The following is a 144,179-nucleotide window of genomic DNA, read 5'->3' as shown; positions in this document are numbered from 1 at the left end:
ATAGTCGTGTTGTCTAAGACTAACTATATTTCCCTCCATCCTATACTGCCCCCCATTGCTTATTTTTTCTCTTTTGATCCTGTCCCTCTCCAAGAGTGTTGACTTCAAATTGCTCCCTCCTCCCATTGCCCTCCCTTCCATCATCCCCCCCACCCTGCTTATCCCCTTCTCCCCCACTTTCCTGTATTGTAAGATAGGTTTTCATACCAGAATGAGTGTGCATTTTATTCCTTCCTTTAGTCGAATGTGATGAGAGTAAGCTTCATGTTTTTCTCTCACCTCCCCTCTTTTTCCCTCCACTAAAAAGCCTTTTGCTTGCCTCTTTTATGAGAGATAATTTGCCCCATTTCATTTCTCCTTTTCTCCTCCCAATATATTTCTCTCACACTGCTTAATTACATTGATATGATCCCATCGTATTCCATTCACTCTGTGCTCTCTGTCTCTGTGTGTAGGGGTGTGTGTGTGTGTGTGTGTGTGTGTGTGTATGTAATCCCACCAACTATCCAGATACTGAAAAGTTTCAAGAGTTACAAATATTTTCTTTCCATGTAGGAATGTAAACATTTCAACTTTAGTAAAGTTCCTTATGACTTGTCTTTGCTGTTTACCTTTTCATGCTTCTCTTCATTCTTATGTTTGAAAGTCAAATTTTCTTTTCAGCTCTGGTCTTTTCATCAAGAATGCTTGAAAGTCCTCTATTTCATTGAAAGACCAATTTTTCCCATGAAGTTCTATACTCAGTTTTGCTGGGTAGGTGATTCTTGGTTTTAGTCCTAGTTTCTTTGACTTCTGGAATATCCTATTCCACGCCCTTTGATCCCTTAATGTGGAAGCTGCTAGATCTTGTGTTATCCTGATTGTATTTCCACAATACTTGAATTGTTTATTTCTAGCTGCTTGCAATATTTTCTCCTTGACCAGGGACTCTGGAATTTGGCCACAATGTTCCTAGGAGTTTCTCTTTTTGGATCTTTTTCAGGTGGTGATTGGTGGATTCCTTGAATGCTTATTTTGCCCTCTGGTTCTAGGATATCAGGGCAGTTTTCCTTGATAATTTCATGAGAGATGATGTCTAGGCTCTTTTTTGATCATGGTTTTCAGGTAATCCCATAATTTTTAAATTGTTTCTCCTGGATCTATTTTCCAGGTCAGTTGTTTTTCCAATGAGATATTTCACCTTATCTTCCATTTTTTCATTCTTTTGGTTTTGTTTTGTGATTTCTTGGTTCTCATAAAGTCATTAGCCTCCATCTGTTCCATTCTAATTTTGAAAGAACTATTTTCTTCAGTGAGCTTTTGACCCTCTTTTTCCATTTGGCTAATTCTGCTTTTGAAAGCAGTCTTCTCCTCACTGACTTTTTGAACCTCTTTTGCCAATTGAGTTGGCTTATTTTTCAAGGTGTTACTTTCTGCAGCATTTTTTTGGGTCTCCTTTAGCAAGGGGTTGACCTGCTTTTCATACTTTTCTTGTATCTCTCTCATTTCTCTTCCCAGTTTTTTCTCCGCCTCTCTAACTTGATTTTCAAAATCCTTTTGGAGCTCTTCCATGGCTTGAGCCCACTGAATATTTATTTGGGATATTTGGGTACAGAAGTCTTGAATTCTATGTCTTTCCCTGATGGTAAGCATTGTTCTTCCTCATCAGAAAGGATGGAAGGAGATATCTGTTCACCAAGAAAGCAACCTTCTATGGTCTTATTTTTTTTCCTTTTTCTGGGCATTTTCCCAGCCAGTGACTTGACTTCTGAGTTTTCTTTCCACACCCACCTCACCACCAGATCCACCCAGCTAGTGCTTGGGGTCTGAGAATCAAATGCTGCTCCCCAGCCTCAGGGCTTTTGGTGGGGGCAGGGCTGCTATTCAGTGTGAGATTAAGTTCAGATGCTCAGATGGGGGCAGGGTGCCACACAGGCTTCAGTTCCCTCAGGGGGTTTATGCAGAGACCTTCAACAATGGATCCAAGCTCCTGCCTGCTTTGGGAACCCTTGTCTGCTGCTGCCTCTGCTGCTGCCTTTCTAGGGGGCCTGAGTTATGGGGACACCCTGCTCCCCTCTCAGCTGGCCAAAAAGACCCTCTCACTGACCTGTGTGTGGAGGGACTCGTGCTGCTGCTGTAGACTCTGTCCCTGAAGCCTGCTCGAATCTGCTCCTCTTTTGGGCCACACGGCCAAAGCAGGGCTGAGCTCTGCTCTGGGTCCTGTCAACTTGCTTTTAAGAAAGGATGTTTCCTGAGAAGTCACAGCAAAGCCTGTATAAAAAACATCTCCATCCATACAAATTAATAACATAATGTTATCTTGGTACATATTCTATTACTAGGAAAGTGGGTTCGTACTTGAAGAACAAAGATATTGAAAACTAAAGTAGGGAACATATGAGGTTGAAGGGTACCTCAAGTATCTTGACTCAGTCTAGTTTGTTTCAGGACAAGGCACATTCCCTTGTTTAGATAATCCGGAGTATTCCACAATCAAGTGTCTGGGCTGGGTCAAGCAAGTGACTTAGTTGTTATATGGGCTCCTCACCAGACTTTTATGACTAGTGGTAGATTCTCTACAGACACCAGTTCTTGCACCTCTGGTGACCCTTCAGAGAAAGTTTTGCTTTTGAATACAATCATTTGTGGCTCAACTTCTCCCCAGTTAACTCCCAGGCTTTTTAATCATCATATAGTCACCCATGTTTCCTCAATCATTCTTGTATGGAAAAAAAAATAGCTTCCTCATGTTCCACATACTGAATTGACAGCAGAGCAAGAATATTGTATTTGTACATCTGACTGGCAAATTCATGCTTGCTCTAAAGCATGGACCTTCACTGGCCAATCCTCCATTAAATGTTGAATGCCACAATAAAATATGTAATAAATAATGCATATTTAGTTTTATATTTCTTCTGTTCTATAATTCAGTATTAAGTTTTCCCATTAGCTGATTTCTCTCTCATCTCTCCTAAGCAATATATCTTAATATGGCACTTTTGCTTGCCAAATACTTCATTGACATACATGAATTCTCACAGTATCATTTATAAAAACACATGAAAAGAACTCAGAATTGATACAGCAAGTAATAATGTGTATAAATGAACATAAAGGGGAATCTGAGTATTGTACCTAGATTCCTTATCTGTCTATTCCTTATCTATTACTCATTATATATCCTGTTAGCATAGTTTTTTTCTGTTAACCATTTTGAATCTACCTTCCTCAAAGAAAGCATCATAATGCACACTGACATTTTGTGTCTTGCTGGTTTAATATAATAATTTAGTCAATGATTTGCCCTGGCATTTGACTTGTTGTGACCTGATTGTAAATTTTCTAGAAAAAGATAATGAATATCAATTATGCTCATGACCTGCAGAGCTATCTTTTCCCCACTTCATAGCTACTTTATAGAGGAAATAGCAATCAAGAAACAATAACAATAGGGCAGTTGCTAATGTGACTGGAGGAATGATGAAATTGAGGCTGCAAATTATCTTGATAAGCTATAATATATCTAAAATAATGCATTTATGTATATGTCAAATAGTTACATAGATAGATAGATAGATAGATAGATAGATAGATAGATAGATAGATAGATAGATAGGGATAGAGCTAGATATACACATAGATGATATAATGTTCTCTCTCTGTATGTCAAAAGCAAGGCAATTAAAGCACTTAATAGAATGACTAGTAGGAGCTTCATGAATGCTATCTGACTGATAGTTAAATAAAACATAATAGCTAAGTATAAGAAAGTCTGAAAAAATATACTTTCAGAAATTCTAAATGTCAAAAGGAGAAGATGGTGATTAAAGACAGGAATGATGAAAAAACAAAAAAATGACAGAGAGGAGATTTAATCTTATTAATGGGAAAAAAGAGAAAAAAACAAAGGATAAAAGCACTGCTCATGGTGAAAAGGATGATGACTGACAATAAGGACAGGACATAATTGTTCACCTTTTATTTTACTTTATTATTCTTCACCAAAGTAAATGGCATTTGAACTAGAAAAGATGAACCAAAAATAGCAAGTTGTTACCTAGAATTCATTAAGAAATAGGAAGGAAACATGGAGGCATTGTGATACAAAAAAAGAACCAGAGAACTTGGTTTTGTATCTCATCTCTGACACTTAACTTCTACTGTGACCTCTGTAGACTTCAGTTTCTTTATATGCGAAAAAAGAGGTTGCACTGAATACATGGTCCCTACAGTTCCTTCTAGCTCTACATCAATGGCCTTCCTGCCCACCTATACTCATTGAATTGAAGTTGCTCATTTTGGATATGCTCCTTCCCATCATGCTGAAATAATTGGAAGACTTGAATGTTAGGACAGTTAGTAATTTATGAAGAAAAATGAGTATATAAAAGTTGTTGCAGGGCTGGAGAAAGGCAATAATCCCAATTTCCAAAAGGAAGAGTGAATAGAGTCCACAAACTATGGGCAAATGAACCTGGCTGCCATTTCTAGGAAAGTTTCTTTATCTCTTTTTAATGTGATATAATTTAACGTCTAGAAAAGAAATAGTGACTTATGAAGAAGTAATATTGCTTCATCCATAACAACTCCTGTCAGACTAGGTTTATTTTCTTCTTAAACAGGAATTTCTAGACAGGTAGAACAGGAGAAAACTGTAGATAAAAGAATTGATCTCAATTTCTTCAAAAACTCTGATAAAGTCTCAGAATCTCAGTTCCCTTCCAGACAGCTCAGCTTCAACTTCTTGCAAGAAATCTTTCTGATTCTTTGAATTATTAGTACTTATTTCTCACAAAATGACAACTTTTTGAATTTGATTATTTATATGCATGTTGTTCCCACTCATATCCCCAGTGGAATATAACCTTTTGAAGTTAGAGTATATATTTCTTTTTGTTGTTGTTGTTTCCTTAATACTTAGCACAATATTGCATAATAAAAGTTTTTGAACTGAATTTGATTTAATTAAATGTTATCATTCTAGAAGAGATGGTCAAATATGATCTAAGCTATATAATGAAACTAGGTAGAATTTGAACTGATTCAAGACTACACTCAACAGTTATTAATGTTTGGAGAGAAGTCTTTAGTGAAAAAATTCAGAGATCTCTTGGCCCTATACTTTTCAACACTTACAAGGTGACAGGAAGCGTGGTTATCAAATTTACGTGAACTTGGCATAAAGCATGAAGGAATAGTTAATAAATGGGAGAGTCAATAGTAGGGGAAAAATGATTTTGACAGGCTAGACCACTAGGCATAATTTAAAAATAATCCAAAACATTAAACATATGAAAGGGATGTAATTTTTCTCAGCATGATAAATTCCTTGCAAAAGAACTCTCTCTACCAAGAAAAATGTCAAACAGTATATAGTTTAGAAAGATAAATCCAGGGTTAGGCTAGGTAATCACTGATGCCATTAGAGCCCAGGAATTATTTTGTTCTACTATACAATGTCTCCTAAAAATTTGTGAAAGTGACACAAATTTGAACTGAATTAAGAAAAAAAATCAATCAACAATCTATTAATCAACAAGCATTGACAAAGTCCCTTCCATGTGCTTAGTATTGTGCTAGACATACAAAGCAAATGTAATAGTACTTGGCCTCCAGGAGGTTCTATTCTAATAACCTAGTAATATCCTAATGGGGAAGAGTGAGAGAGAGAAAAATGTGAAAGAACAGAAACTTTGGTCATAGCCTTGCTGGTCGTTTAAAGTTTTGTCAATCTCTTTCATTCCAAATGTGATTATCACCATCCTAAACTCTCTATTCACAAACAAGAAAATCTGAGTAATAAAGTTCATTACAAACAGAAGGAAAAAAAAGATGAATCCTAGGGAATTTCCTGAGGTACATAGGGGTTGAGGTTAAATGGCTTCATCAAGGTCTAACAAGTGTCAAAGGGGATTTGTGAAAGCAGGTCCTTATGACTCTAAGTCTGTCCACCATATCATGTTACTATTACAGGAAAAATATATTAAGATAGAATTTTATAGGAATAAAGGTGAAATCTTTCATTTGAGTTTAAAATGTTTACTCCAGTTACACTAAGGAGAAGTCATGGCTAAATTGAAAGTCATTTCGATTTAAAAAACAGCTTTACTGAGCTCGGGAGTTTGATGAGGAAGTCAAGGCAACAACAACATATAGTCTTGGGCTGAATTAAGAGAGGAAGAGTATACAGGAGTAAGGAGGTGATAGCACAATCCTATTTTATACTGTTCAAACCATATCTAGAAGTTTGCGCAGTTCTGGGCATGACATTTTTAGGAAGAACATTGTTAAGCTGGTGAATTACCAGAGAACTCTCCACGTGACAAATGACCTCTAGTTCATGTCATACTGTGTAAGGCTTCCCTCTGCAGTTCTAACTGGTTTCAACTTCCAACAAAATGCTCTTCCTAGGATAAGCTGATTGCTTCAAATATTCCCATGCTACTAACTTAGCTTTGGATATTCAAAACTTTCCCAACTCCCTTGCCCTCTTCTTACCCTCTTTTCTCATCTGATTAGAGGAATGGAGTATGCAGCACTAAAGTCTCCTTAAAGATTCCTCTATAAAGGGCAGGATTTGGAATTTCAGCTCACTCTATTTTCCATCTCCAGCTCTGCTTGGTTTCATCTCCAATTGAATAAGATCTCCAAGCACCAGAGCTTATTTAGTGGACTTGAAACCAAGTGCCCCCCACCTTTTCTAGCTTCCATTGGAGGTCAGCTTTTCTTGATGGCAGAGACTTTCTTTTTCTTATTTGTATACCCAACACAGTGACTGTTACATAATATGTGTTTAGTAAACATTTATTGAATTGAATTTAAGGCATTAGAGATGTTTAGGCAGGAGAAAACAGGACTTGAAGTCTGGCTCCTGATCTCCCTAACTTCTTTTAAATTCCAGCTGCAATCTTTTTTTTTATTTGAAATCTTCCCTAATTCTTCTTAATTCTAGTGTCTACCTTCTGTTAATTATTTTCTATTTATCCTGCATATAGCTTGCTTTGTATACATTTGCATGCATATTATCTTGCCCATTAGATTGTAAGCTCCTTGAGGGTAGAAACTGTGTTGCTTCTTTTTGTATCCCAGGTACTTAGCACAGTAAAACTTGGCACACTGTAGACAAAATGAATGTTTATTGATTTACTAATTAAGACTGTGAATACATGGTTAAGGATGGGGATAACTACCTTCAACTATGTAAAGGGCTATAATATGAAAGTGATTATACATATATATTTGCACTGTTTGACTTCTTACAGCTGAACGAGTAACAATGGGTGGGAACTGCTGAGGCAAACTTAAGGAAACAAACAAACATACAAAGCTTCTTAGCCCTGATCTAATGTGGAATAGATTACATTTGGAAATAGTGGAATGGCTTTTACAAGCTGTCTTGAAGGAAGAAGGAAAGACACTGGGTATTATATTATAAGCAGTATTTTTATTCATGCCCAATTGAACTAGAAAACCTCTCTACCCCCTTCCAACTCTAAAATGTAATGACTGGGAGAACAGTTCTGAATTTCAAGCTCTACTTTTCAGTTATTGACAATTGTCGTGTATTCAGGGGTTGTGACCAGAATAACAAAATATCTCAGAACTATGCCATATGAAGTGTAGCTGATAGATCCATTCAGCCTGGAAAAGAGAAGGCTAGAAAAAGCTAACACAGCTATTTTCAAATATTTGAATAGTGGGGACATTAGATCAAGGAAAGATTTATTTATAAAGATAACACAAGAAATGGTGAATGAAAGATTTGGCTTTCACTTAAGAAAAAACTTTTTAATATGTACAATTTTTGAATAATAGGATGAGTTACTTTATTAGCCAGTGAGCTCCCCATTGATCAATGGTCTTCAAGTAAAGATTTATAACCATTTGTTAGATTTGATAAAGAAAGGATAAACTGTGTGGACGGTAAAAGATTACACATTATTTTTACACAGTTATATATTACACAAGGTTATCACATTATTTTCATCATGGATAATAGAAGATGAGAAGACATTTAGAAAATTGTAATTTTTCATGAATAAGTAGCACAATCTCTGAATTTTCACTTTTACAGTTCTATGAACTGTTTCTATAAAAATACATCAAGGCTTACCTGAACTGTGCTCATCTTGTAAATATATTTTCTAAAATATAACTTGTGTTCTGCATAGTAAAATTATTTTTTCCTTTATTCTTTTCATGTTCAATTTGCTTTATGCTTATTCTGGTTTCCTTTAAGCACAGATATGCTAAGTATTCAAAATATACATAATTTATCCATTTGAAAGGTCTAGCTATTGTCCACTAAACTGATACAATGCTTCCTGGAAAATTGAAATCTTTAGTTATTATTTCTTTCTTATTTTATTTGCCAAAAGAATCTGTTTAAATTTCACCAGTGTAGTGCTTAATTTTACAAAGAGAAAGAAAATCAACAAGATTCAGTTTACATACTTGCAAGAGTTCAGCTACATGTCATCTTCGCAAAGGACTTTCCATTAATGTCAAATTATATCCTAATAATAATAATTTAGTACTTTTAGAGTCATTAAATTCTTTCTTCACAACAACCTTTTCCAGCAATCAATGTCAACAAAGAGGCATTTATTGAATACTTACTATGTGCTAGGCACTTTGCTAAGCCCTGGGGATACACTTATAACCAAAAAGAAAGATTATCCCTGATCTCAAGGAGCTTACATTCTAGTAGGGAAGTAAAAGGAAGTTCAAAAGGGTGGTGGTGATGGAAAAGGTACCCAGATGTAGGGTATAATGGAGAAGTCCCAAATGTGAAATAAAGAGATAGGTGGTTTGGGTGCCCAATTTAAAGGGAAGTTTTAAGAGAATCTATATAATCAGAAGGAGGGGCCCAGGCATGGAGTGAATTTCCAAGCTGAGGATAACTACTACTAAAACTATTAGCTGGCATTTAAATAGCATTTATGATGTCCAAGGCACTATGCTAAGTATTTTGCAATTATTATTTCATTTGATCATCAGAACCACCTTGGGCGGTAGATCCTATTAATCCCAACTTTATAGATGAGAAAACTGAGGCAAATAGAGGTTAAGTGACTTGCCCAGGGTCACACAGCTAGAATACACCTTAGAATGGACTTGAGGTCAGGTCTTTCCTGACTCCAGGTACTTGCTCTATCCACTGTACCACCTAGTTGTCCCTGAAGTGATCTTCCAGGATTAAGAAGTTGTTGGGACATGGTGGAAAGGTCAATTGGGAAATGAAAAAAGAAATGAATATAATAGGAAATGAAGTCTCAAAGAGGAAATACTTCTGTTTTATAGATAAGGAAATTGAGTCTCAAAGAGATTAAGGGAACTGCCAATGGTCATGCAGCCAGTGTCAGAGTTGGCCCTTGGTGATAATTCCATAACACCATCCCTGGTACTTTGATTTTCCAGAAACTAGACTTACATTCCACTAGCCATTACCTATTTACTATACCCTACAGTTCAGTGTCACTACTTGACTTTGCTCAAGTTTGAAAGTCAAAATCATATATAACAATATCTTCCAAACTTTTCTTCGCATTCCATTGTATTTTTGATAAACTGGGCACATAGTTGAGAGTTTGGAGTAAACTTTGGATATTTTTCTCCAAAACATTTGGCTCTTCTCTAGAAACAAAAACACTTGTTTTTAATCCAATGCCTTTCTTAAACATGACTTTATCAATATGTGAAGTGGACAAAATGGAGATATTTTGATATCCTCTGGAAAAAGAGAAGAGCTTATAGAGACTTTTCTAAGTTGTACTGCAAGGAGAAATGGGGAATTGATTTAAACTTAGCTTTCTGTAGCTCCAGTCCAATGTTCTATGTTTTTTCTCTACATTGCCTCAAAAGGTAAAGCTACAAACAAGGATAATTTTTGGATTGATAGTATCTTGAATTGTAAGAAACACCAAGTGGAAGTTTTTAGCAAAAAGAACACCGCAGACCAAAACTTAGGTCAAATTTCTCGCCCTAAAGTTAGCAATTTCACATACTTGAAAATTATTTGGGAAGATTTATTTTCATTTCCTTGTCAAATGTTCCTCCTCCATATCCAATAAATCATGTTCATGAGCCTAACTGATTATATATCAAGTGGAACAGTCATTCAATAGGGTGATAATCATGAGCAGGATGTAGCATGAATTATGCTAAATAAATTCAGATCAGAATTTTTAGAGGATGTCACTTGAGAATTCTCCTAATTACACCGTAGGTCTATGCTTCTAGGCTTTTGAAATGACAAATCTGTAACTTAAACATGCCCATCGATTGTACTCCTTTCCCTCCCTGGATTGATGGACAAAATTCATTGCTGTATTTCAAGGACTCTGGCTGATCTATTGCACGTGTATTGTTCCAAGCTCCAAAATATATTCTTTTTTTTCTGAAGCATTTGTATGAGGATGCGTTCCTAGCAAATTATGGTATTACTTCTATTCATTGAACTTCTAGCTTATAATTAAGATTTTGATTCTTTATTTATTGAAACTTCATATCAGATGTTTGGATAACCTTTATCTAATTTAGTCTAGAGACAACAAGTGATAATGTCTAATTATCTCCTGAGAGCTGAGTCATTTGCCATCTTCTTTTGACACTGTATTCATTACCTGCCTTATAAGGCTCCAACCTAATTATAATGGCTGACATAGTCTATAGCCTTTGGAAACTCTGTGACCTAAGTAAGACTTGTCTAGGAAAAGATTGCAATATGGATAAACTCTGAATTCCTAGTGCAAATTTTAAGAAAGACATTAGAAAATTACAACATTGTCTAGGACATTATGTCCAGAATGATGACTATTTTATAAATCATATCACATGGACAATGGTTAAATCAATTAGGCATGCTCAGCCTGGAGATGGCTACAAATGAAGTATGCTTCTACTTCAAACTAAATATAATAATTATATTTGGTCACTACTCTAAAGAAAAAGATGCTAGGAGTAAGTGTAGTTATTATTGAAGAAAGGCAAGTAAGAATGGTAAAAATTAATTGCTAAATGCCAGGAAAACAAATTAGTATACCAAAATAAGAGGGTATTTAGAAAAGGGACAGGGAATTGAGAATGGATATGAAATTGTCAAGAGATAACAAAAAGGAATAAAGCTGTTTGGTAGGTGAATTATAAAATAAATATGTACAAACAGAAAGACAAGACTGATCATTTCAGTCTGGAACAATTATGCAATGAGCATGTTATGTTTGTAGAGTCTGCTTGGTGTGTTGGATAAAGAACCTGAAGAGCAGGCTCCAGAGTCAAGACCTGGGTTCAAATCTTGTCTGTAATCTATATTGATGATGAGACCTTGGGAAATCACTTGATTTCTCAGTGTTCTAGGAAATGTTATCTTCATCAGTGGATGAAATTTCCCCATTGGGAGTTCCTTATAGCAATTAAATGACAGCTCCATCTCTCCACTAAAAAGTGACTTTTGTATTTCTGCCTGAGTTATATGACAAGTATCTCTATTTGAAGTACAAGTTAACTGCCTTCCCATAAGAGAAAGTAAATAAATCTCATGGAATGCTTCTCTGCTCTATAAGTCAAAACAACAATAATATTAATAAGCATGATAATAACAATAAAGATAGAAATATCTCCATCTTACTACAAGATATTCTACAGATTCTGAGAATGAATAACTCATTACCATTTGGTCAACTTAGTAGTTATCATATTGGTTTTGTTAACTAGAGAGGGCAGTAGATTGAGGATGGTGGGTTTTTTTATTGGTTTGTAGGCAGAGAGGAGGGAGCAAAAACGTAAGGAAAGGCTGAAGATTCAAGGAGAGAAGAGATAATTGAGAGAAAATGATTCCTGAGAAAACAGGAAGGGGTGGGTTCAAAAGGACAGATATGGGGGAGCCCACATTGGCAAGGAGAGATAGTTCTTCAGCGACAAATTGGAAGAGTTATTGGAGTCACTGAGGATGATGAAGGGATGTCAAGTAGAAAAAGAGGCTGGAATTTAGGTGCTGAGGTACTTGAGTAGTTGGAGAGCATGCTTTGGAGCTCAGTGGAGGACAAGAAATATAGAGACAGAGTATATGATCAGAAGACTTAAATATCAAAATAGAAGTGGTATTGGCATAGCACTTCCTTGGAATTAGGAAAATGCTAACCCTTGGGGAGGGAGAACAAAAGAAATTTCCTTTAGAAAATAAAATCACAAATAATTGCTATTTTTGGCAAAACAAAGAAACAAACAAAAAACCATGCCATTTAATTTGAGCAGATAGGCGTGTTGAAGAAGTTCAAAGACATAATGGAGAAATTTCTAAAACAGATAAACAAGCACACAAAACAATGTTCTCTCCTAACTTTCTTTTACTTATTTGTGTTTATTTTCTTCTTATTTAACATGTATAAACTTTTGTAATTTTTTTTTACTTTCTCCTCATTAGAATGTAGACTAATTAAGAGCAGAGATTATTTTCTTATTTGTTTTTCTATCTCCAGCATCTAGCACAGTATCTGAGATAGAAAAAATGCTTAATAAATGTTTATGATTTGATATGGCAGTATTTATGGTTATGGTAGATTTCAATTATCTGGATACAATACATACATATTTTTTCAGGAGGGATAACAAAGATCCTTAACCTGAGATCTGTAAACTCCATTTAAAAAATATTTATCAATGAATTCAAAATAATCAGTCTGTAAGCCAATCATTTTATTTTCTTCATATTAAAAATAATTATTCTGATAAGGGACCCATATGCTTCATCAAGCTGCAAAAGAAGTTCACAAAATGGAGAAGATTAGGAAACTGTGAACTAAAGAATGGGAATTATAGTGAGATAAATATGAAAGAAGCAATATGGTACATCTGAAGATATACTGTCTCTGGAATGAAAGGACTTGGCTTCATATTCTACCTCTGACCTATATATACTATTTGTCTGACCTTGGACAAGTCACCTACACTCACTTTATGAATCCATAAAATGAAATTGGGAATAAGGTTGTAATTGATCTCCACTCACTGGGGCTAACTAAGAGAATGTACTTTCCTCGAAGACTCTGCTCCCTCTTCCCCTCTCTTAAGATGAGAGAGGAGAACTCAAAAGCCCCTGCCACTAAGAGACCAGTTTGTAGCTCTTTAGTCTGAGATCTAGGGAAAAGGTCTCAATTCATTACCTCCCTTTTTCTCTGCAATACTAAAAGGAGTAAAAATGTGGATTACAAATAAAATTAATAAAATGTTCTAAACGCCCAGGCAATCTATAGATTGCTAAACTGGTAGCTAAACTCCCAGCAGAATTTGGCATCTTCAGTCTTCTACAGATTTCTTTCCCCCACATTCTCTGTAGGCAAGACATAACAAACAAAAATCACCTCCAAAATAGTGATGGAATTTAAATGATCTTATTCTTATCTAAGGAACCCTTTTTAATACCACAAAAAAAAATTAAAAATTGAATAGCAAAGAAACCCTTAGGAATGAACCCTGATTCTGTCACCTGGGGAAAGTAAATGAAAAGGAGAAACATAGAATCCAGAAGTTTCACCACTGTTCCAATGGTTTGCATTGGAAGCTAGAAATAGGTCATTCTCTCCTGATTCTTTTAGAAGGTTTAAAGGCAGAAAAAGGAAAAAACAAATGCTCCAGCCTCTTAGAGACTTAGGCTTAGACACAGTTTCCTGGAACTGTCTTCCCTCTGCCATGAATGCCACTAAGGTGGCCTGATGTCCCTATCCTCTCCAAGTATTGCTCCCACTTTTCTATCCTGTCCCTCTCCAAATTCTTTTTTTTTGAGGCAATGAGGATTAAACAACTTGCCCAGGGTACAACAGCTGGTAAGTGTCTGAGGCCAGGTCTGAAACCAGGTCTTCCTGATTCTAAGGGCAATTGCTCTATCCACTGAGCCACCTACCTGCCCTCAAAGACATTTTTCAAGACTATAAAACCGTCACTGCAATGGAAAGCTCCACCATCTGGTTCTAATACCATGGCAAGTTCTCTCTTCTCCAGCTAGGGAAGTACCATCTCCCACCATCCTTATCAGTTAAGAACCCTTCCAAAAGCAGCTAATCTAAGTCTAACCAGAAAGACTTCTTTGGAATTCAACAAGAAAGCTGCTGAAAGAGGTGGCTATAGATCAATGGAATTCATTTGCCAAAACAGACTTTTTAAAGACATAAGAAAGAAGAGACAAGGACATACAACTGAGGATAAGTATAAAAGTATGGCAAAGTTCATAGAGCAAGAGTGTCAGGAGTGCTGAATATCAGGAGGAAGTGAAAGCCAGGGCAATGGCAAAGAACAAAAGAAAGGACTGTTTTTATTATGTTATGGAAAGAAGACCAAACAAGAGGTTGGCTGTTGTCCAGAGTCTATGTGTCAATGACAATGAATGGATGAGATAAGGCATAACTATTCAGTTTCTCTTTTCTCTACCAAGAAGAATGGTTTTTCAAAGAAGGACAGAGCAGAAGTGAGTAAAAGGGAAAGAAAATTGAACATAAGTGAAAAGATGATTGTTGTTTATCCTTTGTTGTCTTATTTTTAAATGTTTATTTATTTATTTTTAGTTTTCAACATTCATTTCCACAAAATTTTGAGTTCAAAATTTTCTTCCCATCTCTCCCCTAGCCCACCCCAAAACATCTTGCATTCTGACTACTCCTTCCCCCAATCTGCCCTCCCTTCTATCACACCCCTCCCTTTGCTTATCCCCATCGTCTCTCTTTTCTTGTAGGGCAAGATAGATTTCTATATCCCGTTACCTGTATTTCTTATTTCCCAGATGCATGCAAGAACAATTCTCAACAGTCGTTCCTTAAACTTTGAGTTCCAACTTTTCTCCCTTCCTCCCTCCCCACCCATCCCCACTGAGAAAGTAAGCAATTCAATATAGGCTATTAATGCATAGCTTTGCAAAAAACTTCCATAATAATCATGTTATGTAAGACTGACTATATTTCCCTCCATCCTATCTTGTCCCTGATTAATTCTATTTTCTCTTTTGACCTTGGCTCTCCCCAAATGTATTTACTTCTAATTAGTCCCTCCACCCATTTACCCTCCCTTCTATCATCCCCTCACCTCTCTTCTCCCCATCTCCTCTACATTCCTGTAGTTTAAAATGCATTTTCATACCAAATTGAGTGTGCATGTTATTCCCTCCTTAAGCCAAATGTGATGAGAGTAAGCTTTACTTTTTCCCTCTCACCTTCCCTTTTTCCCCTTCCATTGAAATAAGCTTTTTCTTGCATCTTTTATGAGAGATAGTTTTCCCCATTCAATTTCTCCCTTTCTCCTCCCAATATATTTCTCTCTCACTCCTTAATTTTATTTTTCAGATATCATCCCTTCCTATTCAACTCTTCCTGTGCCCCCTGTGGTGATCATGTTTATTGACCTCTTTGTCAATATAAGGGATTTAGCTTTCTGGTTCTAGAATTTGGCTTTTTGGTGCCTAAATAAATGTTTTTCTTCTGCCTTCTATATGAAGAGTCTTTTATACTTTGTGACTGAGAACTATACCAGCATATTCATAATCATCACCAGTGCTTTTAATACTTCCTTGGCGATACAATGAGTCAAGATATTTTGAAAAAAAAAAGTATGGAAAGAAATGGGAGATATGTCATAAGACTGGAGGTGATTACCTATCATGATTTTTTTAAAGGAAGAATATATATAAACATCACATTACCAGTGAACCCGAAAAACTTTTAAAACAGCCATTAAAAGGCTAATTTGTGAACATTAGAAAAGGAAGGCAAATGTCATGGCATACTAATTTCATTTTAAAAAAATAACAAAATTGTTTGATTTAACCCAAGAGTAGATATTCTCTCATGAGTTTTTCATGAAACAAAGGGGAAACTTTACAGATGACCAGACTGTTATCCAAAGAAATGAAGGATTTCTCACCTCTGTGGCCTTTTATGATACTCACAATTTTATGCTCTGTTGATTTTATTTTTGTTTTACTTTATTCAATGCAAATTTATATTGCTACTTGTCTCATGTGTCCTTGCCTTGTCCAATTAAAGAACAAGCAATACAAGGTCAAGGATTATGCTTTGTAATTCTCTGTAGACTTTTCCTCTCTTAACATACCCCTTTGCAAAGCACTGTTGGCCTTCAGTCAATGCTACTTGAAGTGACATTTTACTTTAAAGTACAATAAAATACGGAAACAAGGATAATTATATTTGTAGTTTAGTATTTGAGATATTTCCATACCAGAGGCTGCATAATGAATGTAGTAGAAAGAACATTAGATTTACTATCAGAAGATCTGGCTTAAAATGTTGGCTTTAGTGCTATTGGATTAAGTGACCTTACCTTTTCTTGTCCTCCTCTATAAAATGAGAATGGGATGATTATCTAAGGTCCTTGAAATTTTAATGGCTTATGATTTAGTTTCTAATTTTTGCAAAAAGGAAAGAGAAGACTCCAATATATTTTTCTCCAATTAACCAATGCTTTCTATTTTAAGATTACTGAAAACATTTAATTTTAAAAATACTTATGCCTAATATATTAAGATAACTTCCATATTTTCAACTATCCCTTTGTCAATTGTAGCTAGATCTGTATTGGTGTGAACCAATGAATCCCATGAAATAGTCACATTATTCGAACTGGAACTGTATATTTCCATTGAGCTGGAACCCATTACCATATTTTACATAATTATAACTTGTGAACACTGAGATTTCAAATACATGTGAACACTTCAAAGTGAATAATTATTAATGCACTAATTTGGACATAGGAATCATAAATTTCCCCTCAAATCTACCACTAATGCTAAAGATAATTTATGGAACATCTTGAAATTTAATTACTGCCTCCCTCAACTGGTAGCATTTTTCAAAAAATCTTTAGAAAACTGAAAGGAGAAACTATTTTCTTCCTTAAAAACTGTAATCCAAAAGGATAAATATTGTTAAAATATGCATCTTCTTCTATTTTTCTTTTTGCTCATAAGTTCTGATGGGCTGTAAGAATACACGATAAATGACTGGACTTGCCATCTCTTTCTATCAAGCTTTTACTTGGGCTTTGAAAATATTTTTTAACTCAATTTTTGTGAAAATTACAAAGTCGTTACAAAGCTCAGTATTTAGTATGTTGTGTCTGCTCTAAAATAATGTGCTGTTGTCTTTGGTTTTTAAGTTATATTTATTTACGTCCAATAGACAGTATATCTTTTTATTTCAATTAATTTAATCAAATTATAAGATGTTAACAATATATTCAGATTCTCTATTTATCTAGGTAAATGTATTTCCTATTCAGAAATATTTTTAGGGAATGTTCTTTTCTAGCTTTTTTCCAACACATTTGGTAATTTCAGGTAAGGTGGCTATGATACCTGCATAGAGCTATACTTAGCATGTAGGGCAGCTCATATAATACATTCAGTTGGGCAGGAGGGGTGACAGATATTCTTTTGGGGTGGCTGCAATCTGAGGAAAGGAAGGGCAACAGATTATGGAGGAGAGCAACTATGACATAGCCAATAGGGGTGGGATATTGGAATTGAGATAACCATTTGGCAAGCTTGCTAATTAGATGAAAAATTCTTGATAACTAGGTACTAATCTCAGTTCTTTTCATGCTTTTGAAGGATTGAAAATACTGTTGATGTTTCCACTCAATTCTGGCATCCTAGCATAGAGACCCCTTTGACCCATTCTAGTTACAGCTCTGTTGTTACACTTTTAGCATGTCATCTTTTCAAAATCACCAACATGAGGGTTGTTTTAAGAGAATAATCCATGATTCTAGTGAGGAAAGAGGCATTGCTATATGAGAATATAATCATCAGAACGACTCCAATAAAAAAATGGTAGCATAGGTTGTATTTCACCTTAATACCATTTGTCTCATCAATATTTGTCTTCTTCATCTACCCTGATGCATTCTCTAAGGACCTTTTTTTTTTGTTTTTCATTCCTCAAAAGTCTCTATCCCCAGCTAGTTATTAATTAATCTGCCCAAAGTAATTTACAAAGTTGTTAGCTCATAAGGCTTAAAATTTCCTCTTTAATCGAAGTCTTAGAAACAGGGCAGGTTTTAAAAATCAAAAGATTATGTGTGTATGTATGTATGCATGTATGTTTACATATATATATGCATACTTATATATATGTAAATGATGGAATTACACCGTACATCATGTGTATGTGTGTATGTATGTATGTATGTATGTTTAAATATATGCATACATATATGTAAATATATGTAAATGATGGAATTACAGTAACTAGAGTTGATTTTTTGGCAATGAGAAACCTGTTTTCAGGGTGTAATGCAAAGTATATTATACTTGGAATCAGAGGACCTAGCTTTGAATACAGTATCTACAGCTACCGCTTGTGTGACTATGAGGGAGTAATTTTATTTCTTTAATTTGTAAGAGGAGAGAATTCAATGAGATGATCATTCTTGTACCCTATTTCTAAATCCTATGACCCCCTTCATGCCACATCCCAGAAGTTGTCTAAGCAACTTACATTTCAGGTTGGCCCTGACTAGCAAGGGTAAATCTGAAATCATTTCCTATTTCTTTTCTTTTCCAAATGGACAGAGATTGTTTATAGGTCTACTATTTCCATAATAATGTTAGTAGCATGGTGTGGGAGATAAAAGCATTGGTTATTGAATGAGAAGATTTCAAATCTTACTTCTGATAGTGGTTATATATCTGTTACTTATTGCCTGTATGATCACAGGAAAAAAAACTCTCTGGTCCTCAGTTTGGTGATCTGGGGGAAAATAGAGGATTAAATTTGATGACCTCTCATACATTCCAGCTCCATATCCTATGACCTTTTTATCTCATATCATAGAGGTCACATAGCAAATGAAGTGCAAATGACTATCAAGAAAATAGTTTAAACTCCCTGAACCTCAGTTTTCTCAACTGTAAAATAAGAAGCTTGGACTAGATGGCTTCAGAATCAGTTCTACATCTATGATTCACTATGTCATGGGGATTTTCTGACTTTATTGGTTACCCTCTCTGAAATGCCCTGTGCCAAGTGTTTAGTTAAAAAAAAAGTACATCTCTGCTAAACTAAGAATGGATTATTAGATTCTTCCTAAGACACAGCATGAAAAATAGAATTTATACAACTCATTCTTTTATTGATGTTTGTATAGCAAATCTGAAAGGTTAAAAAATACAGTTACTTTTACATTTTGGGGAGGAAGAAATAAATAGAAAAACTATTCACAAAATAGGGATTTGGCCTGAACAGGATATGACTATACTATATTATTTTACTAAGTACATGGCAGCTGTCAAAAGGAAGGGGGGAAGTATTTGTCTTTTTTTTTCCTTGTTAGATACAAATTTTAAGAAGAGTGATAAAAATTTCTAACGTGTGATTTGATCTTACAAAGCTGAATTCCAATGAACTGAGTCAAGAGGAGAAAGAGTACAGTACATCCTCCTCAAACATGAAAATAATTTTCCTAGTGACAAAGTCGTAGTTTATGAGGAGGGGAAAAACACATAACAAAATACACAAGTAGAGATGACTGAACTGAGTATTTAAATGAGTATAGACTTACAAGAATTGGTTCTGAAATGTGGGGCTGGTTTTAAAAATTATAAGTCCCTAGAGAGATTTCTAGTTTAATTAAATTGAATCACTCTTTCAAACACCTTACACTTCAAGGAAGTGCAGGGGTGAAGAGGGATGGAGTGAAGAGAAGGTGTGAGACAGAGTCTAGTTGAATTGAAGAATATTTTAAAGTTATGGTTTTGTTATTCTTTTTATCTGTTGCTCAAAATCAGTCTATATCTACAACTCCTTGATGGACATTCTACTTGAACACTGTATAATCATGTGAAAATTTATAAAAGCAAACCCATTTTGTTCCTACCAAAAGTATCTTTTCTTCCTCATTTTTTTTTTCAATAAATAATATCATCATTCTCTGAGGCAGCAAGAATCCCAACCTCAAAGTTATAGTATTTGGCACTTCCTTTTCTCCCATTCTTATAGCCCATTGGTGTCTGAGCTGGACATTTTATACTTGCTCATTCATTCATCCATTTACAGATTTATTTATTTTTATTGTTTTAATCTTTTTTTAAGTTTATTTATTTATTTTTAGTTTTCAACATTCATTTCCACAAAATTTAGATTTCCAAATTTTCTCTACATCTGTCCCCTTCCCCCACCCCATAACACCTTGCATTCTAATTACTCCTTCCCTCAATATGCTCTCCTTTCTATCAGATGCCTCCCTTCTCTTATCCCCATATTGTCTCTTTTCTTGCAGGGCAAGACAGAATTCTATGCCCCAGTACCTGTATTTCATATTTCCCAGTTGTATGCAAAAACAATTCTCAACATTAGTTCCTAATACTTTGAATGCCAAATTCTCTCTCTTCCTGCCTCCCCATTCATCCCCACTAAGAAGGTAAGCAATTCAGTATAGGCTATATATGTGTAGTTTTGCAAAAGAGTTCCACAATTGTCATGATGTGTAACATTAATTATATTTCTCGCCATCCTACCTTGCCCCCCCATTTATTCTATTCTCTCTTTTGACCTTGTCCCTCCCCCAAAGTGTTTACTTCTCATTACTCTCTCCTCCCATTTGCCCTCCATTCTATCATCCCCCCCTCACCCTACTTGTCCCCTTCTACCCTACTTTCCTGTACCAAATTAAGTAAGCACGTTATTGCCTCCTTAAGCCAAATGTGAAGAGAGTAAGCTTCACATTTTCCTCTCACCTTCTCACTCTTCTTCTCCATTGAAAAAGTTTTTCTTGCCTCTTTTATGAGAGATAATTTGCCCCATTCTATTTCTCCCTTTCTCCTCCCAATATATTCCTCTCTTACTCCTTAATTTTATTTTTTAGATATCATTCCTTCTTATTCAACTCACCCTGTGCTCTCTGTCTACGTGTGTGTGTGTGTGTGTGTGTGTGTGTGTGTGTGTGTGTGTGTAATCCTTTCAACTACCCAAATACTGAGAAAAGTCTCAAAAGTTACAGATATTATCTTTCCATGTAGGAATGTAAACAGTTCAACTTTACAAAGTCCTTTATGGTTTTTCTTTCCTGTTTACCTTTTCACACTTCTCTTGATTCTTGTGTTTGAAAAGTCTAATTTTCTACTTAGTTTTGGTCTTTTCATGAAGAATGTTTGAAAGTCCTCTATTTGGCTGAATGACCCTGTTTTCCCCTGAAGTATTATACTCAGTTTTGCTGGGTAGGTGATTCTTGGTTGTAATCCTAGTACCTTTGACTTCTGGAATATCATATTCCAAGCCCTTTGATCCCTTAATGTAGAAACTTCTAGATCTTGAGGCATCCTGATTGTATTTCCACAATACTAGAATTATTTCTTTCTAGCTGCTTGCAATGTTTTCTCCTTGACCTGGGAATTCTGAAATTTGGCTATAATATTCCTAGGAGTTTCTCTTTTCAGATCTCTTTCAGGAGGTGATTGGTGGATTCTTTCAATATTTATTTTACCTTCTGGTCCTAGAATATCAGGGAAATTTTTCTTAATAATTTCATGAAAGATGATGTGTAGGCTCTTTTTTTGATCATGGTAGTCCCTTAATTTTTAAATTTTCTCTCCTGGATCTACTTTTCAGGTCATTTGTTTTTCCAGTGAGGTATTTCACATTATCTTCTATTTTTTCATTCTTTTGGTTTTGTTTTGTAACTTCTTAGTTCTCATAAAGTCATTAGCTTAAATCTGCTCCATTCTAATTTTTAAAGAAATATTTTCTTCAGTGAGCTTTTTAACCTCCTTTTCCATTTGGCTAATTTTGCTTTATAATGCATTCTCCTCATTTGCTTTTTGGACCTCTTTTGCAGGTTGAGTTAGCCAATTTTTTTTTTTTTTGACATTTGACATTTTTTTTTTTTATTTAGCTTTTAACATTCATTTTCACAAAATTTTGGGTTACAAATTTTCTCCCCTTTTCTCCCCTCCCCCCCCAAACGCCAAGCATTCTAATTGCCCCTATGACCAATCTGCTCTCTCTTCTATCATCCCTCTCTGCCCTTGTCTCTGTCTTCTCTTTTGTCCTGTAGGGCCAGATAGCTTTCTATACCCCTTTACCTGTATTTCTTATTTCCTAGTGGTAAGAACATTACAGTTGATCCTAACACTTTGAGTTCCCACTTCTTTAGCTCCCTCCCTCTCCACCCCTTCCCTTTGGAAGGCAAGCAATTCAATATAGGCCAAATCTGTGTAGTTTTGCAAATGACTTCCATAATAGTTGTGTTGTATAGGACTAACTATATTTCCCTCCATCCTATCCTGTCCCCCATTACTTCTATTCTCTTTTGATCCTATCCCTCCCCATGAGTGTTGACCTCAAATTGCACTCTCCTCCCCATGCCCTCCCTTCTATCATCCCCCCCCACTCTGCTTATCCCCTTATCCTCTACTTTCCTGTGTTGTGAGATAGGTTTTCATACCAAAATGAGTAGGCATTTTATTCTTTCCTTTAGTGGAATGTGATGAGAGTAGACTTCATGTTTTTCTCTCACCTCCCCTCTTTATCCCTCCACTAATGAGTCTTTTGCTTGCCTCTTTTATGAGAGATAATTTGCCCCATTCAATTCTCCCTTTCTCCTCCCAATATCTTTCTCTCTCCCTGCTTGATTTCATTTTTTTTAAGATATGGTCCCATCCTATTCAATTCACTCTGTGCACTCTGTCTCTATGTGTGTGTGCGTGTGTGCATGTGTGTGTGTGTAATCCCACGCAGTACCCAGATACTGAAATGTTTCAAGAGTTACAAATATTGTCTTTCCATGTAGGAATGTAAACAGTTCAACTTTAGTAAGTCCCTTATGACTTCTCTTTGCTGTTCACCTTTTCATGGTTCTCTTCATTCTTGTGTTTGGAAGTCAAATTTTCTTTTCAGCTCTGGTCTTTTCATCAAGAATGCTTGAAAATCCTCTATTTCATTGAAAGACCAATTTTTCCCCTGAAGTATTATACTCAGTTTTGCTGGGTAGGTGATTCTTGGTTTTAGTCCTAGTTCCTTTGACTTCTGGAATATCCTATTCCATGCCCTTCGATCCCTTAATGTAGAAGCTGCTAGATCTTGTGTTATCCTGATTGTATTTCCACAATACTTGAATTGTTTCTTTCTAGCTGCTTGCAATATTTTCTCTTTCACCTGGGAGTTCTGGAATTTGGCCACAATGTTCCTAGGAGTTTCTCTTTTTGGATCTCTTTCATGCGGTGTTCTGTGGATTCCTTGAATATTTATTTTGCCCTCTGGTTCTAGAATCTCAGGGCAGTTTTCATTGATAATTTCATGAAAGATGATGTCTAGGCTCTTCTTTTGATCATGACTTTCAGGTAGTCCCAAAATTTTTAAATTGTCTCTCCTGGATCTATTTTCAAGGTCAGTTGTTTTTCCAATGAGATATTTCACATTATCTTCCATTTTTCCATTCTTTTGGTTTTGTTTTGTGATTTCTTGGTTTCTCATACAGTCCTTAGCCTCCATCTGTGCCATTCTAATTTTGAAAGAACTATTTTCTTCAGTGAGCTTTTGAATCTCCTTTTCCATTTGGCTAATTCTGCTTTTGAAAGCATTCTTCTCCTCATTGGCTTTTTGAACCTCTTTTGCCAATTGAGTTAGGCTAGTTTTCAAGGTGTTATTTTCTTCAACATTTTTTTGGGTCTCCTTTAGCAGGGAGCTGATTTGCTGTTCATGCTTTGACTTCATGTCTCTCATTTCTCTTCCCAGCTTTTCCTCCACCTCTCTAACTAGATTTTCCAAATTCTTTTTGAGCTCTTCCATGGCCTGAGCCCATTGAGTGGGCTGAGACACAGAAGCCTTGATTTCTGTGTCTTTGCCTGATGGTAAGCATTGTTCTTCCTCATCAGAAAGGAAGGGAGGAAATGCCTGTTCACCAAGAAAGTAACCTTCTATAGTCTTATTTCTTTTCCCTTTTCTGGGCATTTTCCCAGCCAGTGACTTGACCTCTGAATATTTTCCTCACACCCACCTCACCTCCTGATCCTCCCAGCCAGTGTTTGGGGTCTGAGATTCAAATGCTGCTTCCAGCCTCAGGGCTTTGGGCGGGGGCAGGGCTGCTATTCAGTGTGAGATTAAATTCAGATGCTCAGGTGAGGGCAGGGCTGCCTCTCAGGCTCAGTTCCCTCAGGGAGTTTATGCACAGACCTTCAACAATGGATCCAGGCTCCTGCCTGCTTGGGGAGCCCTGGTCTGCCACTGCCCCTCAGCTTCTGTCTCCCGAGGGGGCCCGAGCCATGGGGGCACCCCACTCCCCCCTCGACCCGCCAAAGGGACTCTCTCACCGACCCCCGTCACCTGTGGGTGGAGGTACTTGTGCGGCCGCTGGAGATCCCGTCCCTGAAGCCCGCTGGGATCTGTTCCTCTCGGTGCCGCGGCCACGGCAGGGCTGTACTCAGCTCCCAGTCCCGGCACCCAGTCCGCAGCACGAAGGACCTTTTACGAGAGGTTTGCAGGTCTCTCCGGAACAGAAATCTCCCTCACTCCAATGTTCTGTGGCCTCTGGGTGCAGAATTCGCCGTGAGTTACTTCTTTGTAGTTGTTCTATGGGTTGTGGGTTCGGAGCTACGTGTATGTGCGTCTTTCTACTACGCCATCTTGGCTCCGCCCCCTCCGAGTTAGCCAATTTTTAACAGTGTTATTTTCTTCAGTATTTTTTGTGGTCTCCTTTAGTAAGCTGTTGACTCACTTTTCATGATTTACTTGCATTGTTCTTATTTCTCTTCCCAGTTTTTCCTCCACTTCTCTTACTTGATTTTCAAAATCTTTATTGAGCTCTTCCATAATGTGTGACCATTGCATATTTATTTTGGAGGTTTTTGATGCAGAAGCCTTGACTTCCTCTGAAGGTTTTTGCATTGTTCTCCCTCATGTGAAAGGATGCAGGATAATACCTGTTCACCAAGAAAGTAATCTTCTATAGTTTTATTTTTTTCTCCCTTTTTGGGGCATTTTCCAAGTCAGTTATTTGATTTTTGAGTCCTTTGTCAAAAGCAGGGTATACTCTGGGGACCTGTAAGCTCTCAGTTCCTCCAAGGTGGCACAATCAAGGGAGAGGAGTTTGCTCCTCTCCTGGCCTGCACACTGGTCTGGGAGCAACCAAAAACTTTTCTACCCAGAATTTGGGACTAAAATTTCCTCTTCACAATCACATTTAGTTCAGCCACACTAGATGTCTTCCTCACTCCAGGGCTGGGCTCAGGACTGAGATTCTGAACCATGACTAAATTCCCTCAGGGGCTTTAGGAGGAGGGTTCCCAGGGCCACACTGCCACTCAGTGTGAGATTAAGGTCAGCTGCTTAATTCCCCCAGGTGCTCTAGGGCTCCAAAAGTGGATGCTGCCTCTGCAGTGGCTGCTGCCAGCAGTCCAGACCATGCTCCCCTCTCCTGGGTGAAGTAGCCCTCTCACTAACCTTTGAAGCCATCTGTGGTGTCCATGGGTTGAGCAATCTCGGAACTGCTACTCCATGCCCAGTGGGACAGATCCTTCTTATTGGCCTTCCAGGGTGACCTCGGCTGTAAATCTCCCTCATTCTGTCATTCTGTGGCTTCTGCTGCTCTAGAATTTGTCTAGAGTCATTTTTACAGGCATTTTATGGGCTATGTGCAGGAACTTCTACAGGTCTGTCTTTCTACTCCACCATGTTGGCTCCACCTCTTCCTCCATTTATGGATTTATTGATCTAAAAAGTATGTATACATCAATAATGAAAAAAATATTTTTTGGAATTCATTCATATTTCCCTCATTCTAGATGCTTGGACTCTCCAGCCCCTGAATCTCCACTCATCTTTATACCATGCTGCCATGTCTATTATCCTTTTCATTTACCCCCTTCTAGAATAGTGAAATCTGTTCTGATAACAGGATCTAATCTCCCTGAACCTCAGTTTTCTCTAATGTAAAGTAAAGGCATTGGACTATGTGGTTTCAGAGTCAGCTTTACAGCTATGATCTCCATTCAGTATGGATTTTCAGACCTTAGTGATTAAGCTCTCTAAAGTACCTAAGGTCAAGAGCCTAGTCACAAAAGAGTGAGCTTCTATCTTATTTTGTCCAAAAAAATCTTTCACAAAAGCTCTGAGATATCTCTAAATCATACTGTTAGTTTACCCACAGCAACTTTATACCTCCTTTATGTGTTGTCTTAGCTCATTATAATGTTAAGACATGAGGGAAAAGACTGTCTTACTTGTATTTGGATCCCCAGTGCTTAACATAGAGTACTTGTTGTATAATAATTGTTTAATAAATATTCTATCATATATCTAGTTTTCCAGCTGTCACCTACCTATTTTTACTAAATCCTGGAAATTCAAAGAAATAAATAGTCCCTCCTATCAAGGACCTTACTTAGAGGGATAAAGATATATACACCCATTCACCTGTTCAAAATATATGAATCAATGAATAAAAAGTAATTTGGAGGTGGTATTAATAGCTAAGAAAATCAGGAAAGATATCACATAGAAAATGGCATTTGAGTTGAACTTTGAAGGAGAACAGAGATTCTAAGAGTTAAAAGTAAAGAAAGAGTACATTAGAATGATGTGGGAAGCCTGTGCAAAAGTATGGACATTGGAGATGGGATGAAATATACTAGGTGGAAAAGTTTGATTAGATTGGAAAGTGTTCGTGTTGCAAATTCCTCCAGACCCTGAGTGGATAAGGGTAGTTTAAATGTTATCTAAGCATCTTGGGAAAATGTAATGTTAATTAGATCTTCCTCACCTATTAATAGGCTTCAAGCACCTTTTGTTAATTTCTGCTGAGGCACTGTGTCAGAGACTCCTGCCCTCCATTTCTGAAAAGTATATAAATACTCTGAGGGGAGGTCTTGCTTTGGGACTTAATCACTAGAAGTGTTTGTTTGGCCAGAAGAGAATCTGGTCAGCTCCTTAGGAGTGCCACCCCCCATCTTTGAAAACCCAGATATTGGTGCTTCTCTCTCTGGTAACTATGTGTATATGGTCAGTCAGTTGGCTCTGTCAGTTATTCTGTGATGTATATATTGCTTATGGCCAGACAGCTGGAAGGTCTGTCTGTTGGCTGATCTTTATTTCTCTGTTTATATTTTCTCTCAAATTCAGGGTGCTGACTTTTTCCCTTGAACTAAGTGAATGATATATGTTCTTCGTTAAAGTGATTGTTGATTCCTCAAAAGTTGCTCTCTTTTAGAAAAGCAGATCTAAGAACCTGTACAGGGTCCTTACTGATACAGAAATGTACTCCAATGTCTCAAAGAGAGTGTCCTGGGGAGATAAAGAAAACAAACATAAAAATACAATTATTGCTCATTTGGCATAAACAATGCAGAAGAATTTTCCTCTAGCCCGAGAAATTTTAGAAGTAATCTACATGAGCAAATAATGGAAAATTCAAGGAAGGATAGATTGCTACAACAGAGAGTGGCAGCAAATTTAGCTGGTCTTCATCAGGATGGCTAGGGTCTTTTTCCACTGTAGGCAGACAGGACAGTGGTAGCTGCAGTTGGAAGCAAGCTTGATAATGGATTTTCTCCTGGTCAAGAGACCAGACAATTTATGAAATGCCTTTTTCTTCCTTCTACTTTTGCATCTTGTTTCATTCTCAATACAAATGGGTGAAGGTGCAAATCTTGTTCTCAAGGCCTCCTGGACTATCCTAATAATATTTTAAATCTTTCTTTCTCTAGAAAGTATGGAATTGATCTCAACTGTTTTTACTGTATGGCTTTAAATGCATTTAGAGAATATTAGGGGAGCTTCTGATTGATGGATTACACGTCACTTAACGGGCTAGTGCTATTGTCTTTCAGGTCGATAGCAGTGGCACACAAGTCTTGAAAAGCTGTTAATTTTATTGAGAATTCTGTCAGCTTCGAAAAGCAGAATTTAAAAATGGAACTGAGCCCTGGTCTTCCTACCCTGTGCTAAATGAGTTGTTATTTGTTCAATGTTATAGCTAGAAAGTTTATTATGAACACAATTGCCTAGAGACAGACAATTCAACAATTCATCTTGGAGAGACAGAGAAAGAAAGATAATGAGAGAGAGAAAAAGATATGAGAGAGAAGAGAGAGAGAGAGAGAGAGAGAGAGAGAGAGAGAGAGAGAGAGAGAGAGAGAGACAGACAGACAGACAGACAGAGAGACAGAAAGAGAGACAGATAGAGACAGAGACACAAAGACAGACAGAAACAAAGACAGATACAAAGAGACAGACAGAGACAGAAAGACAGAAACAGAGAGACAGGGAGAGACAAAGAGATAGCTAAAGAAGCATGGTAAGGGTTCCATTAACTTTATTTTAGCAGAGTAGGAAGTCAGTTCTAGCCTTTGCACTCAATAATGCTGCTTTAAAATCCTGTCTATTGTATGTACAGGGTTTAATGTATAACAAGCCTAAAGAATAGGCTGAAATCAGGTTGCAAATAATTTTGAATGACTAGGTGAGGAATTTATATTTCATCCTGGAAATTATAGAAAGCCACTGGAGTCTACTGAGCAAGAAACTGCTGTGGTTAAAATACAGATTTAGGAATATCACTTTAGCATTTATGTAAAGGACCACTTGAAAAAAATGACTTGAACCAGGGCAACAATAAAGATTTTATTGTAATAGAATAGGTAAGAATTAGTGATGAAGGATTGAAATAAAGTAGTAGTCATGTGGAGTTCCAAAGAGAGAGATTTCATGGAGATAATAGATGAAATTTGACAAACAATTGGATATGTGAGGAGAGGAACAGTGAGAAGTGAAAAATATACCTGGATCTGAGTTTGTGAATCTTGGTCCATGGAAAGATTGTTTTAACTTTGACAGAAATAAGAACTTTTACAAGGCATTGAGTTTTGGATAACAGATGAATACTGTTTTTGCTTTTGCTTTTAGTTTTTAGGAACAGATTTTTATTTCAAATATATAACAAGAACACATATGCAATCATTTTACTATTTGGAGTATAATTTTACCAATACAAGAGAGACTAGGTCAATCTGTATGGATGTGGACAATATAGTTATAGAAATGATAAATGGACCATGAGAGTTGTTGAAATCATTGACTGAAATTTTAGAGAAAAAAAAAGACAGTTTACTATAGAGTTCTATGATATATCCAGAATTAGGAGACTAAATAAAGATTATGGCATTGAAAAGGAAGGATCAGTGTCATGAAACCCTCAAAAGAGAGAGCATCCAGGACTAAAAGGTGGTAAAAAATGTCAAATGCTACAGAGAGATTCAGAAATATAAAGACTGATAAAAGATCATTGAATATGACAAGTAGGAGAACATTGTTTACTCCAATAAGTTCAGTTTCAATTGAGTGACAAAGGTACAAACAATTATTTCAAATGCTTGCAAAGTAGAGGCTCTGAGCAGAGACATTTTCTCTAGGAATTTGGATATGAAAGAGAAAAGAGTTATAGATTGCTAGCTTGAGTGGATGATAGGGTCAGATGAGAGTTATTTCTGAGAGTTCCAGGCCCGTTCAGAGATAGAACCAGTAGACAGAGAGCAGCTTAATAACAGAGGGGAGGAATGATTTGCAGCACAATCTTCTGGAAAAGAAAGGATAGAAAGAGAGCAAGGGCAAAAGGCAATTGTTGGCTTTAAGAAGAAGTCCCTTTATCAGGGACTGAGGTATAAGAATTGAGAATGGGAGATAATATTAGATCAAAACAAAGAGCTAACCTAGAAAGCACTCTTCCATCTGTAAAGTATGAAGTCATATCTTCTACCATGAGAATGGAAGGAGAGAGTCACGTTGGAAACCTTAGGAGAAAAGAGGTTTGGAAGAATTGTGAGGAGTTCTGTACAATCAGTCAACCTCTTGTTGTGAGGAATTAAAGAAAAGTGTTACATAATTTCTATCCTCAGGAAGCATAGTCTAATTGACTTATATCAATAGTTAGAGTTTACATTCTAACGGTTAACAAGATTATGATCAATAAATTAGTCCTATCCATTCAAAAGTAAACTGAATTAACTATCAGTATATATTAAGGTTTACTCATGTAATCCTGGCCCCAAATCTTATTATTCTGAATCACTTTGTTTATTGGTGAAGAGCAATGCTATGAATCTACAGGAGGGGTGGGGTAGAGTTTATGAAAGCAGAAGAGATGAGAGCACCAGACTCTTCAAGTTTCTTCATTGTCCTCAGGCTTCTTGAGTCTCTTTGGTTTCTGCAGTTTCTTAAAGTGCTACTGGCTTCTATATTCAAGAAAAAATATATGGTCAGTCAATTCCACTCCAGGTTTCTGAAGGAAAAGTAAGACTTTGGAAGGAAAGAAGTCAGCATGAGAGGAAGAGTGAATCTCCATGACTGACTATCCCAAGGTTGCTACAGTAGAAACTTCAAGGAACTTCCTCTTAGGTGACATCTAGGACACTCTTGATTTGAGTTACCTCACTCTTAATAGGAGAGCTTCTTCACTCTGTGGTATCTAGTATATATTTTCTTATACATAGTGTTTCTAATTCCTGTTCTGCTATCAACTTGAATAAATGGCTTTTTTTTTGCTAATTATTATGTGTTCACTATGGAACTGGTATTTGGTTGGAAGGGAGTCAACCCTTGTTATAAATCTTGGGTTCCTCAGTCTCCCTCATTAAATAAATAATCAAAAGCTTAGCTTGAACCTGAAAAACACAACTTCTAGACTAATACTAATTAAGGGAACAGATAGATTTAATTCTAGGGTGATAATTCTATTCTCAAAACTAGAAGTCAGAACTGCCCAAAGCAATTGCAAAACTAGAAGAGAGTTAAGAAACCCGAATAAATGGAGACTTGAAGAGCTTCCTGCTGTCCTTTCACCAGCTGTCATCCACTCTAAGCCATTCCTCACCGAGGTTCTAAATATTGATTTCTACCAATAAGGAAGTAATACATTTAATTCATTTCCACAAGATTTTGAGCTGCACATTTTCTCCCAATCCCTCCTCTACCTCCCCACTCCAAGTTGGTATGCATTCTGAGTAACCTTTCCCCCAGTTTGCCCTCCTCTCTATGAACCCCCCTCTTTATTTCCTCCTCCCTTAGTTTCTTGTAGGGCAAGATAGAGTTCTATACTCCATTTCCTGTATATCTTATTTCCCAGTTACATGTAAAAACAATTTTAACATTTGATTTGAAAACTTTCAGTTCAAAGTCTCTCCCTTTTTCCCTCCCCATCCTCATTGAGAAGGCAAGTAATTCAACATAGTTACACATGTGCAATTATGTAAAACACTTCCATAATAGTCATGTTGTGAAATACTATATTTCCTTGCATCCTATCACACCCCCTATTTATTCTATTTCCTCCTTTCACCCTGTCCCTTTTCAAAAGGGTTTGCTTCTGACTATCCCCTCTCCCAGTCTACCCTCCCTTCCGACTATACTATCCCCTTCCCCTATACTTTCCTAAAAGGTAAGATACCCAGTTGGGTGTGCAAATTATTACCTCCTTAAATGAAATCCAGTGAAAGCAAGGGTCACTCATTCCCTTTTACCACACCCCCTTCCACTCCATTGTGAAATATTTTTCTTGCCTCTTTTTTTGTGAGATAATTTACCTGATTCTATCTCTCCCTTTCTGCTTCTCCCAATATATTCCTCTTTCTCCCCTTAGTTTTATTTTTTTAGATATCATCCATTTATATTCAACTCACCCTGTGCCATCTATCTATCTACCTACCTATCTACCTACCTATCTGTCTGTCTGTCTGTCTGTCTTTCTATTTCCTCCAATGACCCTAGTACTGAGAAAGAACTCATGAATTACAAATGTCATCTTTCCATGTAGGAATATAAACAGTTCAACTTTAGTGAGGTTGTTATTATTTCTCTTTCCTATTTACCTTTTCATGCTTATCTTTATTCTTGTATTTGAAAGTCTAATTTTCTATTCAGCTGTGGTCTTTTCATCAAGAATTCTTGAAAGTCCTCTATTCCATTGAAGGACCATTTTTTCCCCCTGAAGTATTATACTTGGTTTTGCTGGGTAGGTGATTCTTGGTTGTAATCCCAGCTCCTCTAACCTCTGGAATATCATATTCCAAGCCCTTCAACCCCTTAATATAGAAGCTGCTAGAACATATGTTATCCTGATTATATTTCTATAGTACTCAAATTGTTTCTTTTTGACTGCTTGCAAAATTTTCTCCTTGACCTGGGAACTTTGAAATTTGGCTACAATATCCCTGGGAAGTTTTCTTTTTGGAATATCTTTCAAGAGACAATTGTTGGATTTTGCCCTCTGGTTCTAGAATATCAGGGTAGTTTTCCTTGATAATTTCTTGAAAGATGATATGTAGGCTCTTTTTCTGATCATGGCTATCAGGTAGTCCAATAGTTTTTATATTACCTGTCCTGGATTTATTTTCCAAATCAGTGGTTTTTCCAAAGAGATATTTGACATTATTTTCTACTTTTTTTCATTCTTTTGCTTCTATTCTTGATTTCTCATAAAGTCATTAGCTTCCGTTTGCTCCATTCTACTTTTTAAGGAATTACTTCCCTCAGTGAGCTTTTAGATCTTCTTTTCCATTTGGCCCATTGTGCTTTATAAGACATTCTTCTCCTCTTTTTCTTTTTGGACTTCTTTTGCCATTTGGGTCACTCTATTTTTAAGGTGTTATTTTCCTCAGTATTTTTGGGTGACCTTTAGCAAAGTGTTGCCTTGTTTTTCATGATTTTCTTGTATCATTCTCATTTGACTTCCCAATTTTTCCTGTTATTCTCATACTTGATTTCAAATTCCTTTTTTAGCTCTTCCATGACCCAGGACCAATTCATATTTTTCTTTGACATAGGAACTCTGACTTCATTGCATTTTTCTAGTTGTATGGTTTCATCTTTGTCACCAAAGTAAGAGTTTATTGTATGATTTTTTTTAATGCTGCAGCTGCTGTCCCCACTGATGCCACCTCCTTCTCCCTCGGGCTGGGGCCTGAGCCCAGCTGGACCATGTTCTTATTTTACCCAGGACTCAAAAAGTTTTTCCACCTGACCTTCTTTTGTGTTTGTGAGTTGAAAAGTCTGGAAACTGCCACAGTTATCAGTGACTCATTCCCCTGAGGCCTGCTCTGGCCCTGTCTATGCTGGTGTGGTCTACATCGAACTGTGCTCTCTTCCCAGCCCAGTGCAATATACACTTCCAATGGATTTTTCAGGTTGCCTTGGTCTGGAGATTTGTTTCACTCTGTGATTTTGTGGACTCTGAAGTTCTAGAACTTTTTTAGAATAATTTTTACAGGCATTTGGAGGCATTTGAGGGACAGCTCAAGAAAGTCCCTGTTTTTACCATGGCATCTTGGCTGCACCCTCTGTATCATTTTCTTTTGTCAGAATATGGAGGAAATATGCTCATTGGTAGAAAGGACAAGATACAACCATGTTGAATCATTCAGAAAAAATTTCTTCAGAAGACATCTGAAAAATTTTAGAAGAGAACATATAAATAATAAGGACCATGATGGTATAATGGTAATCAAATTAGAACCTTTTGCTGTTTTTTTTTTTTCTAAAACTGCCTCTGATTGAATAATGTGATTGGGGAGGATCTTTCCCACCCATTGATGGGTCTACCTATTGTAGGAAACTTGATCAGGGAAGTTGTTTTGTAGGGTGGTTTCAAGTATCTTTTGTTTTTTTCTATTGAGGCACTGGGTCAGAGGGTCATGCCTTCCGGCTCTAAAACATGTATAAATACTCTGAGGGTGAGGTTTTACTTTGGAGTTTGCTGACTGGAAGTGTTTCTTTGACCAGAGATGGGAAGCCATTAAGAAGCACCCCCCCCTTCACCCTCCCCAGCCAAAACCTAGAAGTTGATGCTTCCCTCTCTTGTAACTGTGTGTGTATGTATGTAATGTTCAGACATGCGTGTGTATGTAATGATCAGTCAGTCCAATTTTGATTTCTCTAAAATTTTTATTTTGATTTTCTGTGATACCTGTGCTTGATTAAAGCGATTGTTAATCCCTTGAAAGTTTCTTTCCTTTTGAGAATGTAAATCTAAGAACCTGTTGTATTGGGCACCCCTGTGTATGTTAGGGTGCTTACTGCTACAGATGATACCATTTTTTTTAAAGTTCATATATAATTAAAGACAAAAGAAAACAAAACAAACAGTATATAATAAATTTATGGTGTATATTCTAAGGCCTCTGATTATCCTGATTGTGTTCCCACAGTACTCTAATTGTTTCTTTCTAGCTGCTTGTAATATTTTCTCCTTGATCTAGGAACTCTGGAATTTGGCTACAATATTCTTAGGAGTTTTCCTTTCGGGATCTCTTTCAAGAAGTAATAGGTGAATTTTTTATACTTCTATTTTACCCTCGGATTCTAGAATATCAGGGCAGTTTTCCATAATAATTTCTTGATAGAGGATGTCTAGGCTCTTTTTTTTATCATGGTTTTCAGGTAGTCCAATAATTTTTATGTTCTCTCCTGGATCCATTTCTAGGTCAGTTGTTTTTCCAATGAGATACTTCACATTGTCTTTTTTTTTTTTTTCATTCTTTTGGTTTTATTTTTTAATTTCTTAATTTCTAATAAAGTCATTAGCTTTCATTTGATTCATTCTAATTTTTAAGGAATTATTTTCTTCAGTGAGCTTTACAACCTCCTTTTCTATTTGGCCCATTGTGCTCTTTACAGAATTCTTCTCCTCACTGGCTTTTTGGGCCTCTTTTGCCATTTGGTTCACTCTATTTGTAAAGGTGTTATTTTCTTCAGCATTTATTGGGTCTCCTTTAGCAAGGTGTTGCCTTGTTTTTCATTATTTTCTTGCATCACTCTCATTTATCCTCCCAATTATTCCCTTACTTCTCCTACTTGATTTTCAAAATTTTTTTGGAGTTCTTCCATGGCCTGAGACCAATTCATATTTTTGTCTTAGAGGTTTTGGAACCAAGAGCTTTGACTTTACTGTCTTCTGGTTATATGTCTTGATGTTCCTCATCACCAATGATGAAAGAAAATGATTTTTCACTGAGAAAGTAAGAATCTATAATCTGTTTCTTTTTCTCCCATCTTCTCATTTTCCTAGCCAATTACTTAACTTTTGAGCTTTTTGTTAAGTGGAGGACTCCAGAAGCAGCTGCCTTTTCAGCAGTGGCTGGTACCACTCTGGGAATAGGAACCTGGGGTTGGGAGCAGGACTGGAGTTGAACCATGCTTCTGTCTCAGCCAGGTGACAGACCCTTCCTACTGACCTTTGAATCTATTCTTGGTAATTGTGGGTTGAGAATTCTAGAAACCACTGCATTCTGTTCCCAATCTGGTGTGATAGACTCCTGCTGTCTACTTTCCAGGTTGTCTTGGGCTGTGGTTCACAGCAGACTGCACTGCATTCCTAGCCCAGTGCAATATACCCTTCCTGTTGACCTTCCAGGTTGTCTTGGGCTGCAGATTTGTTTCATTCTCTCAATTTGTGGGCTCTAAAGCTCTAGAATGTGCTTAGAGTCATTTTTATAGGTTTTTATAGGGATTTAGGAGGAGAGCTCAGGCAGATCTCGGCTTCTACTTCACCATCTTGGCTCCAACTTCTTTTGTTTTCATAATTTTAATTTATATCTTGCTATTTTAGTGAAGGTATTGTTACAATTAATTTACTTAGTTTCCTTGGATTTTCTAAATAAATCGTCAACTCATAAGCAAAGACAGAGTGTTTCACATATCTTTGCCTACTTTACACCTTTCTTTTCCTTGTTTTCTTATTATTGCTACCATTTCTAGAAGTATGTATGTCAAGCAATATGAAATATTTATGAATATTTTATTGGGAATGCTTCTAGTTTTTCCTTTGATTCTAATGTTAGATTTTATTTTGAGACAGGTACTTTTATCAAGTTACAATGATGTTTTTTTGTCTCTGCTATTTAGGATCTTAAGTATAAATATTTTTATTAAATTTCTTTTCTAGTTCAATTTATGCAAGTATGTAACTTTGATGGCATTAGTCAGTATTATAATTATTCTAACTCCTATCATAATGTCTAATCATCCGTGTATTTGTTGTGTTCATTCACTTTGTTCATAATATAGGATTTTTAAAAAAATAAATAATTGTAGTATTTTTACCAAGGCTTAATTATTTCTTTTGAATCAATAGTAATCATTAATATTAGCTTCTAGTTCTTTTCTTTGATTTTTCCCTCCCTTGTTTAGATATTATAGCTATCTTTCTCTTGTTAGAGAAATCTGATTGGTTTTCCTTTCTAATTTGTTGAGAATAATTTCTGTAGCATAGGTATTAGTTGTACATTAAAACTATATTTTTGAGGGAATTATCCAGTAAATTATTTGGAGAGAGTTTGTTTTGTTAAGATTATCAAAATTAGGTCATTCTCCTTTCTGAAGTTGTGTTATTTAAGCAAACTTTTTGGTATTCTGTCAGTTTGTGTATAATATCTATATGCTTGCACACGGATATAACACATACATATGCATATACACACATATGTTTATATACACACACATATATCTATTTGTAAATATTTCTCAACTTCACTTGAATTTTGAATTTTGTTGACATATACCTACATACTGTGGATTTTGAGAATTTTTTAATGCTTGAGTATTTCTTTTGTGGCTTTATGATTTTGCTTAATTTTATTTTGTTACTTTTAATTAGATTTAATAAATGTTTTCTTATTCTTCTCAAATAATCAGCTTTGGGATTTATTTTTCAAGTACCTATTTTCCTTGGTTTCCAATTTGTCTCTTTCTCCTCTATCAAGATTATTTTGTTTTGTTTTTGTTTTTCTATTTTTGAATTGTATTCTAAATTCCCTAATCTTATCTTCTATGTTGTTTGATGTTTTTTGAGATTTTTTCCTGTGAAGGCAACTCAAAGTTACAATCTCAAAATTTTGCTGTTTTTTCATCAATATATGTTTATTCCATTTACTTGTTAATTATTTCTATTCTTTCTTTAGCCCACTCATTTATTAGAATTATTTTCTCTATTTTGCTATATGCCTTTTGCTTCTGTTCCTTGTATTATTGTGTATTTGTTTTTATTAAGATCTACAAATGATGCATTTGCATTTTGGAGGGATTTTTTGCATTTTTAACAATTTATTTTTCTCCTAATATACAGACTATTTTTATAAAAGTGTTATATGGTGCTGAGTTATATGTATATCATTTAATATTCCATTGATAAGATGCCATATATGTTTGATTCTAAATTCTACAACAGATTTTTTCAGCTCTATCTTTTTATACACTCCAAATTGGGTCAGAAAAATTCAAAAGTAAAAATGATGGAAGGACAAAAATGATTTGTGTAGATATTAAAATATTCTACTATTTCATTATTATCTATTTTCTTAAATTAACAAACCTTTACAAATTTTTACACTACACTATATAGTACATACATGTTAAACACTGGTGTTGATTCATTGTTCATGACTCCTATAAACTGAATATAATTTCCTCATTTATCTCTCTTCAAATTGATATTTTAAAAAAATTGCTTTGCCTACAGCGTTATTGAAACTCTTGCTTTTTTTTTTCCAATTCACATCTTGAAAACTAAATTTATTCCATCTTCTCCTTTAGATTCTGAGTGGGCCTTTGCATTTGAGAAGTATTTGTTATAAACAACAGATTGTGGGACTGTGTTTTCTTAACATTCTACCACCCTTTCAATTGCTTAGTCCAATCTCCACAAAGTTATGAAAATTATATGTGGGCGGCCTTCCCTTTGTTTCTATAGCAATGATAGTATGAACTTTTGGCTACCATCGTACACTATAAGATCCTCCACAATCAAAGCATCATGGTCCTTTTAAAAACCCTCTCATATAACGTACTGAGTTGCTGGTTGACATTTTGAACTTTTACCAGTTCTGTTGCTTTCTGGTGCAGAATAACAATTCCTCAAAGAATATAGCTTTATCAATGAGCATAGATATTATGTTATTATGATGTAAAATCTGCAGTCCCCACTAAAGTTTCTCTTCATTTTGGAATTATTAACCAGAATCTCAGTGTGCTCAGCAAAGCTCGGTGGAACTGTAGATACAGTGCTGACTCTGGAGACAGGAGAACTTGAGTCCAAATCAGGGCTCAGACTCTGTCTATCTGTGTGACTGTGGACAAGTCACTTAGCCTTGTTTGTCTCTGTTTCTTATGTATAAAATTATCTGGAGAAGAAAATGGCAGTTTCTCTGCTAAGAAAACCCCATAAGAGTCGTGGAGAGTCAGACATGACTCATCCTTCTCCTCCTCCTCCTCCTCAGTGATCTCAAGTAATCTTGCTGCTTTCACCTACTCACTTATAATGGCATCATGTGATGATATCACCACTTAATTGATAATGAAAGTGGCATAAATTGTGAGGCAATGTTTTGTTCAATAACAGAGTATTATTTCCCCTGTATTTTATCTCTATCAGGAATGATCAATAAAATTAGTAAAATACTTTCTGTACCACTTATTATATTCCTTCACAAGTCAATGGACAGTGAGTGAGTTCTAGAGTTGAAGTTTCATTGGTTATCTTTTGGGAGATCTTGACTTCAGTTGCCAATTAGCAAGTGGCTATACAAAGACAAGTCCATAAATTATATAAAATTGTGGCCTCATTCCCACACTCCTCTTTTTAGAGGTGCTAAATATACAGTAAGCTTTTCTGGCTGTAGATAATGTTTAATCCTATTTCTTACTATTTCATGAAGAAAATGAAGGAAATTCAGAAACAATATAATTCTATGGCATGGTACTGGGAATAACACTAGACTTACCGTCAGAAAGTTTTTTTCTTTTTTGTCTCAAACATATCACCAAGTATCTATATGACTTTCTGAATTTCCATTTATTAATTTATAAGCAAATATGATAAAGTCTTTATCGGTTACATTGCAGGGAATTTTCTCAGATGGCAACGTATTTAACAGACAAAGAACTGGATTTGTAGTCAAAGGCTTAGGTTTGAATTCTGGCTCTTGCATTTACTACCTGTGGGAACTTAGGAAAGCTGTCTAATGTCTTTTGGGCATCAATCTCTTCACCTGTGAAATAAGGGTGTTGAACTTCTACATCTATGTTCATTTATGTGTACACACACATATATATATATAAAATACATATTAGCACATACATACATACATATACATATATACATATATACTAAGCTATATAAAGCATTGTAATACTATAGTTTTATACAAATTCCAGTGATTATTATTACACTAGTCATATAATGGAGTAATAAAATATACAAAGGTAGTTTTTAATTTTTCTTAAAGGTTGATGGAGTGAGCTATTTCATTTTCTTCTGCAACCATTTGTTATTGTGCTTTTAAATATAGACATTCAGAAAAAACCATAGTATGTCTCAACCTGAGAATTCTAAAGGAATCACTAAATTAAGTGTAAAGTTAGTAAATGCTTTTAAATAATTGATTTAATCTACATTTGCCTCACATGTCATTGGTTATTCTGAGTTATATTGAGTGTGGGTATGTCAATTGCAGCTGAGTGTTTAAAATACAGCATAAAAGTGACATCATCTCTATCATCCAGGACTATCTCCTTTAGAAACCATTTTACCTTAAAGTTGGGTCCCCAAGGAATCAATGAAAAGGAAATTTAGAACTACCTCATGGATAACCTGAGCAGATAGTAAAACAGTCAAAGATAAGAATTTAGCTTCTATATAATAAATACCATTATTGCCAGTTTATTTCATATTCTAATTGAAAAATCTGATAATAAAAAGGCTCATTCATCTATGAGAAATAGTTTTTAGTTCTGTCACACTGCATCCCTGACAGATTGGTGTATTTTATAACCAAATGTACAATTAGTGAAAATTAGTGAAAATTAATATCCATTAAGTATCACCTTAGCTGGAAACAATCAAGATTTAGGTAGGCCTCATTATCCAATCTATGCTATTTCATTTAACTCAGAGAGATTTGTATCCATATTTGCTGCTATTCCATAGAGGAGGATGGAGCAGATTGTAAATCAATTTGCATTTTAATTTAATGTGGGTCAAGCAATTAGGTAATATATTTATTTCAAAATTGTAAATCCTGATTAAAACAAGATGCAAAGAGTTTCTATATTTGGCAATAGGCTTTCTATGTTATAAATTCCAATTGTCACTTAGGTCAATAATGAAAGGTTCAGATATGCCAATTAAAATGACTAAAAATGTTTATGAGACATGCATTTCAGACACATGCACACAAGATTTGTAAGTATCTAGTGACAAAATAAAAAAAAATACACTGGGGAATATGGAATTGTGGGCATGTAGTCAGGAGACTTGGTTGTTTGCAGGTCAACCTACTAACTTAATCTCTTACCTCTGACTTTGACAAGTCATTTCAGTTGGCTAGGCCTATTGCCTTAGTAAAATGTGAGGGTTGGATTAGATCTTTACATTCAGTCCAGAATTAGAATGATGATTCTAGAATTTTACCTCACCATCTGCAAGGGTGAAGGAATGTCACAGGATCACGAATAAAACACTATAGTCAAGGAGAATGTTTAAAAATTTGACTGTGGTGGTTGTTTGGGGAATGGCTTTTACTTCCATGTACATGGCAAGGCTATGTTTTAGCCTATGACTCATAGCACTTGTTAAGTCTTAAATATACAAGTTCTTGCTTCTTTTGCAGATGTACACTTCGCTTGGGTTTGCAGCCAGAGTAAATAGCCAAATTTATACAAAGAGTTTCATGACTGGGATGATTACCAACCATATTTTGGAAGTGGAATACTTGCCTAATTCCTAAGTTAGTGTTCAAATAAAAATAAAAAGTCAGTGAGCAGTATTGATCTTCACTAAGAAGTGGCTCTGATCAAGAATTACATTGCACTCGAAATAATGATAAGCCTTTGAAAAATCCCTTTGAGGAAAGAGCAGTTAGATATTATTGACATAGTGAGTCAAGAAAATAATCTGGTTTCCTGGCCCCCATTTGATTAGAACACGTTATCTCTCCTCATTTCCTCACCAGTCTCAATAACCAGTAATGTAAAGAGTAAAGCATTCAAGCATCAATCTTCAGATACTAAATGGAACAAGGACATTCCAGCTCCTTTGTGATACTCTGTGGTAGATATCCATCTACCTTTCTGGCCTTCTGAGCTACCATGGACAGTGGAGGGATAGGGCTGAGGTAAGACTAAGTATTGAGTTGACTTTGAAGGTGAAAGGCAAGTATGAGAGAGCTATACTAAGGTTTCCTTGTTCAAAAGAACCTTAAAAACAATATCATGACTAACCTTCATCAGTTGGTGAATCAATACACATTTATTAACTGCCTGTTATGTTCTAGGTACTATGCTAAATGCTGAGGATATAAAGAAAAGGAAAGTGCCTGATCTCAAGAAAATCACATGGGTAAACAACATTTTTATTCTTATAATAACACTAGGAGGTATGTGCTATTATCCTCATTTTACTGTTAAAGAAACAGAGGCAGACAGAGATTAAATAACTTTCCTAGTCACACAGCTAGAAAGTATCTGAGGTGGAATTAAACTCTATTATGTTTGACTCTAAGTCCAGTATTCTAAGCAGTATACCACCAAGCTACCCTGAAGTGTTGCCAGTTTAGGAGATTCTGCTGAAATATATATTCTGCAGATTTTAAGAGTTTGAACCCCATGCTGGACTTTAGAAGAGGCCTATTCAAAGGTGACGAATGTGTGATCTTGACGCTATATGTGGCAGTGTATCCTTCAGACTGAACCCAAATTTCACAGAACAAATCACCTTAATAAAAGGATTTGTTCTGTAAAACTTTTACTCAGTCAAAAGGCCACACCCAAGGGCCTAAAAGACCACAAGTGGCTTATAGACCTCAAGTTCCCCACCCTTGCCTTAGCCCCAACATCATAAAAATCTGAAGCTTAGGAATTAGGAATACGATTTTAAGTAATGGGATGTCAGCATATGGAAATGTGATAAACAATAGAGGCATATGAGACAACTTCTCTGGCTACAGATTTCTTTGGGGCCTCATGTTACAAGAGCTTTAAAATTACTTTGTTTGTAATACAGCACTGGCAAACAAGATAGAGGCACCACACTCTTGACTCCTGAGAATTATTCATGAGCCAGTTCTCAAGCAAGCAAAAGAGGAAGACAATCTTTCATTTCCAGTCTTCTACATGCAAGGAGCTCCTCCTTCTCTATCTGACTGGTAGATAATGATGGGAGCTTTGCTTCTGTGTAGCAGTGATTAATGAATTCATGTCCCTTACACTGCCTTGCCACAAAACAAAATGCATAGTCTTTATCATGGGACAAAGAAGAATTCATGGAGATGGATTGCCACAGTCCTGAGAATATAATAGCTTCCACCCTGAGAAAGAGAGCAGAAATAGCATCTGGATCATAAGTCACATGATAACTACAAATTAAACAGAGAACAGAAATTTTCAGGCTGTGCTACTTTAATTGTGTGCCATGTGTGCTTGGCATTATCAAACACATTTTCACAATTTATAGTGTAATTTAAAATTTTTTTTATAGAAATAGTTGTCTTCTAATCATCCTTGGTTTTCTGCAGGAAGTCACAAAGAGAGTAGGGAGAAAAATGAAAAATAATCAAAATGTCTTTTCTCTTCTGAAAAAGAGAAAGTAAAAGATGCAGGAAGATAGGATATTAACACAGCTTGTGGAGCTGTGAATTAACCCAAACATTCTGGAGAGCTATTTAGAATTATGTTATAAAATGTCTATATCCTTTGATCTAGACATATTCCTGCCAGGCATATACCCCGAGGAGGTCAGGGAATAGAAAAGAAAAAAAAAAGTCCTAGTACACCAAAATAATGATAGTGGCACTTTTTCTATGCAAAGATTTGGAAAAGTTGATGTCTATTGATTCAAGAATGGCTAAACAATTTGAGAACATTAATAGAATAGAACAGATATATTGAGAGGTATGACTCTTGCCTGTATTGGTAATTTGGCTCTGATGACTACAAATTCTGTCATGGACTTTTTGATTCCCAGATCTCTAGTGGCTCATCATCCTGATCTTTCCAAAGCTCACAAAGTAGCAACCATTCATGGGTCACATATCATCCCCAAATGGTTAGGATTCAAGAACTCTCCCTTTCCAGAGGTTTATAACATTATCCTGTTACTCAAAAATAACTGCATAGGAAAGAGATCTATTTCAAAAATGTATTCAGGAATGGGTACAATATACCATGGTATATTTCTGAAGTAATTGTCCAATTTTTATCATTAGTTTGATTTGTATGACTGATATTTCAGGTCTTCGCAGTCCTTTGATGGTGAGAGGCATTCCATGTTTAAACTCATCAAGGTTTCCACTTATAAGGGAGGCCTTTGCCTCAGTATCTATTAATGCCTAGTTATAGTATTTGTTTCTTTATTCCAATATATGGTCAAATTGATATGGGTTCTGCAATCCCATCTGTGTATTTCTTTAATCTGAAGTAGGGCTCAGCCAACTTCCTATTCTCCCTGAAGGTGAAACAAACTGAAATACAAAGGTTCAGGAGGATCTGTAGGAGCAGTTCTTACTTCTCTATTTTGTCTAGTATCAAGTCCCTTTTCTCAGTATATTCTGTATAGTTCATTAATTGGAATAACATCTATGCTTCTAAAATCTACCCCTGCTCTCAACAGAACAGTAAACATTTCTTTCTTTGTCAATCTATTCTGATTTTGAATCCACTGATTATTTACTTTTCTCTCTCTAGGAAATTTGTCTTTTCCTTGTCCCCTAAGTCACTTCACTATGAAATACTGTACAGCACCTGTGAAAGAGGGTGCCCTATTTCCCCAATTATTAGTCAAAATTAAATGCTTGTAAGGAGGAGGAGCTGTCTTCAATAATATATTCTTATGGAAACTACAAAGGGGGTATCATAGCATGCATCTATGCTTCCAATCATTATGACAGACTTCATTGCCTCCTCCTTTAACTTTTTTATACAGTCTCTAAGTGAATATCAAGGTTTATCTCCACTAGACCACATAAAATCAGTAGGATACTGTCTACTGCTGCCTTCTGTAGTCAAAACTAACAGATTAGTTGTACTGTGAACTCCTTGCATATTATAATCTCTAAAAGCTTGCTGTACAAAATGATTCTCACTAATAGATATAAATTTTGATAATCGAAGATATTAATGATTCTGCTATCCTTTGACTGATCTGACTCAAAATATCTGTGGCCCCCTGTTGAGTAAAATCCTCAATTATTTCCCTAAACACTATGTTACCCTCTTGGTTCTCCTGTTTCCACCTCACTATTGGGCATGTTTCTGCCTGAGAAACTTCTCTCTCTAAAATTATTTCATGGTCTTGTCTGACTTCCCTATGTTTTCCTCCCAGTCTTCACTGTGGCAATGAGACTGAGTATGTACAAAGGTCATATATGAACTTCTTTTGTCAGCCTACAGCTTCTTCTGAGCACAATTAATAGCTTTTTGTTCCACCTGAGACCTCCCTCACCCTGATGTTTCAAAGGAGAGCCCAAACACTGGGAATTCCCATATAAACTAGCTAACTCTTTTTCTATCTATATTTTTTCCTTCAACAACTCGCCTCTGCTTCGACATATAATATGGTAACCTGACAATAAAATCCAGCCTCTCCTACATACCCCTGTCAGTATTTTCCCTGACTTTATCGGTATTCCTAACAAACACCTTTTCAAATCTCGAGGTTCCCCCTCCTGTAACCTCTGCCCCCAGTTGTCACAGGATCCAGTGTTTTTAGCCCATTCACTTGCTAGGGAAGAGTAACATAAAGCCTCCCATCCTGGGATATCTGCTTCTTTCTCTAAATCCTTTTTGCTTCCAAATAGGAATTTTATACCCTGCAATTCTGTTTGTGATGCCAAATTCACAGCACTGAGGATGGCTATGAATATGCTGGCATTGTTCTGAATTGCAAAGTATAAAAGACTCTCCATATAGAAGGCAAAAGAAAAACATATATTCAGACATCAGAAAGCCAAATCCCAACACCAGAAAGGTAAACCTGTCGTGATAGCCAAAAAGTCAATACATATTAGCACTGCTGGGGACAAAGGCTGCCCCCTCCCCAGTCTACCAGGGTCTTCTTACAAGCACACACTCATAAGCCTTGCTGTACCTGCTGGCCTGTATCCTCTTTCCTCTGCCCTGACTACTCTCACTAACTTTCTCCCAGTTCTGCTCTACCTATCCAGTTCCACCCATTCAGCAAACTCCTCCCACCACATATGACTTAGGCTTCCAGGTGATTTAAAATGGGAAAGATCTTTTCATTTAAATTGCTGTTACATAGAATAATGTTATAAACCTCTGGAAAGGGAAGGCTCTTGAGTCCTAACTATTTGGGGCCGATATGTGACCCATGAATATCAACTTCAGTTCTTTGCATCTTTGTATTGTGTGAATGGTTGCTAACCTGTGAGCTTTGGAAAGGTCAAGATGATGAACCACTAGAGGTCTGGGAATCAAAAAGTCCATGAGAGAATTTGTAGCCATCAGAGCCAAATCACCAGCACAGCCAAGAGGAGTGAATGCCACTCATTTCAAGAGCAGATTTATCTTCAACCAAGCTAGAGGACCCTAAATGCAAGTTAAACAACTCTGTCTACCATCTATCTTGAATCTGGAAGTGAGGTAAAAGCCTCATTGCAATCAATGTAAATTTGAGTCCATTTATCCCAAGGTCCAAGGTGATTTGGGAACAGGGTGTTCAGGTTCAGGTGGATAAATTTATACTTCTGTTCTTTCTACACCTTTGTAGTAAAAGCTTTTGTAAAAGCTAATTGACGTTAATTGACTAAATGTTACTGCAATCTTAATCACTTGTGGTTATCTGTGGTATAAGGGAAATACTAAAATACTAATTGCAAGTAATAACTGATTTTGAGGAGTACATAACACAATGAGGGCTCCAGGAGTTAGCATGAAAGAAAGATACCTCAAACTCTCAAGCATATTCTTAGAAGCCTAAAAGGGAGATATAGCTCAGCTCTGGGATACCCAATGAGGTTCCTTAGAGCTCTTATTAGGGTTGTAAGTATAACAATATAAAGAAAGTTCCTTGAAGCTAGTTACTATTTTTGTCTTTTTATCTCCAGCCTTTGGCACAGTGCCTAGCACATGACAAGCAATTAATATTAATATCTTTTGTCAAATTATGTTTGTTTGTGCATATATGAGTATAAGTGCGCATGCATACGTATATATATGTATATATTTATACGCACAGACACATTTCCATCTATCCATCCTTCCATTTATCTATCTATCTATCTATCTATCTATCTATCTATCTATCTATCTATCTGTCTGTCTGTCTGTCTGTCTGTCTGTCTGTCTGTCTGTCTGTCTGTCTGTCTATCTGTCTATGTAATCTATCTTTCTATGTATCTGTAATTCTGTACCTAAAATCTATCCTTCCTCTGTTGGGAACAGATAGTATATTTCATCTTCAGCCCTATGGAATAAAGAATTCAGGGATGGTCATTTTATTGATCATAATTCTAACAGTTTTCAAAAATGTAGTCTTTACAATTTTGCTATTTCATATACTGTTCTGGATCTGCTAATTTCATTTAGTATCAGGTTATAAAATTCTTGCCTATACTTATGATATTGATATTTTAGTGCAAATTCTTTTTCTCTTAAAAATTAAAAATAGAATGTATGGAGAATTCTAAAGATGTGGAATGTTTTTTATACAGCAATTTTTTTTCATTTAATAGGTTGTTTATATATATTTATATACACATACGTACATATATAAATACATTGAATTATACGCATGTAAGTTTTATATTACATTGCAGCAGTGGGGCAGTGGATAAAATGTTGAACTGAAGGTCAGGAAGACTTGAATTCAAATTGTGCCTCTGATACTTACTAACTGTGCAATCTTAGGAAAGTAACTTAACCTCTCTGTATCTGAGTTTCCTCATATATTCATATATAAAACTGCCCCAAAAAAGTACCAATTTTCCAAGGTTAATGTAAGGATCAGATGAATTAATCTACGTAAACTACTTTGCAAACCTTAAAGGCAATGACGTGCACCTGTATGTATGCAATGTATGTATTTATGTGTAAACTCATTTGGCCCTTACAACAGCCCTGGTATATAGGTACTAGTATGATCTTCATGAGAGTTCTTTTGCAACAAAATGAGGGAAGCAAAATTAATAATACATACTTCATATGAAAATGAATGCAACATTCCATATATCGAACATCTTCCATATTTACTATTTCTTTTTTTAATGAACAGAAATTTATTTTCTCTCCCTCCCACACCTCTACTCTCTTGGAAAGAAGAAAAAAAAGGACAAAATATAATCAATTTCCCAGCAACACATGTTATAAAGAGTTAGGCAAAACAAATTTCCTCATTAGCTCTCTATGTCTCTCTGTCTCTTTCTCACTCGCTCCTTCCCCATACACACACACACACACACACACACACACACACACTCACACACACACAAAGTGTATATGTATATATGCATGATTATAAACATGTGTATACATATGAATATGTACATATACATATGAACATGAATATATATATCTACACATACATATGAAAAGACTATGTGCCTTTTAAATTCATTGTCTAATAGAATTTATAGATCTGTGAATATATACATATGAATATATGGATATAAAAAATACATATGTGAATAAACCTATATGTGTGTGTGTCCCAGTTAATTATTTAATAGAGATAGATAGACAGATAGACAGACAGACAGACAGATAGATAAACAATGAAGTAATGCTAATCAGCTTGATTAGGGGAGGCCCACACATTTTGTTAATTCTAATGCAGTGGTTCTCAAGGATTGTGATGCCTTCTGGCTCTGAAAAAATGCATCAGTATTCTGAGGTAAGGTTTTATTTTGGGGCTTATTCATTGCAAGTGTTTGTTTAACCAGAGGAGACCCTGAGCAGCCAATAAGAAGTCCCCTGGCTTTGGAAACACAGATGTTGGCGTTTCTCTTTCTGGTAACTATGTATGTATGGTCAGACAATTGGATCTTTCTGTTGATCTGTGATACGTATACTGCTTATAGTCAGACAGTTGAAAGACTTGTCTGCTTATTTTTTCTTTGTATTTTCTCTGAAGTACAAGGTGCTGACTCTTTCCCGTGAACTAAGTGAATGGTATATGTGCTTGATTAAAGTGACTAATGACCCTCAAAAGTTGTCTTTCCTTTTAGAAAAGCAGATCAAAGAACCTGTGATAGCAGGCCATCCTGGATGTGTCAGGGTGTTTGTTTTTATATATTCATGTAAGAATTTTAATGTATATGTATATATACATAAACACATGTATGTATATATGAGTGTACATATAAGTATATATGTATGAATAAATACCATGAATATTTACCTACATGTGCATACATCATATATATATGTACATATATATACATATATGTATACATCATATATATACATATACATATATGCCTATGTGTGTATAATTTCCTTTTCTTCTTTCTTACCCTACTGCCTCTCTGCACTACTTTAAAACATAGTATATCTAGATATAGATAGATAGATAGTTAGATAGATAGATAGGCAGATAGAATATACATTATTACAATGAAATTTGCAATAAAGTGAGGCACCGAGTTCTGAGTGTAATCATTTTGTTAGCAAGTCTAACAGTTGCCAGTAAAAGGGATTCAAGGCTCTTCAACAGCCAAGGACAAACAGAGGGGTTTACAGAGAATATTTTTGTAGTCAATCTTGAGTAACATGTTTGGACTGAGTGTTGATTGGTTTCAGGTTGACTAAGACTGGAATGAAGAATTTAAGAGATTTGCAATATTAGGCTGGTTGGCATGTTGCGGCCAATATGGGCTTTTGGTGTTTATAGCAGTCATCATCAACCTCTCATTCAGATTGACTATAGCATTATATTGGTTACCATGGATTTCATGGAATTTTTCAGTCAACTAGAAGGTGAGGTATTTGAAGTAAGCATGGTTGAGAGTGTTAATTTTGACTACCACTGAAGAAAACTTTGTCTACCACAAAATGAAGACTGGCCATGACAGCTCAGCTCTGCAGGAGATCGGTTCAGCTACACAGTCCAGCTCTTCAGAAATAAAGATCTTCACCTTCAATACACTGTCTGAATTAGGTCATCAAACTAAAATAAATAAGCAGAATAATAGGTACTAAATATTAATTTAATTAAAGACATTTCTTTCAATATGTATATATGATGTTTATATACGTATAGGCATAGATACATACATACATATATATACACTCTGTGCATTTGTGTGTGTGTGTGTGTGTGTGTGTGTGTGTGTGTGTGTGTGTGTAATCTATATCTACAATCTATCACTCATCTATCAGAAGGTGAACAGTGTATTTCATCTTTAGTCCTCCAGAACCAGGAATTCAGAATGGTCATTTTCTTGTTCATAGCTCTTACGATTTTCAGATTTTTGTCTTTAAAATGCTGTTATTACAGATGTTTTCCTTTTGGATCTGCTAATCTCATTCTTTATCAACTTATAAAAGTCTTTCAAACTTCAAAATTGTTTTCAACACTTCAAAACCATCTGTAATTAAAGTATCAATGTTATATAACAAACTGTTTTTATGGTCTTCTCTCTTCATTCTGTATCAGCTCCTATAAGTCTTCCCATAGCTCTCAGAAATCCATCTACTTTCTCCTTTCTTACAGCACAATAATATTCTATCAAATCCATATAATACAACTTATTCAATCACCCCTCAATTGATTGGTATCCCTTTAGTTACCAGGGTTTTTGTTTGTTGTTTTGTTTGTTTGTTGTTTTTGCCAAGTGTTGCTACAATTATTTTGGTACACATAAATTTTTTCCTATATCTTTAATTACATAGATATTGAACAGTTTTAAATACATATTTCTGTTGAACACATATTTCCCGGTCAACCAAGAGTGTATCAAAGTGGCTGTTTTCCTACATCCCTTCTAACATTTATCATTTTCCTTTTTAAAAAATCATCTTTGCAATTCAGATAGATGTAAGATAGAATGGCAAAATTGTTGTAATTTGCATTTCCCTAAGTAATAATATTCTGGAACATTTTTTTTTTTTGGATGGCTATAGGTGGCCTAAGTTTCTTACCTTGAGAATTTCTTGTTTCACATCCTTAAACCATTTGTCCATTAGGGCATGATCCTTAGTCTTATTAAATTCTTAACATATCTTAGAAATACTAACATTATCAAAGAAACTTGCTGCAAAGATTTTACCCCCCGAACTTAATTATTCTTCTTTCAGTTTTAGCCATATTGAAACTTCGGGAATTTAAAAAAAAATACATAATCAAAATTTCTATTTTATCTTCTGTGATATCCAGTCCTTGATGGATGTTTGTTAAATAATCATTCAACTCAGAGACATAGTATTGTAAGAAGTGAGATCATTGAATTGAGAGTCAAAGTTCTTTTCTCCTCATCCCAGATCTATTTCTAAAGAGCTGGATAACCTTATCTTATTGTTGCTGAGTCATTTTAAGTCATGTCTAACTCTTTGTGATTTCATTTGGGGTTTTCTTGGCAAAGATAGTTTGCCATTTTTTTCCTCCAGCTTATTTTTCAGAGCTGGAAACTGAGGCAAGTAAACATCTGAGCCCAGATTTGATCCCAGGAAAATGAGTCTTCCTCACTCCAAGCCCAGTGGTCTATGCACTGCTACACCTAGCTGCCCACAGGTCACCTTAACAATTCAGTTAATCTCTCTGTTCCTTAATTTCCTCATTTGTAAGACAAATTGTTGAGTTAAATCACAGCGGTCTTCCTTTGTCGAATATATTGAAACATACACTTTGCAATGATTATTTTCATTAAATAATAGAGTTTAGATTAAGGCTTGCATATGAAAACTGGCATTTGGAAGGGGGAAGAGTAGAATGACTAAATTTAGTATTACTTTGTTTTCCTTTGGTTTTTAAAAATTTATCTAATAAGTTTCTGTAGGTGATGCTAAGATGATTTCCAAAGTCTCTTTACAAAAAATTAATTTATCATTCTGAAGATCTGATCACTCTATCACTCTTTTACAGTTTCTGATGGTCAATAAAATATGCTTTTTCGATGAAACTGAAATGGTTAAAGGTAGGAAGACGCAATAAGGTTCAGACTTACAGAGATACTTCAGCCATGTTGGGGTATGGCAAATACAGTAACAAAAATGAATAAAAGAATGAAAAATATAATTAAATAAACAATTGAGCCAATGAATAGCCTGCCAGATAGACGGAAAAAATGAATAAACAAGTTACCTGAATAAATAAAAAAGGAAAGAAGAAAAGAAAGAAGAGACAAAGGAAGAGAGAGGGAGAGAAAGGAAGGAGTAACAAAAGGAAGGAAATAGGAAAGGAGAAAGGAAGAAGGACAAAGAAAGAAAAGTGACTCCTTGTACTCTTAGGCAACCTGCTCAAACCTCTTGGACATCCATACCTGTGGTTACTCAAGTAACAGAATGTTTCAGTCTTTATATTATTTCTGTTTTCTGTCCTTCAAAAGTTTCATTTGATCCTGATTACTCCTCCAATTCCCTTTGCAAATGTCAACTCTTTTCTCTTGTTTGGGAATTTACCTAATTGCCCACACATTATGCCTCAGGAAGGGCTCAAAACTGTCTCACACACATATATGTATATGTATATATCTGTGTATGTATGCATATATGAATGTACATACATATATATGATACATATATGCAGTACACAATGTGTATACTTACACATTTAGAGGTATACACACACACACACACAGATATGTAATCACTAGCCTTTTCTCTTTCAAGCCTGTTACCCCTTACCTGTATTACCATAGATGTAGAACTGAGGTCTATTGCTCAATTATTAGTATTATTCACCAACATGGAAAATATAACATTGAATCCTGATGACCTGAGCCTTTTGACAAATTATTTTAGATCCTGTTGTATCATCTTTAAATAGAATTTTGATATGACAAGAGCTCCCTGATTCACTTTTCTGAGTTCATCAAAATGCATAATTTACTGTGTCATTAACCAGAGAGGCCTTTGTACTGCAGAAGAAAATGCCTAAGGATTTAAAGCTGTTTATAAACCACCAACATGAGTTATCTCTCCAGAAAGGATGACTTTTATGGGGAAATAATGTTTACATTCCAGAACGTAGTTGTCAAGTTATCTTAGACAAACCACTTGAAGTACTTTTAGGGGTTATTTGCTACAAACAATGCCTGGTAACTTGAAACAGATAATATTGGGAAGCTCTTAAGTGGGGCTAGAATATGACAAGGCACTCAGCACAGTCATTCAGAAGGACCTACATTTTTCCTCAAGAAATCTTGATCAAAAATCCACATTGATTTCCAGAGACATTTCAGTAGAAGAACTTAATGATTGTCAAAGCCTACATCTCAAAATGCTTCAAAGTGCTTCTGGCTCCTTGTCAAAAATCCCACCACTTTGTATCAACTATTAGTAAATGCACAGATTACTGGGAATGAGTATTTTTGACCAGGCTCATACACTGAATTCAGCTGAGTTCCAGACAAACTAACATATTTGCTGTTCCCTGAGCTCTGCATTCCATTGCCTGCCATTTTATCGGGTATCTAGAATACATATTATATACACACCTTTGCCTCTAAAAATCCCTAGATTTCTTCAAGACTCAGCTCAACATTATTCCCCCACCCCAGCCTTCCCCAAATTAAAACAAACTAACAAACAAAAAATAATCGTTTCCTGACCCCCTCAGGAGTTAATGCTGTTTTCCTCTCAAAGCAGCACATATATGCTTTCTGTCTGTGTTCTTTAGTAGAACATGAGCTCTTTAAGGTAAAATTTGCTTTGCTTTTGTATTTCTAGTGACTGTTATAGGGTTTTGTATGTAAAATATATTTAATAAATGTTTGTTGAACGTGAATAAGATTGGCTGCATTTCATGTGAAATAGGCTAAGAAGGTTGATATAGGTTATAAAACATGTCCTAAAATGGATAGCTGGAGGAAATTGGGCAAAAATACTAGTTTCTCATTTCTCAATTGTGACTATTCAATATCAGTGAATGGTGCCAAATTACTAATGTGAATAAAAGTGACAAATTATACACAAAAAATGATAAATACTTTCTGAGGAACAGGGACATGGACTGAACTTTCTTAAAGCTTAGCCATACGTAAAGGAGAAAATTATTTTTAAAAATCATAGAAATGTTTGTACATTTACTCTCATTCCCAAATAATTAATGTGATTCTTCCTAAACCATGTGTAAAGTGGTATTTCTCCAAGGACTAGGGTTGGACAACATCAGGGGACGTTTAGACTGGAGTATTATAACACTACTTTGGCTGCTAGAACATATTAAAGTTATGATGAAGGTACCCTGAGAAAATATTTCCCTGGAAATTGCTCAGATTATCCACAAAGACCAAGATCTTTTTAAATATAGAATTGTGATTTGAGTGGATTCTATGACTTGTGAAGGCATGGGCACTAAGGATTACAGAATTTCAGATTTGTGAGGTGCCTTAGCAACCATCCAGTTCTCCCATCACCTGAACAACAATCCTTTGGTAAAGTAGATCTTAAACTTTTTCTTGAAGTTCTTCATTGAGAGGGCACTCAAGGCTTACTCAGTTGTTTTAGGGATATTTTCCTGGGATGATTTGAAAAAATCCTATTTCTCCTCAATATAGCTTGCTTGGTATATATTTGTTTATAATTTGTCTTCCCTAATACATTGTAAACTCCTTGAAGGCAGGGGCTGTTTTTTTTTTTTTTTGTCTCTTTTTGGATCCCTGGCACTTAGCACAGTTCCTGGCACATAGTAGGTGTTTAAAAAATGTTTATTGTTTGAAAAATCACTAAAATGAGGTATTTTATGATAAATAGTTTAGAATGCTATGATTGGCCCTGTTTCCTTTCTTAAACAATGTATAGATAGATAGATAGATAGATAGATAGATAGATAGATAGATAGATAGATAGATAGATAGATGATAGATAGATATAGATATAGATATATAGATACCTATATATATATATGTATATATACATATATATATATACATATATACATATATACATATGTTAACTGGGCTAATATAATGAAAATGACAATTCTATCAAAATCAATTTACTTATTCAGTACCATACCAATCAAACTACCAAAAAAGTTTTATAGAACTAGAAAAAATAACATCAGACTTTGTATGGAAGAAAAACAGGTCCAGAATATCAAGGGCATTAATGAAAAGAAATGGTAGGGAAAGTGGCCTAGTCATACCAGATTTTAAATTGTATTATAAAGCAGTAATCATCAAAGCACCTGGTACTGGCTAAGAAATGGAGGGATAGATCAGCAGAATGGGTTGGGTACATATAGCAGAATAATCAGTAATTACAGCAGACTACTGTTTGATAAAAACAAGAACCCTGACTTTTGAGGTAAGTGCTCATTGTTTGACAAAAACTACTGGGAAAAAATGGAAAATAGTGTGGCAGAAGCTGGGCATAGACCAATGACTGACTTTGCACACCAGACTAAAGTCCATATGGGTACATGATCTAGCTATGAAGATTGATACTATAAAAAAAATTAGGGGAGCAAGGAATAATTTATTTGTAGTATTTATAGAACATGGAAGCCTTTATGACCAAACAAGTGATAGAGAACATTATGAAAAACAAAGTGGATAACTTGATTACATTGAACTGAAAAGTTTTTGCACAAACAAAACCAATAAAACCAAGATTTGGAGGAAAGTAAAAAACTGAGTAAGAATTTTTACAACTAGTGTCTGTGATAAAGGTCCCGTTTCTAAAATATATAGAGAACTGAGTCAAATTTACAAGAATACAAGTCATTCCCCAACTGATAAATGGTCAAAGGATATGAACAGTTTTGAGAGGAAGAAATTAAAGTTATCTATAGTCACATGAAAAATTACTCTAAATAGCTATTGATTAGAGAGATGCAAATCAAAACAACTCTGAGGCACCACATCAACCCTATCAGATTGACTAACATGACAAAATAGGACAATGATAAATGTTGGAGAAGATGTGGGAGAGTTGTAACACTAATTCATTTTTGGTTGAGCTGTGAGCTGATTCTATCATTCTGCAGAGCAATTTGGAACTATGTCCAATGGGTGTATATCTTTGTATATCATACAGATGCACATTCCCTTTGACCCAGCAATACCACTTCTGGAAATGTATTCCAAAGAGATCATAAAAATGGTAAAGGATCTACTTGTATAAAAATATTTATAGCAGCTCTTTTTGTGGTGGCCAAGAACTGGAAATTGAGGGAATGCCCATCAATTGGGGAATGACTGAACAAGTTGTGGTACATGAATATAATGGAATATTACTTTGCTGTGAAAAATGATGAACAGGTAGACTTCAGAAAAACCTGGAAAAACTTATATGAACTGATGCTGAGTAAAGTGAGCAGAACCAGGAGAACATTGTACCCAGTAACAATCACAGTGTGTGAGGACTGTTTTTGATGGATTTAGGTCTTCACAGCAGTTCAAGGACCTAGAACATCTCCAAAGGACTCATGATGCAAAATGACATCCACATCCAGAGAAAGAACTATGGAGTCAGTACGCAGAATGAAGGAGATTGTTTTTTCTTTTGTTATGTTTGGATTTTTATCATGGTGCCTCCAATTCATTTTAAACCTTCTATACAGCATGCCTAACATGAAAACGTGTTTTATAGGAATGTATGTCTAGAGCTCATATAAGATAGCATGCCATCTTGGGCAGGGAGGAGGAAAGGGGAAAAAAATTGGAACTTATGGAAGTTGAAAACTTATGGATTGTTGAAAACTGAAAACAAATAAGTTAATAAATTTGAAAAAAAATAGAAAAGGACCAAGTTTTATGGAAAATGGACAGAGAAGATATAGATGGTCCCACCAAACTATTCAGGTAAGACACCAGATACTAAAGAAGGAAGGTCACATTATACAATCACCTGCCAAAGGAGTAAAGCATTCAGTGCTTCCCCAATGCATAGATCTTGATTCCCTCTACTCGAAGTCTCACAAAAGGTAAAAGAAGGAAAAGGTCTTACTCCAAATGAAGCAACTAGAAGGGGCTACAGGAACCTAACACCTACCTAATGGGCAGCTTGGGAGAACAGCCACTGAAAAATCTTCCCCTGATCAGAGACTTTACCCTGGTGAAGAAACACATAGTGATAGAACAAACGGCACCAACAAAACCCTTTTCTTAAAGGGAGAGACATGCAAACATAGAAGAGGGCACTGGAGTTGCTTCCAGCACTGTCATTTCCCAACTGAGATTAGTAAGAAGAGAATATAACAGAAAGTGGGGAGCAAGAGCTTCACTCACATATCTACATAGATTTATGCACCTTTCACCACACATTTTGTAAACACACAGACCTGAAATTAATCTCAGACAACTCTATCCCAACTTGAAGCTCTGACACAAATAAGATAGTGTTGGGAGTCCCAAAGAATTAAGTCCCTTCAATTGTAGAAACTAAATAGAGATGCAAAAACCTTTACACTTACCTACTGTGTTACTTGAGAGAAAGGTCATTCAAGCCTACAATGCCACCAAAAAAGCATAATGGGCCACTAGATGGCCTTGGATAAGGGTAAGGAATTACAAAGGGAGAGCTGGGAAATTGTGAGTATAGGTAAATTCCCTTTGAAATAGAGACTTTGGCCTTACAAGCACTATATACGCTCAGAGCCAAATGGGCTCACACCCACCTCTCAGCCTTGTTAGGCAACAGGAGATGCTCCCTGGGCCATACAGCTTGTGGTCAACAGTAGGGAAGTACATAAACCAGCTCTTGATTTAAATAGGAAGGCTTTTTAAAAGATTGTCCAAGAATATCAGTTCTGGAGAAAGTGAAGTTTCCCAATTCACCCCCTCCAATTGAATTCTCTTGGTGTTCAAGTATCTCCCTGCTGCTCAGAATTGGACTCAGTTGGACAACTGTGGTGTCTGGTTTGGAACAGAGCTAGATGCGGTACTGAAGTCTCCTCATAGATCAATCACTGCAGAAGCAAGAGCAGGAACAGAAACAGGAGCAGGTGCTAGTGTCTGAGACAAGAACACGAGAATCAAAGTATAACAGTATGTATACATCATTACCACTTTGAATTTATTTCTGGATGAGAGGAGGGGTGACATGATTAGTGATGAGTTCTGAAGATGAAGGTGGGGGAATAGTCATTTTGTCCCCAAATGGAGGCCCCCAGCTCCTACAGGTTGAGGCTTAGAGTTTCCTGCTTTTTTTGGTTATAATATTCCCAGTACTCAATTTAATAGTTTGTCCTCCCTTAAAGCTTAGATCCAGCTTGGGAGCATGTACATTTCCTGAGATTCTTTGATGACCTCAGATTCCTTCCATATCCATTTGAAGTGATCTTACAGAGAAACTGAAAGCTGAAGTAGAAGGCATCACCCTGATCTGTGAAGCCAATACCAATGAAACACTAAGTCCAGTGCCATCTTGAATCTGGATCACAAAGTATCATCTAGAATCTGTCACTGTCTCTACAGCAATGCCAGGATATTGTTCCACTGGTGCCTGAGCAAATAGCTCTGGTGATACTTTGTCTTCAGGTTTGATGTAGGCAGTCTTTCCTTTGGAAGTGATTTATAGACAATCAGTCCAATCAGGCTGATCCAGTTGCAGTCTGATGCCCTGTGTCTGTGGTTGGAAATATGTAGTGGGATGCACAGACTCTGATTTGGGGCTTCAAGAATAGGGAGGACTCATACGCTGCCTCAGCTGCCACCTTGGATCTGCTCTCTAAAGACTTTTTTAATTTAAATTGATTTCATTAATTATTTCCAACTTACATGTAAAAAAAAGATTAACACTATTTCTTTAAATTTTGATGTCCAAATTCCCTCCTATCCTTCCCTCTTCTACTCCTTCATAAGCAAGCAATATTATATCTACTATACTTGTAAAGTAATGCAAAACATATTCTATCTATGTCACAAAAGAAAATACACACATAAGATAAGAAAAAAAAGCATGCTTCAATATGCATTCAGATTCCATCAGCTCTTTCTCTGGAGGCAGACAACGTTCTTTTATCATGAATCCATTTGAAATTTCTTGGATCATTGTCTTGATCAGAGAGGTTGAGTCTTTCACACTTAATTATCCTTACAATATTCCTGTTACTGAGTACATTGTTCTCCTGGCTGTACTCACTTCACCTTGCATCAGTTCATAGAAGCTGTCCAAAGTTTTTTGTTTTTGTTTTTTTTTTCAGCTCATCATTTTTGCAGTTCAAGCAAGAAGATATAAGGACCTGAAACAGGGCAGTTGCTATGTGAGTAAAGAAAGTGATACCTACAATAGATGTCATAGCAGAAATAAGACATCAAATTGGATATGTAAGGTGAACATGAATGAAACTTTGAGCATAATATATAGATTGAGAGTCTGGGAGACTGGAAGGATGATAATGTGCTTGATACACTAGAAAGTTAGGAAGAGGGAAAGGTTTGTTTTTTTGGGGGGGGGGGGGTTTGCTAGGAGGGGAGGGAAGAAGATAATGAGTTTATTTTTGGTTATGTTAAGTTAGAGATGCCTATAGGACATCCAATTCAAAATATCTAAAATGTGATTCATGGCAGGATACTGGAGCTCTGGAGAAAGATTAAGGCTGGTTATACTGATCTGTGAATCATTTACATAAAGATAATAACTGAACCCATGAGAGCTAAAGAAATCATTATTTGAGATAGTAAAAGAAAAAGAGAAGTGATCCCATGACATAATGTTAGAAGATAGCAACAGTTATTGGCCATGATTTGGATAAAATCTAGTATGGAGACTGAGAAAAAGTGGTCAGTGAGAAACAGGGGAAGGAAAACCAGTAGAAAACAGTATAGTGGTAACCTAGAGAAGAATGAGTAACCCGGAGAAGAAAATCACTTGTCAAAGGCTATGGAGAGGTCCAGAAGGAAAATTGAGAAAGGACCACTGAATGATAATTAATATGTATAAAAACAGTTTCAGTTTGATTATGAAATCAGAAGCCAGAATACAGAAAGACTAGAAATTAGTGAAAAGAAAAGAAAAATGAACTCTTAGTGCGTAAAACATTGTCAATAACTTTCTTTAGACATGGTTTCTGGGGTTCTTACTTTTGTCTAAGTGTTTTTCTATGAAACAAATGAAGGAGGGGGATGGAGCCAAGATGGCAGAGTAGAAGGACACACCTCTAGAAGCTCTCCTCCCACAGCCCATAAAATACCTGTTAAAAATGACTCTAAACAAATTCTAGAGCAGCAGAAACCACAAAATGATAGAATGAAAGAGATTTCTAGCCCAAGGCAGCCTGGAAGGTCAACAGGAAAAGTTCATCAAGCCAGGTGCAGAGCTGAGCACAGTACAGAGTGGGCCTGCCATGACAAGGACAGGACTGGAACAGTTTTCAAGGCACCATGGCAGCAGCTGCAGATCCCAGATTCCGCAATTCACAAAGACCAAAGACAGCTTGAAAGGTCAGTGAGAAAGCTCTTTCACTTGGGTGAGAAGGGAATGAGACTGTTTCACCCCAGCTGCAGGCAGCAGCAGCTTCCATTTTTGGAGCCCGGGCATAAAGTCCCTGGGGGAATTGAGCAGCTGATCTGAATCTCTGCCCTGACTGGCAGCCCTGGGGAGGGGAGGAGTGTTGGCTGGCATGGTGGAGTTGGTGGAGGCTCTGGAGAGGTAATCCTGCTCACAGATTAGAGCATAGGCCAGGAGAGGAATAAACTCCTTTCTCTTGATGGTGCCACCTTGGAGGAACTGAGGACTTACAGGCTCCCAGAGCATACCCACCCCTTGACAAAAAACTCAAGTCAAGTAATTGGCTGGGAAAATGTCCAAAAAAGAGGGAAAGAATAAGACAATACAAGGTTACTTTCTTGGTGAGCAGGTATTTTCTTCCATCTTTTTGGATGAGGAGGAACAATTCATACTATCAGAGGAAGTCAAGGCTTCTGCAGCCCAAATCTCCAAAATAAATATGCAATGGTCTCAGGCCATGGACGAGCTCAAAAATAATTTGAAAATCAAGTAAGAATGGTGGAGGAAAAATTTGGAAGAGAAATGAGAGTGATGCAAGAAAATCATGAAAACTGAGTCAACAGCCTGCTAAAGGAGACCCAAAAAATGCTGAAGAAATTAACACCTTAAAAATAGATAAACTCAAACAGCAAAAGAGACCCAAAAAACCAATGAAGAGAAGAATGCTTTAAAGAGCAGAATTAGCCAAAGGGAAAAGGAGGTTCAGAAACTCACTGAAGAAAATAGCAATTTAAAAATTAGAATGGAGCAGATGGAAGCTAATGACTTTATGAGAAACCAAGAAATTACAAAACAAAACCAAAGGAATGAAAAAAATAGAAGTCAATGTGAAATATCTTATTGGAAAAACAACTGACTTGGAAAATAGATCCAAGAGAGACAATTTAAAAATTATAGGACTACCTGAAAGCCATGATCACAAAGAAGAGCCTACACATCATCTTTCATGAAATTATCAAGGAAAATTGCCCTGATATTCTGAAACCAGAGGGTAAAGTAAATATTGAAAGAATCCATGGAAAATATTGCAAGCAGCTAGAAAGAAACAATTTAAGTATTGCAGAAATATGATCAGGATAAGCCAGCATCTGATAGCTTCTAAATTAAGGGATCAAAGGAGTTGGAATATGTTATTCCAGAAGTCAAAGAAACTAGGACTAAAACAAAGATACTCCTACCCAGCAAAACTGAGTATAATACTTCAAGGGAAAATGTGGTCATTCAATGAAATAGAGGACTTTCGAGCATTCTTGACGAAAAGACTAGAGCTGAATAGAAAATCTGACTTTTAAACACAAGAATCAAGAGAAGCATGAAAAGGTAAACAAGAAAGAGTAATCATAAGGGACTTACTAAAGCTTAACTGTTTACCTTCCTGTATAGAAAGATAATATTTGTAACTTCTGAAACTGTTCTCAGTATTTGGGTAGTTGGAGGCATTATACACGCACACACACATATATATATAGACAGAGGACACAGGGTGAGTTGAATAGGAAGGGATGACATCTAAATAAATAAAAGTAAAGGGTGAGATAGGAATATATTGGGAGGAGAAAGAGAGAAATGAAATGGGGTAAATTATCTCTCATGAAAGAGGCAAGAAAAAGCTTTTTCAAAGAAGGGGAAAAGAGTGAGGTGAGAGAAAAAGTGAAGCTTACTCTCATCACATTTGGCTTAAGGAAAGATTAACATATACACACAACTTGGTATGAAAATCTATCTTATGGTACAGAAAAGTAGGGGAGACGGGGAGAAGTGTGATGTAGGGGGATGATAGAATGGAGGGCAAATGAGAGGAGGGAGGTAATTAGAAGGAAACATTTCTGGGAAGGGACAAGGTCAAAAGAGAGAATAAAATAAATGTGGGGGCAGGATAGGATAGAGGGAAATATAGGTAGTCTTTCACAACATGGAAGTCTTTAGCAAACTATACATATATAGCCTATATTTAATTGCTTGCCTTCTTAGTGGGGATGGGTGGGGAGACAGGAAGGGAGAGAAGTTAGAACTCAAATTTTAGGAACAATTGTTGAGAATTGTTTTTGCATGTAACTGGGGAATAAGAAATACAGGCAATGGAGTACAGTACTATATCTTGCCCTACAAGAAAATAGAGGTGATGGGGATAAAGGAAGGGAGGAGAGTGATAGAAGAGAGGGTAGACTGGGAGAAGGGGTAATCAGAATGCATGGTGTTTTGGTGTGGGGGAGGGGAGAGATGGGGAGAAAATTTGAAACTCAAAATCTTGTGGAAATGAACGTTGTAAATTAAATAAATAAGTTGGAAAAAAGGTAATAGAGCAAAAAAAAGAAAGAAACAAAGGAAGGAATCTATACTATTGTGGGTATATGTGGGAAGGAGGAAAGTATTTAATGTGATTAAATAATTGTGATATTTTAAAAGTTATAAATAATAGTTTCAAAAATAATCATTAATCATAAATGGATTGACTTAGAGAAAATGGAAAAGACTATTGTAAATTCAGTGGTTGTTTAGTCATTTTCACTCATACCTGCTCTTGGTGATCCTTTTTAGGATTTTCTTGGCAAAGATACTGGAGTGATTTTCCAATTCCTTTTCCAGCACATTTCCCTAAGGAGGAAACTAAGGCAAACGGTGGTAAGTGACTTTTTCAAGGTCATACAACTATTAAGTTTCTGAGGTCACATTTAAACTTAGATCTTCCTGACTGCAGGCTTGGCATTCCATGGGTTTCATAGACAAAATAAAGGGGTTAGAATGGGCAGTTTCTGAGATCCCTTCTTCTACCTTCATGATTCTCTGATACTGATGACTATGCAATTGAAGATACAGTGGCAGTTAGTTTCCAAGTTCCATGTCTCTCCTTACTTTTCCACATATCTGGTACAATAGTATAAACTTCTGGAATTGTAGCCCAAAAGTGTTTCTCTGTAATGTTAATGGAATTTATTTTAATAGGAGTTAAAGATCTGCCCCACCCATTAATAGGCCTCACTTGGAGTCCATTAGGGTAGGAATATTTTTAAAGAAAAAATTTGCTTATGGGGAGGTTTGCTTGCTTAAAGTCTTCCACACCTTTTCTTACTTAGCCGTTGAAGCACTAAGGCTCTGATGCCTTCTGGCTCTGAAAGCAATATTCACAGCACTGGTGGTGACTATGAATATGCCAGTGTAGTTCTCAGTTACAAAGTATAAAAGACTCTGAAAAGGGAAAGCAGAAGAAAAACATTTATTTAGATACCAGAAAGTCAAATTCCAGAACCAGAAAGCTAAATCAGTCATAGTAACCAAGAAGTTAATTGACTTGATCACTGCAGTAGGCAAAAGCATTCCCAACCCTCCTCTGTCTGCTGGGGCCTTCTCACAAGCAAATACTCACGAGCCTGACCTTTTCCATGCCAACCTACATCCTCTTTCCTCTGCCCTGACAGTTCTCATTGATTTCCTTACAGTTCTGCTCCACCCTTCTTGCTCCGCCTGTTCAGCAAATTCCTTCCACCACACGTGTCTTAGGCTTCCAGGTGATTTAAGCAGGTCACACTGGCCATTAATGAATTAATGAATGAGAAACATCTTTCGATCTAAATTGCTGTTACAGGGCTCATTTTTTTTTGGAAGAAGTTTCATGTGCCAGATGAGACTTTGGGTAGCCATTAAGGACCCCACCCCTTTGAAAACCCAGATGTTAGTGCTTCTCTCTCTAGTAACTATGTGTAAATGTCAGACAGTTGGAAGCCCTGTCTGTTGGTCTTTATTTCTCTGCTTGTATTTTCTCTGTTGGTGAATGCAATTAAAGTAGATTGCTGACATCTTTCCTTAGAAAAGCAGATGTAAGAACGTGTGCCAGCAGGTCATTTGGGATGTGTGCCAGGGTATTGTTACACTCTCCTAACCAGTTCCACTCCATCCCTTCCCTAAACCTCCCTTCTCCTTCAGAAATGTAATTACATGACCTACCATTATGGAAAACTTACTGAGAGATGTGATGGTTAATCTTCCCACCGTCAGAATATGCATTTTCTCAGCACAGCTGCAGCTAAAGAGGATAGCAAATAGATCTCAATCTAAAGTCAGTTTTGTTTTACATTTGGAAAGGAATTGGTTATTTTGTTCCTAGCAATAATATTTGGCATGGGTAAAAATAAAATAAAATAAAGACTTTGATGTCTAGATCCACTGTTTGCTTTTGTAGTGAGCCTTTGTACTGAATCCATGCTCTTTTCCAGTCTCTTGTTTACCCAGACGTCATTCTCTGTTAAATTCTTCTTTGCTGGAGCACAACGTATAACAATTTTTATGTATCATAGATGTCCTAAATATCATGTATCGTAGCCTCAATAGCATCTCATCTAGCATCTCACCACATGAAGGAGCTAAAAAATCACCAGTTCACATTGCTTCCCTCTGTGCCTTCTGAGAAAAAGGCTCACATTATGATTCATGCAGATTGGAATCACTTTTCAAGTCATGTCCATTTCATTTAAAAATTTTAGCAAGAAGGAAAGAAGACTAGGCTGATTCTGAGACTGGGAACTGGCTCATTTAGCTTCAATTTGATCACACTTATTGCACTGTTGTTCATATTTACATATCAAAGTATTCACATACAAACAGAGAAGCTGTGACTCCATGAACTTGGGGGCAAACTATCTCTGTGAAGCAAAGGTTCTAGGCTACTAGCCAGATTCTGCAGGGCAAAGACAGGGAGAGCAGCTCTCCAGCTTTCCAACCTCAAGCTGCCAGCTACTGAGTTAACATCTGGGGCCATCAATTATCCCACCACCAGGGAAAGATAATGAATCCTAACTCAATGCAATCTTCTCCTGGTTCCTGTGGACAGAGCAAGAACTTTCTTATGAGACCAAAATATTCCCCTATGAGAAAAAATGTCAGAGGAAAATTAACTCCAACATGATCAGGAAATATTCCTTCACTCAGAAACTGTATATCAGTTATATTTTAGAAAGTTTGTAATGTCTTTTCATAGGTATCCTAATTGTCTATTATCTATCTGTCTGAAAATTTGTTTTTGTTATATTTATATTGTTATAAAGTATATCATATCATATCATATCATATCATATCATATCATATCATATCATATCATATCACAAAATAAAGACCAGGTAAGAATTCTATTTCATCATATGTAGCGAACTCAACTCACTAATTTCTGGAGCTGATCACAATGAGTAAGGACGTGTTCACTGGTGACAACAATAGAACACTCTCATCTGCATTATTTCTGGCAGCTGATGCTCTCATTATTGCTGCTGGCCAACACAACTTCCTCTGAAATGTGTTCAATTAATTTCAAGTTGGAAACCTTTTCTACATTTGCAGAGTCTACTGCTGTGTAGTTGTTTGATTCAATAGCTGTTTGTTCCTTTCAGTCATGTCTAATTCTTTGTGACTCCATTTGGAGTTCTCTTTGCAAAAATAGTGGAGTGATTTGCCATTTCCTTCTCTAGCTCATTTTCCAGATTAGGAAGTGGAGGCAAACAGGGAATGCCTTGCCCAGGATTATAAGCTAGTAAATGTCTGAGGTCACATTTGAATTCAGGACAACTCATGTTCAGCCTACAGGCCTGGCACTCTATCTATTCCACCACTTTGTTGTCCTTTGATCCAATAAGCATTCATTAAACAGTGTTGTATACAATACAACTCAATTAACCTTGGGGATACAAGACAAAGTGTAAAGCAGTTCTTGCCCTCACAAAGCCTAAATTTCATCCAATGTGAAAGATGCTGACTCCTGCCCCATGATTCTCTCCTTAGAAATTCTTGAGTACATCTCACTATTTTTTTTCACATTAGTCATGTTGTACAGAAGAAATAAAATGAATGAGAGAAACCATGAGAAAAACCAAACTAAAACAAAGCACAACACAAGAAAAAATAGTCTAATTCATTCTGCATTCTGATTCCATAGTTCTTTCTCTGGATGTGGATGGCATTTTGCCTCAAGAGTCTTTTGGGAATGTTTTAGGTCTTTGTATTGCTGTGAAGGACTTAGTCTATCAAAAGCAATCCTCCCACACTGTGGTTGTTATTGTGTATAATATTCTCCTGGTTCTGTTCATTTCTTTTTTAAAATTTTCTTTGTTTTCAGTTTTCTACAATGACTTTCATAAATTTTAGATTTTCTCCCCTTCTCCCCTACCTCCCTCCCCAGACAGTATACAATTTTATATGGTGTCTCTACCTACATTGTTATTAAGCACATTTTCACATTAGTCATGTTGTATAGAGGAATTAAAATGAATGAGGGAAACCATGAAAAACAAAACAAAACAAAACAAAATATACACAAATAAAAAATATTTTACTTCACTCTACATTCCAGTTCCCTAGTTCTTTCTCTGGACATAGATGGCATTTTGCCTCAAGAGTCCTTTAGGAATGCTTGAGGTCCTTCCACTGCTGTGAAGAACTAAGTCTACCAGAAAAATTCCTTGTACACTGTGGTTGTTGCTGTGTGCAATGTTCTCCTGGTTCTGCTCCTTTCATTCAGCATCAGTTCATATATATTTTTCAGGTTTTTCTTAAGACTGACTATTCATCATTTCTTACAGCTCAATAATATCCCATTATATTCACATGCCACAACTTTTTCAGTCATTCCCTGACTGATTGGCACTCCCTTGATTTCCAGTTCTTGGCCACCAAAAAAAGAGCTGCTATAAATATTTTTATACATGTGGCACTTTTCCTCATTTTTATAATCTCTTTGGGATACTACCCTAGAAGAGATATTGCTAGGTCAAAAGGTATGCAAATTTTTGTAGCCCTTTGTGGATAGTTCCCAACTGCTCTCCAGAATGGTTGGATCAGGTTACAGCTCCACTAACAATGCATTAGTGTTCCAATTCTCCCACATATTCTCCAATATTTATTATCTTCCTGTTTTGTCAAGTTAACCAATCTGATAGGTGTGATGTCGTGCCTCGGAGTTGTTTTGATTTGCATCTCTTTAATCAATAGTGATTTAGAGCATTTTTTCATATGACTATGGATAGCTTCAATTTCTTCCTCTGGAAGCTGCTTGTTCATATCCTTTGACCATTTATCAATTGGGGAATAAATCTCACTTTCAGTAAGCTCTTCTGCATCTAACTTTTTAGCCCTAACATTAATTTTTAATTTCTCTGTTCCTAAATAAGGCCTTGGCTTCCTCAACTTGGATCAGGTACCCTTTTTAAATGGCTCTGTTGTTTACATTTTCTTCTCTAGAAAATTTTCTTGTTCCTAAAAATGTTGCTATTCTAATTGCTTTATTTTTTGTCCATCAAAACTTCTCACTCACTACTGATCTATGGTTTCAGTTTTGAGACATTTAAGAACTTATATCAAAACAATGAAAACCATTTCTACAGAAGACATTTTGATGAAGTATGTTACCTACCTCCTGATGGACATGATCAACATCAAATACACAGAGGAGCCTTCTTTTTTCCTTTTTTAAAAATTATTTTGGGTTTTCAATATTCACTTCCACATAATTTTGAATTTTAAATTTTCTCCCCATCTCTTCCCTCCTCCACCCAGGACATCATGTATTTTGATTACCCTTTCCTCCAATCTGCCCTCCCTTCAATCCCCTCCCCCCCCACCTCTTCCCTTATATTTTCCTGTAGGGCAAGATAGATTTGTATGTCCTATTGCTGTATATCTAATTTCTACTTGCATGTAAGAACAATTTTACCATTCATTTTTAAAGCTTTGAGTTCCAAATTCTTTCCCTTCTCCCTTCCCTACCCTCATTGAGAAGGCAAGCAACTCAATATTGGTTATACATGTGCAGCCATGCAAAACACCTCCATAATAGTTATGTTGGGAAAGACTAATTATAAGTCCCTCTATCTTGTCCCACCCTTTATTTATTCTATTCTTTCCTTTGACTTGCCCCTCTATCAAAACGTTTTCTTATGTTTACCCCTTACCTCAATTTACTGTCCCTTCTATTATACCCTCTCTCTTATTCCCTTCCTCTCTGCTTTCCTGTGGGGTAAGATAAAGTTCCATACCCAATTGAGTGTGTATGTTTTTCCTTCCTAGGGCCAAATCCAATGAAAGGAAGGCTCACTTACTCCCTGTCACCTTCTTCTTCTTTCCTTCCATTGTAAAAACTGTTTCTTGCCTCTTTTATGTGAAATGATTTACTGGATTCTACCTCTCTCTCTCTCTCTCTCTCTCTCATGTACACTTACACACACACACACACACACACACACACAACTGTTTTTCCCTCATTTGTTTTCTTCCGAAATAGACAACAGAAGAGCATAGAACTCAAAAGTATTTTAAATGAAACTGAGAGTCTCCATTTCATACACACATGTATGTATAAGATTGTAAGGAATGCATTTAAAACCTCTGCATATTACTCTCAAAATTGTCTTGACTTTTTCTCTTTCTTTCTAAACTTTTTCTGTGCATTAAAAAATGGAAAAGTAGAAGTGCTCTTTTTGGTCTATTTCAGAAGAAAACAAATGAATGACTATTTTCAAGTATTTACATTTACATATAATAACCATAAGACATATTTTGTCGGCAGTAAAAATTGGGCATTAAATAATTGGAGGTGAATTTATTCATCCCACTACACAGACAAATTCCATATTTATAGATTTTAACATAACCAGGGCATAAGAATATGGAAACAAAATAAGAATGGAATAAAAATTAGGAAAATAGACCTTTTACTCTATCTCCATTTCTCTTTGGAACTTGCAGGAAGTTGGATAAGTCATTTCACTTCTTTTAAGCATGATTAAATAATGACAATTACTTAAAATTCCATAATTACAACCCTAAATATTTATAGCATGTTTAACTTTTTGAAACTTGTTTTATATTACACTCTCTCATTTAATCCTCATAATAACCCAGTGGTACATGGAACATAGGCATTATTATCCCAATTTTGCAGATGAGAAAACTGAAGCAGAGAGTAGTTTGATATTTTCACATGCTTTTCCAACTCCAAAATTCTAAATTTCTAACACCATTTTTAGAGTATGTTTTACAAATATCTCATTTGATTCACACTACAACCCTGGGAGGTTGGTACTATTATTATTCAAATATTACAGACTGGGAAGTGGAGGTAGACAGAGGTTAAGTGACTTAAAAAGGTACTTACACAGCAAGTACTTGAAACTAGATTTGAACTGATCTTCCTGACTTCAGGTTCAGTATTCTATCCACTGTGGCATCTAGCTACTCTTCCTCATGTCTGACTGTAGAATAAGTTTAGAAATATTAAATTTGCAAGTTAAAATTCTGATGACAATGACTGAATAGTGACTATACACACACACACACACATACACACACATACATGAATCTTGGCTGTTGTCTATGCTTCTGCAACAGGTTACAATTTCTCTACCTTATTTTCTTTGAAGGCAAATTGGTTAAAAAAAAAAAAATAAAACAAAACCCTAATGCAATAGAAGTCCAGCATGACATTGCAGACTGTGCCTGTTTATATAGTCTTTTGATCCTAAAGACTTGCATAATATAAACATAAATAAGAACTTAAACTTTATCTTCCATTCACATAGTATATTTTATTTTTAAAATAGGATCCATAATGCTCAAATCCATTCTGATTACTGATTCTGGCCATTATCATGCAGTCAGTTATTGAGCATTGGCACAAATGAGCACATTACTCTAAACAGAGATTCAGAACTTCTTTGAAAACCAGTCAGAGGGGCAGGTAGATGGTACAGCAGATAGAGTCAGAGTTTAAATCTGGTCCCAGATACTTACTAACTATGTGACTCAGGGCAAGTCACTTAACTCTCTGCATCAGTTTCTTCAACTGTAAAATGAGCTGGAGAAAGTAATGACAAACCACTCCAATATCTTCACCAAGAAAACCCCAAATTAGATTACAAAGAATGGCACATATTTGAACAACAACAAAAATTCAACCCATCCTTTAAAAATAAAAATACACTAAAATAAAATTATTTCCAAATTATAACTAAATGGTCAACTCTATAGGGTATTTTTATGGTACATGTCTAACATATTGCATTATTATTATAATAGATATTTCCATTATCAAGGGTATAATGTTAGACCTACAGAAAAGGATATATTGATTTCAGTCTATTTGACAATGAAACATAAATAACATTACCTCAAAGAGGAAACAGCCATGCAAATAAAGATCACTAATACATTTATAAATTTTCAGTAGCTAATAGAATTCCATTTGGTATTTTAACCAACTGCCATATGCCATCCTAACACCATAATGAAGTCAAGTTTTTCACTTTCTTAAAATTGTTTTGTTTCCATGGTTTTCTTCTTTGTGTATTCTTGATTTAAAAGCAAATGGTCACTCTATGCCTTTATACATAAAAATTCTTGTCACCAATTCACCCCACCCACTCTTCTTTATCAAAGAAATTTCAATCAAAATTCTGTTCAAAAGCTACTTAATGGAGTCAAACATTATGAGTCCTTATAGGAATCTTGAAAATAATAGAATCTAATGGCTTAATTTTATGAATCAGGATCCCTAAGGCAGGAAGTAAATAGCAGTCACAAGTCAAAACTAGATTGTCTGACTCCCTGTCCAGGGTCAAAGAAGACTTTCATGAATTGTCTTACTCTACCCTCTTTTATTCTTGTATTTATCGTATAAAGCATGGGTGAGTAACCTGTGGCTTTGAGGCTACATGTGGCCCTCTAGGTCCTCAAGTGCCCCTTTGACTAAATCTAAACTTCAGAGAACAATTCCCCTTAATAAAAGAATTTGCTTTGTAAAATTTGAACTCAGTCAAAAGGTTGCACCCAAGGATCTAGAATGGCACAAATTGCCTTGAAGCAGCATGTCCCACAACCCCTGGTACAGAAAAATAACAATAATTCCATTTGTTGAAGAGGCTATTCCATCTCCAAACTCCATGCATTTTCAATCTCTCACTCATGTCTGGAATTCTCTCACTCTTCATCTCTACCTTCTGACTTCTCTGGCTTCCTATAAGTTCCCACTAAGGTCTCACCCTCTACAATAAGCCTCAATGGTAATGTTTTTCCTCTGTTCCATAGCTCTAATTTATTCTTTATATATGTTTTTGTACATATTTGTTTTCATTCTTCTTCATTAGACTGTGAACCCCCTAAGACTAAGGACTATATTTTCCTTTTCTTTGAATCCTCAACATTTAGCACAATTTCGAGCTCATAAAATGTGTTTAATAAATATTTGTTGATTGGTTGAATGAAGAAGTCAACCTCATAGATTGCATTTGGTGAATATTCTAATAGCAGATGGTTTTGTGGTATGAGTTGTAAAAGATGAACATTGGGTTCCATTCTAAACCTACAATTTTGTGATTCTCTGAATCATGTCTACGTACAATATGTAGTCAATCTTCATGGATAATATTACAGTAGATGGAACAATATCATCATGCAGATATTCATATCCATATTAAAGAAAGAAGTAATGTTGGGGGAGCATCTGTCCTAGAAGGTATTGGCTAAGTGTATCACATTCCTGTCTCCCAGAACACATAGAATAATGGTTGAAACTGAATAATAAATATGTTAGTATTCTTACCCTAATTTCTATATAAAAGGGAAGTTTTGTTCTTCCAAACAGTTGTTTGTTGCTTAGGGAGAAGTGATTTTTACTGGCTACATTGTAGGTGTGTCTGAGAAAGGAGAGAACGGAGAGGAGGAGAAGAGGAGAAGAAGGAGAAGAAGAGGTAAAGGAGGTATAAATAAAAGTAACTATGACCAACTAGAATGGAATTATGGCCAAATAAGCTGAGACTGCTCAGAATATCAATTTGTGAGCAGCAACAAACCTGCTGGGTAACATCTGTAAGGCCCGCTCATGCAGAAGGACAACTTGAGTTCATTTTGCCCCTTATCTCTCATCCACCTTCCAACTATCAAAGGATGCTTAGTAGCAAGTCTGGCTCATACCACGCACTAGTGTTCATTAAGGGAGAAGTGGTAAGTAGTTTCTGAAAGAACACTGAGAGCAGCAGCAGGCAAAAATGTAGTTTTCTTTTTCCTTATAGAGAGTGCAGTTTTTTCAAAAGCGTTTAATCTGACAATGTTGGAGTGATTGTTTTTCCTAATATTTGATCTTAGAGAATTTAGAGAGAGAGAGAGAGAGAGAGAGAGAAATACAGAGACAGAGAGGGAGAGAGAAATACATAGACAGAGACAGAGAAAGACAGAGACAGAAATGAGAAATATTCCATAGGATCTTTTTTCTGTTCAGAATCATGGGTTTGTGGTCAGTTGTGGCTCTCCTTGTTTGAACATTTATTTTCACATTAACTTCTATTTGTGTATTTATATATGGGTTAGAGTTAAGACTGTCTTTGCTGGTACACATAGAAAAGTGAATTATATAATAAAACAGAATTCTGAGGGTAGTGCCACTGGGTGGTTAGATATGATCAGAACTTCAGTGGCTGATATTAATAGATGTTACCTACAAACAATAATACACCCTAAAGCCCTAAATTCACTCTAAGCTTGGCTAGAGTTAGCACAAAATATTGCATACCATTATAATTGAACATTTATATTCCATTCAGGAAACTTTAGCTAGGGTATGTAGTTGTTTGTGACTGCCTCGCTACAGAGTTAAGCTCATAAGGAAAAAAAAATGTAGAGCAACTAAGTGAGGGAAGAAAAGACATCCAAATTTATGACCCATCAATTTGCTTTTGACTTGGCGATGTGAATGACAGTAGATTTCAGGTTGTTTGCTTTAAAAAATGAATACATATCTGTCACATATATATTTTCATACATATGCATATACATATATATATCCATTTATATAGAGAGATATACAAATGTGTGTATTTGTGGTTGTTATCGTTTAATTATTTTCAGTCATGTCTGACCCCATGTGGGGTTTTCTTGGCAAAGATACTAGAGTGGTTTACCATTTTCTTCTGCAGATTATTTTACAGAGAGGAAACTGAGGCAAACAGGATTAAGTAACTCACCCAGGGTCACAGCTAGTAAGTGTCTGAAGCTAGATCTGAATTCATCTTCCTGATTCCAGGCCCAGCACTCTTTTCACTGCATCATCCAGCTGCCCTTACACACACACACACACACACGCACACACGCACGCACGCACACACGCACAGTAATTTATAGATAGATAGAAAGATAGGTGTGTGTATACATATACAGATGTATCTTAGATACTAAACCCTCATCACATCAACCTGATTCAAAGATCTGCTTTTCGTTTCATTGCTTTCCCTTGATGACCACTTCCCTTTTTATCCTAAGCATGTTCTTTTTGTTTGTAGAAAAGGTTTTCAGTTTCTTGTAAGAAAAGTTATCCTTTACATTTTGTGATTTCTTCTATATGTATAGATTCGTTGGTTAACAGTACAACTCATATGCGCAGTTATAAAAAGTATGAACTGATTTTCTTCTGTCTTTGTATTCATTTAGAGTATAGTCAGATATTAGTCAAAGACTAATTTCAGTCAGACTGCTTTCTATTTTTTTTTCAGTTCTTATCAAGAAATTCTCTCCCAGGTAATCTATATAGTTAAAAAATATTTTCTCTATGCCGATGCTTGGTAGGATTTTTAAGCTTAAATGAATATTTTACTTTGTCAAGTGTTTTTTCTGCATCTATTGAGGTAATTATATCATTTTGTATACTTTTATATTTTATACAATTGAATTGTTGTGTTCCTAATGTTGAACTTGCCTTGCATTTCTGGAATAAATTCATCTTGTTGATGACAAATAATTTCTTGGCTGAATCACCATAATCTGTCAGACAGGATGTTAGAAGTTTTTTGAGCTAATGCCCAGCTGTCAGGAGTGAGGGGAGGTAAATAAGCAAGTGAGGGTTCAGGGATTAAACTTCTTTGTTTTGATTATCTTTTTTTTATAGCTTTGGTGTCTAAGAATATGGAGACAGATGAAATTGTTTTATTTCTTGGGCATAATTCTTATTTTGATGAATTTTGAAAGGTCCTAATGTTTAGAATGTATAGTTCTCCATCATTTCAGTCTTGTCTGAAATTACTTCATTTTGATCTTGTACAAGTTTTATATTTTGGTATCTATATACTTGCCATCTTCCTTCACCTTCACTCCAGAATATAAACTCTTTGATGGGGGAACCGAGGAATAATTTTGATTTTGTCTTTGTATGCTTCGCCACTAGTATAATGGCTAAAACCTAATATTATTAAAGGGTAACATAAATATGAATTACTCTAAAATTCCTGTGAATGATATCCAGGCATATATGATTCAAAGAGTAAGTAAATTAACTAAGTAGGTAATTTTTGTTGAATTTTGTTTTCCATAGTTATTTTTTTCTAACCTGATTATCCCTTCAATTGCTTTTCATTAAAACACTATGGTTCAGAAAACTTCTATTTTTTTCTCATAACTTATTGCTTTTATTCTTTTTGAGATTTGTATCAGACATGGTTCTATTGGTTACATTTTGGTACACAAGGTGGGGGGGAGGGAAAGAACTTCTTCAGCCTCATCACAGAGATGTGTCCTTGTCATTCTTACTACTACTCAAACTAGTTGAATTGTATTCATTGGGGTGATTCCCTCCAAAAGACATAAACTACTGAATCACATTCACATCCACATCTGTGAAACCAATTGGCCATAACCAATGACTTTAGATTTATTTCTATCTTTGTGGTTGGAGTTGGGGGGTAATTTGGTACTCCTTAGGTGTTTCTCTTTCTATTCTTAAAAACAAAGACTAGCAATTATATCATTTGTGTACCTCATAGATACAGTCTAGGCATCAAATCAAATGTTGCTTTGACTTTGTTTTGAAGTCCTGTCCATAAACACCAATAACTGGCTTGTTAATACATAGAGAAAGGATGCTAGCAATAGAATCACTGTTAAATGATCAAGTTATAAAATATACTCCAGGTGCTGTACTGGCAAATTTCTTTCTGGCATGATAATATTTTCTTCCTTCCTTCCTTCCTTCCTTCCTTCCTTCCTTCCTTCCTTCCTTCCTTCCTTCCTTCCTTCCTTCCTTCCTTTCTTTCTTTCTTTCTTTCTTTCTTTCTTTCTTTCTTTCTTTCTTCCTTCCTTCCTTCCTTCCTTCCTTCCTTCCTTCCTTCCTTCCTTCCTTTCTTTCTTTCTTTCTTTCTTTCTTTCTTTCTTTCTTTCTTTCTTTCTTTCTTTCTTTCTTCCTTCCTTCCTTCCTTCCTTCCTTCCTTCCTTCCTTCCTTCCTTCCTTCCTTCCTTCCTTCTTTCTTTCTTTTTTTCTTCCTTTCCTTCTTTCTTTCTTCCTTCCTTCCTCCCTTCCTAGCTTTCTTTTTTTAGGAAGTCAGTCAATCTTTGACTTTCTTCCTCTAGACATACTAAACTCCAGGAAAATTTTCAAATAGAAAAGTCAAAGCTAAGCTATAACTGTGAAACTTAACAAATAATTGGTCCTCACACAGAGCAGATATTCCCTGACCTTCCTGAGTGCTGCTGTGAGGGAATCATCCATTTCCATGTGGATTCTTTATTCATTATATAAACTCTTCAGGTATTCTGTCTTGCCAATCCTCCACTAGCTCTTGAAAAGTGGTAACAAAGAAAGGAAGAGAAGAATTGAGTTCTAGAATGCTTTAATCTTTAATTTCATCCTGTAAAAGATAGAGAAGCAAATGAGGGAATATTTATTTAGATCTAATTCTTGCCAAAAGAGAGGAATTAGTTTCTGGATAGGAAAAAATGGGGACCTTGGAGGGAACTTCTCTTTCCAATTTACATTTTTTATAGGAAAGAAAAAGAGAGTGAATTGCTCTCTAACACATATTCCAAGTTTTAAGAGAGAAAATTTCCAAGGGTGTAGAAGTAGGATAGATAAAATATCATAGTCTAAAATGTGTCAAAGATGAAATTATGAAGACACAAAGAGAAATATTTTCAATGTGGAGTAAAGAGGGCTATTGTCTAAAGAAACAGATATAGAGATCCACAGAAAATTTATCAATCAATAATAGATTTCTTTTTTAATTATGCAGAACACAAAAGTAATAAGAGGCAGTGGGGAAATACGTAAAAACTTTGAATGGTTCTACCAAAAAAAAGTGCCAAGACTGCTAGAGCTTGGAATGAGCTGAGGCTTTTGGAGGAAAATTAAGGAATACTAATAGCTCTTTTAAAAGGTATTTGGTTCAGCAGCGTTTGAGAAAAGAGGCTATGGGAAGGGCCAAGACAACTAACTCATGGGGGATGAAAAGATTACAATGGATAATGGAGAGAATGCATGACTATTAAAGTTTTGTTTTGTTTTTGTTTTCTTTGCCTAGGAGAAAAATCTTTGAATTTTAGAGTGGAAATAAAGTGAAAAAAATGTCTAGCTAGTAAGTGAGTCTCAAGATAGGTAAGAGAACAAGTCTGTGCCTTGGTGAGAACAAGTTACCTGTGCCAATGGACTAGCTACTGAGAGTACTGACAAAACAGATATATGGCTTTGCTCAGAAATTGAGAATAACCTTTAAAAGATTATAATGAGAAACTGAAGCAATGTCACAGCGGGAAAAAATCAAATATCTCATTGATTTAAAAAAAAGGAAAAAGAATGAAGAGTTGATTTTGATCCCTGGTGAGTTTCTAAAATTAATTATTAATATTATGGCTATATAACATCTGCAGAAAGAAACTGATAAGATTCAGAATTGGTCTCTCTCTATTTCTCTGTTTCTGGCTCTCTTCATATGCCCCACACAGAAACACATATACACAGAGAAAGAGAGAGAAAGAACTATGTATTTATCAATATATCAATGCAATCTATTCTATATCTATCTCTCTATCTAGGAATAGATTTAATACCAGACTAATCTCACTTCTATTTTGGCCAAGCAACAAGGCTTATGTAGATATAGTTTACCTAGATTTCAATAAAGCATTGGAAAAATTCTTCATGAAATTCTTTTGAAGAAGCTAGTTATAAATTAGATCATTGTACATTTCAATAGGTTAAATAGGGGTTAAACTTTGAAATTTAAAGTGCAATCATCAATAGTTTGATATCTTCAGAATGAGGCATGGCTTGGAGTGACATAAGTACTTACATTTGATGTTTTCCTGTTCAACAATGACTTTCATCAGAAGTGTCAGACTTCCTGTCAGGGTTACTGGCACAAAACTGCTGCTGACTGGCAACAGATTAAAATGTAATTAAGAAATGTTTAACAAAAATTTAAAAAATACTACATGACAAGGATAATGATAATTTGTGGTTTTCTATGGTAACTAATATACAGTTTTAAGGTTTCTATTTAAGTTTAATAGTCATGACAGATAAAGGGAAAGAAACAAACATTTATTAATCACTTACTATGCACCAGGTATTGTACTAAGTGCTTTGCAAATACCATATCAATTGATAATACCATAATTTACGTGTTTATCAAATAAAAGATACAAAGTTATAAGATCTAACACACCAGTTAACAGAGTGAGAGAAACCTTTACAAGGTTAGATAATATGGAGAGGTTTATGGAATTTAAGAAAGAAAAACTTCACCTCTTCCACTTGGGTTCAAAATCAATTTTACTGTTATAAGATGCATAAGGTACATGTAGGCAGCACCTTCTCTGGGGATAATATAGGGATTTTTGTGGATTGCAAGTTCAGTTTAAGTTACAAGAACTGGAAACCTAGGATGGGAAAGATCTGCAAAGGAATAGCTTATGAGAATTCATTGAAAAGAGCAGACACTTTTGAAAATTTCTCAAAATTTTGATATGATATGATAGATAGATAGAAAGATAGATATAGATATAGTTCTGATTTAATTCACATTATAGGAATGCCCCCAGAGCACTGTTAGATGGGGAGCTTGACTTCTATTCTTGACAAAATTCTATGATATTTTGAAAGGAATGGTTAGTGAACATCTAGAAAAATAAATGATAATCATGAAGAACTGTATGGCTCCGTAAAGAAGAGATAATACCAGGCTAACCTCATTTGCTTTTTAGACCATGTAACTACACTGCCAGATCAAAGAAATACCATAGATATAGTTTGCCATGACTTTATCAAGTATTTCACACATTTTCATGCTATTATTGTAAAAAATAAAAGATACAGTGATATCAATCAGAGAGTAAAATTTAATGGATTTGAATGAATGGTCATACAGAAATAAGAATTGTTTTTACCTTGAAATGAGATCTCCAATGGAGTGCCTAAGGGCCTAAGGTTGACCCTGTGCTGCTAAATTTTTGTTAATTTGTTTTTGCTTTGTTTTGTTTTGTTTTATCAATACTTTGGATAAAATAAAAGATGACATGGCTGTTTAATTTCAGCTCACGTATAGGGAGGAGGCATAAAAGCATCACTTGATGACAAAATTAATGTTCACAATCATCTCAACAAATTAGGATGCATCTTTCTTTTTTTCTTTTTAGGAAATCAGTCATTCTATGGTTTTGTTCCTCTAGGACTACTAAACTCCAAGTTTTCAAATAGATAGCTTGAAGCTAAGTTTTGACTGTGAAACTTTATAAATCACTGGCAGTCAGAGAGAGCAGATACTCATTGACTTTCTTGAGTCCTCCTGTGAGGCAAACCTATTCATTTCCAAACTTAATAGGATGAAATTTGATAATGGAAAATGTAAAATCTTATATTTTGGTACAAAAAATTCTGTTTTGTAAATACAGGATTGGATAAGATATGGTTTGATCATAATCCATCTGAAAATATGATACTGGGATTTTAGTATACTCTAACACTATTTGGAGTCAAACAGTACGATATGAAAGGTAAGAAATTTGTTATGGTCTTTGACTGCATTGAGACTGCAGAAAGACAAGTGTTCAGGTCTTACTGTAATAAACTTGGTTTAATCTACCCTGGTCAGAACACATCTAGCATGCTGTGTTCAGTTCTGTCTCTCACATTCTAGGAAGATCATAGATAAGCTGGAGATCCTCTAAAGGAGATCACTAGCATAGGATACAGATTTAAACTTAGGCCATAATCCATATAAGGATTAGTCTGAAAGGCAAAGGTTGTTTAGCTTGCAAAGGACAGGATTTTACATGACAATTCATTTATCTTCAAGCACTTGAAGAGCTACTATATGGAAAGGAAATTAGACATTCTGCAAAGGATCAAATGTAAGGAAAGCTTATCTTTTTTCAAATTTTTAATTTTTTTTTAAATTTTATTTTTTTTACAGTGTTCTACAATCACTTTCATATGTCTTAGATTTTTCCCCTCCCTGTCCTCCTTCCCCCCACCTCCCCACTCCCTAATCAAGATGGCATACAGTTTTATATAGGTTCTACACATACATTCCTATTAAATACATTTTCACCTTAGTCATATAGCATAGAAGAATTAAAATGAATGAGAGAAATAATAAAGCAAACTAATACATGATACAAAAGACAATGATCTGCTTCATTCTGTGATTGAATTTCATAGTTCTTTCCCTGGATGTGGAAGGCATTTTACTTTAAAAGATCATTGGGGATTATTGAAGTCCTTGCATGGCAATGTAGTACTAAGTCTACAAGAAACATTCCTCACACACTTTGGTTGCTCTGTACAAAATTCTCCTGGTTCTGCTCTTTTCACTCAGCATCAGTTCATATAAGTCTTTCTGGGCCTCTCCTTCATAATTTCAAGTCTTCCCCTTCATAATTTCTTATAGCACAATAGTATTCCATTACATTCATATACCACAATTTATTCAGCCATTCTCCAATTGATGGACATTCCCTTGATTTCCAGTTTTTGGTCACCACAAGGATAGCTGCTATAAATATTTTTTTACAAGTGGGACCCTTTCCCATTTTCATGATCTCTTGGGGATATAGTCCTAGAAGTGATATTGCTGGGTCAAAGGGTATGCAACTTTGGCAAAGCTGCAGGTTACAAAACAAATCCACACAAATCTTCTGCATGTCTATATATTACTAAAAAAAACCCAATAGCAAGAGATAAAAAGATAAATCCCATTTAAAGCTAGGGTAGACACTATAAAATATTTGGGAGCCTACCTGCCAAAACAAATCCAGGGGCTATATGAATACAGTTACAAAACTTTTCACACAAATAAAGTCAGATCTAAGTAAGTGGAAAAACATCAGTTGTTCATGGATAGGCTGAGCTAATACAATAAAAATGACAATTCTATCTAAATTAATTTTCTTATTCAGTGCCATACCAATCAAACTATCAGATAATTATTTAGAGCTAGAAAAAGTAATATCAAAATTCATCTGGAAGAACAAAAGGTCCAGAATATAAAAGGAACTAATAAAAAAGAAATTATAGGGAAGGTGGCTTCGCTGTGTAGATCTCAAATTGTATTATAAAGCAGCAATTATAAAAACCATTTGGCATTGTCTAAGAAACAGAAGGGTAAACCAGTGGAATATGTTCGGTACTCAAGACATAGTAGTAGATGAATACAGCAATCTACTGTCTGATAAACATAAGGACCCAACTTCTGGGATAATAACTCATTGTTCAACAAAAATTGCTGGGAAAACTGGATAACACTTTGGTGGAAACTAGACATAGACCAACGACTGACACTGTATCCAAGAATAAAGTCCAAATGAGTATATAATCTAGGTATAAAGATTATTACTATAAACAAATTAGTGGAGCAAGGAATAGTGTATTTATCAGATTTGTGGAGAAAGGATGAATTTTTGACTAAACGAGATAGAAAGCATTATGAAGTGAAAAATAGATAATTTTGATTACATTAAACTGAAAAGTTTTTGTACAACCAAACCCAATGCAATCAAGATTAGGAGGGAAGCAGAAAACTGGGAAAGAATTTTTGCAACTAGTGTCTGTGAGAAAGGCCTCATTTCTAAAATATATAGAGAACTGAGTTAGAGGTACAAGATTACAAGTCATTTCCCAGTGGATACATGGTCACAGGATATGAACAGGCAGTTTTCAGAGGAAGAAATTAAAGCTATCGATAGTCATATAAAAATGCTCTAAATCAGTATTGATTAGAGAGATGCAAATCAAAACAACTCTAAGATACCGCATCACACCTATCAGATTGGCTAACATGACAAAACAGGAAGATGACAAATGCTGAAGAAGATGTGGGAGAGTTGGAACACTAATACATTGTTGGTGGAGCTGTGAGTTGATACAACCATTCTGGAGAGCAATTTGGAACTATGCCTAAAGGTCTACAAAAAGGAAAACTTTTCTTAGAGTTACCCACAAGGGGGAGTGGTCTGCCTTAGGTGAGGTTGGTTTAATAGTAATTAGAAGCATTTAAGCATAGTCTGGATAAATACTTGGGTATGTTGTAGAAGAAATCATTGATTAGGATGAGATGAAAGGAATAATCATTTATATAACACCTATTTTGTGCCAGGCACTATGCTAAGCACTTTTACACATATTATGTCATTTGTCTGTCATAATAACCCTGTGAAATTGGTATTACACACCTGTCAGTTCAGGTATAAGCTTGACTGGATGGTCTATGAGGTCCCTTCCAATTCTGAAATGCATTGAAGGGAGCAACTGAATGTAAGGACCTCTTCCTACTCTCTGCTTTGGAGATTCCACTTTATGTCTTCCTTATGATCAAGTTTCCAGAACCATAAGAGAGATGAAAACTGAAACAATACTCCAGATAATTCAGACATAAATCTTTTATACTTAACAAATTGAGGTTAGGGACAAAATTATCTAGAAGGAAATTGTTAAATGTCTTCCCTCTTATCTCCTTTCTAAAACACCAACTGCCTTCTTCATATCTCTGCTTTTATGTTCCAAGGTAATCTCCAACTCAATATTCCTAAAATAGAACTCTCTATACTCCTTCTCCTCTGTCACAATTATTTATTCTACTGAAAGCATCACCATTCTTCTCGTCACTTGAATTCAAAAGTACGGAATTATCCTTGACTCTTCAGTCTCCATCTCCCATTTCGGTCAGTTACCAAATCTTACTAATTCCATTTCAACAATATTTCTCAAATCCATCACCTTCTCTCCACTGATGGGAAACATCATATTTCACTCTTCTCTCATGGCCTATTATAATAGCTACATGGTTGAATCTCACTACTTTCCATGATTCCCCTCACCAGACCATCTTCCACAAAGTGCCAAAATTATCTTAAGACAGAGCCTTGATTGTATCATCCCTCTGTATACAAATATTCAGTGATTTCTAATTGACAATAAAATACAAATGCCCCACTTAACATTTTGATCTTTCATAGTGCAACTATAGTCTACCCTTCTAAACATATTCATATTACCATTAATACAGTCTTTATTTTGGTTAGAATTGCTTAAAGGCAAACATCCACAAACTGGCATTCAGTCTCCTGTTTAATTGCCTTACTCTTTCAGGCACTTACTCCTGATTCCCATTTCTTAAAATCCTTAGCTAGCTTCAAGCCTAGACTCAGATGCTGCATCTTATGAGAAATCTTTCCTGATCTCCTGAAGTTTTAGTGTTATCTTCAAGGTGACATAGTGATTAAAGTAGTGGGTTGTAATGATAATTAAAATGGGCAAATCTTTTATATTCATTAATACACCCATGTAGCCCATGTGGGTCACATGGTAGCCTGAGTCACATGAGTTTGAGTCACATGGAGCCTGTGGTGGGAGGAGTTTACTGAATTGATGGAACAAGAAGAGGTGGAGCTAAAGCAGACCTGAGAGGAAATTAGTGAGAGAGCAGTCAGAACTAAAGCATTCAGGCAACCCTGAAGCTGGCTGTGAGTGTGAAAAAGGGAATTTTGTTTAAGGGAAGCCTGTTTGTGAATTGTTTAATGGAGCTGGTTTGTGGGAAACCTAGCAGGGGGAAGGCTTAGGGATGTTGTTATTCTCCGCATTGTTACTGTGTATAGTTTTTTGTTACTATGATGGATTTGACTTTCTAGGGTCTGAATAAATGTTTGTGTTCTGTCTTTCATGTGAAGATTCTGTGATATTTTGTGATTCAGAACTGCATGGATATTTAGGGCTGCCATGGGTGCTGTGATTAGCACTATAAGAGCCTGAAATGAGGTAGTTGTTGCTCAGTCATTTTCAGTTATCTTCTCATTTGGGATTTTCATGTCAAAGGTACTGGAATTGGTTTGCTGTTTCCTTCTCCAGTTCATTTTGCAGATGAGGCAAGCAAGGTTAAATGACTTGTCAAAGGTAACACATCTATTAACTAACTGTCTGAGGCCAGATTTGAACTCAGAAAGATGCATCTTTCTTACTCCAGGTCCAGCACTCTATCCTCTATATCATCTATCTTCCTTTTCTGAATCAGGAAGAACTTAGTTCAAAACCATCCTCAGACACTTAGTAATTGTATGACCCTGGGCAATTTACTTAACACACCTTTGCCTCAGTTCCTTCATCTACAAAACAGAGATAATATTAGCACCTATCTTTCAGGATAATTGTGAGGATCAAATAAAAGAATAATTGTAAATCATTTAGCACAGTACCTGTCACACAGCAAGCATTATATAAACATTAAATGTTATTATTATTCCTCAAATTTTCTTGCATTAACTTATAACTACTCTACCAATCCAGTAGAATATAAGGTCCTTGAGGTAAAGGATATTTTTTTTTTTAATTCCTAGCACCTAATGCTATTATCTTGCATAATTGTGGGGTTTGAAGGAATGAGTCTGCACCTGAAATTTCCTTTTTCTTAATAATTCCTAGTGAGGAAATTATCTTTACTATACACAAATCACTAAATACTTTGCAATTTGTAGTTCTGGAACTTAGAAATTGCCTGGGTGGCTACGAGAATTTATGACTTGCTCAGGGCCACACAGCCAATATGATGTAGACGCTGAATATGAATCCAGGTTTTCTACATCCACTAACTACTTTATCTCACATGGCAGGTGCTAATCAAAGAATTGTGGAGGATATAGATTTAATTTCCTTGCATTCTATGGAGAGGTCATCATATCTACTATATTCCAGTACTAATGATATCCATGAATATAAAATGTAATACTCTTGTAGGGAGAAAATAGATGAAAAAAATTACTATTAACTCATTTAATGACTCAGTCCATCACCAGACAATAATCTATAAAAAAACGCCTTAAGGTTTTAGGTAAAATTGAGAACAAAGGTGATGTTACAAAACAAAATTACTTTTCCTTTTGTCTTAAGCCTCTTAACCTTGAATTACTAATGAAGACAGTGACTTCTGTGTCCACATAAGTTTCATTAAACTATGTATTCGATGTTTCAATAGTGCTGTTCAAAGACATTTGTTTTTACATTAGAATAATGCACATGATCAAAGAAAGCTCAGAGAATCTATTATCTGTCGTTCTGTGTAGGCAATGTTTATTTTTAAGAACATTTTTCCTAAAACAGAGCAGAGAACTTTGACTCAAAGGAGGTTTCCAATTTAATTTTCCAAATACTCTTGGACATCAAGGATATGTGATTTCATCAAAGTAGAACCTCCATCTGTCAACAAAGTGAGTTCTTAGCCCTCCCTCCATGACTTATTAGAATGTCTTCTAGAGTTTCTTTGGCTAAAATAAATTGTAGCTCTGCCCTGTAGGTCATCTGGTGGTGTTATTTAGAACCTTGGCAGTGAGGTGACAAGGTTTATAAAACAATGGACTTGGACATTATGCTTCCAGGAGCCAAAATGGCAATTTAAGAACGAAGTTTCCAAAACATTAACATATTCACCTCCAAAACAACCACAAAATAGTGCCCCACAACAAATCCTGGAAGAGCAGAAGCAGTAAAAAGATGGGGTGAAATAATCTTTCAGCCCAAGAAAGTTGGAAGATCTGCATGAAAGATCTATCTCAGTCAGGTAAAAGGGGAGTAAAGTCCAAAAAAGGAAGTCATAGCAAGCCAGCAGGAAAGCTCGCCTCATCAACCCCTACCTCAGGAAACTAGCAGTAGGTCCTGAGCTGCAATGTGATGGAGGAAGCAAACACCAAGAAAAGGACCCTCCACATTCTCAGCACAGTCTCAGGCAAACAGGAAGCTCCAGACCATGTTATACTTTAGAGTAGTCCCAGGCAAATAGGCAGATATCAACTCTACAGGTGCCTAGGCAAATCAGTAGATACCAGCACTGGCACTCCACACATAACCCATCAATAGACAGATAGAGAATAGACAGATGCCAGCTCTGAAACCACCACATGCTTCAGTGTAGCTTCAGGGCAAAAAGGCAGTTGTCAATGCAGAGACACCTCACTGGCCTCAGCACATGCCAGACAGCAGCACTGGGAACTCAGCTTAGCACCACATAAGCTGTGTCCTCCAGGAATATCAAATAATCGCCACTATACCCCCTCAGCAAAGCACCAGAAACAAGGGTCTTCCTTTGGCTTCAGGCCAACATCAGTGCAACAACAGGTAAACAGCCAAAGCCAGCAGCTCCTAGCAAAAGAAGTCTGAGCTAGTGCCCCTTCCACACTAGAAGCAGAATTAATTTAAAAGAAAGGAAAAAAATGCCAAAAAGATGAGCAAAAACAACCAAAAAAGGAGAATCTGACCACATAAAGTTGTTATGGAGCAGGGAAGATAAAAAAAAAAAAAACTCAGAAGGGGACAAAAATATCAAGACATATGTAGGCAAAAACCCAAAGAGAAATGGGAAGTGGTCTCAAGACCAAAAAGACCTCATGGAAGAGCTCACAAAGGAACTTAAATATTAGAGGTGGAAGAATGATGTGGAAATAAATTAGAATGATTCAAGAGAATTATGAAAAAAGGCATCAACAATTTGGAAAAATAAAACAATTGCTTGAAAAGTAGAGTTGGCCAAATAGAAAAGAAAGTACAGAATTAACTGAGGAAAACAACTCCTTAAAAGTGAGAATTGGACAAGTAGAAGCTAGTGACTCTATGAAACAATAAGAATCAATCAAACAAGTTGAAAAGAATGAAAAAATAGATGAAAATACTTCATAGAGAAAAATAACTGACCTGGAAAATATATCCAGGAGAGGCAATGTCAGAATCACTGGATTGCCTGAAAAATGTAATCAAAAGGAGTACTTGGATAGCATTTTTCAAGAAATTATCAAGGAAGGAGTGGAGCCAAGATGGCAGAGTAGAAAGAAGTACCTACTCTAGTTGTCCTACCCTGACCCTAACCAAATTCTAGAGCAGCAGAAGCCACAAAATAACAGAATGAAAGAGATTTCCAACTCAAGACAGCCTAGAAAGCAGACAGGAATTGCACCAGGCTCAGAGTGGAGTGCAGTCCAGCTTTGGCTGCTTGGTGTGAGTAGGCTTCAGGGGCCGAATTCCTACCAGCATCTGAGGTTCCCAGTTTAGTCAACCCGTAAATGTCAAGGACAGCTTCAAAGGTCAGTGAGAAAGCCCTTTCATCTAGGAGAGAAGTCAACACAGTCTGGCCCCAGAGGCCCCAGGGCAGCAGCAGTAGCCACAGCACAACATCCATTTTAAGAGCCCTCCACCTAAAGACCATGGGGGAATCAAGTTGTTGATCTCAGCCCTAAATCGCAGCCCTGGGGTGAGGAGGAGCATGCTGGTGTGGTGGAACTGGAGGCACTTGTGGAGAGGGAACCCCACTCACAGACTCTGGGCAGAAAAGCTCTATCACACCTATCTCTGAGTGGAGCACAGCCCAGTCTCTGTCATGTGGCATGAGCAGGCCTCAGGGGCAGAATCTCTGGCAGTGGCAGCAGCTGCAGTTCCCAGATTGCTCATCCCACAAATACCAAAGACAGCTTCAAAGATCCAGGGCAGAAAAGTTTGTGATGCCACCCAGACCAGGGCAAAGGCCAAGAGAGAAGTAAACTCCTCTCCCTTGATTTTGCCACCTTGGAGGAACTGAGAATTTGCAAGTCCCCAGAGTATACCCTCCTCTTGACAAAGGACTCAAAAGCCAAGTAACTGGCTGGGAAAATGCCCCAAAAAGGGAAAAAAATAAGACTGTAGAAGGCTACTTCCTTGAAGAACAGGCATTTTTTTCCATCCTTTCAGATGAGGAAGAACAATGCTTACCACCTGAAGAAGACCTAAAAGTCAAGGATTCTGCATCCAAAACCTTCAAAATAAGTATGTGATGATCTCAGGCCATGGAAGAGCTCAAAAAGAATTTTGAAAATCAGTAAGAGAGGTGGAGGAAAAATTGGGAAGAGAAATGAGGACAAAGCAAGAAAATCATGAAAAGCAAGTCAACAACTTGCTAAAGGAGACCAAAAAAAAAAATGCTGAAGAAATTAACACCTTTAAAAATAGACTAACTCAAATGGCAAAAGAGGCCCAAAAAGTCAATGAGGAGAAGAATGCTTTAAAGAGTTGAATTAGCCAAATGGAAAAAGGAGGCTCAAAACCTCACTGAAGAAAATAGTTCTTTAAAATTAATATTAGAATGGAGCAGATGGAAGCTAATGACTTTATGAGAAACCAAGAAATTACAAAACAAAGTATAAAAAGAGAAATTAGGAGAAGGGGTGAGTTTATGGTTAAAGAGAGTAAGTTCTCCAAAAGGTACTTGATTTGGAGTCAGATGGAATTAGTTTAAATATTTATCTATTACTCAATCCTTGTGTGGCACTTGTTGCTTTTGTGGCCTTTGACAAGTCAGCTTACCCCTCTTGGTCTCAATTTCCTCATTTCTAACGCTAGGGGGTTGGACTAGATATCTTCTAAAGTTCCTTTTAACTCTAGATCAGTAATCCTGTAGCCACCCATGGTTCTGATGATGAACCTTTTAGAATGTAGTTGCTTTGTCCTTCAGATGATGGACATATATGGTCTGTTACCAGCCCCATATTCAAAATGGTTTTCAGTTTGATCTGACCTGGAAGATCTTTATTCTATAGTCCTACATTTGGGAGTAGTGATTAAACACTGGAATAGGACTTTAATGGAGGAATCTTTCCTTACAGAGAATTTTATTAATTTTTCTCTATGCATGAAACATTGTCTTCTTCACCTAAGACACAAGTCATATGACCTTTATTATATTTTTACAAATCTTTGGGTTCATCATTTGAAATCAATTGGCTTCCTTTTTTCCCAAATAAATTACTTTATGTAGAATATTACAGACATTAATATTTAGAATTAACCAAGACCTTGGAACTCAGTACTTCATAGCAAAATGGAAATCTGATCCTCCTCTCTTTCCATCACCCCACCCACTTCATAAGTATTTTATCACTTATTTCTACTTATATTCCATCCAAGTGCCTTAAAAGAAGAGATAACTCATTCTTAATTGCCCTTGAGCTATTTTCTGTTTCCTAAAGGAGAATTGAGAGTTGTACAAACTTTCACAGATAGATGCTCTGCTCAATTTGGGGGTGACTATATTTTAAATTTATCACTTGGAGGCATTTGTAGATGTCTTATGTGACCATAAGTTTATCCATATTTACATTAAAGAGCTGCCATCTCAATGAATTTTTCTCACAATATCCTGACCATAAGCTCTCTTTTTTTCAAATGAACTCCTATGCATTGTTTTTAAAGCACTTGTCAAAAGCCATTTTGTATTGTAGTATTTGTATGCATATTTTACTCCCTGTACTAGGTTTGTGGTCTTCTAGATGGTGCAATGAATAGAGCACTGGGCCTCGAGTCAGGAAGATGAGTTTAAACCCAGGTTCAGATACTTACTGTCTATGTGATCATGGACAGGTCACTTAACCTCTATTTGCCTCAATTCCTCATCTGTAAAATGGGAAAACATCAAAAAAGGATATGGGCAACTCCTCCAATATATTTACCAAGAAAATCCATGAGGTCACTAAGAGTTGGGAATGATTGAACAATTCAATTTTAAACTCCTTTAGGATAGGAACTGGGTATTTATATTCCTCAGCAACCAACTCGGGAGTTTCTCAGAAAACATTGAATTAATGAGTTCACAAAGGAGTAGAGGTCATAAAAGAGAATTGACCCACATAAACTGTAGATATACAAGCCATGCCTTATGCAATATTTTTGTTTTATAGATCATTAATACATATCCTATGATGATATGTTATTGCTATCTGTTATATACATATAAGTAGACTGTATGCTTTACATAGGCAGGGTTAATTTTTGCTTTTCCCTGGGTGCCTAGCAAAAAGTTTAGTACACTATAGGAGTAGCAACTAGACCTGAGATTTTACTGGCACAGGAAACTTGTGTGGGGAAGTGACTGTGAAACAACTTCCTCTATCAAAGCAGGTTGGCACTTCTCTGCAGCTTATAGAATTGGAGAGATGCTTAGATGAATGGGAGGTTAAATAACTTATCTAAAGTCACACAGGTAGCATGTGAAACCTGGACTTCAAGGCTTCAATCCATTAATCTACATTACCTACACACAGCTAGCACTTCCTGAATAATATATTTAATGCAATGAATAGTGATTTTAGTCAATACTAAGTGATAGCCCAAGAAATGGAAATTCATGTTATATATTTGCTAAACTAATACTGCAGAAACCTAAACAAATGGTATTTTTGAAATCCAGACGGTGTGTTTGATAATTGGCATATCAGTGGAACTTGTGAAAGGGATATTTTGCCCAAATCATCAAATAATATCTTCTTTGTTTTGAGGAATGAATGAGAAAAGGAAAAGAAAGATGTAACAAAAGCAGACTGATTACTCCAAATTTTCTGTAGCAACCTTCTTCATGATGAATTCTAGACAAATTATGCATAGGTCTTAGCTTAAAAGGGGGGCTGCAATTCTTAGATAAAATGTATAGTTTAGTGACTATTCACAAAATTAATAAAATCAAACAATTACAAATCATAAGACTAATGCTGAAAACCTAAATTGTTTCAAGTCTTTTCAAGAGCATTCTTCAAGAATTGGAGACAGAATATATAGAAACAATGGACAAGCCATAAGACTTTATATGAAAACAAAGAAAAGTGAATTACCACTACCACAAACCCTTCCTCAACAGAATAGCTTTGCCAACTGAAAATGAGCAACAGAGTATATTTCAGTTATTCCCTTACCATTATCTGGTGAACGTACCCCTGAAGAACGACAGTTTATTAAGCTTGAATCTTGTTTTCAAAACTGATTTCTATTGGGTATCAATTAGACATTTATTGAACTGAATACTTCTTTTTACTTTACACACACACACACACACTCACGCACACACACAGACATATATATATGGTAGTGTGCATGCTTTCATTTATATAGAGGGATATGTGAACACTTAGAGGAAACTGATTTAATAGAAGGAAATCTCCTACTTGCCAATGGGGCACATTGCAGCCCATCTAGACCTATGCAACCTAAGTCCAAAGTCTGTTTAAAAATCATCAACAGTATATCAAATGACCATGTGGAAGGCTCTTCTTTAATTTATTTAATATTTTACAGATATCAGGACAACATTTTGGTCATCCATCTGTTATCCCTCACTCTAACAATATAATTAGCACACCTCCATTTCTACTGATATATGTCCTTGATGTCCTCTTATGCCAGTTTTGTAATACAAATAATCATGATAATGATCTTAATGACACCCAACATCCACATAATTTTGGAAAAAAATATGAAAATCAAATGTTCTATTTTTGTGTTTAGCATTTCTGTGACTGTAGACAAAATGTCCTTTCCTTGATGAGCGCTCCTTTTATTTCTACCTCTTAGATGGTAACTACTTGAAGCCAAGGACTGTTTAACTTTTGTACATATATTCCTAGGACCTAGAATAATTGCCAGAAGTAAGTAATGAGTTTTTGTTTTATTTTGCATTGACCTTTGAGGTATATGTAATTTTCATTGTTATGAGATTGTGGTATTCCATCATTCATAATCATATCACATTATTGGAAGAATATTCAGTTTCCAGATAATTTGTTATTTCTTTAATGTGAATATTACTTTCAGTGATGCTAAATGCAATACATTAATTCTTGTCCATTCCATGTGTCTATTGTTCATGGTCTTCCATATGTCTGTCAATAGGTTGAAGGTCTTTCTTGAATTTTCTTCATTTGATTAGTTAGACCATCTAACTTTGCTAATCTCTGGTGACCTAAAGAAAGGCAAAATATAGCCCCTGCTCTCAAAGAGCTCACAGTCTAAGGCAGAAGATAAAATGGAAAAAACTACCTATACATATTATATTTAATATATATGGGACTGTACAAAGTCCTTAGAATTACTCTCTCCTCCAGAGTCATCTAAGTCCAGTGGCAAGTCCAGTGGCAAGACACAGGTCAGAACATAGATACAGTGGGAGATGTTGGCCTTTTTAAACTAAGGTCTTTCCCAGGTGTCAGTTTGTCTGAGGCAACACCCAATTCAGTGATTCTAGGCAAAAATTTAGACAAAAGATCAACTAGTTTGCTCCTCAAAAGAATCGATCTAGGAAGGGAAGACCCTAAGGATTTCTGCCCAGAACAGAAATAGTTACTTTTTACACTCATCCTGAGCAGTCAAAACCCAAATCATAAGGAAGTGAGGCTTGGGCTGGACCTGTTACTGTCCAATCAATGAGGGCCAGAGTGATTTGGGTTTAAAAGCACACTCAGGCAGCTCCATTTGAATCCCAATGGGCTTTATCAAAACCTGATTTTCCAGAGTTCTACTTCAAGAAATCATAAATGAGAACTACATGAGGCAAAAGAGTTAAATGTTCCATTTTTTTTTTTACAAAAAAAGATAGAATAAATAATACAGGAAGAAAAAAATCTAGCTCCCAAACCCCAAGATATCTTCAAGGATTTAAGAGATCAAGATTTATATTCTTTTGGACAGAACACCCCCATGTAAGGGTATGATTACCCATATGGACAGAAGGAGAAGATGAAGGGAGAAGGAAGGAAATAAAGGAAGAAAGGAAGGAAAGAAGGAAAGACATGGCAGCATTGCCCAACAGGAACTGGCAAGTTGGGTCCCCAATGGGGCAGCTACTACTGTTAACAGATTGTTGTTCACCCATTATCCCAGAAGTGGACCAATAACATCAGGAGAATGATGCCTTGACTTGCAAGTGAATTGGATTTAAGTGAAGCAGGAGTGCACAAAGTTATCCACCTCACTCTTCCAGGGTCATATCAGTTAGATGGCTCAGTGTGACAGAATGCATAGAGAGTTGGCCTTGAGGCTAGGAAGTACTGAAGTCAAGTTCAATCTCTGACATATGGATTGTGGAAAAATTTCTTAACTTTAAAGTTCTATAGGTAGCCATCTTAGTCTATAAATTGCAGAGAAGTTCACAACCAGAGAAAGAGCTATGGAATTCAATCATAGATTGTAGCAGATCATTTTCTTTTGTTTTATGTTTTGGTTTGTTATATGATTTCTCTCATTCATTTTAATTCTTCCATACAACATGACTCTGGTGAAAATGTATTTAATAGGAATGTATGTATAGAACCTATATAAAATTGTATGCTGTCTCAGGGATGGAAAAGAGGGGGAGAGAGGGAGATAGAGGGAAAGAAAAAATCTAGGTTGTATAGTAGCGATTTTGGAACATTGAAAATAAATTAATATAAAAAATTGCAAAGAAGACACCAGTGTGCACTGGTAGAGAGAATTTCCTCACCTATGAGTTCCTTAAGCAACGATATCACAAATATAGTACCTATTTCTATCTTTTGTTTTTTCATCATGGAGGTATATCAACATATTCTTGCACCTCTCCCTTCCTGATGTCTTCTCTCATCAAAAAGAAACAAAAAATGTTAAGTCAAACTAAAAGATACATTGGTCACATCTGATATTGCTTCTAGTATTTCATAACCATTCCATATCTTCTCCACAGAAGCAAAAGTACAATTTGTCTTTTCCTCTCTAGGATCAAAGTTTATCATTTAAGTTGCACAGTATTGTGTTTGTTTTAATTTTCTTTCCATCTATGTGGTTCGAGTTCTCAAGTAAGTAATTTTCCTGTTTCAGGTTATTTTACTGTGCATCAATAATCCTGGGCTTCTTTAATATATACATATACATACATATGTATACGTACATGAATATGTATATATGTGTGTATGTATACTTCTTATGACACAACAGTATTTTTATTACATTTATCTGACAAATTTGTTTACTCATTCCAAATTGATGGGCATTCATTTTATTTCACATTTTTGTTATCACAAAAAGTATCACCATGAATGTTTAAGTACATGTAGAACTATTGTTTTTATACTTCATCTCATTTGGGAATATATGTAGGAGTATCGGTTTATACTGGGGCAACTAGGTGGCAGAGTGCATAGAGTGACCAACTTGGAATCAGGAATATTTGAATTCAAATCTATGCTCAGTCATTTCCTAGATGGGTAGCCTTGGCCAAGTCACTTCAACTCTGTTGGCATATATATCCTCAGTAAAATGGGAACAATAATAACACCTGTCTCTCAGCATTGTTGTGAGAATCAATAAAGAGAATATTTGAAAAGTATCTAGCAGAGTGCCAAGAGCATAGTGGCTACTATAGAAACAGTAGTTATTATTATGTGTGACCTTTGTAGCAAAGTGTATGGAAAAATTAGCCACTTGCTTCATATAATTCTCAGCTCCTTTATAGAATATTTAGACTAATTTGCATCTCTACCTCTCAAGCATCTGCTTAACTTATACATATATATAAATATTTATCCATAATTTATCACTTGTCTATCACATTTGTTGTATAATGGTACTATGTAATGCTGAGAATTACATTAATTCTCTAATATTCCCATTCAGATGCCATCATGCATCTTTCTTTTTAAAATCTTTTTGTCAGATTTGTTCACATTAAACAAATCTAAATTTCACAAAATTAATATATTGCTTTCTATGTTTCTTTGCAATTCAATTAATCGATCCTTTATGGATACAACAAAAGGAAAGTGATTCACCTCAAGGAAAAGATGGAATTTATGAAATACATTATTAATTCATTTTTTTCTTTTATTCTATCTTCTGACTCCTGAAGACCTCCTTAAATGTTTAGACTGCTTGGTCCTTTTTTGTTATTGTTTTATTGCTTGAAAATCCCTCTTTATTCTATTTTTTTCTGAAATCTTTGTTGCTATTTATTCAAACAATTGTGTTGGGGAGACAAAAAGACTGATTTCATTACTTTGCTAATTGCATGACTTTGTTTTTCTTAGATTTCTCTTGTTTGGAGTATTTATAAAGCAAATATTCAGCTCACATCATTTTTGTGGTTGATTGTTTGCTATTTTACAATGTGGAGGCAAAGAGAGAGGGGTTTAGTATCTTCCTTCTCTTGACCCAAATGACTCCATTTTGAAACTAGATTGCCGTGTGTGTGTGTGTGTGTGTGTGTGTGTGTGTGTGTGTGTGTGTGTGTGTGTGTGCATGTGTAATTTTGCATGCTTATTCGCTTTTCTCCTTGGAGATTAACTTCTATCCCAGTTCCTTGCTAAGACTTTCAAAATGTGTTTTGGTTTAAAATCAATACTAGTATTTTCACAGTGATGACCAAGTATGTAAGGTGTTTCAGACATATCTGAAAAATGTAAAGTCCTGTTTTTTTCTTCTGTGAAACATTTTTACCTACTACTTAGTAACTAGCTTAGTACGTTAACTGGAAGCTCCTCTGCACAACTCCAGCATCAAACAGGAAGATAAATAGGCATGAAATATATCTCATACTGTTCTAATAGTATTCTGATTTCTTCTGCTGAAGATTTTCATTCCACATAGCTTAAAGATTATGAACACTTTAACAGAGATATCTTTTATAATGTTCTTGTTTTTTGATCCATTTAATCTCCTGCATCAAAATGGATCAAAATCCAATGAAACTGTGAAAAGTTCAATTGAGAGAAATTGCAGGCCATAGCAAGACACTATTCTGCCTGTGATACTGTTCTAGACATAATAAACTTCATTGATTGAGTTCTCAAGGATATTTAAGTTCAATATTTTTCATTATGTGCATTTGTCATCTGTACGTCCCTGAGAGATAATGAGATTCTCAAGTATAATTCTTAAAAACATGCCATGTCTCACTAAGTACTTGATAGGTGCTAATTTTTATGACATCTTATGATATCTTACAAAGATTCAAAAACTGACTTGCCTACTTCTGTTTTGTTGGATAAGTCTGTACTTTGTAAGGGTAACCCCTTTTTGGAGGGGTGGGTTGCCAAGAACTGATTCTGAATTGTCAGGAATCCCTCAACTTCTATAAAAGTATGCATGATTCCATGTTTTATTTAATGTTTCTGTTGACATATTGCTGTCTGAGTTCATGTGGATGTCTCCTGTGGAGTACCTGCAAGCTACAGCAATAAAATGGAGGGGAAAGAAATCAAAGGAATAAGCAGAGGGAAAAATAAAGTAAAATTATCTCGTTTTTGCAGATAATACAACGGTGTAGAGAACCCTGGAGAGCCAACTAGCAAGTAATTGAAATAATAACTTCATGAAAGTTGTAGGATTTAAAATCAATCCACAATAAAATTTCTGCATTTTACCAAGAAATGATAAATTATACTTAAAATAATTATAGAATGCATGAAATGCTTCAAAATTTTATCTTCAAAGTACATAAAGAACTATAAGTAAGTACAATAACAAAACATGGTTTATGGAAGCTAAGGCAGACCTAAATAATTAGAAAATTATTATTTGCTCATGGAATGAATGAGTCAATATGTTATAAATGATAATATCCAATAATTATTTAACATATTCAGTACCATCCTAATAAAATAATTACTTTGAAATGTATAAAATAAAGTACATCTAAAAGAAGAAAAGATTAAGAATCTCAAGGAAAATAATTTTTAAAATACTAAGAAGGATAGGGTCTAGATTTACTAGATATTGCCACAGTAATTTTGTGCTGGTTAAGAAATAGATTAATAGCATCCACATTATTTTCTTGCCTTTATTTTAAAGGTAATATTTTTTTTTAAATTAATGTTATTTGTTACTCAATTACATTTAAACAAAAAATTTTAAGTCATTTTTTTTAAATTTTGAATCTCAAATTCTCTCCCTTCAGCCATCTGCCCTCCTTGAGAATGCAAGGAATTTGATATAGATTATACATGTATAGTCATGCAAAATATATTTCCATATCTGCCATATTGCAAAAGAAAATACAGAACATCCCCCCAAAACAAAAACCAAAAGTAATAAAAGTTGTTTGTTTGTTTTTTTGCTTTTTAGAGTATGTATCAATCTGCTTCCAGATGCCATCACTTCTTTCTCTGGAGATGGATAGCAATTTTTTCATCACAAATTATTCAGAATTGTCTTGGATCTTTGTATTGCAAAGAATACCTATTTCATTCAGTGTGCACAATGTTTCCCTTATTCCATTCATTTCATTTTGCATGAATTTGTGCAAGTCTTTTATGATTTTTTTTTTCCTGAAAGCATCTGTAGGGTCAAGGCAATATTCACACAGCCTACACTGACTATGAATATATCAGCACAATTCTGAATCACAAAATAGAACAGACTCTCCACATGGAAGACAGAGCCAAAACATTTTTTTAAATACTAGAAAGCCAAATCCTAACACCAGAAAGCAAATTCATCATAGCAACAAAGAAATCTACAGACAATAACAATATAGGGGACACCAACAATCCCAACCCAAGTCTTCCCCCCACTCACAGCTCACTCCCTGCTTCCTCTCTCTCCCTCAGCTTGAACTGCTGTGATCAACTTCTTCTCAGCTCTGCTTCACCCTTCCTGCTCCACCCATTTAGCAAACTCCTCCTAACACAGACTCATGTGACTCAAACTTCCATGTGACTTAAGTTCATCACTTGGGCTTATTAATAGATGGGAAAGCAAAAATACATTAAAAATACAACAATACATTAAGAATACAGCATCTAGCTCACCATTTCTTATTATACAGTATTCCATCACAGATATATATCGCAATTGTTCAGCTATTTCCAATTGATGGGTATCCCCTCAACTTTCAATTCTTTGACAAAACACACACACACACACAACCTGCTATAAATATTTTTGTACATATATATACGTATATATATATATATATATACATATATATGTATATATATATTGCTTTATCTTTAATGTGATGTCTTTGGGACATAGACTTTATTAATGGATCACAGGACAGGGTAAACGTAGTTTTATAAAGTTTTGGACATGGCTTTGAATTGCTCTTTGAAATCATTGGATCAGTTCATGACTCCAACAACAGTGGATTAATGTCCTTATTTTTCCACATCCCATTCAACATGTGTAATTATTCATTTTCTCTAGTATTAACCAGTTTAAAAGTGTGAGGTAGCATGTCACAATTCTTTTAATTTCCATCTCTCTAATCAATAGTGATTTAGAGCAATTTTTTCATATTATTATAGATAACTTTGATTTCTTCTTCTGAAAATACTTTTTTCATATCCTTAGATCATTTTTTCAAGGGAATATCTCATATTCTAATAAATTTGATTCAGTTCTTCATATATTTGAGAAATGAAGCCTTAGAGACACTATCCATAAATATCCCTCCACTACAGTTTCTTGCTTCCCTTCTGATCTTGGCTGCATTGATTTCTTCCAAATCCTTAAAGGAAAAGTTACTTCAATTAGAGGAAGAAATAAACAGTAAAGCTAAATTAGTAGGGGAAAGTCATTTTACCCTCCCTCTTAGAACTAAATCTAACCTTAACATAAATAAGAAAAAGTTAATGAAATGATTTTTAGAAGAATATTAAGTATGCATATAAAATATATAGAGGTTTGAAGAAAATTAAAGAGGAATAGAAATATATTTTTGTCCCAGTTGTACAAATCAATTTATAAAAACATACCATATATTGGAACATGAAAACATCACAAAAAATGTTGAGAGGCAGAAAAATCATATCATAATGTGATTAAAAATTATATTCAATCAAACACCTTGGAAGCATAGATTAAAAACTCATCAGAAGTTAAATAATCTAATCAAGTCAGACATACCTTTTAGCAGTTACCATATTAAAAAAAAGTGGAGTGTTTGGATTATCATATTTCAGAAGGCAAAAGATCTAGGATTATCACCAAGAATAACCTATCCAGAAAAAATGAGCATAATCTTTCAAGGAAAAAGAAGTGATCTTTAATGAAACAGGGGACTTTCAATTATTCCTGATGAAAATACCAGAAAAACCCAACTTTCTGTTTTTTTTTAAATAGTTTATTTGTTTTTAGGTTTTTACAATCACTTCTATAAACCTTAGATTTTCTCCCCCTCCCTTTCCCCTCCTTCCCCAAGATGGCACACAGTCTTATGTGGGTTCTACACATATGTTCTTATTAACCACATTTTCACATTAGTCACGTTGCTTAGAAGAATCAAAACAAATGGGAGAAATCATGAGAAAAAACAAACCAAAACAAAACATAACACAAGGGAAAATAGTCTGCTTCATTCTGTGTTCTGATTCCATAGTTCTTTCTCTGGATGTGGATGGCATTTTGCTTTAAAAGTCCTTTGCGAATATTTTTGGTCCTTGCATCATTGTAAAGTGCTAGTTCTACCAGAAATAGTCCTCACACACTGTGGCTGTTACTGTGTATAATGTTCTCCTGGTTCTGATCACTTCACTCAACATCAGTTCGTATAAATCATTCCAGGTTTTTCTGAAGTCCTCCTGCTCATCATTTCTCATAGCACAATAGTATTCAATTACATTCATATACCACAACTTGTTCAGCCATTCCCCAATTGATGGCCATCTTCTCAGTTTCTAGTTCTTGACCACCACAAAAAGAGCTACTATAAATATTTTTATACATGTGGGACCTTTTCCCATTTTTATGATCTCTTTGGGCAGTCCTAGAACAATATTGCTGGGCCAAAGGGTATGTGCATTTTTGTAGGCCTTTGGGAATAATTCCAAATTGCTTTCCATCTTGGTTGATCAGCTCACAGTTGAAAACCTGACTTTCAGAAACAATACTCAAGAGAAGTATAAAAAAGTAAACCTGAAAGAGAAATCATAACATACTCAAATAAGATAAAAGAGTTTACTTTCCTTTATAGGAAAATAATATATGTAACTCTTAAGAATCATTGTTAGGGAAGTTAGAAGTCTTCTACTTAAACAGGAGACATGAGAGTAACTTGATCATGTTGGGATGGCATTTAAAAAAATAGATAGGTGAGAAAGAGGGATGTATAGGGGAAAAGGAAAGAGAGAGGAAAATCATCTCACATAAAAGAGGTACACAAAAAGAGGCAATTGTACAAAGTAAAATGTTGGGAGGGTGAGCAACTCTTGAATCTTCTAAAGTGTTTAAAAGAGGGAAAAATATACACACATTCAGTTGGTTACAGGGATCTATTTTATATAACAAAGTAGTGTGATGAAATGACATAAGAGAAAAGAGAAGCTGATAAAAGCAGGGTAAATAAAGGAAAGCAGTAGTCAGAATCAAAGCAAGAGGAGAGGATTAAAAAAGAGAAAGATGAGCAAAAGAAAATAGAGCCAAATTCTCAATTACTAATCATAAATGTCAGTGTGAGCAGGAATTATTCACCCATAAAATGGAAGCAGATAGTAGAATGGATTAGAAACAAAAATCCAACAATACATTATTTATAGGAAACACATTTAAAACTAAGAGATACTTAAAGTTATAATAAGAGGCTGAAACAGAATCAATTATACTTCATATGGAGCAAAAAAAGGCAGAGATATAAATTATGATCTCAGACAAAGCAAAGGAAAAGTCAACTTAATTGAAAGAGATAAACAGAGAAACTACAAGTTGCTAAAAGACACCAGAAACAATGAAATCATATCAATACTAAATATATGCACTGAATAGCCTAGCATCCAAATAGAGCTATACAAGCGTATCTCTACTTTTCCTTCTCAGTGAGCAGAACCTTGGAGAACCTTGTACACAGTAACAGCAATATTGTATGTATGATGAGGAACTGCAAATGACAACTATTTTTAGCAATACAATAATCCAAGATGATTCCAAAGGACTCATGATGAAAAATGCTCTCCACTTCCAGAGAGAACTAATGAACTCTGAATGCAGATTTAAGCATATTTTTCCACTTTCTTCATTATTCTTGTTTATTTGTGTTTTCTTTTGTAACATATCTAGTGTGGAGATATATTTTGCATGACTTCATGCATATGACAGATATCCTATCATTTGCCTTCTTAAGTGATGGGGAAAGGGTGAGAGGGAAGGACAAAATTTGGAACTCAAAATTTTTAAAAATGAAAGTTAAAAATTAGTGCAATTGGGGAATATTTAATGAAATAAAGTATATAAAAATGAAAAAGAAAGATTGGCTCAAGATTTCATCACAAAGGGAGCTGGTAGAGTCATTTCAATTGCTCAGCAAAGGTTTAGTAAATATCATTTGTTGTCAAAGTTTGTGCTAAGTACTGAATATACACAGACAAAAGTGAAATAGAACCTTCAAGAACTTATACTTTAATGGGGCAGATAAATATCTCTACATAATTCTATCCGTGATATATGCAATATGAATCCAATTTATATTGATGAGAGAATGAATTTTGATTTGAATTGCTATTTGATTTGACAACACCAAAGGGTACCAGAAGTAAAGTTATGCTGTTATGTGGAGCTGTAGTCATGCAGGGAAGGAGATACAAAGTGGAACAACTTTAATATTTCAGGTAAGATGTAATATGACTTATTCTATTACGTCTGTTGGCTAGATCTTGATGTTAACTTTTATCATCTTTCTGCAGATATTCAATACTTTTATAAAGACATTGTCATGATGGTGGCATGTGATGCCTTTCCTTAAGGATATACTGAAATGATTTTAGCTTTTGAACTATGGTCCCTGCTATAGTAGTGGCTTTTGCCTATACTGTAGTGTACAAGTCCAAAAAATCTTTTTTATACTGTCTAATACTATAGAAGAATATGTACATTAATTACAATTATAACATTTATTGAATCGCTGTTGCGTATAGCTGGAATATTACTGGCATTTCTTTTATCCAAAATCAAAAGCCCTTTTCAAAATGTATTTCTATGTACAAACCTTTTTTAAAAAAATATTATTTTTATCACTGTTTCGTCATTGGGTAATAATTTTAGAATTTGTAGTAAGAATAAGGTTTTAAGCAAGTTGGAACTATACTGAAAGAGCTATAAAACTTTGATCCAGAAATACTACATATCTCAAGGAGATAAAAAAGGGGGGAAGGATCTATTTGTACAAAAATATGTAAAGCAGTTCTTTTTGTGGTGGCAAAGAATTGGAAACTGAGAGGATGTCCCTCAATTGCGGAATAGTTGAAGAAGTTGTGATATATGAATGTAATGAAATACTATTTTGCTATAAGAAATGACAAGTAGGATGATTTCAGAAGAAAAAAACTTGGAAAGATTTACATGTTCTGATGCAAAGTAAAGCAGGCAGAACCAAGAGAACATTGTACACAGAAATAGCAATATTGCACGATGATCAACAGGGAATAATTTAGTTATTCTTGGCAATACAATGATCTAAAACAATTACAAAGGATTCATGATGAAAAATGCAATCCACCTCCAGAGAAAGAAGTAATGGGGTCTGAATGTATGCTGAAATATACTATTTTTCACTTTATTTTTCCCTTTAGTCTGTGGTTTTTTTCATTACATGATTAATATGAAAATATGTTTTGCATTATTGCACATGCATAACATATCAAATTATTTACCTTCAAAGAGAGGGACAAGGGAGGGAGAGACTTTGAAATCTGAACATAAAAAATGTAAAAAAACTGTTTTTATATGTAATTGGAAAATATGTTATTCCAAAAAAAAGAGAGAATAGCTCTTCAGCATTTCCAGATATTTCTGTTTTTCCCCATTCAGATTTAACTAATTCCTCAATTTTTTTGGTTCTTATCTAATTTAATATTGGTTTAGTAAGGAAATTATTTCTTACAATTGCTGTTTGTTGATCTATGATATGTTTCTATGTTACATGGAAAGGAAGATAAAGGGTGCCAAATTACAATATGAAGCCCTGCCTTGCTGATAAATGCTATGATCTATTTCAATTTTTGTCATGCTACAGTACTAATACATAATGAAGGCATTTATATCTTTAGTCTAGTTCTTGAACATTCATGGTTTGCCCAACTTTGATGCTAAGTATTGCCTTTACCAATGTGTATTCAGCTAGTTGGGCATTGGTGTGCTTTATTAGTTCCAATGTTTCTTGGCTTCTTGTGGTTCTAGAACATGAACAGTACCATTCATTCTGCTGTCCATCATGTCCAGCTCATTGCCTTAACAATTCTTAATAAGGTCTGCATTGTACCTTATGCTACCCCATTTATTTATTAGTTTCTTGGGATTTGTTTCATTCTACTGGCTGGGGAGATATCCCAATTAGTGACATTTGCAGAAAACAAATATTTAAGTTGCTTTCTGGTCTTTGATAATTACCATATTTGTCTCAGGGAATACAGAGTCTGTGATACTTGTCCTCCTGACAGTTACTTTGCTTTGTCATTGTCCACCTTTTCCTTTCATGAAACAGACAATGTGTTGGGTTTTTACGGGGTCATAATTATTATTTCAATTCAACAAGCATTTATTATGTGCAAGACTAATAGAAGGGAAATTAGACACTGAGATTGGGGAGCAAGGGGGAGTTAATTTGAAATAAGTGTGGAAAAAATGTGTAGGTAACAGAACATGAAGACTCCAACTGCCATGGTAAGCAGTTTATATATTGTTCCATAAACACTAGAGAGTTGCTGAAAAATATTAAGCCCATACTTATGTATCAAGAATATTAATTTGGCAGATGTTTTGAGCAAAAATTAGAGTAAGAGATTCAGGTAGTAGGAAAAACAATTAGCAGACTATTGTAGAAATTCAAACAAGAGGTGATCAAGGTCTGAAATAGAGTGGCTCTCTGTGAGTGGAGAGAAGGGAACAGGTGCAAGAGATCATGTGTAGTCAGAATCAAACATTTATCAATTGATTAGAAGTTAAGACAGAGAAAGAGAGGAAATATTTCAAATGGTTTCAGGTTATGAATATGATAGGATGGTGGTGACCTAAAGAATAATGGATAATTATTGTGAGATAGTGCTATATAGAAGGGAAAAATTGGACATAGCTTTGGACATGTTGAATTCAAGATGAGTAGACAAGTACAGATGCCTGGATACATTGTTAGTAATGCAGGACTCTACCTAAGGAAACCAACTATTTTTCTTTCCTCATAGGGGATGAGGTAACAAGATGGTATGGTGAATACACTTTAGGCCCTGGAATCAGGAATACCTAAGTATAAATTCAGTCTCAGATACTAACTAGCTGTGTGATTTTAGGCAGGTCACATCCTCTCCTTGCATCAGCTTCCTCAGAAACAATACAGGGATGATAATAGTGCCTATGTCCTTGGGTTGTTACGAGGCTCAAATAAGGTTATATTTAAAAAGCATCTAGTACATTGCCTGATACATAGTAGGTGCTGTATAAAAGTTAGTAATTATCATTATTATCATTATACATTACTTGCCTTACTCTGTCATCCTGCCAAACTGGCCTTCTCTTTGTTCTTTTTCACACATGATAATCCTCTAGCTCTTGGTTGTATATATTTGCATTATCCAACCCTGATGACTGTAGTGCATTTTCTCTGTTTCATAGATTTCCTTTCCCTTTTATGTCACTGGTGAAACACCACTTTGTGTCTGTGCATGCACACACACACATATATGCATATATATGTATATATGCATATACATATATATGTATACATACATGTATGGGTAAGTGTATTTATACATACAAAAACATTATTTTTATCCCTCAACTTAATACCCTTCATCTCTATCTTATATTAATTTGCAAGTCTTTATTCTGAATAAGTCTTACAAATAGTTATTCTTCAGGTGCTTAATGCATGCTTGCTGACTGATTGATGTGTATAGAGATTACTGAACTCATGTAACCTGACTGAATCAAGTAAGAAAACATAGAGATAAATGAATCAGCAGAGAGCCTTTGGGTCACTTAGTAGGCAGCAGATAAGTGGTCATCTAAGCAAGGAAACTGAAAAAGCACACTCATAGAGAGCAGAGAATAGTGATTCCAAAGGATGATCAGGAAGACAAAAAGTGACGAGAAGTCAAGGGTGGTGAGACTTGTAAAAAGCCATTGGATTTAACAGTTAAGAAAATGGTAAATTAGAGAAAATGGGTTCCTTGGAATGTTCATTTTGGAAGTCATATTTCAAGAAGTTGAAAGTGAGTAGAAGGCAAAAGAATGGAAGCAATGAAGACTTTGGCCATGACAGGGAGAAACAATAATAACTTTAGGAGATCATGCGGTCAAGCTAAGTGGTGGTTGTTGTTGTTGGGATGAGAAGACCTGTCCATATTTATAGTCAGCAAGAAAATAGGGAGAAAAAAAACAAACAAAAAAATTAAAGATGTTGAGGGAACAAACCTCATAGAAGGAAAAATGATGAAGCACATGAGTAGATGGGTCAGATATGACAAGGAGAAAAGCCACCTATTTAAACAGGGAACCAAAGGAATAAACAAGGGGGGGCTGTAGATAGTTTACACGGTATAGAGTAGAGGAAAAAAAGTAGCTCTATGGACGGCTTTGATTTTCTCAGTGACTTGGGAAGTGAATTCCTTTGGTGAGGAGAAGGTTGTTTAGGGAAATAGTAGGGAAAAATAAGTTTTGAATCATTGTGGGAAGGGAAGAGGGAGAATGTTCAACTCAGTCAGAATAGAAAAAAAAAAAGGAATGCCACATAGAAGTGAAGGCTCATAGAGATCAAATAATGAATTTCCAGTTCCAATATGTTGTATCATTTTCTCCAACAATGTCCAATCACAAGCAAGTTAAAAGAAAGGGGAGAGGGGAGAAGGTAACAAAGGGTTGGATATTGGGAAGTGGTAAATGATTATAAAACTAGAAAACAAATGATACAACAATATTACTAATAATAATTTATATGAGTGACTAAGTTTTTTGAATGTAGTTCATCTCCTTAGTATTAGAATTTTTCTCTTTATTCATATAAAAACTATTAGGTTTATAGAGGAGAAAATTCCCAAATACTGGCTCTCTGAAATGAACTATGAAATGAAAATGTCTTATGAAATCAGTAATGGCTGAATTAAATGTTGTCATTATTGTGTTTTTTTCTTTCCTGAATGATCATTCTCTGAAGACCTTAGTAATTTCTTTCTTAACTGCATCACGCAGGATTCCAAGAAAAAAAATAAAAGAATAATTAATGTTCTGGAAAAAACAGCTTAATAGAAAGATAAGTGGTAAATATATATTATTGAGATTTATTCATTGGGGTAGGGGGCGCAGGAAAATTCCATAGTTAGCATATACACAACCTCAGGGAGGTTTAAAAAAAATTATTTGCACACATGTACTCAGCCTGTAAAGTTTGCATTGGCTTCTGTGGCCATTTCAAGGCCTCTAATTTAACTCCTAGATATTGACATATTCTTCACCTGCCACCAAGCACCAAACTGAAACAAATAAGAACAAAAATGATAACTTATGTTTATAGACTGCTTAAAGGTTTATAGTATGATTTATTCACAACAATGCATATGCAGGAGGGGAAGATTGGAGGGAGGATGATAGTATAATAGATACATACAAATATGATTGATGCAGTGGAAAGAGCGCTGAACTTGGATTCAGAAAGAGCTAAGTTCAGATTTATCCATAGACATTTACTAGTTGTATGAACTTTGAGAAGTTATTTAGCTTCTGCCTACTTCATTTCCTCATGTCTAAAATGTGGATAATGATAGCACTTATGATTTAGAGCTTTTAGGAAGATGAAATGAAAGTAATCTCAAACAAACTAACTTGTAAATGCTTTGCAAATATTAAAGTGCTAAAAAAATTCTGGCTATTATTATTACGCTACCAGAATAATCTTGGAAAATAATGCCAGCATAATGTTAAAATAATATAAAAAATATCCTTATTAAAAAGCAAATGAGAAGGAAATATTAAGGAGAACTAAAACATAATAAATAAAAATTTTGATTCACAAATGTACTTTTTTCAGTATCTGCCAAGCCTAGAGGCCTGTATTGGGCTACCCGAGTCTTTCCTACCTGTCCCAGGTCTTCGGTTGGCCAAACCGGATAAACGTATGAGAGAAAGGACGTTCCAGAGTCGAACAGGGGTTGAGCTTTATTTCAGGGTCCGGGTTACAAATGCAGGGGGTTCTTCCTTAGGAGGAAGAGGGGGAGATTTCCTAAGGAAGCTAAGCTTAAGGGATTGGAAGTAGAAGTACAAGCGGGGAGAGAGGGGGAGGGGAGAGAGGAAAGAAAAGAAGCGGAGCCCTACTTTTCTCTTTGGCTCCACACGTGCTAAGAGAGCTTTTAGGCTTCCTCAATCCTACTTAACCTTTAGCCACACAGTTTGCATCTCAATACCGTGCTGCTAGGTAACTAGGTGTGCTCCAATCCGGGACGACCTCGAGGGCAGGGAGACTCCACCCATCAGGTATCTCCGGGGGAGAGGCGGAAATACCCGAGCTAGCCAAGCTAGCTCAGTCTGACCTTCTCGAACCCCCGCTGTTCATGGAGGGCCTCGTAAGACTCTAAGATTTAGAAGTCCCACTTTTACCCGCCCGAGACTGTCCACACGGAATTGAGCTTCCAGTCCCAACAAGTATCACTATTGTGCCTGCTTTTTCCTATCCTTATTTATTTCTGCTCATATTTAGATAGCACCTGTCCTTCAGGGTCCTCAGAGCTTACAAATGAAAAAACATACCAAATGAACTCATATTTACAACCATGCATATATATATGTGTAGTTTAATTAATAGCAAAATATTATTACCAGTTCCCAAATATTTTAGCTAATTATTCACATTTCATTTCCTCTATGTGGTAACAAGGCTCTTGTCATCTCTTATGAACCTCACATCAACCCATACAATGAGAAGAAATAAGGAGGGAGAGATCATAGCCAAAATTATGAATGGTTGCCATCGTTTTGAAGCACCTCTAGTACTCCCCACTCATTCAAAGGGATTAGGAGATGGAAAATTGGAGAGTATACACCATTAGTATCTTTGCAGAATTTAACACCTGGCTACATTTATGACTGGTTTAGAAATGGAGAACAGAAGCGGTAGAACTGAGGCTCTGATATAAGGTATCTGGGAGTTACAATTTACATATTCCTGGAAAAAGCACATGACATATGATAACATAGTTACAGAGATTAGGTTAAGTTCATGTAACAGTATTCATTCATTAAAGCAGGTAATAGTCACTTAAAAAGTTAGTACTTTCTGGCAAATCTTTCCAAAGCCTCTTTAGCCACTATCTCTAAAGATTCAACTTTCAACTTGGTCAAAGGAGAATTTAAGAGATGCTATTGACTGGGTTTAATCAAAAATCATACTATCTCCATAGTATGGGCATTTTCATTGACTATCCAACTTTCCTAGACCTCTTTCTCCTGGCTTCCTTAAAGCCTTCCTAAAATACAATGTTCTACAAGAAAACTTTCTCTATTCCAGTACTTTCACTCTATTGCTTCTACGTAGCTGTTTATATATTTTATCCCTATTAGACTGTGAGCTCCTTGAGAGCAGGAACTGTTTTTTTTTGTTTTGTTTTGTTTTTTTTTTAGATTTCTTCCTATCTAAAGTACTTGGAATGTACCTAGCACCTAGTTAGCCCTTAATTAGTATTCATGGACCTACTGACCTGCTCTGCTGATCATCCTGAATTGATCAAGGTATGGGGAAAATTAGATTAATTAGATTAATCAAGATTCTCTTACTTAATTCTATCTTCCTGAAAAACAGAGTTCTTTCCTTACCTTAGTTTCTTAAAAACCAAACAAAAGAAAACACTGATGAGTGTTTTTGAGGGGTTGGAGAAGGGATTGTGTGTAGCCTTGTTTGTCCAGAAGTTTGATTAAGACTTTGTTCACTGACAAAGAAAGTTCTTTTAAAAGGTTCTTAATATGTTGACATAGAAAGGGCTGAGAAAAAGTATCAGATTTGAAGATCAGATCATTATAACTGGAGAGAGAAATCTCTATTGACACATAAAGTGGAGATGAGAAACAGACTGCGTTGTACTGTTGCTGTTTTTTCTTGAATATTTTTCTTCCCTAGAAGTAAGTTTTAGAAAGGGAGAGTTGATCTAGGACAACACTGTAAAAAGACTGTGGAGTCTGTTTAAGGTTTCATTTGTTGTGTATTTTATTGTGTTTTTTTTTTTTTTTTTTATGGTGGGGGAGGTGGGGGGGGGTGCAGAGACTTGTTTGAAGATCACAGAGAAGGAACCATTATATAGAAAGAAAGAGATGACCGGGGGCAATCTAAAAGACAAAGGGAAAAGATTAAGAGCTCGTGTAGAGAGAGTAGTCATGGCAAGGAAGAGGCCCAGTTTATTACCAGAGACTGGTACAAAGGTGGAGAAAGTGGACAAAGACAAAAAGAGATAAAGAGAGAGTTAACCAATAAGAATATATTAAGTGCCTACTGTATGCCAGGTACTGTGCTAGCTTCTGAGGATAGAAATACAATAAATATGATGACATTTACTCACCAGCAGATCTCCTGCTGAATGTCCTCAGTTTTCTTAGTAAATAAAGATATGAGATCCTCAGTAGGAAGAGTGGGGAGTGGGGAAGATGTTTGGGAAGCTTGAGGAGAGAAGAGAATATTTGTAAAGAATGAGGCAGGAAACCAATAGAGAGGAGTGTAAAAGATTGATCATGTTTGATCTAGGCCCACCAGACCAGTCCCCTACTATATTCATGCCTAGAACTATGGGCAAAACCATCGACTATTGGCTCTGGCTCACACTTTCAGCCCTATCACGTTGGGCTCTGATTGTTGAGCTTTTCACTCGTATTGCCCATTCTCAGGCACTCCACACTACTTCTTGGTCATCTCCATGCTGTATCCCATCTTCTCCCTCAACTTTCTTTCTAATTCTCAAGCTGAAGGCAGTAATTAAATTAACCCTATCATTCCAGGAAAATAATTGTCAGCCATTTGTCCTATGACTGCAGTCATCATTCCCTGTGACTTTCTACTTCACAATATTACTCTCTACTCATGATTTCCTCCATGTGTTTCATCTTTCCTCATTAGAGGGAAGCTTCTTGAGGGCAGACTATCTTGTTTCTTGGTTTCGTAATTCCACACTTAGCATAGTGTTTAGTACATAAAAAGGCTTTTAATGAATACTTTTAAAAATCATTCATTTCATCCTTGCCAAGCTGAGAAACTAGTTGAGTAGATAAGATAACATAAATTTATAAGGTCAGCTTGGGTAAATAATTTCCTCTAATTTCTTATAATAAAGAAAATGGTTGTCAGGATTATCCAAGAACAATACATCATACTAATAAAAATAAAGTAATTGACTATTAATTTTGTCTAGGTCCTCTAATCCCCTCTCCAATCCCTCCTCACCAATTCTGTGTACACATGCATGCACACACACACACACACACACACACACACATACACACACATTGCACCAAAAGTGATTGCATTTTTGGACAAAGATTTTGAATGTTACAAGAATCTTGTAGCAAACTGATTAAAAGTTTTTCATATCTCTCAGTAAGCCAAGCAAAGAATTTATCCTCTGGAAAAAAAGGAGAAAATGTAGGAAGAGTTCCTATGCCTGTTCCAACCAGAAAGGCAGCAATTCATCATCTCTCATGCAGTAAAGTCCTGATTTGGTTTTCAATTTCTTCTTGAATAGTGTTCCCTGTAGTCAGGCAGGTAATTTCATCCCTATGTGACTTATGTCATCATGATATCCAGCTTCTTATTTAATTGAGCATTTTGTATTATTTAAACTGCTTTAGAATGGAAGCTGTACTTCCAAATAAAAGATAATTATACTTTAGAAATTATTATCAGGATGCATTTTTAAACTTATTTATTTGTGTGTTTGTTTTATTGATGTCTTTTTCACATGACAATAATTTCTTGATATACTGTCCCCTGTTGAACCTTTCAATGTAGTCAAGGGTAGAGGGAGTAGGCAGTAGTTTTAAGCAAAACCAACAAATAAAGTCACATGTCTAACAGGACATCCAACTTTCTACATTTATAGTCTCTGAAAAGAAGGAAATATATTTCATCATGTATCCTTTGGGATCAAGATTGGTCAGTTTAATCAATTAGTTTGCTTTGTCTTTTACCATTCTTTTCATTATATTGTTATAGTACATTGTTGCATGGAATCTCCCAGATTCCTTTTTTTAATAGCAGATTAATATTGTTACATTTATATATCATAGCTAACTCTTCAAAATAATTGTATACACTTGACTTACTCAACAAGCATCTCCATCGAGCACTTGATATGGATTTGATTCTTCGCTAGACAGTGTCAGAGTTTAAATATTCCTGAATTCAAGGAGCTTTCCAGATAGTTATGACCTAAAGTGCATACACATGAAACAATAAGAGCAATTTTTTTAAAGACTGTTCTCTATTGCTTTATCAAAACATACCAGCCATGCATCACATCCTTTTGAAATCCTATTCTCTGAGTCACAAAATGACTTTAAGTATCAGTCTATAATAAACTAATAAGGTTTACATGTTACTTTTCTGTGGACTGCTTGCATTTCATCAAAGGACTAACAGAAGCACAATGACTGAATTAAGAATTTTAGTTATACTAGCACGCCAAATGGAGAGATATTTTGACCAAGACAATATGAAAAAAACTTCCCCTGCCACTGTGAGGCTAAGAACATTTTTCCTAGAGGAACTCAGAGCCCCTTTCCTCAAGGTTTTCTTCCTTCTCTTACTGCCATCAGTTTTAAATGTACTCTGCAAAGGAAATTTGAATTTCTTTGGTTCTCTGGATCAGAAAAAAAAAAAAAAGAACTTCTTTCATTAGTTCATTCAAGTCACTGCAGGAAGTGAGATTAGTTTAAAAGGTTATTTTTAATTAATAGGGAAAAATAAATGCAATAATGCACAAAAACATAAGATGTTCAAATACAAAATTTCTAAAATCCAATTTTATTCAATCCTGTCTTCTTCCTTACTCATAGGATTATGGATTTAAAGGTAATGGAATTTAGAGATCATTTAATCCAGCGGTCTTCAAATGGAGATTTTGATCTGGCCCATAATTATGGGCCTTACCTCACCTCCTCCTCCTCCTCTAGCTGATTTCAAGACATATTTCCAACACAGTCTTATCCCCCTATACTCAACCACTCTGCCCCTTCATTCTACTGTGCAAATTCTCAACCTATACTTTTTTGAGCTAAGTATTAGCTTCTCATAGCAATTTTAACCCAGAGACCAAGCATCCCAAGCAGGTCCTACTCTGGTGTTATTAAGGAAATCCTTGCTTTCTTCAACCTCAAGAAATACCTAATCCCGCCATCCTGCACCTCATTTCCCATATCATTTTGTGACTGTAGTAGGTATTAAGAACTATTAAGAGTGAATGTTGTCTGAGCTCATCCAACCATTTTGGAGAATAGTTTGGAACTATGTCCAAAGGGCTACAAAAATGTGCATACCCTTTGACCCAGCAATATTGCTACTAGGACTGTATCCCCAAGAGATCATAAAAATGAGAAAGGGTCCCACATGTACAAAAATATTTATAGCAGCACTCTTTGTAGTTTCCAAAAACTGGAAATCAAGGGGATACCCATCAATCGGGGAATGGCTGAATAAATTATGGTATATGAATGCAATGGAGTACTGTTGTGCCATAAGAAATGATGAACAAGAAGACTTCAGAGAGGCCTGGAAGGACTTATATGATCTGATGATGAACTAAAGGAGCAGAACCAGGAGAACTTTGTCCACAGCAACAACCACAGTGTGTGAGAGTTTTTTCTGCTAGACTTGGAACTTTGTAATAATGCAAGAACTTTAAAAAAAAAGATTCCCAATGGTTTTCTAAAGCAAAATGCCTTCCACGCTCAAGAGAAAGAACTATGTAATTCATTCGCAGAACGTAGCAGATCATGTTTGCGTGTATGTCTGTGTGTGTGTGTCTGTGTATGTGTCTGCATGTATTATGTTTTGATTTGTTATATGATTTCTTCCATTTATTTTAGTTCATATACACAGCATGACTATAGTGAAAATGTATTCAATAGGTGTTGGGGATGGAAGCTCAATTCCATGTGGACAGTCTCGGGCGGGTAAAGGTGGGAACTTCTAAATCTTAGAGTTCTCATGAGGCCCCCCAGAAAACAGCAGGGAATCGAGGAGTGAGACCGAGCAATCTCGTGTATTTCCACCTCTTCCCGTGAGAAACGTGATGGGAGGAGCATCCCCCTTGAGACTGTCCCGGATCTGGGCACACCTATTGTTATCTAACAGGCACGGTATTCAGGTGCAAACTATGCGGCCGGAGAGCTTAATTAGGATCAGGAAAGCCTGAAGGCTCTCTTAGCGCGGGAGGCCCTTACAGGACAGAAGGCCTCTTCCCTCTTTCCTCTCTTCGCTGTCCCCTCCCCCTCTCTCTCCACTTACACTTCTGCTTCCAATCTCTTATTATAAGATCTTTGCCTCCTTGAGAGATGCCTCGCTCCCTCCTAAGGAAGAATTCCCCCTGCACTTGTAACCAGGACCCTGAATAAAAGCTTAACCCTTGTTTGACTCCAGAAAGTCTCTTCTCTCATACGTTTATCCGGTTTGGCCAACCGAAGACCTGCGATAGAGGTAAGGTAAGACTCGGGTAACCCTCAGGCCTCTAGGTCTGGCAAATAGGAAAGTATATGTAGATCCTATATAGAATTGTATGCTGTCTTGGGGAGGGAAGGGGTGGTGGGGGGTAGGTGTTGGGGGGGTAAAAAAATCTAAGTTTTATGGTAGTGATTGTAGAGCATTAAAAAAAATAAAAATTAATAAAAAATACAACAAAAAAACCTAAAAAATTAAAAAAAATTAAAATTAAAAAAATTAAAAAAAAAAAAGAGTGAATGTTGTCCTCAGAAGTAATGACCAATCAGCATGGGACCCATACTTTTCCTTTTTGTTTTGGGTGGGACAAAATAAGACAGGAAAGGGCAGTAATCTTTATCATAATTCTCATTACATTATCTTTTTCCCACAATAAATCTCTTTTCCACACTCCCCTGTTAAGGTCCAGAGTCCCACCATCCTGGTAGTCAACCAGGTTCACAACATTAGTGAACACATCCTCTTCTCACTCTCCTTCATGATACATAGATAGATAGACAGATAGATAGATAGATAGATAGATAGATAGATAGAAAGATAGATGTATATATATATATATATATATATACATATATACATACATATATATGTATTCAGTTGACAAACAGTATTTCTTTATTCTATAAAATCATTCACATCAATTCCCTTCTCTTGACCAACACATTCACTACCAAAATTCAAGCCCTCTGTGCTTGTTTATTTTATCTCCTTGTCTCTTATCTTCTTCTCTCCAGTCTATACTCCCCAGACTTGCCAAAGTGATTTCCCTAAAAACTAACCTGAACATGTCACTTTCCCATAAAGCAAAATGCAGTGACTCCCTAGGTCTTTGTGTTTAGACTCAAATATTATTTCACTTTGATCTTAGTTGTGGAGGAGAGAGAATATGAGAAGAGGACATTAGCTCTCATTGGATCTAGGACTGCACATATCTCCTGGGCCCAATTAACAATTCACACTCTTCTTTACCAAGCTAGTAGCTCTACACAGTTCCCTAGGTATGGATGTTGATGACTCATTCTTAAATAGTTTCCCACAATTGAAGATGCAGTTGCATCCTACAATTTCTCCAATATCACAATGTTTTAAATGTACAATATTTATATAATTTCTATCCAGAACAAAAAAAAAAATCAGAAGGGATTTATCAAAGTTCCTGCCATAAAGTAATAACTGCCTGTACCAACAAAACATTATATCCTAGCTTTCCTAAGTAATGATGGCTGGTAATACTTTCCTATCTCAACTACAGTCACTTTTCTCTATCTCAAGGATATAGAATGTTGTACTGAAATTATTTATTTGCATTTTTTGCATGTCCAAAGATAAGAAATCATAACCGAAGTATTTTTTAATGAGACAAATCCAATCTGCAAAAGCAGAGGTTTGAGAAAACTTTCCTGGATGTCAATAATGACATTAAACAATTTCAGTTAATATTAAGAGAATTTCACACTATGTCTCATCAGATAAGCTGGAATACTCACAACTTAACTCAAAGTAAACTGAGTGAAATTCCTCTCAAATTTATATTCCATGCTTATCATTATTTTTAAGATTGTTTTGGATATGATTTTAATCCAGCATATTAGAATATCATCTCTTTTCAAAATATATCATAAGGTTGACAAAGATGAAATTTAACACTTTCTTTGACTTCTTAATTCTGCTGTCAGTTAGAGCACTCATTACTCCGGGAAAATCATGCAGTGTCCCAAACTGCACATTTATTTGATCTAAGGCTACTCTTTTCTATTTTGTCTCTTTACTATGGAAAGATGGCCACTCTTAATCTTACCTGTCACTAAACAGTTATGTCCCTACTTAATTATGCAAGTTTTAGGAAGTTTAAGTATCTCATAAAATAATATCTTAATGGAATGTTATAATAGAAGTTCAAAGGCCTACATTCATTCTCTCATCATACTTCCCGGGATGAGTCTTCTCACTCTAATATCCTATGGTCTTTCCATCTGAATATAGCACCATGCCCCTCATCACCACCTCAAATACAAAATCAGGACTGTCATAAGTGTTCTCAAGTAATTTCAAACTTCTACCTTCAATATGTGATTGCTATCACTTTGGTGTCAGAAATCAACATCTAAGGAGATATCTCTAAATCAATTTCAAAAATTGTCCAAAATCTTTACAGGAGAGTTTCGATGAAATTCAGGCAGAGTACAAAGTGGGAAGTGAATATCAAAAACAGAAATTAGGAAAGCTACAACAATGAAACAGAGCTACTAATTCAGGGCCAACAAACTTGAGGTCCCTCTATTCCTGAAATTTTCCTGGGTAAAGAGAGAGAAATGATGAGTTTGCCGTTTGAAATTACACAAGATGCTACCGCTACAGTTTCAGGTATCAAGTCTTTATTTGACCTTGCTACAGTCCTCCTACATTGAGCCTCAAAACCTCACACCAGGTCCACCAGGCTGTATTCTATATTCTTGAATTCATTTATGGTTGTCTATACTGTCAATACCTCTCTTTGACTAAATTCTTCAACTAATACATTTTTATACTTTAAAGTTATAAAAGGAAATGGCTTTGAAGAATTAGTGAGTTTTTATTAAAAGATTTCATATGAATAGTCATATTAATCAAATGTCCATCACTTGTCACAACCCTTCCTTAAACACACCAGCAAATTATTGACTCTGTTTCCTCATTCTTTCTCTCATACCTGTAAGCATTTCAATGATCTGAAAAATATTTTTATCAATGCTCAGTCTTGACTTCAGTGTTATAAAGGGTAGAAGATACAGTTTTAATTTTTACAACACAGATCTCATCATGTCACTCCCCCCTATTGCATAAACTCCTATGGGTTCCTATTGCCTACAAGAGGAAATACAAAGTGCACTATATGGCATTAAAATCCCTTAATAATCTAACTCCATTCTACCTTTCCAGTCTTCTTATAGCTCACTACATATTCTTCAATCCAGTGATGAGAGGGCGAAAGAGAGAGAGAGAGAGAGAGAGAGAGAGAGAGAGAGAGAGAGAGAGAGAGAGAGAGAGAGAGAAAGAGAGAGAGAGCACATTGAAAGTTCATAAGGGAGAGGGAATTTCTAGGCTTCTATAGTAGGTCTTTTATTGAAGAAGAGTGCCACGGAATGAGTGACAAAAACATTTTGGCAGGAAGAGTGAAAAAATTATAAAATAGTTGTGAACAGGAGAAGAGAATTGATAGATTTGAGAGATCTTCAGGATGGGAATGTTTGTTTCTTTTTTTTATATTTATTATTTTTAGATTACAACATTCATTTCTACAAAATTTTGAGTTCCAATTTTTCCTCCAATTTGCCCTCCTGGGCACCCCATAACACCTTGCATTCTGATTACCCCTTCCCTCAATGTGCTCTCCCTTCTATCACACCCCACCCTTCCCTTATCCCCATCTTCTCTTTTTTCTTGTAGGGCAAGATGTATTTCTATTACCCCATTACCTGTATTTCTTATTTCCCAGTTATATGCAAAAACAATTCTCAACACTTGTTCTTAAAATTTTGAGTTCTATCTTCTCTCCCTTCCATTCTCCCCACCCATCCCCACTAAGAAGGCAAGCAATTAAATATAGGCTATGTATGTGTAGTTTTGCTAAAGACTTCCATAATAGTCATGTTGTGAAAGACTACATGTTTTTCCCTCCATTCTAATCTGCTCCCCCATTTATTCTATTCTCTCTTTTGACTTTGCCCCTCCCCAAAAGTGTTTACTTCTAATTACTCCCTCCTCCCATTTGCCCTCCCTTCTATCATCTCTCTCACACCGCACTTATCCTCTTCTTCCCTGCTTTCCTGCAGTGTAAGATAGATTTTCATGCCAAATTGAGTGTGCATGTTATTCCCCCCTTAAGCCAAATGTGATGTGAATAAGCTTCACTTTTTCCCTTTCCCTTCCCCCCTTTCCCCTGCATTGAACAAAGCTTTTTCTTGCTTCTTTTATGAGAGATAATTTACCCCATTTCATTTCTCTCTTTCTCCTCCCAATATATCCCTCTCTAACCCTTAATTTTACTTTTTTAAATATCATCCTTTCCTATATATATTTATATATGTATATAATCCTTCCAACTACCGAAATACCGAGAAAAGTCTCAAGAGTTATAAATATTATCTTTCCATGTAGGAATGTAAACAGTTCAACTGTAATAAGTCCCTTATGATTTCTCTTTCCTGTTTACTGTTTCATACTTCTCTTGATTCTTGTGTTTGGAAATCAAATTTTCTATTCAACTCTGGTTTTTCATCAAGAATGCTTGAAAGGCCTCTATTTCATTGAATGACCATTTTCCCCCCGAAGTATTATACTCAGTCTTGCTAGGTAGGTGATCCTTCTTTTTAATCCTAGTTCCTTTGACTTCTGGAATATCATATTCCAAGCCCTTTGATTCTTTAACATAGAAGCTGCTATAACATGTATTATCCTGATTGCATTTCCACAATACTCAAATTGTTTCTTTCTGGCTGCTAGCAATATTTTCTCCTTGACCTGAGGAATCTGGAATTTCCTACAATATTGCTGCAAGCTTTCCTTTTGGTATCTCTTTCAGAATGCAATGGGTGGATCTTTTAAATATTTATTTTGCCCTGTGGTTGTAGAATATCAGGGCAGTTTTCCTTGATAATTTCATGAAAAATAATGTCTAGGCTCTTTTTTTAAATCATGGATTTCAGGTAGTCCCATAATTTTTGAATTGTCTCTCCTTGCATCTATTCTTCAGGTAAATAGTTTTTCCAATGAGGCATTTCAAACTGTCCACTATTTTTCACTCCTTTGATTCTGTTTTGTAATTTCTTTTTTTTTTCATAAAATCATTAGCTTCTATCTACTCCTTTCTAATCTTTAAGGAATTAATTTCTCCAGTGAGCTTTTGGATCTCCTTTTCCATCTGACCAATTCTACTTTTTAGGGCATTCTTCTCCTCATTGGTTTTTTGGACCTCTTTTACCATTTTAGTTAGTCTGCTTTTTAAAGTGTTATTTCCTACAGCATTTTTGGGTCTCCTTTAGTAAGCAGTTAACTCAGGTTTTATCATTTTCTTGCACAACTCTCATTTCTGTTCCAAAATTTGCTCTACTTCTCTTACTTAATTTTCAAATTCCTTTTTGAGCTCTCCCATGGCTTGAGACCAGCTCATAATTTTTCTTGGAGGGTTTAGATGGAGGAGCCTTGACTTTGTTTTCTTGTGATCTACCTTATTGCAAAACTATGATTCAATAGTGTGATTCTTTTTTCTGGTTTTTGCTTATTTCCCCAGCCATTTATTTGACTTTTGAGCTCTTTGTCAAGGTGGTTCTCTGCTTCCAGTGGGGGTAAGAAATGTATTGTCAGCTGTTCAATCCCCCCACAATCTGTGGGTCTAGAACTTTAAATACAATGGCTTCAGGTCTCCCAAATGCTGCTGTGGGCTGCAGCAAGTTCCTCTGCCCCCTCCCCATGGGCTAGGGCTGAAGCAATACATTCTCCTGCACTGGTCCCATAGGCTTTTCCTTTTAAATTCTTCCATGATTTCTTTTTTTCATATTTTTAAAACCATTGGCCAGTTTTTCTTTTACTTATCTAATTTTGCTTTTAAAATCCTTCTTGAGCTTTTCCAAGAATGCTCTGTGGGCTTGAGATCAGTTCATAATCCCTTCTGAAATTTCAGATGGGAGTACAGTCTCAATGCTGACCTCTTTGGTATTTGTGCTTTTGTCCTTGTCCCATAGAAAGATTCTATGGTCTGTTCTTTTCTGGTTTGCTTCTTGCCCATGATTGTAACCCCTTTCCTGAATTTTAAAGTGGATCTCTGCTTCTGGGGCACAGGCAACTCTATCCCATCCTTGTTGTGCTGAGAACTTGTGGCTTTATATATTGTGGCCTCTGGTTGTTTCAGCTAGATGATAAAATGCTGCAGCATACCTGGTGCTGAGCTGACTGGTGTGCAAAAGTAAAGGGCAGGTTAAGTCTTTCTGGGTTTCCCTGGACTTACACTGGAGCTTGATATGTTAAGTGGAGGAAGTCTCCTCTCCTGAGCTAGAGCATAGGAGAGCTCATAGGCAAACCCATCTGCACTAGTGTCTTCCAGATTCCCTTGCGGGTACTCAGGCATGTCTGCAGTCTAGTGTTGGCTGTTGCAGGCTCCACCTCACTGGGGCTCAGGATCTCCTCCCAGTTTGCTGAGGTGGGGCTGTCTAGGACAGTTCTGGTTCTGCACTGGTCCCCTTCAGTCACAGCAAGAGGGACCCTGTTTGCAATTTTCCTAGCCTCACAGGCTAAAAGACTATTTACCCCTTCAGCTGATGCCACTGTTTCTGGATTTTTCCTGGGAAAATATTCTCTGGGTTTTTCAAGGTCAACAAGGGGAGGGGGATAGCATTTACTGATCACTTGGCCATCTTGGCTCCCAGAAGTTCAAGTAGGTTACTTACAGACATTTAATCTGCAGGCTAGTAATCTCAGGAGTGGCAGCTGCAGTTGTCTGGGATTCTGTGCTTCTCTTTCACTCAGTTCCACTGGACTCTTGTCCTGCATAGATATGTTTGAAAATCCACAGTGCTGCTGCTTCTTCAGATCACCCAGGTCTTCCTCCTTGACTCTGCTATGCATAGTGAGGTCTGCACTGGTACTGCCTGTGCACTGTGTACCCCTTGCAGCCCTATGCATGAGATCCTTCCCATCGACTTTCCAGACTCTCCTGGATTGGAAATCTGCCACACTCTGTCTCCTATTGGATTCTGCCACTCTAAAATTTGTTTAGATTCTCTTTTCAGAGGTATCTGAAAGAGTTTGTCTTAGAGCTTATGTGAGTACTTGCTCTTACTCTGCCATCTTCGTTCTGCCCCCAACTATTTCACATATATTTCAATATAATGTATTTTCTTTGCAAGTTTATTCATTTTATGCACTTAGAAATATCATTTTGAGAAATGGTCCATAGGTTTTATTAAGGCTTATAAAATAGTCCATGGCACAGAAAATGTTTAAATTCTTGTTTTAGAGACAATCAGAAGCTAGTGAATGTTCTAGAACAAGGCAGGCACATGATTAGACCTTTATAAGTAAAGAAATGACCTGGCCATCACACATGCCCCAGTCTTGCAGAATTACAGCAGTTAAGATAAAGTCTTTCAAGTGGTATGATGTTTGAAGGGACAATTGTTTATCCTCTTCTCTAAACAGCCACCTCTTTCCAATCTACCCTGATTTATATAACAGTGAAGAAGATCTCTGTTTTCTCTGACCCCAAATTTCAAGGGTGCTCTTTTCAATGAATGATGAGCAGAACCAAGAGAAATTTGTACATAGCAACAACCACAGTGTGCAAGGAACTTTTTTTGGCAAATTTAGTACTTCATTGCAATGCATGGACTCAAAAACTTTTTAATGGACTCTTGAGGCAAAACACCTTGCAAATCCAAAGAAAGAACTATGGAATTGGATAACAGATAGAAACAGATCATTTTCTTTTGTATTATGTGTTGTTTTGTTTTATGATTTCTCCTATTCATTTTAATTCTTCCATGCAATATGTATTTAATAGGAATGTATGTGTAGAACCTATAAAATATTATACACCATATCAGGAAGGGAGTGGGGAGGGAGGAATGAGGGGCAGGGAGGGAAAAAAATCTAAGATATATAGAAGTGATTGTCGAACACTGAAAATAAATAAAATAATTTAATTTGAAAAAATTAAATGAACTGAATAATCCCTGGAAAAAAATAAATTTTTTAAAATGCGCATACCCTTTGACCCAGTAATATGCCTTCTAGGACTGTATTCCAAACAGATCATAAAAATGGGAAAGGGACCCACATGTACAAAAATGTTTATAGCAGCTCTTTTTGTGGTAGCCAAGAACTGGAAATCAAGGGAATGTCCATCAATTGGGGAAATGACTGAACAAGTTATGGTATATGAATGTAATGGAATACTATTGTGCTATAAGAAATGATGAACAAGAAGACTTCAGAGAGGCCTGGAAGGACTTATATGAGCTAATGTGTGAAAGGCACAGAACCAAGAGAACTTTATACACAGCAACAACCACAGTATGTGAGGAATTTTTTTGGTAGACTCAGCACTTCATAGCAATGCAAGGATGTAAAAAGCTCCCAATCGATATTGGAGGCAAAATGCCTTCCATATCCTGGGAAAGAAATATGGAATTGGATTGCAGAATGAAGCAAAGTAATTTTATCTTGTGTTATGTTTTGTTTTGTTTTTCATGGTTTCTCCCATTCATTTGCATTCTTCTGTGCAACATGGCTATGGTAAAAATATATTTAATAAGAATGTATGTTTAGAATCTACATAAGATTGCATGCCATCTTGGGGAGAGAGGGGAGAAGGAGGAGGTAAGGAAGTGGGAGGGAGAGGGAGAAAATGTAAGATATGTGGAAGTGATTGTAGAAAACTGAAAACAAATAAATTAATTTTTAAAAAAAAGCAACTGTTATCAAAGTTTTTACAAAAAAAAAAAGCACAGACACCAAATGAAGAATCCTACTCTAAGATAAAATATGAACTCTTGTTGGACACTGAAATATCAACACAGTCTAGCTGCACCCTATCTTTCCAGACTAATTTTAAATTAGACCTCCTTCTCCCCACTACATTTTACATTGCTGCCAGATTCACCTGAATGCTCTTTCCAATAGAGGAATATTTCATCTTCAGTCTCTGAATCTTTTCAGAAGGTTGAAATGCTCTCTTTCCTTAATTAATATTTTCAGAATCTCCAATCAAATGTTATTTCTTACTTTCAGGGGTTATATTACACGTTCCCTGGGACAGCTAGGTGGTGTATTGGATAGAGCACCAGTGCAAGAGTCAGGAGGAGCTGAGTTCAAATCTCACCTCAGACACTTGACACTCACTAGCTGTGTGACCTTGGGTAAGTTACTTAACCCCAATTGCCTCATTCTGGGTCATCCCCAGTCATCCTGATGAATATCTGGTCACCGTATTCAGATGGCTCCAGAGGAGAAGTGAGGCTGGTTACCTGCACAGCTCTCCCTCACTCAAAACAAAGTCAAGTGCAAGTCATTATTTCTCTGATGGCATGGTCTTCTTCAGCAACGAAGGATGAACACACACATACATGCTCCCTATTTCTACAGGTCCTCTTCCATATTTTTATTAGCGATCTTCCCTTCCCCTAGACAAGATCAAAGTATATTTGCTTAGTATTCTATATTTAGTTTTCTTTTTATAAAGACATTATTGTATTTGTACATGGTAGTTTGTATTTATTTTTCTGTCATTTGTATCCCTCTTGAAGAATACAAGCTCTTTGAGTGCAAGAACTATTTCCTTTTATATCTTTGTATCAGTGGAGCTCAGAATATAGTTCTGACTCATAGCAAATGATTAATAATTGCTTCTTCAGTTGAAGTGACCATACAATTTCAGATCTAAGACAAGAAGAGATTCTCAAAGCAGCAACAACATCTGGGATCAGCAACGAGCATTTGTTGTGTCTACTCTATGTCAGAGATTATACTAGTTCCTGGGGACCCATAAACAAGAATGAGAAAATCCTTCTTACCAAGAAGCTTAGAGTTTAAGCAGTTACACATTCTAAAGGAAGAATTTAACTTAAGCAAACCATTTTTTTTTTGTTCTAGTTGCTAGAGATCCATAAATACTCACAGTTGTTGATACTGATGACCCTGATTGCAATTCTCCCAGCATTTATCTTCTACTCAGGGGAGTAAGTTGGACATTTATTGAGGCTTTAGTAATACTGAAATGCAAGGGTGCAGTCACCTTCTGAATCGCAGCATCATAAACAATTTGAGATGTCCTATATCCAGTCACCTTGCCTCTGGACCAAGGCCATATAAGCTTAGAGCCTAATGGATAAATGCCGATTCAAGACAGGTTTATCTATTTCAAAGAAGGGGGAAGAAATTAAATTGGTATATAGCAGTATGAAATAAAATAAAGTAAATAAATTTCCTGACTCAGGTTTACCAAATATTGAATCCTCATGAAAGAGACATTTGTTTCCCACTGAAACCATTGAAGACTATAGGTGTTTTGTCCCCACAAATAGAGCTGCTATAAAGAAATGTGTTTATTCATTCAGATTCTTTTTCTCCTTCATTGATCTCTATGAGGTATAGGCCTAATAGGGGTAGAGCTGAAAAGGTACACATACAATTTCATAATATTCTGAGCATATTTGTTACAAGAGTAATAAATAACTAATTTTAAAGGAGTTTTATTTTTCTTTTAACCTAAATAAATATTTCTAAATTAAATAAAAATTAACTTAAAAAGTGGTTAGCTAGTAAACATCTATTGGATCAAATTATTATGTAGTTTGATAGCCCTGAAATGTCCTTGATTTTACCCACATTATTATTTGACTCAATTTAAACTTTTATAGAAACCTGCTATACACCATTTACTAGGAGGACCTTTATAGGTTTATCATTTCATCACTTTCTGCCTACTGAGAACTTTCAAATTCACTTAGGTACTACTATAATGGTTTAATACTAAAACTTTGAGACTATTGTTTTTAAAATTACTCACTAGGGCCATAAGGTCATAGGTTTTGAGATCTATTCCCACCCCTTTGTTTTACTGATGAGAGGGAAGAGAAGTTAAATGACACATTTACCTCAGGTCATGTGAGTAGTAAATAGCAAAGTTAAGATTTTTGCCAAAGTCAGCATACCTTCCACTCCTCTAAGGTGGTTTTTTGTTTTTTTTTTTTTTTTTTTTTTTTTAAGAATGACAACTTTGCAGAAAGATTTTAGTGATCATTTTTACTGAAGCAAATCTGTGGAAAAATAAACAGACAAACAACCTGGGCCATATAAATAGACGGGTCTTTCTGCCTCTACTTATCACCACCTCATCTACGTTGTCTCAACTGTTTTCATATCTTCCCTCTTCCACTCTCTGTCTTCTTTCCCACAGTTCTTACACATATCTTCCTTATGAACAAATCAGTCATATTAATTATCTGCTCAAAATGACTTTAGTGGTAACCCCTTACAAGTAAATAATGCTTCTTTATTTAGGATGGTATTCTAAACCCTCCATAATCTGATGATATCCTACCATATATTTTAGGTTCTAAAAAAACTGGATTACTCCCTGTCTCTCATACATACCTCACACTGCCTCTTTTGGGATAGGGGAGATCTTATTCCCTAGGTAGGAGCACTCTGAAGTATCCTTTCTACATGTTTATTCTCTTATACATTTTTAGAGTTTAATTTAAATGCAACTATAACTCTTTCCCTGAGTCAATGATAACCTTCTTTTACCACATATCTCGCATAGGAACTTGGTTAAATGCATTTACCTTGCATTTTATCATGGATGATTTTGTACTAGATTTTTTGACATTTTCCTCTACCATATTATACAAGGAGAGTAGAATTTTTCTTATATCCAAACTTTGTATATCTTACAATACTCACACAGTACTCTGTACTGTCGGGAGCCCCATGCCAAGACCACCCCTCTCTTTTTACTCCTCTTTTTACTGTAACGGGACAGTGTTTTTCAGAGTTAAGGGCCAGCAAGCAACCTGTGCCCTGAGCCTGGCATAACCACAATCCTTTGTGCTCAGCCTCTAGATGAACTCAGCAAAATCCCAGAACTGTTTCACACCAGTATCACAAGATCTCTGAGCTTGGACAAGCAACTGTAGTACCGGTCTTCGAGCCATGAAGTTCTGCTGTGAATCAGACTTGTCTCATTGTTGCTGTTATCCCTCCTTTGTCAGGGTTACACCTCATTATGTAGCTATTGATGTAAGTATTAAATTTTGTCTATACTAAAGCACTAGAGAGGGCCCCAGCACATATGTGTCCAATTTCTTTCCACCAGTGGAAAAAGTGTTTTGTTTTGTTTTTTTTTTTTGGTTTTGTTTTTGCTTATAATTATTGCTAGCTCTTTGGTTTATTTTATTTTATTTTATTTTGAGAGTTAACTGTGGTTTTGGTAACCTGTGTGAGTTCTCCTTTTTTTTCAGAGTCAACAACAGTTGCAGAACTTCTGTAGTTCTTTGATCATTTGGTCAGAGTTGACAGTATTTAACAAATATTTCTTGAATCGTATTGAATTCAGTTGAACTGTACCTACTTCATCAAAAACCAAGTCTTTTATCTGACATCCCTATTAATGGTACCACTATTTTCTCAGTCTTATTACATCAACTCTGACTCATTGAAAGCGTTATCTTTGATCCCCCTACATCTACTTTGTCACCAAGTTCTGTCAGCTATTCCTGAAAAAGAAAAATCTCTCATTTCCTTTTCATTTTACTTTATGACAACTATGCCACCTCAAGCCCTTACATTACTTTGAGACTATTATAATGGCTTTTTAACTGATCTTAGTATGTTCAGTCTCTTCTTAATGGTTTTCTATCTCATATACTGCCAGGATAAACTCGGAAAATATCACTTCCTCAGGGTAATAATAAAAAAATGAATGAAAAACATTTGTAAAGGCATTACTTCATGTAAAACACTGTGCTCTAAGCTGAGCATAGAATTAGAAAAGGCTAGATAGTCCTGGGTCTCAAGGAGCTGACACTGACTGGAGAAAAGACAACATGAAAGAAAATTCAGTTGGAAGGCAGATAGAAAAGACTGGAAGTCCTAATGGTTCAGCAGCAAGGAAGACGGCAAAATCTAGGTGACTAGAACAGATGGGGGGAAAGTAAAGGAAGATAGCCTAAGCAGTACCAGATTTCAAAATATATTACAAATTGTAATCACGAAAATAATCTATTAATGACTAAGAAATAAAGTGGTGAATCAGTGGAATAGGTTAAATACACAACACATAGCAGTAAATGACCGTAGTAATCTATTGCTTGGTAAATCCAAGGGGCAAGAACTAACCATTGGACAATAATTGCTGGGAAAAATGAAAAGGAGTTAGGAAGAAATTAAGCAAAGACAAACATTTCACACCGTATACCAAGATAAGGTAGTAATTTCATAGGTAAATTAGGGGAGCATTAGAAAAGGTGTGTGTTCATTCTTCGTTGCTGAAGACCATGCCATCAGAGAAATAATGGCACGACTTGCATATGACTTGTTTTCTGAGTGAGGGAGGGCTGTGCAGGTCACCAGGCTTACTTCTCCCCTAGAGCCATCTGAATTCAGTGACCAGATATTCATCAGGATGACTGGAGATGACCCAGGATGAGGCAATTGGGGTTAAGTAACGTGCCCAAAGTCACACAGCTAGTGAGTGTCAAGTGTCTGAGGTGAGATTTGAACTCAGGTCCTTCTGACTCCTGCACTGATGCTCTACCCACTACACCACCTAGCTGCCCCCAATCGGAAAAGGTATCCATTAGATCTATGAAAAAAAGGGAGAGTTTATGAACCAACAAGGAATAGTAAGGATCATGAGAAATAAAAATAATAATCTTCATCATATGAAATTTAAGTTTTGCACAAATGAAACCAATCCAGCCAAAATTAAAATGAAAGCAGGAAACTAGGGGACAGATTTACAGCAGTTTTATGTAATAAAAGCCTCACTTCTCCCATATAAAGGGAGCTGCAACACATTTATAAAAATAAGATCCATTTGCCAATTGATACACGGTGAAAACATATGAATAGGCAGTTTTGAGGAGAAATCAAAGCTATCAATATTCACATGAAAAAATATTCTAAAACATTACTGATTAGAGAAATGAAAATTAAAACAACTTTGAGATACCATCTCACACCCATCAAAATGGGTAACGTGACAGAAAAAGTCAAAAGAAAAATGTTGGAGGGAATGTAGAAAACTATGGACACTAATACACTGCTGGTGGAATTATGAACTGGTCCAATCATTCTGAAGAACAATTCAGAACTATACCCAAATGGCTATAAAAGTATGCATACTGTTTCACCCAGCAATGCCACTAGTAAGTCTGTATCCTAAAGGAATCAAAGAAAATGGGGAAGAGGGAACCCTCTTTGTTCAAAAATATATAAGAACTATTTTACTGGTGGCAAAGGTAGAGAAATTAAGGGGATTTCCATCAATTGGGGAATGGCTGAATCAGTTGTTGTATATGATACTGATGGAATATTGTTGTGCTAAAAAAAAATCACAAACAGGGACAGCTTGGTGATATAGTGGATAGAGCACTAACTCGGGAGTCAGGAGAAACTTAGTTCATATCTGAACTCAGAACCTTGACACTTACTAGCTGTGTGATCCTGGGCAAGTCACTTAACCCTGATTGTCATGTCCCTCGCCCCGTAAAAAAGACAAATAACATAGTTTCAGAAAACCTGGGAAGACTTATATGAAGTCATGCAAAGTGAAGCAAGAAGAACCAGCAAAACATTATATATAGTAACAGTAGTATTGTAAAAATGATCAGCTATGAAAGATTTAGCTATTTTGGTCAGAATAATGATTGAAGACAATTCCAAAAGACCTATGGTAAACAAAAAAAAAACAACAACAAAAAACGCTATCCACATCCAAAGAAAAAACTGATATACTATGAGTACAGACTAAAGTATACTTTTTTTCACTTTATTTTTCTTCCATGTGTACGTGTTTATATGTATGTGTTGCAACATGGCTAATATGGTAATGTTTTACATGACTTCACATGTCTATAATCATATTGCTTCTTCAGGGACTTTAGTTAAAAGGAAGAGGGGTATAAAATGGAAAATGAAAATGGGGTGTATGGCCTGAGGAAAGAAGTTGCTCTGCTAGAACTGTTTAAGAAGCATAAGGATTGCCTTGTAGAAGAGAGAGTCTCGGTGAGATTCTGTAACGGAATTTTTGTTGACCCATTCAGTACAATTTTGGGTCTTCTGAATGTATTCTGATGTACAAGAGCTAGAACTGAAAGAATGAGAGTGATTGTTACAAGCTTTGACTTTTACAAGATGTGATGAGAAATAGGACAAAGGACAAGGGAACAAGGGACTAGAGATTAGAAGAGACTGCAAGAGTTCAAGTGGCTCACCAATTGATCAAGATTGGGAAAGGAAAAGAGAATGACCACAGCAAGTGGAATGGTCTGGAAAAATATTTGGGGATGAAGAGATTAGAAGTCACAATGAATATGAAGAGTAGGTTTACGAGGAGTAAGGTATAAAGAGAAATGGAAATATAAAAGGATATTGTTATATAAAGAAATTTTGGAATTTTTTGAACATGGAACTATAAAACTTCAAGGTGTTGACAAGATTAAGGGTACAGTGAAATAGGTACAGGAAACAGGACATGGGAATGAGTATATGGAGAAAGTAGAAACTTAGGTTATTTGAAAGAACACTGACATGCATGTTGAATTCCCTAGTATAAGGGAATGATTTGGCATAGGGAGGGAGGTTTGAACTAGGTAGTAAATTTATTAGGAAAAGAGGGAGTATATTCTGGATCTAGATTAAGTGATCATTTTGGATGCATGAATTTCAAATGTGATAGCATTGCTGAGGGATGAAAATAGGCTCAGAGGCTGGGGTGCAGAGTGGAGGGTAAGGGAGAGTCTAAAAGCGGTAGAGAACAAGGAGTGCTTCAGCTACTAGGAGTAATGCACAGTGGAAAGAGTGCCAGGTCCAAAGTCAGGAAAACTCATCTTCCTGAGTTTAAATCAGGACTCAAACACTTGCTATGTGTGTGGCACTGGACAAGTCAGTTAACCTCATTTGCCTCAGGTTTCTTATCTGTAAAATAAGCTACAGAATGAAATAGAAAACCACTTCAGTACCTTTGCTAAGAAAAACTCAAATGGGGTCAGGACAAGTGAGATATGACTGAAAAACGACTGCACAGCAGTAGGGAGTTTTGAAAGTGTAATCAGTATTGCAAAAGATGACCAAGGATACATACAACGATAAGGAAGTTTACCTAGGTCAGAGAGCCCAAAAATGGGAGAAAAAGAGCAAATGGTTTAAAATGAAAGAACATATGTTAATTATGTAAATGAAACTCCAGAGGGCAAGAAGAAGGTTAAATCTGGCATGAAACATTGGAGAGGTAGGGTTAAGGAGGATAAGACTTAGAGAGTATAATACTATGGATGGTGGGCCAGTGAAAAGTCCAAAAAATAACTGAGTGCAACAAACTGAGGAAATACTTTGTCAAGATGGATACTTTACCTCTTCATGCTTAACTTCTCCAAACAGCTGGAGGTAACACTTGCTCACTTATTCAGGCTTTGTTTTCTTTCTGTTTGTTTTATTTTTTCCCATCAGTACCAAGTCACTTTATTGGTATGTAAATGATAGATTTTTTTTTTGTTAAAGGTTATGAAAAGGTCAATTATCCAAAATATTCACTCACTGAAAGAAAGTAGGAGCCAAGCCCACAGTTCCCAGGTGTTGGGGAAGCCAGGTGTGGTTTAGCTCTCGAGGTCATGGTCTCCAAGTCTATGCTTGTAAAAAAAAATTAAAATTCCACCATACCAGAATCAGGGCTCCCATTTTGTGCAGGTTGGTTATGTGATCATCCAGTTGTTTCATGGACTTTACCTGTTCATCCAGGTAGTGGGTTTCCATGAAGTAACATAAATAGGGGTCATTCTTGTCAGTTGCCATCTTGTGCAATTCCAGTAACGACTGGCAAAGTACTTCAATGTCACATCATTTCGATGGAAGTAGTAAGACACTAGGTTGGTCTGTTGCATGATGGCGGCCTCCGAGTCCTGGCCATAGCTCTGTGGCACCTGAGAGGGAGACGTAGGCCTCACCGTGGTGGAGATCGCGGAGGCGGGGAAGAAGTAGAGGAGGTGGGAAGAGATAGCTGCTCAGGGCAGGGGCTGAAACAGTGGCGGGGGCAGAGATGGCAGGGCTGTTGGTCCAGTGGTAGGACCTGAGAAGTGTCGGTTAGTGGAGGTGAAGGTGGAGAGGTGGATAAGGGTGACTCTGGCTGGGAAAGGAGCAGTGGGTTCCCTGCAAGCACTGTTGAAACAGGGAACCGCAGCGACTCCCCTTCCTTGTGCTTCTGACCCAGACTTCGTTTTTAATCCTAGGTTTTAATCTAGCTTTTGCATCAGTCATGGCTCAGTAATTTGTGCCTTTTTTCTGTTACATCACACATCTTCCTGGCTACTGCTCAATCCGTTACCTGCACATTAGCATGCAAAAATAAGAGGTAAATATTACCTGCCCTCCACAAGTTTATGTTTGGATGGATCTTGCTTATTAGCAAGATGGATCTGCCCTTTCTTGTGAAGGGACTTTCCAGATATGAAAGGCACTTCTCCCTCTACAGAGGACATAATTTAACAAAATTAAACCTGCTAAGATGCAATCCAAAAACATCCAGCCACTGATCTTCAGAAAGGATAGAGTCCATGGAGACAGAGTAGCGATTTACCCACAGATGGAGAAGGCACTTTTCTAAAGGCCTTGGGTTTATTTGTAACAGAAAAGGCAATTCCCCTTTGAAGTACAGTTGAGTTGACAATAGGAGGGCGTATTGTTTTCCATGAGTGCGTGCCAAGAAGGTATTGGGTAAGTCCTTAAATAACAGGATGCTGTGTGGCATTAAAATTTCTACCAGATTCCACAGAATATGTCCCATTGGTCATTTGGAACAGAAAGCCCAAATCTAGTTGTGCTCCATGTTGCTACACAGCCAAATATTTTGACACATGGTTTTCTCACATCATTTTTAATTTTTTGAAAGAAGTATTTATCAACCCTTAATTGTTTTTGACTCAACATTTCCTCACTCACATTTTAAGAGTTATTTATTCTTGTCCCCCTCTTGTTACTGCATTTGAAATAAATTGGAGCCATATGAACATTTTTTTCTTGGCATCTTCTCAGAATCTCCTTACAATTTAATAGTCAGAAGAGCCAAATTTATACCTGGAAAAAAGCACAGACAAATGGAAGAGAAGTGGTTTTGAGCAAAACTAAATTAATTATATCTGTAGGAACTGACTTTTAGAAATGAGCCTTATTTTTGAGAGGAGAACTATGTAAGTACAAAAACCGCAGTCTCGATTTTCCCACACTATATCAGTGCAGGCAGGACAGAGATCAGTAAAGACTTAACATGAGATGAAGAAGAAGAGGAAATGAAGTGAGGAAACCTGTGAAAGAAAATCTGATATAGATAAAATTAAGCCCTGGTTTCTCCACAAAGAAAGGTCTTCCTGTGCTTCTATTGTATTCTTTTGTTGATTACTTCATTTTTTCTTCCCCAAACTTAAGAATGAACATAGTTATTCCTTCCACATCTGATTTTCCCTATCATGGTTTTGATGCACATTGGGTCAGTATCAGAAATTGAACAGGAATTTGTGTAGAATTTTGCAGAACCTTGAGGCAACATTCAAAGGCTAGCAGATGACACAGAACCCTTGACCAAATATTTAACCCAAATTTCTACAATATGACACTGTAATCACCCCCATAAAAAAGAAGAAAAAAAAATTCTTTTCTGGTACAAAGGGAAGGACAAAGAATTTTAAACAGATTTTGTAGATAGTGAGGGCTCCATGTCCCTAACCCCATGGCAATATGGAAAGGATAACTGTACTTGTTAAAGCATCTCCCCTCTGATCATTGGTGGCCACATTGCTGTGCCCTAGATATTTGTTCCATCCCCATCTGCCAGCTCACATTTTCTCATTTTAACTCACTAATATTGAATTGACATTGCCATTCACTGCTGCATAAGATTAATCAAGGTTTCGGGATAGCGTCCAGCACATAATAACTACTTAATAAATGTTTTGTTGTTGTTGTTTGTTTGAAAAGAATTCACATCTTGTGAATCCTTTGACCAAAAACACCCCTTGCTGATCACTATTCCCACACAGAGTCTGTCTTCTCCTATCAAACTCTTTGAGGGCTATATTGCTTTTTTCTGGTTGCATCTTCAGTGCTTAGCAAAGTACTTGGAAAATAGTAGGGAATTAATGAATATTTTTCATTTATTTATTCAGATATTTCTTACAGTTGAATGCTTTGGGGGCAATCCAGTCTTTTCTCTTTCCCTCTAGAATTCCACTGTATCTTTTCTTTTTTCTTTTTTGTATCATGTCTTCCATTGAGTTCTTCTGCATAAAGGGATGTGTGTTCATCTTTTGTTGCTGAAGAAGACCATGCCATCAGAGAAATAATGACATGACTTGCACTTGACTTTGTTTTGAGAGAGGGAGGGCTATGCAGGTCACCAGCCTCACTTCTCCTCCAGAGCCATCTGAATCCAGTGACCAGATATTCACCAGGCTGACTGGAGATGACCCAGGATGAGGCAATTGGAGTTAAGTGACTTGCCCAAGGTCACACAGTTAGTGAGTATCAAGTGTCTGAGGTGAGATTTAAACTCAGGGCCTTCTGACTCCTGCACTGGTGCTCTATCCACTGAACCACCTAGCTGCCTGGCATAAAGGGATTAATCTTGCCAGGAGAGGAAATAGAATAGAAGCAGCCTAGGTCAAATGACATCATCTACATTACCCCAAGTCTAGGAAGATTTGGCAATAGCTATGAATGGTTATTACATCTCTGTACTGATTTATTTATTGAGTCTCACTGAGACTCCCAGCTTACTGACATCTGCCCCCCCCCAAAAAAAAAGCACTTTCATTTTATGTCTTTTAAAGTCTCAATTCACTGTTGTGAAATTCCAGCCACTTGTGTGTGGTCCCAGTCACTTATTTCTATTTGAATTGGAATCACTATAAATAATTTCCTATCTTTGTTACGTATAGAATCAAGGATAGACTTTTAAAAAAAAACCTTGAAAATATGCCTGTGTCATGAACATGAACAAAAAAGTGTGGACAACTTTCATTTTTCAGTCACTAACTGAAATATCAAATGTTCCATGTGAAAATAAATCAAATCTTCTTAACTGCCATGGCTAGGGTAAAGAAGTGGTTTTTTTTCTTATGTAACTAAGGTAATCTGTTAATGCAGTCCAATGTAATTAGGTAATTTATAAAATAATTATATCATAAAATTTGTTCTAGGGACCAGGTCTGGGGCAGGTTAGTAGGACTGTGACATATTCCCATTATTTTGCTAATTACATAAAATTTCCAAAGACAGGTATTTGTGACTGTGTATTTCATCAGAACCATCATACAGATCATGCAGGTTTGCAGAGTGGTCCAATTTGTGATTTCTCTTCTCTAGCAAAAGCACCAGATTTAGAATCAGAGGACTTGGTTCAAATCCCAACTGTCCTGTGGGATTTTGTGCCCACGCCATTTCACTTAGTTGAGACTCCCTTTTCTTATCTCTATTAAGGGACTGGACAAGGTGACCTCTAATATATGTTCAAGCCCCTAATCAATGATCCTGCACATTTAACATTTGTCTTTGCCTTGCTGCTTTGTTCACTTGAGCGATGCACATTACTTGAAGATACCAAGCTAGAGAAAGGAATGCCAGTCTCACATGATCTTACCAGTCAATGTGTCAAAATTAAACATACAAGAAGTAAAAGAGAACCACAATAGCATGCAGCACTGACCCTAAGGGGAAAAATTATGAAGTATATAAAGTTGTTCTTTAGCACCCTTCTCTCTGTCTTTAGCCTTTGTCTTTTCCTCCCCTCCTTTGCCTCTATCAGGTACCACTTAACTGTCCAAGTTTGCAGCCAAATAGTTCTACCAGCAATAGCTATGACCGTATATTCCAGAATATGCCACATCAATATCTGTTGGGTCCTTTGTGAAGTTAGTTGTCTCCAAGTCCTACGAAGTGATTAGTGTCAATAAGAGAAAGAGAAACTAATTTTAATTAGCCAGTTCAGATGAAAATAATTGACAATGATTTAATCTGTTGATTTCTCCTCAATATCATTTATATCTTAATAACACATTTAAATAAATAAATGTATTATTTTAAATTGAGAAATATAAGTAAAACCATAAGATGGATAATAGTGGACAGTGCACAAACTGTGGCAAGTTCTAGAATTAGGATAAAGATTAAGAATAGAAGAAGCAGAAAGAAAACATTCTCAGAAAAGATTTCAGATTTACTCTGTCATTGAAAGAAATTTATCATATAATGATCTTGCTATTGAGGACAGAGGTGATCATTTCCTTAGCCCATGTTATATTCAATTATTCATCTCATACTCCCAACCATAGGGAGCTATCATGGCCTCTGAGTCTGGCAGACTTAGTTTCAAGGCCTGCTTCTGATATATATTTCCTAGTCACTATCTCCAAATCATATTTCCTGCTCTGTAGCCATCTACATCTTGTCCAATCACTCATCTTTACTTTACAGAAAGATAAATGACTGAGAAGCATCATGACATAGGGCATAAATTGATGGCTTTGGAGTCTTATACACTGAGAGAACTTGATTATTCCAGAGTGTTTTCTGGACTGTGGAACAATTTTCATTTATTTCTGAGTATGGGCGAAGTCTAGTCGTCAAGCATTTGCTATATGTAAGTCCCTGTGCTAAATAGTGGGGATAAAAATTACAAATGGAAAGAAGAACAATTTCTACCCACAGAGAACTTGCATCCTAATGAGGGAAGATGACACATAAAGAGAACTGGAGTACTTTGGGATAGAGTGAATTCCCAGGGTGAAGCAGCGTTGAAAGTGTGGTAGAGCAAATCCTATGGAAATGAGTCAGTATATAATTTGTAGAACAGTGAAGACTTAATTCTCTTGTGCCCCATTCTTAAAATGGAGATTTTGAGAGGACCTGATCAATCAGAAGGAAAAGTTGAAGGGGCAGAGTGTGCTTCCAATCAGAGAAGTAGATCAAGGGTGGAGTAAGTTTCCACAGAGAAGAAGTTTCTATTGAATTGGTGGAGAAAGGAGATGAGGGAGGATAACTGACTATTATCTGAGGGTTTTTCTTCTTGGGTTCATCACCTTTGATGATACTAACTCCCTGAAATTTAACCTCAAGAAATTTTGTCATCCGGAAGCTCCATTCTCTGACCTGGCATCATAAACAGTTGCTTATCTTGATTCATGAAGTTAAGAATATTAGAGAGGAAAACAACGATTTTTTTGTTCCTTGATTCTGTGGCATTGAAACAGAACATTTTACCTTTCTACACCTTTCCCTTCTTTCTCCCTAGAGGACATATACATTTCAGAAACATAAGAAGCATGTGAAAATCATTGGTATCATAAGATGATACTCATTTTCTAAAATAACAACTCTATCCCTGTGTTTCCAAGGTGTTAGTTAAATTTGCAAGGTTTCATGTAAAGAGCACCAGATTGACAGTCAAATGACTTGAGTTCTGCACGTAAGGAGGATTTTGTTATCCTTTTAGTTTAGTTTCTTAGTATCCATGGCCATGGCAACATCCAGGTATTAGATAATAACTCTTAGAATAGTTTCAAAGATTCTAGATAGTATTTCCCTGACAGTGACAGACAGTCCTGTTGGGGTGCTCCGTGAGATGAGGGGTGATATAACGTAATACTTATTATGCTTGCACAGGATGGTGATATTCCTAAAGCTAATCTGTGAGCTTAATTATTGGCAATATGCTTTCTTTGTCAGATGCCCTATAAAGTTGGTGGGCATTGATCAGTAAATGGGGAAAAACCCATATGTGGGGAATCCATGAGGGAATTCATGGAGGAAGCTATGGGTAATGCATAAAAGAATGCATGTACCTGCTTCAAACAGCTGCCATTGAGGCTTGAGGGGATATAGGGTAGTGGAAAAGTATGTCTATCTCAATTGGCCCCATAGAGTTCCCCCCTCTTCTTGTTGGCCCCTTTCAGAAGGGTGATTAGTGAATGCTGTAGGAGCTGCTTCTCCCACAACCTTTTAAGAAGAATAGACTAGGATAAAATTGACTAGTAACCCTTTCAGAGCTATCTGCCTGTCTGACCAGATCAAGAGTTGAACCCGTTAGAGACTGGAGAATGAAAGCTCTAGTGGCTCCCATGTGTTATCTATAAAACTATCAAATCAGAAGAGCCATTTGTACTAGAGTATAAATAGAATGAAAAGAATCAATTCTGAAGGAACTGTGATCTTCTGACCTCCAAAAGTAGGATTCGTCACTGCGTCTCTTGTATTATTGTTGTGTCTCATTGTGTTAGACTTGAACTTCAGTCACCTTTCTTCAAATCTTCCTGCCCTTATACATCTCATTTTTCATTTCTGAATCTTCTCAATGCTTTGATAATTGTTTCCAGCAAGGAAACTCTATAAACAACTGAGAAACTCGATAAGAATTTGTTTATCCACAACCAGGGAGACTACAAATACACAACAATTCATTAAATCAGAAATCCTGTGTCCCAATTTAAAGTGGCTTCATGGCCCAGTGTATAAGGTACTTATATTGAAAACATAAAGAGCTGGTTGGAAGATCTACCTCTGATCCACACTGACTGTATGACCCTGGACAAGTCCTTCACCTCTCAATGTAGTGAGAAACCATTCAAGTGAATAAATTTCAAAGGAGGGACTGACTTCCAGTGGATAGAGAGAACAATGAGAGCTCCTCATGCTAACAACATTAAAAATCAAGTGACCCTTGACCCCTGGTGACAGTAATGGATTCACTATTGACCTGGTTATATCAGTAACATCTGGAAAATAAGATGACCCAGTGGGGGTGAAGCAAAAAATTAATCAAACACCTTACTCCACCCCACTCCTACCTCCAAATATAATTGTTTATAAGTATTTCATCACCTAGTTCCTTACAGAATTTCAGAGTGACATATGATGATCATAGATTTAGACCTGGAAGGATATAAGAGGACAATTAGTCCCACCCCTTCACTTTACAAATTAGAGAAATGAAACTGAGAGAGTAAATTACTTGCCCAAGATCACAGAGGAAATGCTCAAAATAGATCACTTCAGTGGTGGAGCCAGGATTTGAATGTGCATCTTTTGACAATAAATCAACCCCCGTTTCCACTGTACCATTTGTTTCCCCTAAGCTAGAGACCAACCAGTATAATGCAGTCCTGAAAAATAATCTTTTTCACCATGTGTCCCACAAAGAGGAAATCTGTTTCAGTGTGTAGTAGACTCCCTTATCCATCTGTTAAAAATCTATGGAATGTTACCCAGAATAATGTTTTTCAATGCAGAAGAGAAAAATAAATAAGATTGTAAAAAATTTTATTGAATAGTTATTTCATTCATTTGTTTGGTTGTTTATTTTAAGTTCGCAGACCCCAGATGAAGAACTCTCAGTATAGTGAATACAGTAGAGGATTCAAAGGCAGAAATATTTAGTTTCAAATCTCACCACTGACAGTTTCCAGATATGTGACTATGAGCAAAAACATTTTGCAACTTTGAACTTGTTTCCTTATCCGTAAAACAGGGATAATAATATGAAAATGTTGTTGTAAGTATCAAATGGGATGGAATATGTAAAGCATTTTGCCAACTGTTAAGTACTAGATAAATGCAGATTTTATTCTTATTCTTAAGAAATTATCAGGGACAGAGCCAAGATGGCAGAGTAGAAGGACAGACCTGTTCTAGGTCTACCCTCATAGCCCATAAAATATTTGTAAAAAAATGACTTTAAACAAATTCTAGAGCAGCAGAAGTCACAAAAAAACAGACTGAAAGAGATTTCCAGCCCAAGACAGCCTGGAAGGCTGACAGGAAAGGTCTATCACATGGGCCTCAGAGCAGATCACAGCCCAGCATGGGTGGCATGGCAGCAAAAGGATTGGAGCAGGCTTCAGGGCACAGAATCACAGGTAGCAATTGCAGTTCCCAGATTTCTCAACACACAAACACCAAAGACAGCTTCAAATGTCCATAAGAAAGTTCTTTCATCTGGGTAGGAAGGGAGCCTGATCTGGCCCTAGCCCTGGCCTCAGGGTGGTAGCAGCCACTGCAGCAGCAGTGTCCACTTTTGGAGCCCTAAGCCTAAAGACCCTGGGGGAATCAAGTGGCCAATCTGTGTCTCAGTTCTGAGTGGCAATCCTAGGGTGAGGAGGAGCACTGACATGGTGGAGCTGGTGGAGGCTCTGGAGAGGGAATCTTACTTGCAGATCCTGGGCAGAAAAGAATGCTTGTGGTTATTCACAAATCAGAACATAGGACAGGAGAGGAGTAAATTCCTCTCCCTTGCTTATGCCCCCTTGAAGGAACTGAGTACTTACAGGTCCCTAGAGTATACCCTCCACTTGACAAAGGACTCAAAAGTCAAGTAACTCACTGGTAGAGGGAAAATAAAAATGACTATAGAAGCTAACTTTCTTAGTGAACAAGCATTTTCTTCCATCCTTTCAGATGAGGAAGAACAAAGCATAGCATCAGAGGAAGACATAAAAGTCAAGGCTTCTACATCCAAAAGCTCCAAAATATATGCAATGGTCTCAGGCCATGGAAGAGCTAAAAAGCATTTTGAAAATCAAGTAAGGGAGGTAGGGAAAAATTGAGAAGAGAAATGAGAGTGATGCAAGAAAATCATGAAAAGTGAGTTAATAGATTGCTGAAGGAGACCCAAAAAATTCTGAAGAAAACAACACCTTTAAAAATAGACTAACCCAAATGACAAAAGAGATCCAAAAAGCCAATGTGGAGAAGAAGGCTTTAAAAAGTAGAATGGGCCAAATGGAAAAGGAGGCTCAAAAGCTCACTGAAGAAAACTGAAGAAAGATGTTATTTCTAACACATGACACCTTTTTCAGTATTATGGTAGTTAGAAGAAATTATATATATGTGGGTATAGGTATATATGTATATATATGTGTATGTATATATATATATGTGGGTATAGGTATGTATATATTGTATATTATATATGTGTAGGTTTGTATATGCACATGGGTTTGTGTATGTGTGTATGTATGTGTGTGTATATGTATGTATATGTATACATACATATACATACACATATACACATACATAGACAGAGGGCACAGAGTGATCTGAATATGAAGGGAGAACACTTAAAAAATAAAATTTACTGTTGAATGGAATGTACTAGGAGTAATAGAAAGTGAGAGGTAGAATGTAGCAAATCATCTCACATAAAAGAGGGAAAAAAAGTTTTTACAATGGAGGAGAAGAGGGGGGAGATGAAGGGAAATAAATCACCCTTACTCTCATGGGATTTGGCTTTAGGAGGGAATAACACACACTCTATTGGATATGGAAATCTATTTTACCCTGCAGGAAGGCAAGGGGGAGGGGAATAGGAGAGGGAAAGTAATAGAGGGGACAGCAAATTGGGAAAAGTGATAATCAGAAACAAACACTATGGTGGGAGGACAGGTCAAGAGAGAGAATGGAATAAATGAAGGGCAGGATAGGACAGAGGGAAATGTGGTTAGTCTTTTACAACATAACTTTATTTGGAAGTGCTTTGCATTTTTACACATGTATGACCTATATTGAATTGCTTTTTATCTCAATGAGGGTGAATGGGGAGGGAGGGAGAGAATATGGAATTCAAAGCTTTAAGAATGAGTGTTAAATATTATTTTAGCATGCAACTGAAAATTAAGGTATACAGGCAATGGAGTATAGAAATCTATTTTGCCCTCCAGGAAAGTAGAGGGGACGGGGTATGGAAGAAGGATGGGTAATAGAAGGAAGAACAGACTGGAGGATGGGGTGGATGGGGTGCATGGTGTCCTGGGGTGGGGGGTAAGGAGAGATGGGGAGAAAATTTTGAATGCAAATTTTTGTGGAAGTGGATGTTAAGAACTGAAAATAAATAAATTACATATTTTTTAAAAAGTCCTGAAGCACTAAGAAGTGCCAGGTAAACAGACTGACTCTGACCATGCCATTTAGTCTGGTCTGCCATGACATGAATGAGAGATGGGAATTAGTCATTGGTCTGTGCAAAGGGGCAAACAGTTCTGAAATAAGCAAAGCAAAGCTATTCCTAGCTATTCTGTCACTCATTTCTTGACTTTACTCTCCCAGTTGCCTTTCCTGCTTTCCTCTGTGGAAAAATGGAAATAAAATGGAAGTAAAAAAATTAAGAAATTATTATCTAACCCTGGCTTAAATACTTCCAAAGAGTAGGAACCCATTGCTTTTTGAGGTATTGGACCAAATAACACACACCTTTTTAAATCTATGAGGCAACTTGGTGGCATAGTGGATAGATCACCAAGGCTACTGTCAGAAAGACTCCTCTTCCTGGTCTCAGGAAGATCTGTGTGATCCTGGACAAGTCACTTAACCCTGTTTGCGTCCATTTTCTCCTCTGTGAAATAAGCTGGAGAAGGAAATGGCAAATAATTACAGTGTCTTTGACAAGTAAGTGGAGTCACAAAGTGTCTGACGTGACTGAAATAGCAACAACAGTCACACCTATGATGAATTGTGAATCCCACTCCAATCCACCTTTCCAGGTGTTTCTAGGGCCCATTGGATCATGTGAAGAAGGCAAAACTCATGTAAAATCTCGGATTTTGACATCAGATAAAACCAGAGTATGCTCATTGCCTAGAGAACTTGGGCACTCAGGTCTAAATTTGAATGTGACCAAGGCTCAAAGTAATCAGAATGCTTACTCACTCAGTGATTTATAGATAATGGTATAATGAAAAGTGGAAAATTTTTGTCTTTAAGCTACCATTTAATTGTACATTCAGTCTTGGTAAACAGTTGGTGCTATGTAGGATGCTAGAGCTTGCAATTTGCTTAGTCATTAGCTCTGGGGCTATGTTTATGTGTGGGCCATGTTGTTGTGCTTCACTCAATCAAAATTCATCCCCTCATTGATCTTTCTACTTTTGATCTGGGACTTTATTTAAATTGGAAAAATAAAGAAAAAGCCTTATTACCTGGGTTGGGGGTGCGGGGCATGGAGGAAAGGTAAGGTCCTCCTATGGTAGCTTTCAGACTTGGAAATGTTTATGACTTTCTCTAAAAACAGATTGTATTATCCTCTTCACTCAATACCCTCTGTGACAGCCATCTCATGGGGAACCATGGTTCTCAAATACTACTTCCTAATTCAGTCCTCCTAGTTTCATTTAACCTTCAAAAGCATCCTAATTGTTCTCTCTGTCTTAACTCCTTTCACTAAATCTTCTTTCACATAAATAATGATTTAGTGCTCTTAAAGCAGACCATATCATTCTCTTCCTCAATAAACCACAGTGCCTCTCCATTTTCTCTGTCAGCTCGATTAGAAACCTCTTTTTTGATATTTAAAGACATTTGCTAAATGTCTCCATCCTATGTTTCCAGACTTTATAACACATAAGTTCCCCCACACACTCCACAACACAACCAAACTTTCCTTGTTGTTCCACACAGAAGGCAGTCTATAGCCCTACTTTTGTAGAGGCTCTCTCCATGCATAGAATGCATTCCTTCCTCACAACTGTTTTTTGGCAGTCTTAGCTTCCTTCAAACCTCAACTTTTTTTTTAATCTCACTAGCTGCTTATGTTTACCCATATCACTCCACTTGCAAATATTAAATTCTTTTTTCTTGTATTTGTTTCCTTCCTCCCTTCCTCCTTTTCTTCCTTCCTCTCTTCTACCCTGTCTTCCTTCAATTCTGCTTTCCTTTTCCTCCCTTCTTCCTTTCTTTTCTTCCTGTCATTTCTTTTTCCTTTGTCCTTTCCTCCTTTTCTTTATCTTTCCTTCTCTTCCTCCTTTCCTTCCTTCCTTTCTTCTTTCTGTCCTTCTTCCTTCCCTTCCTTCCTTTCTCTCCTCTTCCTTCTCTTATTTTCTCTTTACCTCCCTTACTTCCTGTCTCCCTTCTTTCTTTCTTTTTCTTTCTTCCTTTCTTTCTCTTCCTTCCTTCCTTCCTTCCTTCCTTCCTTCCTTCCTTCCTTCCTTCCTTTCTTTCTTTCTTTCTTTCTTTCTTTCTTTCTTTCTTTCTTTCTTTCTTTCTTTCATTCCTTTTTTCCCTAGTGAAGTTATATAGACAAAAGTCAGGAAAATTTCTTTTCCGCAGATGTGAGAGCAGTTTGCCTTAATATTTTTGTAAAACCATAAAAACCTTCTGACTTTTATATGTATATCACTCTCTTAGAGATAAAGAAGTTCCTTATCCACAAGAATTCAGTACATTTCTGTTTTATCATTTTGATCCATCTGTAACTACTAATTGCTTGAATTTTCAAGTTTATCATTCCCACTTAGGCAAAAGCAAATGGACATCGAGAACATTGAGAACTTACCAAAATCAAACATATTCTATACTATCTAGTCATCCTATACTTTGCTTAACCCCTTTATTTTGCTGTCAAGAGTTATGTTTCCTCTCCACTTACTCCTTCATGCCTTTCTCTTTGCATCCAGCAAATAGCTGGGGAGTAGCAGCATTTCAGCTGACTTCCCAAAGTCATCTTACAAATCATTTGCCCACACAACAGAATACCCTTCATTCTCAAAGCATCTTCACAGTCCCTTTAATTTTCTAATAGTCAATGAAGTAAACATTTTCTTAGAATTTTAAGAAAGAGGCAGAGTATTACAATGGGTGGTACTAAAGGCATTCTGCAAAATGTCAAAGCACATACAGCACAGTTGGCAAGTATTTTTCAGAAGGTGGCCATTTAAGGATACATGGGCCTTTTCTGCTGTCCAGGGGAAGAGAGAGACCAGGGGCCTTCTTGAAAATAGTGAACTCCTTTCATCATTCTTCTAGTGGAGTCTGTTTCTCAGTCTGAATATCAGGTTTAAGGAGTCTGTTTAAGAAACTGTTAGCTAGTCCTGCATGACAGAAAAAGTGAATTACAGTGGTAGGCAAATTAATTCACACAGAATAAATAATTGAATTTATTGACATACAGTAAATCTTATAACTTTTCGTCTCCTTTTTAAAAAAGGGTTTAATAATGTTTCACTAGCTAGTGAGTCTCCCATAACTTTAAATACATAGGTATATAAGGGACTACTGTGATCTGTTGGTTTTGTTGTTTATGTGCCAACAAATGTGAACCCACAAAATAACTTCATAATTTTGCATTAGAAAGAGAAATATTTAATGGTGAATACTAGAGTATCAAATGATACTTTATAGTAGAATTCATAGTTGGTTAATGAATATATTAATCCTTTATAATTTGAACTACCAAGCCCATGCTCCTTGTACTATCAGGTATAGCCTTGGATCCACAAGATGTAAATTTCAGTAAGGAGCTCTATATAATAAAATATAATCTTTAATTATAATAAAAACATACAACTATTCCATAACTGAATAGGAATTTCATTCCTTTTTATTTAGAACATCTGATCATGTCTTCTAGTCACAGATTTTTTTGGACTTAATCCACATAGATCTGATAGAGAAAGCATGAGACAGAGAGAGAGACAGAGACTGAAATGGAGAGACAGAGAAACAGAGAGAGACTGAGACAGACAGAAAAAAAAACACACACAGAGGAAAGAGCAAAGAGAGACAGTGACAGAGACACAGAGACAGAGAAATTCCTTTGACATGACTTTCTTTGTTTAGTTTCTTAGTGTGAGGGGGTAGGTAATAAGGATTTTAAGCTTCTAATGTATGCCAGTCACTACCCTAGTTCTTTAGAACCATTATCTCATTTGATCCCCTAACAATCCTGGGAGGTAGATGTTATTATTGCCCCCAATTTGCAATTGAGAAAACTGTGGCAAACAGGTTAAATGATTTGTCCGGATTTACACAGCTAGAAAGTATACCATCTAGCTATTGGTGAAATGATTACGTTTATGGAAGGATGAAGATTAATTTGAAAGGGTTAGTTTATGACAAAGGCAGCATGACTTACTGGTTACAGAGATGAGTGATTTTGCCTGCTCTCTCAGGCTACAATTTAAAGAGAAGGTGAAGACCTGCATTGGTAAAAGTAATTTCCTGATCGAAAAATTCCCTGTAGCACTGAAACACTGATTTAATCCTTCTCCTCATCCCTCCTTGGTAGTAAGCAATATTTTCACATAAGAAGACCTTTAAGGTATGAAAGTTAAAGATGACCCATGAAATATTCCTTTGATAATAACAGCTGACATTTTCTGTGGCTCTTTATATGTATTATCTCATTTGAACTCTTCAACCACACTATGCAGTAAGTACCATGGGTATCATCATCTCCATTTCACAGATGAGGAAATTCATCTTCAGAAGTTTTAGATGGTGTTCCTTTGTCCGTGGGAAAGAGTCTGAATTTGAATGGGGAAAAAGGTGTCTTTCTTTTCACTAACCTATAACTGAAATTTAACATTTCCTTCAATAATCAATATGGATAACAATTTTCCCGTAGTGTTCACCAGACTACTACAGGTTTTATGATACAAAATATTAGAGAACCCAAGTTTTAGAATGAGTATCCTTATGTGGACTCTCAAAGATTGTAGGTCTGTTCCCCTGAAGAGACAAGAAAAGTCCCTTCTATGTGACTTCCGGTAGGGGGCAGGGGAAACACTGTTCAATTTTTTTTTTTCTCAAGTTGGTAAGTAAGCCCAGGTCAAACTAAATAATGGTGGTAGTAGGGGGAAAGAATGAAAGAAAACTTCCTGAGAAAAATACATTGACTCTGAAGGAAGAGGGTGCTAATTTATCAAGTTAAGACAGTTATTTTAAATAGGTAATAAAATTACCCTGATGCAATATTCATGTGAAGGAGACAAATCCAATTACTTCTAAAATTTCCTGAATATGAGGAGAACAAAGTGATCATTTTAGGATTTTGGAGATTCACCAAGTAATAAAAATTCAGTGAAACCATGCTGGGATGAAAACAAGTCAATATAGTTTCAAGAAAGAGGAGGAGGAATTTTCAATCAATGTCTCTAAATTCTGGCATTAATTCCAACTGGTTTTTTAAAATTTATTTACAAATGATCCATATAAACATGACTAATGCTGAGGGGATCCAATTTTGTTTAAAGTTCATAGAGTGATCTTGTTTTATAATGTGTTTTAAAAAAAAAAACAAGCAAAGTCTTCATAAATCTTAGGAAGTAAAGCTGCAGGCATCCATTTTGTAATAGACATTATTGGTGAATATCTTAATTCCCTAAGTTAATTGCAAGTTCCTTGAAGGCAAGGGAGCATG

General features: G+C 36.1%; 1 pseudogene; it reads right to left on the bottom strand.

Moving 5' to 3' along the window:
* Positions 1-57,263: 57,263 nt before the first annotated feature.
* LOC140519514 (adaptin ear-binding coat-associated protein 1 pseudogene) lies at positions 57,264-118,358 on the bottom strand (annotated as a pseudogene).
* Between the last annotated feature and the right edge of the window lie 25,821 nt (positions 118,359-144,179).

This window comes from Notamacropus eugenii, chromosome 1 (assembly GCF_028372415.1).
Source record: "Notamacropus eugenii isolate mMacEug1 chromosome 1, mMacEug1.pri_v2, whole genome shotgun sequence".
In the NCBI taxonomy this organism is placed as follows: Eukaryota; Metazoa; Chordata; class Mammalia; order Diprotodontia; family Macropodidae; genus Notamacropus; species Notamacropus eugenii.
The sequence above is the reverse complement of the archived record's forward strand: the minus strand, read 5'-3'. Positions and strand labels throughout refer to the sequence as shown.